Raw genomic sequence first — 144,179 nt, 5'->3', positions numbered from 1 at the left:
CTAATATAACGGCCACCTTATTTACATACAGTACATATAGATGAGCAGAATATGTATGAACAGGAGGAAACTGTGCTTGCTTGAAAGGTTTTAGATATATCAAGGCCCTCATTGGCCCCAGCTTGATCGTGGGGGGATTAGTTTGTGGTAATTCTAAATCAGAATAAATTATTAATATAAATTAAAAAGAAATGATAGCAATTCTTGCATTTGTATCTTCATGCATTGTCTTGCAGATGTTTTAAAATCTAGTTCTAATCTACAGGATATTTTGCATGTTCTCATTGGAAAGGTTTCTTGGCCCCGAGGCTCACAGGTTAATCTGGTCCTGGACTTTTGTATCTGACTGTATGACAATGTGCACAAGTGTATATTTATAGTGATTCAGATTATACAGTTTACTTCTACTACAAAAGTAAAAAACATGCACAAACCTGTAAACAGAAATATATCGAGAAACCGACACATGTGCCTCATAAAATACTGACTTTTTACAGATTTACAGATGGGTGTTGCACTGACACAATAAGGGGAATATTAAGAGGTCTATACTGTATGCAGAATGTTACCTGTTCCATGCTGACGGATGGAGTTGGCATATATAAAGAAATGTCCAACATTTTGACACTGAGCAGAAAGACTCAAGTTGACAACTTGTGAAAAATGTGAGCAAGTATGATTCCAAAAATAAAAGCCATCCGTCCATCCACAGTTTTTTAGTCATAATAACGCTGGCGATTACATTAGTATATAGACAGTGGAAATCTCATTATCTATAAAGGATTTTTTTTTTACTAAACTGCAGGACGTTTTACAGGGACTAGGAAGTAAATCAGAGGTAAAAGCACAAGACAGAAAAATAAAGTCAAAAGGCCAAAACAATAGAAACAACACAGTTCAGATCAATAAAAGTCAAAGCAGTTAGAAGAAGATTGAGAGAAACCAGAGGCAGAGATGAGAGCAATGAAACCCACAACAGAACAAATAGTTTTTCTTATTGAAAGCAGTCTCCCCCACTACGATATCACTATATTACAACCTCTGCTTTTACAATATGAAAAATACTTCTAAGCATTAAGAATAAACAACAAATTCTGTTTTTACCAAATCAAGCTGGGCTTGTAGTCGAGGTGTCCTCTCGTCCCGTGGAGATGTGTTCACCTCCTCCTACTCTCCTCCTACACTGGACAACAGCAGAATTTAGTCAATCAATAGAGAGGCCAAGAATTATAAAAACAAAAATTAGCACTGTTCCACATTTCTATATCATTTTATAACCAGCCACCTTGAAATCATCTGTTTATATCCTTTGTTAACGCTACAGACAATTCTTGAAAGCATGTGGAAAAAGACTATTATTGTAGCTGATATAGTTGCTTATTCAATCCTTTTCCATTGTTTTCTTGTTCTTACTTTTGCTCCACCAATCTCTACATTTGTCCCACATCTTCTACATCCATCCATCTATCTTTTTTATCTCTTCAATCCAACAGAAAAACCACGTGTACAAGAAGACCCTGCAGTCTCTGATCTACCCCATCTCCTGCACCACGCCACACAATTTCGAGGTCTGGACAGCCACCACTCCCACCTACTGCTACGAGTGCGAGGGTCTGCTGTGGGGCATCGCCCGGCAGGGTATGCGCTGTGCGGAGTGCGGGGTCAAAGTGCACGAGAAATGCCAAGAGCTGCTGAACGCCGACTGCCTGCAGAGTAAGTAAAGGAATTTAGCCACCTAAAACCAGGCTGCAACATCCGTTTCTGCCGAGTATCTCCAATGCTAGAGTGTCGTCAACTTGCATTCTCTCTAATGTCCATCAGGGGGCGACTCCTCTGGTTGTATAGAAGTCTATGAGAAAATGACTCTACTTCTCTCTTGATTTATTCCCTCAGTAAACATTGTAAACATGAGTTTATGGTCTCAATCTCTAGTTTCAAGTCTTCTTCAATACAGCATGATGTTCATTTAGTAAATTATGCTCCATTTAGAGTCAAATAGAACATAAAGCTGGTTATGCTTTATGCTCATCATCCACTCTTCTCCTCTGCTTCCTCCCACCTTGTCGCCTTCAGGAGCGGCCGAGAAGAGCTCCAAGACCGGGGCGGAGGACCGGACGCAGCACATCATCATGGCTATGAAGGACAGGATGAAGATCCGCGAGAGGAACAAGCCGGAGATCTTTGAGGAGATCCGGAAAGTGTTCAACATCCAGAAGATGATCCACGTCCAGCACATGAAGAGCATCAAGCAGAGCGTCCTGGACGGCACCTCCAAGTGGTCGGCCAAGATCTCCATCAACAGTACGTCCAGAGAATTCTGACCTTTTGAAATGGAAAAAACATGTGAAGAGTTACCTGAATACTCCAATACATTTTAACTGGATTTATTATGTTTAAGATGGCAGAAAGTTTGCAAAAATGTACTGCATTGGTCTTTACACTCTCCTTTAATCTCTGTTTTTCAACTGTTATTACTTTTGCAATTGCATTCAATTCAGTTTAATTGTATAGCCCAAAATCACAAATTTGCCTCATAGGGCTTTACAATCTGTACAGCATTCGACATCTTTCCTTCTCTACCCCCCAAAAAAAAGCATTTTTTCTCTCTTTACTTTTTTTAAAAGACACAACACAAAACGGCACAAAAGCTAACTTTTCAGAAACCTTCTAAGAAAAGTTTAACCCATTTTATTTTAAATGAATTTAACAGACAAAGGCCATCTTTAATGCAGTAATTCAGATCATCATCCAAGTACAAAAAACACCACATTTATGAACACAGACTTGCAAACACGATGCAGAGTGAGAGACAGGAGAAGCAGCTTTTTTCTTTTACTTCATTCTTTACGTCATTCTCCATTATAACTAGCACACCTGCTCAATCCTAACAGTATCCAGAGGGCTTGTAGCAACAGCACTCCCTGTCTAAGTGTGTCAGCACTTGTACTGACCATATAACACTCATATCTCTGCGTGAACTCGACCTGCAGAGGGAACTAAAGGTTACATGGTCTTTTATTCTCTGCATCATCTGTCCGTCCGTTCATCCAGTCAAATTTTTGTTTTTCAAATTTGGAGCAAACATCAACCTGGACTCAAAGAGGAACGGATAAGAATTTGGTTGTCACAGAGCACTTTGCCAGAATTCAAATTTCACACTAATGTTTGATAAGATAACATGATGAAGTGATGACATTTTGGACAGATATGGATTTATTCTGCAACTTTACTGCTTGGTGGAGGCGTACAACCCTGAGGCGCTCATTCTAGTTTAGTATAAAGTAGTATGTTCAATAAGTAAAACTAAGTTAGTTTTCTCTAAATGCCTAAAATAAAATGATAAATTCTTAGAATAAAGTATTCGGGTAAATACTTTGGAAATGTTTTCTAAAATAAAACTGATATTAAATGAGAAATCAGAAAGTGAGGCATTGAATATGCAGTCATTTTTAAAACTGTATGACATTGGTAAAAAGTCAGAAAAGCAGTTACTGTAATTTATTATAAAGTATTATGTTCAATAAGAAAAAATATTAAGTTATTGCTAAAAAGGCTACATTAAAAAGTGTCTGGTATTGCTTTGGAACTTTTTTCCCAAATAAAACTGGGATTAAATGAGAAATCAGCAGGTGAAACATTGAATAAGCAGACTTAGTACACATTTCAAAACTGTATGACAGTTGTAGAAAGTTAGAAAATAAGTTTTTCGTGCACATTCATGTGGGAAAAACTTGAAGGTAGATCTCATCAAAGGTTTAAGCCTCGGTGTCCCTCAGAAACCTGAAGAAAGCAACACAGTTGATGGCTGTGAAGACCTGCAGCTGTGAGAAGGTGACGTGTTTCTGAACCACAGGGTGTAGAAAAAGAAACAAAAAAAGAAGCTTTTCCACATCCATGAAAGTTTAACATTTTTCTCTGACCCTGTGCTCTGAACTGTGGAGAAAGACTCGGACCTGTTTATCTGCAAGCGTCACTAATTTGAACAGACACCTCGCTTTTTTTGCCAAACATGACTGCCGCTGTTGCCAGAGCAACCAGACACATCACACCACATAGTGGCAGCAGTGTTGCCATGGCAGCCATCACACCTTGTCTCCCCGATCACCGGTGAGGATCTCCATTAAAGAGGAGATGCAGGGACAGGCGTTCAGCTGGCGCTTCGTTTTAAATTCATTCATGGTCATGTGCTTCTCGCCGTTGTTTACCTTTCTGATGATCAATGTCAGAACACCATACAGATTACACAAAGTGGACTTTGATATGCAATTAAAACGATTTTCATGAATGTGTGAGGCTACATTCAGAATGTGAAGTTGTCTCACCTTCAACGTAACTGGTTGTCTGTGGGGTGATTAATGAGATAAAACCCTGTATTATAATTGACATTGTATATATTTGTCATATAGCTTAAGCTCACTTTGTCCCCTAAAATATGGTGGATTTTGGTCTTTTCAAACATTCTTTGACAGGCACCTATAAATCATTTAAGTGAGTTATTTAAAATTCTCACATTTTCTTCTTCGTCACTTGTTTTCCTTATTTTTTCCCATTTTGCATAAATCAATCATGTCCCTCATCTGAAAAACATTCAGACATACTTTCAACTCAAACCCCATTTTGAATTTAAAGCCAAGTTGTGATTGAACTCGATGGCGGACTGACAGGAGACGCTCTGCAGGGAGCTCTTTGAAGAATCCGTTGATTTCATTTGGGAATATCTCAATCCCAATTAACATGCAAAACTCCCTTTAGCACAGAATGAACTGCTATCAGAGACATTACAGGGACGGACGTGGATTAGAGTGATGTTGAGTCTTAAACACACAAGACTTAGCCTGTGAAATAACTCAGAAAGCTGAAACAGTGCCTGTATGAAAATATATAGTGGTTGCGTTTCTAAGACTACGACTTTTACCTGTATGTATGAGCCCAAAAAAGCAAGTTCATACGCATTCATCTGATTTTCTCTTTTAAGAGAGGGTTGTATGGTATCCTAAGAAAAGTTTCTCCTCATTTTTTGTGCTTTAAACTACAAAAGCCAGCAACTTGTGTCAATTTCCACTCATTACATGCATACAGTCTTTTAAAAAAATACTTCCATCTTCACAGGAAACAACCGAGTAAGGTTTAGGCAACCAAACCATTTAGATAATAATATATCTACGTTTTTGTTTAAATAACCTCTGTTTCACATGGAAAACAAACCGTGGTCTCCTGGCTGATAGATCGTGTGGGCTCTAGTGGCCTTTTTACGTCCTCGATCAAGATTATCTGGATAACATACAAAAAAATCTTTGAGAAATTAGTTGTATAATCCTTTGTAGATGTTGCTACGAATGCTGGATGACACCAGCCTGAATCAATCCACATGAAATACGGTCCCTTTGTAAGTGTCATCATTAAATTCTGTGTCTCAGTTTTTCTGGTGTTTTAATGGACTCATGATTCAGAGCAGACTCTGACCTCCCGTCAACTTTTACATAAAAATTATCCCAATTGGTTCCACACAGTGCAGCACTCAGATGCTTTCAGTTTTTGTTTGGATTGAACAAAGAAGATGCAACATGTTAATTAGGGAGTTTTGTTATCGTTGGACAGAGCCATGCTAGCCGTTTCCCCTTGTTTCCAGTCTTTGTGCTAAGCTAACTGGCTGCTGGCTGTAGATTGGTTTCGCACACTCGTCTAACTCTCTACCAGAAGGTAAATAATGTATATCCCCAAAATGTCAAACTATTCCTTTAAGCAATGCAAAGCTGAAAACAACAATATTGGATTTAGGCTTTTATTTTGGCAAACTCCCTGTACTCTTCATGGTTTAAATCAGTAAACTTTATTTTTTTACCTTTAGTACAAACTGCAGCTGCCCTTACAAAGTACACTTGTATATCTCATATATCTGCTGCACAAACTATTTTGCATTATGTTGTTGCAAGCCAGCTTTGGTTGGGATATTTCTGGCATACTAAATACAAAGCTAGAATGGATTTTGGAATGCACAGCCATTATTTTATACGAAAATCCTTCTCTCTCTGTCTTTAAACGACCTCCTTGTTGCCTGTTGACCTTCAGCCTCAAAGAAATGTTTTAGTATTCGGTCTCATAAATCTTAAATCTCCATCGATCGAAAAAGTTTATAACTTGGATGCAATAGAAGCCAGACAGACGGTCTTCAAGGCAAACTAAGTTATTGTGTTGATGCTATTTGAGTGTCATTTTATCTGTTACAGAAACAATACGTTGAATACAAAGTGCAAATATGCATCTTAGCTCATATAATCAACAAATTATCTGTGGTGACCAGATGTCTCTCACCTCTTTTATAACAGACCTCTTTGACTACCTGTTGCACAGAACAGCAGAGCATCAGGTGTCAACGGTTGTTTAAGTGATTTGGTGAAAAACGTTGGCTGTGAGTCACCGGTGATGTGTTACGAGGCTTTGCATAACTGTGTGGGTGAAATCTTGTGTTTTGGTCTGTGTGTGTGTGAATGAGACAGAAAGACGTTGGCAACGAGTAGGTGTTTGTTGTTCTTATGCAATTTTCATAACCATTCTCTGTGTTTGTGTGTGTGTGTTTTTTCAGTCGTCAGTGCTCAGGGTCTCCAGGCCAAGGACAGAACGGGCTCCAGCGACCCGTACGTCACCATCCAAGTTGGGAAAACGAAGAAGAGAACCAAGACCATCTACGGAAACCTGAACCCAGTCTGGGAGGAAAAGTATAGCTTGTGAGTTCAGCTTGTTATTTACTAGCTGTTTGAAAAGAGTCACTGTGTCTCCCTCAATCTCCTTTTAGCTTTGCTGCACCTGATTAGTATAACACATCATATGTATTAGAACATGGAGTCCTATGAGACACCTGTAAAGGAATGCAGGGCCTTCAAACCTCCATTATCAACAAAAGTCATGATTATAGCAAAATCATACTGAAGTAAAAAAGCATTATATAAAACTAGTATCACAATAGTATCAGCTAAATGTTAAGTATCATTAATGCAGAGTGATATACATTACACATGTATGTTGTATATTTGTGTTTCCTTATTGTCAGACCCAACTAGCATGTAGTTTTTCAGTGCATATGTTTAATAATTGAATTATTATGACAAGTAAGCAACATTTTGATGGTTTTGGTCAAGTGGATGTTTTTATAAACTCATTTTTTCACATAAAGTCTTATCGAAAAGCAGTTATAAGATAAGATAAGATAAGATAATCCTTTATTAGTCCCACAGCGGGGAAATTTGCTGGATTACAGCAGCAGAGAAGATACTGCAAACAAGTATTATAAATAAGTAATTACACAGTAAAGAATATTAAATAAGTAAGTAAAAAAAAGTTTTAAAAAATCCACAATAACTAAACTATTATATATACAGACAGAATAATTATTGTATCGCATAGTGTATAGCTGTGAGTAAATGTAGTGGAGTAAAAAAGTACATAAAAAATGTACTCATGTACAGTATTTGATCAAAGTTACTGAGTTACTTTCCACCACTGTCAGCTTGTGATTAAGTTCTGCTTAACAAAAGTATTGGTAGTATAAGGAATAAATACACTGAATTTGTACATGTCAACAAACGTCTTAACCATATTAGTGTTTATTAGAGTAGGGAAATTGAGTGTGTGTTGATTAATATGAAGTTTTTTGCTTCATGTTGTGCTAAAGAGAACCGTGGTATAGACTGCATTAGAGTAAAAAACACAGGGCCACAAGATGAGGAAATATATAAATGAAATGTGATGAATTTCATTATTCATTTGCTTGGTCACTACTTAAATTTGAATACATTTTGATTAGAAGGTCTGTCACAGTTGTGCACATTTAGTCTCCTAAATGATGTTCCCATACAACAAATCCATGTTTACTGGAGCTCACCACACAATGATCATGAGGCGTAAAGTATCTCAGACCGTATGTTAATCTGCTCCAGGCCTGCAGACCTTCCACCTTTAAGCCATCTGCTCCGACACTCACACATTTTTGTTAAAAACACCACGTCTCCACCCACTCGTCCTCTGTCTCCACAGCGAGTGCCACAACTCGTCGGATCGCATCAAGCTGCGTGTTTGGGACGAAGACGACGACATCAAGTCTCGGGTGAAGCAGCGTCTGAAGAGGGAGTCTGACGACTTCCTGGGTCAGAGCATCATCGAGGTCCGAACCCTGAGCGGAGAGATGGACGTCTGGTACAACCTGGGTATGTAGGCACTCAGAACCATGGTGTTTATGCGTGCCTGTGTGTGTGTGTTTATAGGGTAGATGGGAGTGTGTAATTGGTGTGTGTGTGTGTTTTGGTTTCAGAGTGAGGATTTGCTCATTAGCACAGCAGTTGGAGAGCTCGCTGTTTTAGTTGTCGTCTTAGAACCGAAATTCAACTGAAGTTCAACTCTTGAGTTATGTATGACTTCAGAGTAATGTGTGTGTGTGTGTGTGTGTGTGTGTGTGTGTGTGTGTGTGTGTGTGTGTGTGTGTGGGTGTCTCCACTTGCAGAAAAGAGAACAGACAAGTCGGCGGTGTCTGGTGCCATCCGTCTTCAGATCAGCGTGGAGATCGAGGGAGAGGAGAAGGTGGCACCCTACCACGTACAGTACACCTGCCTTCATGAGGTAACACACACACACACACACACACACACACACACACACACACACACACACACACACACATACACACACACATACTTGTTACGTCAGGAATAAACTGATGTAGGAAGTTTAGGGGGAACTTGAGTCTTGCTCGGCTTGTGTCTGTCACTAATACACACACACACATGCACACTGGAGTCCATAGAGTTTATTATTGAGAACAAAAAACAAAAGCAGGGTATCAGAGAGTCACTACGACATTTAAATGAAATATGTTAACAATCATTTTAGTCAATAAAGTGTCAAAACAAAGTGAAAACCATCAACGGTAACTTATTCAAATGAACTTCAAGAGAACTAACAAAGTTGCTGGATGTGGGTCATTTCTCAGTTGGCAAGAAAAGGTTATGTCACCACCCAGCAGTGAAATGTCCCAAATCAGAATTGTATTTTCAACAACCTCTGAATCCAGAACTTCTAAGCTCTCTTTATGTCACCCGGCTCTTATTCTACAACCTTGAACACTGCTGATGTTCTCCTGCTCTCTCTCTGCAGAACATGTTCCACTTCTCCACGGACGTGGAGGGCGGCGGCGTGGTGAAGATCCCGGCGGCTCAGGGTGACGACGCGTGGAAGGTTTACTTTGACGAGGTGCAGCAGGACATCGTGGACGAGTTCGCCATGCGCTACGGCATCGAGTCCATCTACCAGGCCATGACGTAAGCTCGTCATCTCCGTGATGTTGGACGACTGTGTGTGTGTGTGTGTGTGTGTGTGTGTGTGTGTGTGTGTGTGTGTGTGTGTGTGTGTGTGTGCGTGTGGGTGTGTGTTAATCAAATCAGGAAATACTTGAAATTAGTGTGTGTTTGTATTTGTATACAGTGTCTGTAGGCCTGTGTGTGTGTGTGTGTGTGTGTGTGTGTGTGTGTGTGTGTGTGTGTGTGTGTGTGTGAGGAACTATAAAAAGAATTCAAATTAGTTTATCACATCTAATGAGAAAAGATGACCTGCTACCCCAGAGATTGGATCATTGTTGGCAGGTGGAGACACACACACACACACACACACACACACACACACACACACACACACACACACACACACACACACACACACACACACACACACACACACACACACAAACACACGCACACACTCTGGTTTAATTACATTAATAATGTTTTAATTTGACCTTTTATGGGCCAGTGAGGGTCTCTGTGTTGGTGTTGTGAGATACGGGAGCATAAACATGTGACATAATCAGGATTGGAAGCATTGAGTGAGTTGTAGTTGTGAGCATAAATATCTCAGACTCTGTCCCAGAGGAAATGAGGATATGAGGCGTTCAGTAACACAGCCAAATGGAAATGGTGATTGAAATACACAGACGCACTGCAGCCATTATAGTTAAGACTCACATCTCACTGAACGCTACATTTTGGTTCCTTCACTGGAACAAACTGTTCATTTGTGTGTTTGCTTTTATGGATCCCACCAGGTGTAGAATATTTTACACTCTTGATTTAGTAACGTGTGCTGTCAAATGTATTATTTGTTTTCATATTACACAAATATTTACAATTCTGTGCATTAGTTAACAGCAAAACAATGTGTCATAAAATTAATTTAGGGAGTTTTAGAGGTAACATTTGCAAAACCTTCAGGGAATAGATATATAATCATGTCTTCACAACTGTCACAGTGATGGAGAAGAAGTAGAATATAAATATGAATATTTAATTATTACACAAACTGCTACTACTACTACTCAGAGCAGAGTGTTATGAGTCTTAAAACATGTCTGGAGGGGATTTTTACGAGATACATACAAAAACAAACTATTGTCAAAATGATTGCATCAATAAATCCTGACTTTAAACTCAAGATCAAATGAAGAAGGCCTTTTTAACCCTCTAGATCATATCCCCCCGTCCTATTGTGCAGCTATTTAACAATATATGCAAAATAACATCACAAAAAATGTATTTGTTTGTAGTTTTATATCAAAATCCAATAATCTTCAAGTTGCAACTTTTAGCGACCTGAGAGGTGTGTGTGGAGCCACAGTGCTCTGAAGCTCCGTATCGATCCACATATTAAGCCTGCCTACTTTTTTAGTTGTCCAATCAAATGTAAAGCTTTAGATTTAAAGAAGCCAAAGCAACCTCTAACTTCTGTTTCACTTGGACTTTAAGTCATTGATCATTTCTGGATCCTTAACTTCCCATGATGCCTCTTGATAGCGTCTCTCCTGCCCCATAAAGGTCCATATATATATATATCTCCAAATTTGTAATTTTTCCCTCAGACACAGAACAAACACAAACATTATTACTGATCCTCAGTTACCCCTTACATTATATTAATATAAAGGGATAAAGTTAGTATATTTCTACCTAAATACTGACCTCTCACAGCTGCCTGGTTCAGTAGTTTTCTGTCACAGTCTTGACTACATAATTATTCAAAGTAAATGAGCTGTTTCATGTTAAAGATTTGTCCGATGTAGAGCTCAACAATGAGTTGAGAAAATCCTATTTATATTCTGAATTGATTGTGAAAAGATAGTTTATGCTCCATAATGACTGTAATAATGAAGTAGTTAGTTATCTTGGTTCAAATGCTTAAAACACTTAAGATAAGGATTTTCTGAAACGTTGATGTAACGACTGGATGGGAAATCCACTTCCAGAACCAGAGTCATTCAAAAAGTGTGAGCTCTATATTAGTGATATTGACTATTAGTGATATTGACTAAAAATGTCTGCAATTGGTAAACTGCTTTTACTTCATCTCCCACCTGTCTCCATCCTCCCTCTAATCTCTCTCTGTCTTCTCCATGTCTCCCTCTGTCCTCCCCTCTCCACCTGTCTCATCCTCCCACCCTCTCTCCATATCCGTCCTCTTACTACTTATAAACCTTCAATCTCACCCCCCTTTCCAAAAACCTTCTAACCTTCCCCTTCCTCTTTGTCTCTCTCCTCTCCTTTTCCCCCCCCACAGACATTTCTCTTGCCTGTCCTCTAAGTACATGCTGTCGGGGGTGCCGGCGGTGATGAGCACCCTTCTGGCCAACATCAATGCCTTCTACGCCCACCCGACCGCCTCCACCAACGTCTCCGCTCCGGCCAGATTTGCAGCCTCCAACTTCGGGGTGAGTGACGAGCAGACGCAATAAAACAAACGCAGATAAACACGAAATCTTTTAAGCATAATCCGACTGGTCGAGACCATTTTGCATTCTGTTGGTAAAGCGCCACCTGTTGGTACAGAGATTCAGTGCAGTGGAAGACTTTAACATCCACAGGGGCTTGGGTTTTAGAACAAACAACTAAGTTTATGATATGTCAGCGTGGAAAAGTAAGACGTTCTCACAGTGTCAGTTTTCACTTGTTACAAAATAAAGTTCTGTGTTCATAGGAAACAAGTTGATGAGGTTTAGGCAACACAACTAGCTGGTTAAGTTTAGGAAAGGTTGTGGTTTAGGTTGAATTAAGTACGTTTGTTACATAGTTTAGTATTTTATATGCGTTATGCTACGTTTTGATAGATAATGTTGCGTATCTTTACTAACATACATAACTTAATATAAGACATGAACACCCGGCATAACTACGGCCATGTGGAGTTTCATAGTTTGATGCCTATAGGGCCACTGAACAAGCTGTCGTATCTGACAACTAGGAAGAGAGAACAGGCTGGAAATAAATAACTTTTTTTTTGCTTTGGTCTGGAAACAAGTGATTTGATAATCAGCTAGAGTGGGGGTGGGTGCGCAACAAGGCAATCAAATGTAAAATAACGGGGGTGAAAAAATGATTAAATTCATCGAGCTCTTGCTGTTGCTCTGTTGTTAAATGAGGAAGAGGGGGACATTATATAGTGCATCTTCATGAACTATCGCTAATATCAATGTCAGTTACAACCACATTTTCCGTCATAAAAACAGGAAGTCTAGCGGTGTAACTCCATGCCTGGCGCTGAAAGGTTGAGAATTTTTATGGGCACAAGAGAGGAGCGCACGCCAGGCGCAATGTACACGGAAACGTTGGTTTTGCGAGGGACATGGTTTCAACGACTTGTCTCGTTGTGATCGGCCCCTTAGATCGTTGCACATCGTTACACTTGACTTGATCAAACTAGATCTATACATGAACATTTTCATCTCTGACTTAGAACTTCTGCTAAAAAACTATTCTAAAGTTCTAGAAGTTGAATTATTTAAAGTTAAGTAATACATCAACTCTACCCATCTTAAATGACTTAGTCATACACTGCTGGTTTATAGCCGAGGTCTACCACTGCAGCAGTGATCTAACCTTGCAGTTGAGGTGTTTCTCTGCGCTTGCAGCTTATTATTGGATGCATTTTTTATCAATGATATATTTGAATTAAAGATGCAACATTGTGGGCAGCAAACTGGGACTTATTTCAAATCAATACTCTAACATAAACACCTTCAAGTTATCAGCGGCTCATGGTTGCTTGGAAACAAAGAGAAGAATACTCTATTTACATGTGCACTATGAATGAAAGAAGTAAAAGAAGAGGCAAACTATAAAAATACAAGTTGACCAAAAGCTAAAACTTGTTGTTTAGATAAACTGTAGCTGCCATATGGATGATTATTTAAATGTGTCTTGATGCAACTTCAAAGCTTCTGTTTTGGAGCAGCAGCTAGTGATAATTATGTGATTTGTACTGCAGGGAAACAAAAAATGAGAAAATATCAGCTATGGTATTTGCTTAGACTGCACAGAAAACCTCTAAGTCTCACGCATTTCCTCGTATTTCTCTGAGGGATTATGGGCTGTCTGTTTCTTTATTCGCTGCATCCTTCATCAGACACAAATGGTTTCTCAAACACGACTGATTTATATCTAATAAAGCCTGGGAAATGATTAACCTCTCAAAGTTACCCTGACGTGGATATCGGTTTCATCACAGTTTTAGGTCAAAACAGTGACAGTGATGTTTTGAATGCTTCGGGAGAAGCTGCATTTTTTGTCCAGAAGTTCGCTGATGCATAACGACGTTAAAAAACAGAGGGCATGTTGGGATTCAGCTGGCGGTCAAAGCATCTCTTTCTAATGAATTCAACGTTTACTTTCAACCAAAGAAAATGCTTTTTTCTTGATATGATTATGGGGGATTATACAAATAGCTTTTAGTCTGTCACTGATTTAAAAAAAACTGCTATTCTCTGCAAGCCCTAAAGATCCTACAGGGATGAACTAAACTTTATTGGATTTCAGGCTTAAAAAAAAAACAACACCCATGAAAAAGAATAGGAATAGACAGTCAGACACGAAATCAACAAAAGAGCAAACAGAAATTAGCCTTAAATCTACAGTTTGACCTAAAGTATGCCTCACAAATTCGTCCCACAGAAGGTATTATTGATGTCTGTAATTCTTATTGGTATAGTTATGATGTTATGAAGTGGCAAAGCAATGTACTGCTGTAGATGTGTTTTAGACACCTAAAAAAAGAGATCAATATTAGTTTAAGTGTACTCTATATTTAGAATACTTTCATTGCTTTACTTTGCATTAAGACAGCTTTACAGTCTATGTTTCAGACAGGGAACTGAAGCCGTTATCTATGCTCTCTCCAAAGTCACCAGACTCCATTGGAAAAAACAGTCATTTTATCTTGCAGAACTAGAGGAGCTTCTGTTCTACCACTGCCTGTATTGTTTAGTTTGTTAGCGTTATTGTTTGACTTTTGTTATTTTAGCTAGACAAAGCTACAAAGCTACACAATAACACAAACAAACAAAATCAATTGAGTCGGCGGTAGACCAGTAGATCCCCCTGCTGTAAGGCGTAAAATCATAGTTTATTTCAAAAGGTCTGGTTTCTATGGTGATAGCGGATATAGCGGCTTAAGAAAAAGCAACAAAAATATCCATAACATAACAAACTGATATTGATTTTTTTAGATGTCTGAAATACGTCCACAGCAGTAAATTGCTTTCCTCCCGTTCTGGTACTCCTTTGTGTTTCTCCGACTGTAGGTAATACACTGACTATGTAAAAGTACCTCATACAACCCCACTTCAAAAGACCCAAACTGTCCCATTTAAAGCACTGTAAAGGACCTGTCCTCACATAAACATCAATGAGAACGATCCGTGCAGAGCCAGTAACTTATTCGTTTATACTAGTAATAATCTGCCTTATTAAAAAAGGTAATGTCTTATCACTACGGGACCTTTGCAACGGCTCAAAACTTTGCAGTGGCACAAAAATTCGGCCTCAGGAAACATAGACGTTGGGGACAATGACAGTTAGAGGCCGAGCTTAATGACTCCTGGGATCTTTGCCAGTAGAGCCGACTTCAGTTCTCCTAGCGGTTGCACTCAGACTCCGGTGATAAACGAGCGCTCTTCCTTTAATGGGTCAGGAGATGTCAGGCAGATTCGCTCTTAACTACGACTGTGTTGGTCTATTTCTGGGTTGGTAACAAGCCCTGCTATAAAGATTGAAATGTGTATTTGAGTCGTTTTCTATGTTTCTGGGTAATTCATTGCTTTCATTAAGCCGTGTTCTCCTTCAATGTTTGCTCACAGAGAACAGCGGTAACAGTGCAGTGACTTGACAGTAATTAATGCATGACTCAGTTTGAATTGAAATGCATGACACATCATAGACTGTAGCATAGAGGGCCGACACTAATTAATGAGCAAGCGACTTTTAGGTAGTGTTTCGACCCCCTCGTTAAAACTAATTATCCTAAAACTACTGTATTTGAATTAATTAATTAACCTGTGAGCTCTAAAACGTCTATTAAGGTATTACTTGCTAATAGGGAGGGTAAGGCAAATTAATTTTTAGAACCTTTAATTAACTAGGGAATGCAAAGTGCTTTAAATAAATATACATTCAGGCAAAAGACCAAAATATAGAGATAAAAAATAAGTCGTTAAAATGAACTGATATGAATCAGAAAAATGACCATCTGCTACAGTGAAGCAGCCTCTGATGATAAAGTTATAAGAAACACTATAAAATTAGCTACTTCTAATCAAAGGCAAAAACACGTTGAAACTGATTTAGATATTTTTATTGTCAGAGTTACAGTATATATATATATATATATATATATATATATATATATATATATATATATATGCATGTCTTATTCAACACATGAAAGAAATTTGTGGAAATGTTAATATCTTCTTTATTAAGTTATTCAAAACTACAACAATTATCCTAAAAATTTCAATACCATGGCCTTCAATGTTAATATTTTTGGCATCAGAAATCTACCTGCTCCTTTACAAATTGTTGTATTAGTGGAAATCAAATAACAACTAAGACCAAAGATAATTGTTGTGTTTAATCTTTATTTAAGTAAATTATTTCGCCACCCAACTAAACTCCCGTTTATAGGATAACAGAAATGCTCGCTTGCGCTTCAGCTCATAAACTTTGTCTTTACCTGCCGCCATTTTCACGAGGAAGTAAACAAGATGGCTCACTGCTTAGCCTCTTCCATCATCAGCTCCAGTGAATTGAGATGAGATGAGATTAACCGAACTGACGTGGCAAATGGGAAATTCAGATTGTTGAGCCATTTCTATAAAAAGAGAATATGAGATGAGTTGAATCATCATATCATATTTGTAATTTACTGTTGTTTTGAATACACAGAACGTAAGATTTCCTTTCAGACATTAGCATGAATCTGCTATCCTTCCATCTATACGTATTTGCCGTAACCAGTAACTGTTTAAAGGTTTTTTTAAGGGGATAATTAAACTGTTAACATCATTATTATACTTGGTTTGTTATTCATAACTCTAAAAATTATAGTTTTTACACTGAATTTAGTGTTGATTTCTTGATCAAACGGTATTTTGTACAATTTTTTTTCTATTAATTTATATTTTCGTCATTGGTTTCATACTTTTTGGTGTCAGACAGCAACAACTCACAGTCAGCAGTGATGTTATTTGTTTTTTACCATCAGCTCGTCTGCAGTCTGTCTGTCTCTTCATTTGTTTGAGCTTTTTTTAAAGTCTCTTTCTCGTCTCTCTCTGGAGCTGCTTTGCTTCCTCCCAGACAGACCAAGAACACCACAAACTTTCCCCTCCTTCTTTTCTTTTTCTGGTTCTTTGTTGCTTGTTTTGTTTTTTTATAATGAGCCAAGTAAATTTCCGTGTACCCTTTGCCACGGCAACAAGGTGACAATTTATTAGCAAAACTTCACTTCAGCTTCCTCTCACTCTCTGCATCTGTGTGTGAAAGATGGCGTTGTATTGATCTGTTCGTAAATCATCGCTGAGATCATGTCATCAGCTGACAGGTTTAGCACCGCTGTCTGTTATGTTGTTCAGGTGTGTGGCTGTGTTTGTACGCCTGCAGAGAGTTTGTGTGTGTGTGTGTGTTGTGACTACAGAAATACCAGCCGTCACCCAACTTCCCCTCATTCTGTTGAGGGCGAGGAAGCTGATGATGCAACAGTAGATGTTTTGCTGGTGGGAACAAACATTACTCACTGAATTCTTTGTTTATTTGTTTTTGTTTGTTTTTAAAGTGGCCCTATTGTGCTTTTCCACTTTTTCCTTCTTCTTTAGTGTGTTATATACTGTATATTTTTGTATATGTAAAAGGTCCGTATAGTGTAAAACCTGAAGTCCACGCCTAAAAGGAGTTACCCTCCCCTCAGAAGCTCCTGAGCTCCTGAAACGGCTCCATTGGATTCTCTCCTTCACTTCTGTAACTTTATGAGGTCATAATGTAACTTTATGAGGTCACAATGTAACTTTTGAGGTCACAATGTTACAGAAGTGACGTAAAACTCCTTCAGGCTAGTTTGACCCTCAAACAACAAAAGAGAGAGACGGAGCTGAAGCTTCGGAGGAAGAGTTTTTTGAAATGTGAAACGTTGATCAATCACAACAGAGCGGGCTAGCTGACCACCAATCAGAGCAGACTTTGCTTTCTGGAGGGAGGAGCAAGCGCTACAACGGAGCGTTTCAGAGAGAGGGTGAGAAGAGGTGCTGCAGGACAGCCAGGATGAGAAAAACAAGGAGGATTATGAGCATTAACTCATGTAAACATGTTGTAACTGTAACTAGAGATAAAAAATATGCACAAGGAAAATAGCATAATAGGGCCTGTTTGACATTAATTACTTTCCTGGGGAATAATTTCTCTTCATGTACAGTGTGATTCTTTTACAGTGATGCCTCTTAGACGTTATAGACCTTCACACCTGAGAGCTCCCTGGTTGTCGGCTAACGGCAGTACTGGAGTGAAGCTGCTGTGAATGTTTAGTCAAGCTTCAGCAATAATCTTTAAAAAATCTGAGCAGCAACAACAGCTTTCTTACTAATAATTCCTTAAATGCTTTAAATAAGCAATGCTTGCTCACTCAGATTGAACTGAAGGGTGTGCAGCAGATTAACTTGATTTATGTTATTTATGTACATGAAAAATGTTTTATCCATGGATTTGTGTCATAATGCTCTTTTGAACTGACACTTTCATCAATGGCGCCTGTTTTTACATTCTTGTTTATACCCATTTTGTACTTTCGTGACTTGAATATGATTTCACCTCAGAGTAGGGGAAAAGGAACAGAAGCATTCTATGTCAATAGTGACTGCAGCTCGGTGCGACTCTGCTATAAAGAATTTAGGGTTTCAGATTTTTGCTGCCTGCAGTCAAAAGCATGTGGCATCAAATGTAATGATGCTTTGTGCTGATTTGTGCAGGAAATATGCTTCAATACCAAAAATAACTCCCTTTTTGTGGTTTATATGTTGCCCAATATGACCTTTTATTGTATGGGTCCCATAGTGTCATATCTCCGAGAGAGAGGAGATGTGATACAGTATGTAATTGCAATTTTAAAATGATTGTGTGTTTCTATTCATCACAGGGGAATATTGTGACATTTTCAACTGGTCCATTTTAATTACTACAAATAAACTGCTAGAGTATTCTAGAGAGTCCTCTATAGTCAGTGCACAGAAGGTCAGCTGGACATGAAATAATGTCAAAGCTTTTCACAGCCAATACAATACAATGGCAGTAATTGCAATATTACACATTGATGTTTACTTTGGCTAAAATGGATAGCTGCTATTGAGATTTTAGTGGGTCTCTGTTTTCTCCTGAAATCAACAACTAACGTCAAATAGTAGTCTTAGAAGTGTGTCTCTATTTGTACCAAAATGCACAGTTCTTAACAAAACAAACTCAGAGGAGATGACTAAGGATTTACAGGACCTGTCAAATTATCTGTTACATATTTCTTTTGTCAGTGATTTCCATCTTAAATCAGGTCATCAGAATGGACACTGACACGTATAAAAGTGTGCAATCCACTGTGCAATACAATAATTATACAATAATTATTCTGTCCGTATATATAATATTTTAGTTATTGTGTATTTTTAACTTATTTAATATTCTTTACTGTTTTATTACTTATTTACTTATTCATAATACTTGTTGTGATCTTGTTTTTTTATTATGTCTCTTGTTTGTACTATCCTCTCTGCTGCTGTAATCCTGCAAATTTCCCCGCTGCAGGTCTAATAACGGATTATCTTATCTTATCTAAAATCTAGGGTTGGTAAACTTGAGAAATTTGCTAGAGTATGTTAGATTCCAACTCTTATCAAGTTTAAGCAGCTAGCAATAGTAGCTCCAAAAGTTGCTAAATATACGGTGAAGTTATGTCGGCAACACTGAGAGCCCGTCTCTTCAAGCCTCCCTTTCAAAAACACTCCGCCAAAATTATCATATTTAACGTAAACAACAAATCTGGCTATTGTTAGTAATAAATATTCACAGCTAGTAAGACAAGCTAGCAGCTTGAGGAAGACTTTGGGGACACTTAATGAGTGCACGTGAACAAAGACAGCTCTCCTTTAAAGCTAGGGTTTTCACTTTCTTCTATTTGACTCCTGGACTTTTGTCATTCGAGTGTTTGTTCCCGCTGTGAGCAACAGTTCCTCCAGCAGCAGAGCAAAGCCGTTTCCTCCCAAGATAATTAAATGTCGTCAGCCTTCAGCGACGTGTTTGAGCTAGCTTTTATTAGCTGGTGGTGATTCTGCACCTGCTCCACAAGGACGACTGATAAGCTTTGTCACTGAAACCAGCAGAGAGAGGGAAAAGAGGTGATTAGGTCTGATTTACAGCCCGGCCCTATTTACTGTGCTACAAGGTCATAAAGGTCACCAAAGACATGATGTCTGAGCGCCAGTGATTCATTAAGTAATGTCTCAGGATTTGGATGATTGGAGGTAGAGGGGGCTGCCTTTTGGTCTGGAGAAAAAGGACAGAAAGGCCTTAAAAAAACAGGAATAATAGAATACAACAATAAAATAGTACTTTTTTCAAATTGAACTCACCAACAAAAGCTTTTGGTGTATTAAAAACCCCCAAAAAATACCAAAACAAAGTTCCTGAAGGTTCATTTAATGGTGATGAAAAGAGTCTTGGTTTCAGACTTTTATGCAAAAAAGTTCAGCTAAAAATGATTCCTTCTGTTTTTCTCCTTCAGGCCACTTAACTTAATTGTTTCATCACACACCTGATGTACTGAAACAACAGAGGACAGGGATGTTCAGGGGTAACTGTGCTACTCTGTGTGTGTGTGTGTGTGTGTGTGTGTGTGTGTGTGTGTGTGTGTGTGTGTGTGTGTGTGTGTGTGTGTGTGTGTGTGTGTGTGTGTGTGTGTGTTAGAGACAGAGGGTACGTGGAAGGCCTGGTTTTAGGGAAGGACAATTTGACAATCTGTTTTTGTTTTTTTTAAAAGGTCAAAACTGATCTCTAATCCTTGTCTTTGGACTTTTTAGGTTTTTAAACGTGTGTGTGCTGTTGTTTTTGCACAGTAATGGAGCTCTAAAAATATAGCGCTTATATTTTTCAGATGGTTTATTGACAATAAAAAAGAGAATATCACCAGCCTAATCCCCCAACTTTAGAGATGAGCTTTGGCATGAGCTGGGGAACTTAGTGTTCGGGATTTCTCTCTCCCTCTGCTTCCTTTTCTCTCATATAAAACCAAACTCATCTCCTTGTTTTTTTTCATTCTCATGACTCACTGAGCTCTAACACTCTCTGCTTTCTCTGTTTTCCCTTTGCTACTGCCGCCATGGGACACGCTGATAGACAGAAACAAAACTAGAGTTTAAAGAGTTCTTTCAAGAGTTTGGCAATCGTGTTTATTGGTCCTTTATGCCAGGTGATGTTGGCCATTTTTCAGACTTTTGTCCAAAGATTAAAGACAAAGGGAAACCCTCCCAATATACTAATATAATGCACAAACTAATTGCTTTGCATTGCAGCCATGACAGTCTACTTTTACAAAGGAAAGGATTGAGATTTGATAGATTTCCAACAAAACTTTTACCGTTATGTAATCAAATTGCACTGTTGTGGAAATTCTGTCAAAAACACGAGAAGCAAACACAAAATAAAAGCACAGATATCCACTGTTACTACAACTACTATTATAAGTCATATTTCTATTTCTATTACTGCTTTTATTATCATCATTATACTAGTTTATCCATTGCTGCTGTTATTATTAGTAGCCATCATTTTTCTATCATTATTCTCACATTGTTGGTGCTTCTACTGGTATCACTACTCTCATATGTATCATTTATGTCATATGGATTGACTATGTTGTAATTCTATTATGGTCATTCTGTAGGTTTCTTCCTGTTTGGTATCTGTTAAAGTTCTCTTGGGGGAAACTTTCTTTATGATTTGAGGGTCCAGACAGAGAATGTTGCACAGATTGTAAAGCCCTCTGAGGCAAATTTGCTAAAGCTATAGAAAGGAATCTCTGGGATCTGGTAAGAAGTTAACTTGTAAAAATGGTAAATACCAACCAACTCAGATATTTAATTAACTTCACATTCACAGCACCAATGTGGGAATCACCGGTGTTGTTACTGTTAGTGAAAACCTTTTAGGTAAATGTGTTCAAATGCAAAAATTACTTTATTTGCCAGTTTCCTGTGAGGCCGGAAAACCCTGCTTCTCTTTCTTTCTCTTCCTCGTCCTCTCTTTGAGACAAAACTAATTTTATCTCTTCAGTTTGTCGGCCATGTCGTGACTCCCCCCACGCCAGAGAACTCTCTCTCTCTCTCTCTTTCTCTATCTCTAAATTTCTCTTTTTCTTTCTTGGCATGACACAGAAATACCTTTGTGTTGCCAAAACCTGTGAAGGATAGTGGTGGATCAAATGACATAACAAGCAATGGGGATACCGCTACTGGCTGTAGATCAGCTGATGGAGCTGGTTGGCCGTTGATCATAGGGCGGTTCGATGCCCGGCTCTTCCTGTCCATGTGTCTCCATGTTTTTTTATGCAAGTCACTAAACAAAAGCATCTGTTACTTGAATGTGATATAAAGAAGTGTGAAAAGTGTCATGTACATTTCATAAAACATTTGTGAATCAGATGTTTTGTATATTTTTAATGGTGCATCGTTCATGTTTGCTTTGCTAGCGGTCGTCCTCTTCACTGGCTTTGTTTGCGCTTTGTTTCTTGGCGTCGAAGTGGATCAATGTGAAACCAGTGTTGCCAGATTGGGTTCGATTCCACCCTCAGTTGGGTTACTTTTGATTAAGTTCTGCTGAGTAAAATTTCCAAAAGATTTTGCAGAACATTATTACCATACAAGCTGTCATTTTATGGTCAAAAACATACAAAATTAATTTTACTTTGTTGTGTCCTCTCATTTACATTATTGACTCATTTAATTTAAGTAATATTTGATTGACATGAGTTGTATTCAATTCTACTTACTTTGATATCATAATCATTGACATTGAGTGTAGCTTTGCGATGTAAAAAAACCACAGAGAAGCTAAAATTACAACACACACAGAGAGAGAGTGACTTCATTCTCTGCTCTGGTAGACATTATAATCAATTATATCTTTACATAGAAAATATTTGTTTCCTGCTATATTGATGCACTGAATGTCAAAAAACTAAATCGGTATGGGTTAAGAGTGGAGTCGTTTGGATACGGTTACTAGAATCACAAATGCTTCTGATATGTTCTAAAATGCTAGATCAAGTATTGGCAATTTAGTGAGTCCATGCATTGATCATGTATCATATTATCATGTAATTTATCAGCTCATTTACTCTACACAAGAATGACAACATCACATATGAAAACTAATACGACACACCTATGGTTCACCCTATTTTTTACCCGATAATGCTACATTTTGAGCAACAAATCCTTGTTGAAATCAACAGGAGAGACGGTTAACGTTAGCTTTTAGCTGTTAGCATCCTCTGGGCAGCACAGTCTTGCTTGGCTAAATAATGGAGCTAACAGCTAACGTTAACGGAGGTTGCATTGAGTTACATTATATATAGAATATGAAATAGATATTAGATAGGGAATAACATCCTTTTTAACTTTTTGTTTTTTCAAAGCACTGGTTTTGGATTCGGTTTTCATCATCAGCAAGGGTCATAAAGTGCGAAACTGCTTTTTCAAACTTAACTAAACTCATGTAACTCTGATGGTTTATGTGCAGAAGGATTGTGTCTCAGTTATGTTTTATTTCTCAGACAAAACATGTCTTCTCTCTGCAGTATTTCAGTCCCTCTGTTCTTCCTCATGGTGCTAGACGACACACATATTGACACCGAGGCAAACACTCAAACGCACTGAAACAAACACACACACATTGTCTGCAAACTGCTCAAGTCTGCGTCGTCCTCGCTGTGTGAATAAGTTCAAGAATCTCTCTCTGCTCTTCCTTTCCTCTTTCCAACAGAGAGATCGTTTTGTGAAGCTCCTGGATCAGCTGCACAACTCCCTGCGTATCGACCTCTCCATGTACAGAGTGAGTCTCTGCCTTCAGCTGCTTTTGCTCTTTTTCTTCACCACATGCTGATCTATAGCTTCAGTCATTTTGTGTCCAGTGACGTTCATTTAGACTTAATTGACTTGTTGTGTAGGTATAAATCTGAAAGCGACAAGTCAACATAAACTGTTAACTGATCACCGGCCCCAAACTGTCACCAACACTCACGTTACAACCTCCCGCTGTCATCTGGCTTCTTCATTTCCTCAGATATGCTCTTGATGTTAAAAATACTTTTTTTCTCAGCTGATCAGCTGTTTGTTTATTTTTCTGTCTCTTCAGTTACAGCAGGTTTTTCATATAGTTTGTGTCAAGATGATTGCTTCTGGCTTTTTGCATTCATTTAAACAATTGTTTGCTTGTAATCGGCTATGCAGTAAATTAAAAACTGAGCGATGAGATGAACATTTGAAAAAGAAAGCAATGAATATGATTGAATGAGGAAATCAATTATAGAAAAAAAGGCTTTAGTCCAATAAGGAAGATAAACTAAACAAATGCTTAACTGACTTGACTAACAAGTGTGTGCATGTGTGTGTGTGTGTGTGTGTGTGTGTCTACAGAATAACTTCCCGGCCAGCAGCAAGCCCCGCCTCCATGACCTCAAGTCAACGGTGGATCTTCTCACCAGCATCACCTTCTTCAGGATGAAGGTAGAAACTAAATATCAGCTCATAAATCACAAACTCATTAAATCAGAAACACAAAACTCTGCTTGATTGATATTTTAAAACCTGTTTTTTCTAGAACTGTGTGTTGTTATGTTCATTTAGTTTGAAAAACTTTATATAAATTAACTCCGACTTAAAATATATAACTTTGGAAAGTTACTCATCATTGCATCTTGTATGAAAAAGGTTGGGTGGACATCTCTAACAGCAAGACCTGACTGGCATTGCTTTATATTTACTTATTTATATATTTATTTATTATTTAATTAAGCCCTTAATGCCAACTTGCCATCGTACACTTACTTATTAAATTGCTCCTAGTCTTTATATGACTCTTCAAGTGATTGACTAATACTTGAAATTTAGGAAAACTGCCTTTTTCCAACAAAAACAACACAAAGCTCAACGCAATTGTACCTCTTGTTCAATTTAAAACAATGATTACAAACTGTTCCGCTCTTGAACGTAACTGTTTCTCAATGCGTTCTGTTGTTTTCCGGTTCTTTGTTTTCTCGTTAATTTGTGTTTTTGTATTTATTTGTATTTATTCCATTTTAATTGTATTCTCCCCATCATTGAAAATGATTCCTCCAGATTTCAATAATAGTCAAATAAATAAAGGCAGAAATCCAATAGTATGATAATCATAGCACAGATAATAATATCCACACTTACACACTTGTGTTACATAACCTGAAGTATCCACTCATCTGCCACTTCAAAATGCCAAAAATATGCAGTATTTTTGGTCAATTTTGGTCCTTGTGAAGACTTTAATAGGAGTAGAAACACAAGAGGAAACACACACACACACACACACACACACACACACACACACACACACACACACACACACACACACACACACACACACACACACACACACACACACACACACAGATAGTTGAGCTGCAGTGTTGCAGGATTGATTGCTTCTCTGACTAATGTCTCTCAGAGTGAGCTCGTGCTGTCGAGTTCCGGTCTGTTATGGGCAGATCGATTCCTCACTGGAGGACGGAGGAAAGGTCGTGTATCTGTGTGCTTTCACACCTAAAAAATAAGCTGGTGTGAAAGCTGCCAATCAAACTCTGAGAACCAAACCACCAAAACAAAGAAATATATATAAAAAAATTACAATTTATGAAAGAAGATGTGTGATTTTAGCTTTATTTCAAAAGCTAAACTAGGAATAAATCAAAATGTTGATTGTGAAATCTGTTCTGGAAGTGTTCCTATGATTAATCTGTATCCAAGTCCATGTATATAAGTACGTCATGGCGGGTATTTTCCCTGACTAATGGCTCAAACTGCTGTGCTTGTTATCGACTCCATAAACTTTGCCAGTTCATTAAGTCCAGTTAGTCATTATTCATAACATGCGGTCAATTTGCAGTCTAGTAATACTAATGATGCTTATAATACACTTATTAATCAAAGAACATAAATATACACAGAAGCAATGAAGCACCTTGTTGGTCCTGGTGATGTCCAATAAACAAGTTACCTGTCAGTCTATAAATACATTTTTACTCCGTTTGGTTTGTTGGTAAACAAGAAGTCAACGTGAACAGGAACCAGAGAGAACTAAAATGAAACAATATATCATTTATTTCTCTTCATTCAGACCAAATTAACCAAAATACTGGTGTGAAAGCACCCTTAATGTTTTTAAGTATTTATGAGTGAATTTTTATTTCTTTTCCAGTTTGAATTGAAGCAAAAAACAAGCTTTCAGTCTCACTTTGGGCCTCAATTTGTCCAATTATTTTTGTTTATTTCCATTGATGTATTTGCTTACACCTTGCATTTTTTTATATATGGTTGAAATCATATAAAAATCATATCATTGTAGTTATATTATTTATTATATTAAATTATATTATTATTTAATTATATTATTATATCATTTATGTTATATAGTTATTTAAATTTATATTATTATTTAATTATATGTTATATCATTTAGTTATATAATTTAGTTATATAGTTATTTAATTATTTTATTATGTAGTTATATGTTATATAGTTATTTAATTATATTATTATTTAGTTATATGTTATATTTAGTTATATGTTGTATCATTTAGTTATATAGTTATTTAATTATATTATTATTTAGTTATATGTTATATAATTTAGTTATATAGTTATTTAATTATATTATTATTTAGTTATATGTTATATCATTTAGTTATATAGTTATTTAATTATATTATTATTTAGTTATATGTTATATCATTTAGTTATATAGTTATTTAATTATATTATTATTTAGTTATATGAAGTTAGTGGGTTTATTTTCTGAGTTTTGACTTTTTATGGATCTCTGATAGAGAGAAGGATTAAACAAATGTCTTGTGATGACAGCTTCTCGCTTATTGTCCAAAGAGTTTATATTCTAGATCACCTGACCAAGATGATATGATAATATATATATGTATATATATGGCTTACCAATGCATGACCGCTATGTGTGTCTTGTCCGGTTTTGTGCAGGTCTTGGAGCTGCAGAGTCCTCCCAGAGCCGCCAATGTGGTGCGGGACTGCGTCAAGGCCTGCCTGAACTCCACCTACGAGTACATCTTCAACAACTGTCAGGAGCTCTTCAACCGCCAGTTCCAGCCCGCCGTCCCACCGGTGAGTCGCTGAGCGTTCGACGTGTTGCAGGAAAGAAACAATGATGATGATGTTTGATGACACAAAACACTCTTAAGTTCCTAGATTTAATCAATTTAAAAGTATCTAAATCGAATAATAAAAAGTTGTTGTTTTTTTGCATCCCCTCCATTTTTGCTCATAATTATCTCAGCACATGACTCTAATAACTGAGTCTCCATTATCAGAAGAATTATCTCCAGAACACTGAAGATTTTGGGCCGTGCCTGGAGATATTCACGTCCTAAGATGTCTAAACTCATTAAACCAGATTGTGTTTAATATAAATTAGCAATACGTTGCATGCTAATGAGGAAAAGTCTTTCATTTCAGAGTTATGGAGTGTGCAGAAAACTTGGAGAACATGGAGCTGGAATCTTTCATAACAAATCAATATCGCGGAGGAATGATATTGTTGTAAATTATTCAGTGCAGATCATTTATTGAAATTGCAACTCCTGAGCACTAAAACTTTGTTTCTGTTCTGAGCTGCATCTTGTTTCACAACAGCATCTGTTTTTTTCTGCAGCTGATAAACGAACATTCAACTTCTCAAAGGAGTAAAGAACTTAAACATTTAATATTTTGTCCCTTTTTCCCTCTCGCAGCCTGAGCCGGAGAAGAAAAAGAAGAAGAAGGAGAAGAAGGAAAAGGTGGAAGGAGAGGAGGAGGAAGATGATGGAGATGAGGACGAGGAGGAGGAAGAAGAGGAGGAGGAGGAGGAGAAGAAAGAGGAGAACCAGCAGGAGGAGCAGGGCCCGAGCATCCAGAATCTGGACTTTTGGCCGAAACTCATCACGCTCATCGTCTCCATCATCGAGGAGGACAAGAACTCCTACACACCCGTCATTAACCAGTCAGTGCTGAATTTTATTATCCTTAATATTTGGCATTATGTAGATTAAAGTGCATTCATTTCCATTATGTCATATTGGGAAAATTAGGGAAATGATGCAGCCGTTGCATTGTTCTAAAATGATCCTCGTAAGATGTTGAATTTACTGCAACTCATGCAATATAAGGTATATTATTAATGTAGTACCTTAAAAATTATTGGTTGAAAGTAGTCAAAAGTTTCAGTTACATTCATATTTAAAACAATAATTTAGTCTTACAAAATAAAAGTATGCAGAGATTTTTTTTTCTGATTATTTTAGTTGAAAATTGATTCTAAAAGGTCTGGTTTCTTTTTGTGTTTTGTAAACTTTTAAATATGCTATTATTTTCAGATTTTCTATCTAATAAAATAGATTGCTAGCGGCATCTTTTGTAATATTGTTGCTGCAAGTTGTTTCACTTCAGTGACTGTAAACACAAAAAGCTGGTAAAATATTAAAATCAGTTTGTTGTTTCTGTCTGAGAAAACCTCAAGCTACTGTGTGTTTTGTGTATTCTACTGACTGATTGCATGTTTGTTTCTAACTTGCTTCAGGAAGCTTTAACTAGCAGGTGAACTTATAGTTTCTCTGTTTGTCTGAACTTTAGGTTTCCTCAGGAACTCGACGTGGGTAAAGTCAGCACGGAGGTCATGTGGAGGCTGTTCGCTCAGGACATGAAGTACGCTCTGGAGGGTAAGACTGTCTGTCTGTACAAAGTGTGTGTGTGTGTGTGTGTGTGTGTGTACAAAGTGTGTGTGTGTGTGTGTGTGTGTGTGTGTGTGTGTGTGTGTGTGTGTGTGTGTGTGTGTGTGTGTGTGTGTGTGTGTGTGTGTGTAAGAGAAAGAAAAAGGGATCATAATGTGCCGCCATTTCATCCTCTCTACATTCATTCTTCTACTTTCTTCTCTCCATCGACTCTCTTCCTTCTCTTTGTTTCATCTCTTCCAGTTTTATTTAAAGTCGAACACTTCCGCTGGAACAACGGTGAGATTTAAAAAACAACTAACGTAGCTGATGACAAGACACAGTCAGAAGTCTGAAAGCTTGAGTCTAAAATCGTCTGATAATCAACCTGGAAAAAAAGGTGTTAATGGATACAGACTCTCTTGTAGGTCGAAAACTTTAAAATGCTTTAAAGATAACTTGTATATTGTTGGTCGTTCTCAGACTGTTGCTAAACTTGTTGCCTCCGATAAATACAGTTTCTAACTCTGAGAATCAATCTATAACATGATTGATTTCCTCCTGTAGCGCTTCACATTATACTGTCTCATTTGAAACCTGCTAAACTACTCAATGTTCTGACTTTTGACTGTGTCTCATATTAGACTTGTAGAAACTGTAGAAACTAGAGTAACCTGAAACAAGGCCTGTGAAACTGAGTTTTATATCTGAGTCGGCATATTGTATTTTCTGAATCATAGATTTGATCGCTGAAAAGTCCCTCAGGAGACTCATTTCTAGTCCCCCCTAGTATTTTGTTCGAACATTATTTCTTTCCTTTCTCATTTCATCGTTGCTTTTCAAACCTGCCTCTCTCTTCTATCTGCTCTCTCATTGGTTTGTTTTCTCATTCTGTTGCCATCTCAGCTCCCAACACATTTCGCATCCGCAGAGTTGATTTCGACGCCGGTAAGATGAGTGTTTGTGTGAATTTTTTATTAGTCATCCATAGCGGAGATTTCCAACCTTATTTGTAGCGTGAACCATTTTTTATATTGAAAACAGGAAGAGGGGACAGACGATTTTGTTTTTCAGAAGGAGAAAGATAAAGTTACAACACAAGGGCCTCATGCACAAACACTACTTTAAATTTCTCTCATATTTTCTCTTGAGATAAAAAATAAGAGATGAACTCCAGATGCACCAAAACGTTCGAAACAATCCAGAACTTCAGCAGTAGTAAAACTGAAACCACTTAAAGTAATTACGATTTTCAAGAGTGTAAGTGCTGGGGTTACAGGAAAATCAAAAAGCATTAAAGGGCAGAATGTAAGCCATTCAGAATAGTATTTCTTTAATAACCCAATAGTTATTACTCTAAAGCCTATAAAAACCTAATTTCATAATATAATATTAATGCATTCTTTTTTTATGTATCTCAAATTTAAAACGTGTATTTTGCTCCAGACAAAGAATGAATGGACTGTGAATCTTGGTAAGAGTGCTCTAAACCACTCGTAAAATGTTCTCTTACCCAAGAGAAGAGCAACAAAAAGAAAACTGTGATGAAACCCAGAAATCAGTAGGTACTAACTTAATAAGACCAAAACATGGGGGGACATTTGTTCGTACATTGCTTCCTGCATGAGAGAGCCCCTTTTTAAAGCATATATTCCTGTTCACAAATAAGTATTGTTTCAAGTATGATATGTCTCTTAATGTATCCCACCTTTATAGGAGAGACAAGGGCCTGCAAAAATGGGCAATGATGAAAACTAGACAAAAGAAGACTTCTGAGCAGACTGTAATGCTGAAAAGTGATGACTGACTTCATTCAAGTAGTGATGAAATCAAAAAATCGGCTCAAAGTTGTCATTTAAGACACGTCATACACGCTTTACTGGTGGTTCTGTTAGCTGTTGGCCATTAGCTGTTAGCTGAACCCACGCTGACATGAGGTGAACATGAAAACTCCACACAGAAGGGATGTGCAGCCCGGGAATCGATCCCATCAGCGCTAGCCGCCGTGCAGCCCCACAAGAGAGACATCTGGTGTTTATTCTTGTGTGTTTTTGTGTGTGTGTGTGTGTGTGTGTGTGTGTGTGTGTTTGTATTTGCAGAACACGAGAAGCATAGGCTGTGTAAGACTGCCGACTACATGAACCTGCACTTCAAGGTCAAGTGGCTTTACAATGAGTACGTGAAAGACCTGCGCGCCTTCAAAGACACTGTTCCTGAATACCCCGCGTAAGACACACACACACACACACACACACACACACACACACACACACACACACACACACACACACACACACACACACACACACACATAATGGAGCTCATCCTGATTCATCACTTCTGCCTCTGTATTGAGATTTATCCTCTTTTTAAATACACAATAATAGAGACACATACACCAACTCAAAACTCCCCTCACTTGGTTTGGACACTAGAAATATGGACGACAGATTAATGGTAATAACTATAACACATTTTATTGATAAAGCAACGTTTAAGACAAAGTAACAAGGTGCAGTATAATCTGTTAATGAAAAGAAGAAGCGTTTCATAAATTCAATTAGATAAAATAAATCTAGCAAAGAACTAAAACAGATAAGAGACATAAGAACACTGAAAAGGGGATTAAAAGATCTGCAAGCTTTATAATTAAACAACAAAGCATTTGATTTATTCTTTGTCAAAGCCAAAGCCAAAGAGTGACATCCAGTAGTTTATCTCTCGTTTGTGTACCAGCTGTGTGGTTTGTCAGAGAGGAGTTCTGTTGTTGTTCCAGGTGGTTCCTCCAGTTTGTTCTGGCCTGGCTGGCTGAGAACGAGGAGGTGTCGATGGAGTTCATGCACGCAGCGCTGGAGAGAGACAAGAGAGAAGGGGTGAGTCAAAGAAACAAGAATGTGAATGGCGTTGAGGTCGGAGAAACTATTCTGTGAGCAAAAAGTCAGCTCTGCATCCATCTTTTATTATTTAGGGCTCAGAAATGTTTTTTGATTACTTCAAATAATCCAGGATTTCATCTGTTCTTATTTTGACTATTTTCTTAAAAAGGATAACAAAACTACTTTTTTTAAAGAAGCAATTTGCAGACTAGACTGTAGTCTAACAACTTAATTGGTGTCAGTGAGACGAACTTGTTTCCTCTTGCAGCTCTGATTCAGATTAAATCATGCTTTTTTTGTTGATTGCATGCCAGCAATCAACAAAAATCTATCAGATGTTGTTCGGGAATCAAAAAACATCTAAAACAACGAATCTAAAAAGCCAATTTCATCGTGCTCCAAGTTTTGAACCTTCATGTAAAATGTTGCTTTAAAGTATAGATCTTAATAATTGGTAAGAATGAAAATAAAATGTCAAGAATTTTGACTGATACAAAATTCGCAAGATTCTTGCAAGTTGCCGCAAGACTTGCAAGTTGCCGCTAGTCAAAGTATGCCGAATTACATATTGGCAGTCACCATTATCAATGCTCCAAATGATGTAAAGACGACTATCAGTGGATTACTTTGATACTTAAGAAATCCTAAAAATGTGATGAATCTCAGGCAAGTTCTGATGTTACATGGAGCATGTATTATCTATGATTTCGAAGCGGATTAATGGTCATTTATTTGTAATGGATGCATACAAGGAATTTTAGTCCGGTTTTCTTACGTACATACACAGAAATAGACAAATAAACAAAAAACAAGGAGATCAAAGAAGAACAAAGGTAAGGATAAACATTATGAACTCATAAAATATAAAGTGCAAAATTATTTAAATGAACATAAAACACAAAAACAATGACAATGAAATGAAGATAAAAGTGCAATGATGCAGAGTGCAAGGATGCACCGTCTCAATAAGGTGGTTTGAAAGGGCACTTTGAGTGTTGGATGTCAGTAACTGTATGAATCACGCTTTTCTTTACTAATTGGACCAAAGATTTTTTTTTCACTGAAGCATCAACAATTTCCCCGTTGGAATACATTTTTAACTCTCACTCCGAAGTTTCAATTTCCTGTTTCCTGTCGACGGATACATTTCCTCCCCAGACACCAAAATTGAATTAAGGCAATAAAACAAACAATTTGCAGGCTACTCAGTTAGCGGAGATGAGACATTATAGTTGTTGAGAAGCTTTGATGACTGGTGAAGTACCACACAAATCTTACATAAATGTTATAAATTCATATTTTGCTTCATTTCTATTTGCAAACTCTCAAGAACTGCGACTCACAACAAGGTGGAGATTTAACAAATAAGAAGAAAAAAACTTGCTTTTAATTAATGTTAAAATGCTATTCTTACATAAAACCTACATTCTTATACAACAGAGCCATATTTCATATCATACACCAGCTACTTCCTGACTATTTGTTATTGTGAAATTATATTTTTTAGGTTTTTGATTGAAAGGAAGTCCAACAGCAGTAGAAAAAACTACGCAGTGAAAACGAAAGCTTTGTACAACACTGCTCTCGGCTCTGTGACCTTTTATCTTCAAGGGTGCTTCCATATGGCAGCCCTGTTCCAGATGAACAGAATGATGGAGAAGTGTTGTCTCTCGACCTCTTGTTGGTCCCCAAGCAGCACTTTATCTTCAGGGATCTCTGCTGTTGCTCTGGGAGTTTCTTGAGGCTTGTCGTCAACACAAAAGTGTAATTTTGATGCACTCAAAATGTTTTTATAGGCCATCAGAGAAGTCCTACATTTTACCCTAGAGTAACCTTTCAGATTGTATATATATATATATATATATATATATATATGGGAGGAGGGATGCGTGTTTGGTTTATCTTCTTCTTGGCCCGTACAGATGGTTACTCTCCCTTCTGTCTCGCTCTAATGGCTTTGTGAAGGCTTAGCAGACGCCAAATCACTGAACAGCCATTTAGGATATTACTGTGAAGGATTTTACTGCTCAGGAAAGTTGAAATAGCAGCAATCATTCTCGATCTCTAGGCTAAACAGTAGTAACGCAGCAATCCCTTATACAAAGTAATCCACTAGTATCGTGTGCTTGACTGATGACGTTGTTTTGACGGAGCTCTCTGCATCGACCCACATTCAAATGAATGAAGGTACTGCGTTTTTATGCCTCTGCATTGGGCTGTCCGTCCGGAATAGCACGAGGGATTTTTTTTTTTTTAAATTTGGCACAAACGTCCACCTGGACTCGAGAATGAACTGATTAGAATCAAAGTGCACAAAACACGCTGTTGGCCATAACTTAAGTATTAATATGTTAGTTGTGACAATTTCACACAAATGTCTGATGTCTAAAATGATGAAGTGATGTAAACTGTAACTTGAGTAGAAATCGACCTAAGAAGAATGGTTCTCTCTCATTTCAGCCATCAGTTGTTATGTTAAGTGGAATAGAATAATGTGTTAATGTGAATACGTACAACCATGTGGTTTAGTGTCTTTGTTTGGCCTTAACACTTTTGGATGTTTTTGAGGCCAATTGTATTAATAATGGCCCAAAATAAGGTGAAATTTGCATAGTTTGAAGTAAATTTTCTTAGGGGAGGATTCCCAAATCACATATCTCCTAGTATCTTTTATTCACCGTACAGAATGTAGGATAATAAATGCAATAACCAATCACCTGTTGTCACTCTTTTCCCAACTGGCTTCAACAAGAGTCTGATTGAAACTAGGTACTTTTTTGCCCCCTACAAGTTAAATGCATTATTTATTCATTGAAAGAAGAGCAAAGAAAGGCACTTTTTTGTCAAAGTGCCTGCTCTTCCAAACTGTTACCAATGACAACTTCTCAGATGGTTTTGGAGTTACAAAACATCTGGCAGTTCAGGGAATAAAAACGCAGGCAGGACGTTCAGATTATACTCTTAAGCATGTAGTATTTTCCTCAGTACACATATTCTCTACCTCTTTACTCTCTTAAGTAGCCTGACGGCACAACTCTTTTAAAGTATGGGGCACTATGAGGACTCCATTAGATACAGATTTTATTGAGGAGCCGTTAAGTGCTTATCGGCCTCCTTTGGCTCTTAAAGAACCAGTCATGGATCCATGTTCTGTAGGTTTCTAAGAGAGGACGAGAGACTACAGGATACAACGGCATGACTCGGTCATTTGGGAAATATACCGCTCGAACCCTCTGGGCACCGTTTACCTTTTCGTTTTGAGCCTTGAGCTCAGAAGGAAAATGTAAGTTGTGAATTTATCCGAAGGACCACATGATTTGTGCAACACTTCAATAAGCCCTTTATTCCCAGACCAGCAATCATTTCAAATGAATAATAATAATTTGTACTGGTCAAAGTGCCCTGAAATTACTGTAATTACGCCAGAGCACAGCTACGGTAGCAGGGAGAAGAAATAAGAATGGATTTGAGTTATTATTTGATTAAAGGGGAGTAAGGACGGAGAGGACGTACGAGTCGGTAAGGAGGTTGTTGTCAGGAGATTTTTTTTTCCTAAACTTAACAAAGTAGTTTTGTTGCATAAACCTAACTTAAGTTGAAAAACTGAATCCATGTGACAAACGGAAATGTACACGTTTTGCTGGCTTTCGTAGGAAAAAGTACAAAAAATGTATATTTCTGTTAGATATCACACCAACTGTTGTCGTAGGATTCGTTATTGAGGCACAAATAAGTTACATCTAAGACCCTGACTGGTGGCTGGTTTGAATCGAGTCCACTCAAGAGCTTTCACCCACACAACTCTTGAATCTTTTGTGCCTTTGAGATATCGGATGAAGAGATTCAGGTTTGTGTTACAGTGCAGTGTTTTTGTTATTGAACCTTTGATGCCTTATTTCTTTCTTCAGATTTTATTCAAGGCAGTTGCTTTTAGTCATAGCCATTAAATCTAACAAAGCTTTCTCTGCAGAAGAGTTGTGTGCATATACAGTTGTAGTACTAGTAGTACTAGTGGGCTAAAATCTGTCTTCTCCCCGCTTCCACCTGCAGTTCCAGCAGACGTCGGAGCACGCTCTGTTCTCCAGCTCGGTGGTGGACATCTTCACTCAGCTCAACCAGAGCTTCGAGATCATCAAGAAGCTGGACTGCCCGACCCGGCGGTGGTGGCCCAATACAACCGACGCTTCGCCAAGGTGAGATGCAGAACTCAACGACCTCAGTTTTCTGGTTTTACCACATGTCGTCTATCTCTCTGGGATCTCTGTGGTCATGTCACTCGTGTGCATAATGAAAACATAAAAATAGTTCTCTTCTCTTTCTGTTGATAGGTCAGGTAATAAAGTAGTACAAATGTGAAGTCTCTTTGTACACAGAAAACTCGTTACATAAATTCAGTGAACTTCCAGCTTTTCTAAACTTTTTGTTAAGATGGACATTTTTCAAGCAGTTCAGCCATTGTTTGCAAGTTTGAGCTCTTTCTTTCCTAACTTGCTTGTGTGTAGAAAAGTTGCAATGCTTTCACTTCCAGTCCAAACATCCAGCATCGAGTTTACATGCAACAAAAATTCCAAATATTTGCCCATAGTACCGAAAAGGACCATATTCCTGCTAAGCTGTTTACATGGTTGATGAAAATGAATATTTCCACTAATATTCCTGTTAACATGCAGCCGTGCATACTTTCATTAACTAAACCAATGGCAGACTTGTTGGACAGTGCAAACACAGCTTCCCTCTTTCATTTTTTCTAACCGCTCTCCTGAAAAGGTCACTGATGCGATATTTGTGCATATCCAAAAACATGTTGGTATCAAAGTCTTTCATCATTTTTAAAAGTAGTTGTATTTCTCCTTCTGTCCAGAAATGTGAGCTTTTTCTTTTGGGAGTGCATCTCTGCAAACTGTTGGTATTTGGTTTCTCTACAACTACTGTTCAACTCTCAGAGCTGTCAGTAAACAGGCAGGAGGATGCGAAGTTCAAACTGCACTAAAGACTCCCAATTAGACGCATATTTTAATGCCCTCTAAACAAGTCCAAAGTATGCTCCTAAAGTCCTAAATATTATCAGCATATCTTAATCGGAAAGTGCTCCATTCAGAATATGACCTAATTCTAAATATCTAAATGGATTATGGATTATTGATTATTCATTACATGACCCATGTCAAATTTAGAATATTGTCATAAAATCCAAATAATAGTGGAATATAAGTGTGCATGTAAACGTAGTTAACGAGGCCAGGCTGGTCCCATCCAGCATTTTTTTCTATACCTACCAAAAAGAATGCATTGTAATTCGTAGATATCCAACCAAATTATGTTATATGTTATCCACGCAGTCATGTAGTATAAAGATCACAAAAACCCACACAGGATGGGTCCAATGAACAATGATCTTTCACCCAGGAGACCTTTGTTCATGTCATCCTTAAAACAAGAAGACAACGTTGATTTCTTTGTAGTGTAAAATGCGAACTTCAGTAAATTGCACTTCCAGACTTATTCTAACCCAAATAACGATCTTTTCCTAAACCTAACAATGTAATTTTGTTGCCTGAACCTAGCTAAGTTGTTTCATGTGAAAACAGAACTTTATTTTGAAAAGAACGCATGCATGTAACAAGCAGAAATTTACATGTTGCTGGCTTTCGTATTTTCCATAAAACATCGTACCAACGGTTGTATAAGGATACATTGGTAGCTTATTTAAATCGAGTCCTCTCAAGAGCTCTTGAATCTTTTGTGCCTTTCAGATATCGGCTGAAGAGTTTCAGGTTTGGGTTACAGTGCAGTTTTTTTGTTATTGAACCTTGGATGCCATATTTCTTTCTTCAGATTTAATTTAAGGCAGTTGCTTTTAGGCATGGCCATTAAATCTAACAAAGCTTTCTCTGCAGAAGAGTTGTGTGCGCCCAAATTTGTGTGTGTGTGATGGCTGGATCAATATGGGACTCATTAAATAAAGAATAGCTAATGTAAGCCATCACTCTGAGCTGTCCATCTCTCTGTCCCCAACCCTTGACTCTCTTTTCATTTTCTACCACTCCACTCATGTTAATGTTCCTCTCCTCCCTGTCTCTAGCTTTAGTTTGTCTTTCATCTACTCTTCTGACATCTTGCAGCCTCGTCTCTCTATGAACTCTCCATCACGTCTTTGCCTTCAGATATTCTCGATCCATATCCGCCTTTATGTGTCTGTCTTCTTTCCATATCTCTCGTCCACTTTCTCTCTTTGCCTCCCTCCTATTCCTTATTCTTTCTCTCTTGCCCCTCTGCCTCCAGGCCAGCATAGTTATATCTCATTTTAGGAAAACGTATGAGTTGACAGTAAAAGACAGACAGCAGCAGAAAAGGAATAAAGGGCGGGAGACAGAGTCGTAAAACCAGAGGAAACCATTATAAGTAATGCAGGCAGCCATCAGGCCACATGTTTAATGCACGAGTGGAAGAAGGCCGTCTTGCTGACTCTGCGGAAAGTAGGAAAAGCTGTGAGGTCAAAGGCCACACTTTTTGTCATTCCCTGTCCGCAAGCAACCATCACAACCGATAAATGAACTGTCCGATTGATTTAAATGTCCCCCGTGGAGATTGGATTGTAAACAAACACGACATTCACGCCAGCAGGTCCGTGGTTACACTTGTCTTTTCAATGAGACTTGTGTCATCTGTTTATGCCAGGACGCATTTATTATCATGTCCGTCCAGATCGGATCTTGCTCACATTGGTGATCCGATAGGCCAGACCACATGCCGAGGTGGACTGGCTCGCATTGAGTTACAAGTCAGGGAGGTGTGGACAGCAAGCGTCCACAATCCGGACAGTTTATCAAACATGGGTTTCCATAATTTCTCCACCATACGGGAAGTTTCTTCTATGATCGGGAGCAAAAGGAAGAGAGGAGGAAAAAGAGGATGTATAAAAAGAACTGGATACAGCGTTGGAGGTGGTGCCCCGTACATTCCTATAAAAGTTGCTCAGTGATGAACGTGCTACGTAAAATTCACATAAAATGACCCTGATCTTTCGATGATCTTCTGCATAATAATAATAATAATAATAATCACTCCTTTATAAATGGACCCATAGAGCGAGCACACTAGCGTTTCCTTTAACTCCGCCTCCAGCATTCAGCTCGTTCTCATTTACGTGAACAGAGGGAGGAAATAACTCTTGATTGGGCTCTTAGTACTTTTAGGACCTCATGATTTAAATAAGGGCCATTAAAGTGTTCGTACTGGGAAGTTGATTGACCTCAAAAAAGTATCTGCTGCTTTACAGACGTCTCTTTCCCAATGCAAGTCTATGAGAAAAGTTCTTTTTGGGTTCCAATGGCTCCATGTGACGAAACCGGAAGTTGTAATCCCACCGTTAGGTCACTAAATCAAATTTGGGGCTTGGATGAGACCTGCTGTCTGAGTTGCATTGTTACTGCTGATGAAAACCCACCATTTCCTGTTTATGCTGCTTCAAAATTAAAGCTTTTAAATGACAAAATAACTTAACTTTAAATAACTTGCAGGAAAATGTGAGTTAATCACCGTAAAAGCGTTTTGTTTGCAGCTACTAATACTGCTGGGAGGAGGATTAAGCAGCAATTATATGGGGGGGGTTTAATTGTGAAGAATATATATGAAAAAATGATTGTGTCATTTATGTGAATCCGCATAGATAATTACTCAGCAAATATCGCTCTACAGTGCTTTTAAAAATAGAGGAGAAAAACTTTGCATTATAACTTGTTGTGTTTTTTACAGTTTGTCCAAATATTTGCCGACTGAACTGGCAACTCAGTGTCAAATGCTATTCAAAGAATGAACAGTACATTAGTGAATGGTTTTGGAAGTTGCAGTGTGGTGAAAAAAGAAAGTTTTATTCAATTGGCAACAAGAAGCGTGCTTTGTTTAAACAGATATAGATAGAAACAAGAGTGGCTTGTTGCGTATTAGAGCTAATAGCCAACATGACAGAACAAACTAAGAAGACGGTGCCTGGAGAATCGGCTCATCCAGAGAGATCCAAAAGAAATAAAAGATGTCCCTTGAGTGCCGCCTACAGTCTTTGATTGGCAGGAGGGTTGTTGCAATAACAGAAATTGCCCACATAACACCTACGATGCGTTGCCAAATTAACAGACACATAATGCTTGGTGCTTTCATTTATCAGGCAGGATTACAGTGGTACCAACTGGTCAATCTGTCACTCCCAACAAATCCAGTTTCTTTTTTTAACTCTGGCCAAACATACTGGACTAGATTTAGACTTATTTGTTTGATTTGTTCAGCTAGTTTTCCGGCCATGAGCAATTGTCATCAGACATCACCGTCCATCTCTTGTTCTTCGTCCTTCACTCTCGTGGTTGTTAGCATAGATTTGCATCCAGAGACGTAGACATGAGACATGAGACATGAGACATGGACTAAAGTCACAGAAATCCCGTTAGAGACGTGAGTTACACATGACTGGTGTGAGAGTCTACTTACTGGAGACTTGACTCCCCTTGAAATTTTAGTTTAAGGTGAGACACTAAAGGTGAAAAGGGTAAAATTTTAACTAACAAATCTATTCCAGTTGATAACTTGCATTTGGAAATGTTTTAACTTGTTTCAAGTTTTCTGAAAATGTATGATTAAATATGCAAATTTAACAGTGAATTATCAAATATGAGCAAATTTGCATACATTTCCAGAAAATAATTCTGAACATAGTATAAAGCCAGGTTCAAAGTTCTTGTTTCATTTTGTTCACATATTGGAGTCGAAGGTTTTTACAAAGGGAATTTTAAATATATCTTTGTATCGCTCCATAATTCGGAAAATACTGACAACAGCCCAGAAAGAAAATCCATTTCCTCCATGTTTCTAGTAATAAAATGTTGCATAAATCAGGCTATGAATGATTTATGAACAAAAACCTCAGTAAAAACCTTCAGAATATAAATAAGTAGCTTAATCTATAATAATACTAATGAAAATATATAAGGTGATTTATATTTTGTAATTTACTAAATATGCACAGTGACTTGTGACTAGAGCTATCAAAAAAAATTGTAAAATGTAAAATAAATGCCTCCAAAATGTATTTGTGTAGAAGTATAACGTTTATACTGTGTATAAGTAAATACGCAAGGAAAGTACCACAAAACTGGTCAATCACAGTTTGTTTATGAAGACTTGACATCAGACTTGCTCTGAGAGACTAAAGTCTTAACCTGGATCGATTTTAAATTCTCCCTGAAGACACAACAAACCTTTTTGATTTCAGGAAACCTTCACAGCTTACAAACTGCCCGCAGATATTTTTCACAGACTCACATTTTCAGCCGTCACAGTGTGAATAATAACATATTCTCACCTGACCAAACAAACAGAACTAGAGTATTAAATACAGCTGTTCAGATTGACCGCCCCAGAAGTTCCCGGAGTAAATGAATGTATCTTCTTGTGTGTGTGTTGTCTTGTTTCCACAGACGATCACCAAAGTGCTGCTGCAGTACTGTGCCCTGCTGGCCAAGAGCTTCCCCTCCTACTGTGAGAAGGAGAAGATAGTGAGTACTGCTGCTCTGTAGAGTGGATTCATATTTTATCTGCTGCTGCACACTTCTGTTACTCTTTTTTTCTTTTATTAATTTTCTTTTGACTTCCTTTCTTCCACCTTTTTCTTTATAACCCTGACATCCTGTTATCTTCCTCATCCATCTTCCTGCAGCCCTGTGTGCTGATGAACAACATCCAGCAGATGAGAGTCCTGTTGGAGAAGATGTTCGAGTCGATGGGAGCAAAACAGGTGAGCGCTAACAGATGAAGACACACACACACACACACACACACACACACACACACACACACACACACACACACACACACACACACACACACACACACACACACACACACACACACACAAACACAAACTCACACACCAGTGGTTTTTAATCATCTGCCTAAGAGACCTGAGAGTTTCTCATTTCAACCCACAGCCACTGATGAGGTCTTTCTCTCTGGTTCAAGGTCAAAATGTTGAAATTAGTTTTGGGTCGTTAAAGCAGTTTTTACCAAACCTTTTTTTTTCTGGGGATACAGTTTTTAAGAATGGCAAACCATCAAGGCCTAATTCACAAAAGGCCTTTTCTTTAAATCTTGACAGTGTCTTTGTGAGCAAATGCACTTTCCAAATCATTTTTTCAGTCGTTGTTTTGATGCTTTTTTCATGCTGAATTACTTATTTTTAAGAAACTTATGAGCACATCTCTAGTAAACAAACTGGTGTTTTTTGTGTGATTCTTTATAGAGAAACTCAGTTTACAGATTTATCAAATATATCAATTAATCATCGTAGGGCGAGTAGAGGCCTTGCCATTTCTGCATAACCTTTCATTTTCTTGAATAGGTAAACCAGCCGTTTAGATGATATATACGTTTGATGTTTTTGTTTTATGCATGTGTTGTTGAAAATCGAAACACATGAAAAATACCTTACAAACGAGACTAAATGAATGCATTCGTGCAGGGTTAACAGGCTGTTGTTTATTTCCTCTCATCAGTAAAACAAACTGAATTAACGCTAGACTTTCCTATTAGATTCAATGTTATAAGTAGTTACAATTATCTCAGCTCAATAACTCAATAAGTGCACTTCGTATATAAATGTTACATAAAAGACGACGGAATAACTCATACTCATTTATTTAGCGACCCATTCGTCTTTCCGTACCTCACACCAGAAGTGTTTTACCTCAATATGTAATCGTACATCACTACCTCTGACTGTTGGATAGTCATTTGGATGTGTTTGCTTTGTGTATCCTACACGAAAAAGGATCCTCATTGACCTTCCGTTGGTATTATTTTATCATGAGCGACACAAAGAAATGAAAATTTGTGTCCATGTACACAAAACCAATACATTACATTTCACTACCTGCCATTAAACTGGGCTGCTCCAGTACATAGACAGACCTATTAAGGTCAACTCCCCGTCCTCCAGGTGTGACCTAATTACTGTAATGGAAGCATTTAATATGTATTTGGGTTCATCCGTCGCTACCCGGAGAAGCAGCAGAGTTATATGCCTGCAGGAATCTTTATTTCTCTGTTCATGCTAAACCCTGTACCTGTCTCTGAAGAAAAGAGTTTTGTAACGTTGCAGCCTTTTATGTGCGATGTGGCAACCTTGGGAAAATAGTTGAAAACATCATATTTTGTATGGAAACAAATCTGAAGAACTTTTATATATACCTGTTCTCTTGAGACGTTCACTCGACTATCCAGTCTTGCTTGTAACCTTGCTGGTATATTTTTGTGGTAATACTGGATTTATCTTGTTTGAGTCATTGGTGTACAGATGGAGGTGCAAAAGGTGCAGCAGGTGTTCAGAACATGTGCACATGAATGCATATCAAGTTAATTTACGTAAGGTGAGAATGAGTGTGTGTGTGTGTGTGTGTTTCTCTCTACAGTTAACTGCTGAGGAGGAGATGGTATGTCTAGGTTTCTTTTTTTTCGCCCTCGCTCCCCTTTCCCCCGTTGCTCCTGGAACAAAAACATCCGAAATAAACAAGTTCATTAAAGCAGCAAAAAAAACCCGCCCTGTTTTTAGTTTGATCCCAATTTACTTGTCAACTCAAACTCCCCCGTCCTCCTCCTCCTCCTCCTCCTCCTCCTCCTCCTCCTCCTCCTCCTCCTCCTCCTCCTTTCTAGACTCCAAGTTTGTACTCCCAGAAATAGACTTTGGTTTTCCTCTCTACCTGACATGATACAAGAAAAAGAAACTGTTTTTCTTTACGTTGTTGTTTATTTCCCAAAGCTTGAGAACGAGGAGGAACCCGAGGAGATAGATGAGGAGGTGGGTCTCAACCTCAAACCTCATAGTTCAGTTTGGAGACTGTGTAGTGGTTTTAAACTGGTTTGGCTTGTCACAGACACAGCTGTACCTATAATAACATGAATCATAGAAAACGTTTGTTAGTTTAGGTTAAAGTTTTGGAAAAGCTGAATAAATCTTTTCATCTTTATGATCACTAACATTTTCTTTTCAAATAGCAAATACACTGACAAGCCATAAGTATGTGGACACCCAAAACATTAAACCCTAAAGACTTAAACCCTTATTAAATTAACTATGTTCTAGTAAAAATCCAAAATATGAGTATGAACCTCAGAAATGGTCACGATATGTGTGCTTTATTATTTGTTGTACTTTACTATTAAAGAGGGTTGTTCACATACTTTGTCTATATAGTGAGGGTGTACAATACAATGTGGTGTAATGTATGTAATGTAATGGTGAATCACTTTGCCTATTTCTAAGGTATTTGTAGCCAAATCCATCTACAGCGACTATCTCTGAGAGTTAGTTTGATCTTGTGGCTCAAAAAAAGTATTATGATAATCATAAATTTGTCTCTCATTTAGTCTAAGTGGAGCTTGAGCCAGCCGTGTTCTTACAAAACCTCAGCAGAGCAGCAAAACTCTCTCTTTCTTATGCATTTACTCTTTTTTTTTCTTTATATAAATCACATTTTATTTGTCCTACATGTTTTATAATTTACTTGTTTTTATTTCCATACCATCTCCACCAGGCGATCACTGACCATGAAGGGGAGGATGACATGGTGGGTAGGCTGCATCAGCAAAAGCTGCCAGCAAAAAAAAAAAAGAACAAATTCCACTTTGATTTCATTTAATGTCCTTTTATTTGTTTTTTCTAATTATTTGTCTCTCCTCTCACCTTCTTTTCTTATTGTTTTTATCCATTTCAACCTCCAGTCTGGCTGCTCAGACTCAGAGGGATCTGAGGTAAGAGGGAATTAAGGAAGAAAAAACTGAGACATTTCATATCATGTCACTCTTATTATTTATAGTTGTGATAAATGAGTAATATCACTGGACCTCTAAAGTCGGGTCTACGGGTATCTTGGCAGGAAGTTTGTTTGTCGGGTATTTGTAACATGAATGTTGTCATTTGAAATTATAGTTTAGACTCTTTGAAAGCAGAACTTCAAATTAATTTATTGTTTTCATATATTAGTATTTGATTTAGTATGTAACGATTGAGGATTATGTTTAGTGTGGCTGTGTCCTCACTTAACGTCTTCACAACAATAAAGGTAGATTGTTATTATTTTAACCTTTATTTTACCAGGATATTCCCATTGAGATGTAAAATCCATTTTTCGAGGGAGTCCTGGCCAAGACAGCAGCTTTAAAAGTTTCACATAAAAGCGCAAACAAGAGACAAAACAGCAACAAAAAAAAGTCAAAAACAACAAAAGACATTTCACGTAAAAGCAACATATTATTGTCCCTGAAAAAATGTTCTACCTTTAGAAATGTCTTACACAAAGAAGACTTAACAGAATGCAAAACTGAATTAGCAATGTCTGTCATGTGCACACTGTTTGAGTTTTGCACAGGAAATCACACATTTTAAGATTTCTTCTCCAGTTCTCAGTCACTATATTGTTATGATGTGTTTCCTCCATACAGTCGTAGCTTTTACTACAACACTAAACAGTGATATGGAATATAGATATAGCTTTGACCTCGTTTTAAAGCCCCTAAAAACACGATTTTATATCGTAATTATTTCTCAATAATATTAAATATTAACGACTACATAAGAAAAAATGAAAGTTGAAGATAAGAAAAGAAAACTCACAAACTCAACTTCTTTATGACTTTATGCCGTTTGTGACATGATCATTTGATTGATAGCCTGGAAAAAACAGTCATCAAATTTGGATTAAAATGTCAAGCTCTCCAAGTTCACACAAAAACATTATATTAAACACATTCTTTAAATCATTTTTCGCCCATTATCAAGCGACTATTACCCCTTTGAACCCCCCAGCTGTGTCTCCCTGAGCCCCGCTGATAAATCCCTCCACAACCCTGAAACCCTCCATAAAGCCCCACATGCTAGCAAAGCTCTTAACACGTCTACAGCTGGGCGCCAACACAGCCTCCCTCCTCTAGTGAGCGCTTAATAGACTAGACAGTGGGCTCCCAGATAATTGAATTTGATAGCGTATAAAATGTTGTATTTAGCCGCCACTTAATGGCTTCTTGAAATGGCTTAGTTAGACCGTCGGGGGGGGGGGGTATCTTAACAGATGTTAAATGGGATGTTTAGAGTGAAGATGCACGATCTGTTATGTGCCGGCTAAATGTGCTGCTCATCGTTATAGTCGGGGGCTATTGAAGGAATATATGAATATATTGTGTCTGATATGATATGTGTAGAGCTGATTTATGTATTTGGTCAACGTTATCCTTATACAACGGTTTGTAGGATATCTTACGGAAAGTTATTCCTCATTTTTTGTGCGTTTTCTTACAAAAGCCAGCAATTTCCCCTCGTTACCTTCAGACAGTCTTTTCAAAATAAACTTCCTCCTTCACAGGAAACAAGTTAGTTAGGTTTAGGCAACAAATCTACTTGGTTAGGTTTAGAAAAAGATTGTTGTTTGAGTTCAAATAACTACAGAAGTGCCGTTCAGGAAGTATGCAAGTCACGTGACAAATAAATCATCGTTAACAAACAAATGTAAAGAAAGCTTTTTGTCGGCCCCGCCCACCCTGTTTGGTCTTTTACAGACTTTATACTTCCTAGTTAATAATTAAGTGGTTATCTCACAAAATAATGTCATTGGATATCTACAAATTACGGCACATTACTTTTTGTAGGTATAGCAACGAATGCTGGATGAGACCAGCCTGGTTTGGTTGGACATTTTAATTTAAAGCAGAGCTCTTAACAGATATGAAGCTCTGAAAAATGTTGGATTTTAAGACAACATAATCATTTTTTGCAAAAAGGCATGATTGCTAACGCTGTACTGCTTGTCCTGTCCTTCCTATCCGACCCGTCCTCTCCTGTCCTGACTTGTCCTGTCTACATTTAGGTTGACAACAAAGAACAAGAGAACAAGGTTGGTTGGTCGGGCTCAGAGACCAGTAATGTGATGTTAACAAGCTTTAAATTAGGACCTTGTGCAACCTGGACTCTGTGTGTTTTGCTGTATTTGTGAACTAGACTGTGTATGTTTATGTTCCGTTTTTATAATCTTATTAGAATATGAAACTGTAAGCCTCATCTAAACGCTCAGTATTGAGTTGATGAAATTATGCTGTTTGTCATAATTATATTAAAAGCTGCACATTAAGACTGCTTGACGCGACTATAATGGGCGGTTAGAGGAGAGTTACATTCCTGCACCAGCCGATCTCTGGCACCAGAATCATATTTTAATCGTTTTAAACTTTTCAAAGCTTTAATTTGTCTCTTTTTAGGTTGAGAATTTATCCCACAAGTGATCATAATCAACTTATATTCATTTAAATTGGTGTATAAAAAGAAAAGGCGAATCTATGTTTGTGGGGTGATTCATCACTGATAAGACGTATGTTATTCTATTAAAAAGACATTCCCCTGATGCAGCTTAGAATATTGGAAGGATGTTCGGCTGATTTATTACAGCAACATCACATTTCTTATTATCTCTGACTAGAAGACAAGTAGCTCTCTGGGTTCTGTCTCTGCTCCCCGAATCCCTGTTCACGATGCAGAATCTCATCTTACAGTAACATTAAATGCCCGTTTCCCCCCCCAGACGTCTCTTTTTTTCTAGCTAGCGGCGCTAAAAAAGGTGCTTCAGGGGTCGTGCTGGGTGTTACATGATGCCTGCTGTTACTCTGGTTGAAGTGCGGAAGAAAAGCTTGAGATATTTTAGACTTTAGGTACTTTAGGTAATGTCGAACTCCCACAGCAGTTGAGAAAACTCAGCGGTATATCTACTCTGTTTAAAACAAGGAAGCAACAAAGGGAAAGTTATGTAGTGTAATATTAACATACAATTAAGCTTTACTGTGCAGATATTTTCTCCTCTTTAGAAAATTGGAGCTCTGTTGGTTGTATAATCGTTACTTGGTGAATTATTCTGGAAGTCGATGTTTTAGTTTCTGTCCTCAGTAAGTTTGTCTGCCGTCTGTCCTCCTGTAGGACGAGTCCTCAGACTATGATGACAGTGAGGAGGAGCAGGAGAAGGTTTGCTTTCTCTTTTAAAATCCGGTTCCTCCAACATCTCCACAAACTCACCTCTCCTCTCCTGCAGACTGTCATCTCAGGGCTGACTGAAATCCTCAGACATGTTATTCACTAGATCCTCCATTCACCTCGCTGTTCTAAGAGAGTGTGTGTGTGTGTGTGTGTGTGTGTCTGTGTGTGTGTGTGTGTGTGTGTGTGTGTGTGTGTGTGTGTGTGTGTGTGTGTGTGTGTGTGTGTGTGTGTGTGTTCATGTTCCCACACTATTTTTTTCCCGTCATCATACAGCACCGTTAACCTTTTCTCCTCCTCATGCCTTCTGTTTGTTGTTTTTTGTCTTTAATGTCTTTGTTTTTTATTCCTTTCTTTGTCCAAAAGCTTGATAAGGAAAAGGTGAGCCGCCAAACACCCTCATGTACCTTTTTCATGCTCAATAATGAATGTTTATTTTTTAATTTTTATTAACATTTGTGTCATTTTGTTTTGTCTTGTTTTCGCATCTTCCAAGTCTGAGTCCAAGAAGGAAAAGGTGTGTTTGCATCTTAGCTGTGTTTGTGCAAACTAGAAATACTTAGAAACGTGTGTGTGTGTGTGTGTGTGTGTGTGTGTGTGTGTGTGTGTGTGTGTGTGTGTGTGTGTGTGTGTGTGTGTGAGTGTGGTTGTCAAGGCCGATCTTGAGGGCAAATGTGTCATTACATATATAAAAATAACTTAACCTAAATCTAACCTTAAAGCAGCCATAGTTTATATATTTTTAAATACAATGTATTAAATGACAGTGTGAAAACAATGTAGAACAGGGTCTCCAGTAGTGATTAACATGCTGGTAATGATCACCTGAATCTACAGCTCTTAGCTTAATAATGAGTATCAACTTATTGTTTGACATTAGAAAGCAGAAAGACAGAGTTAGAGACTAACTGATGAACAAAGTGGAGCATTTAGCAGCTAAAAAGAGGGTTAGTTTGCTCAGGAGTTGTTGACCAGACAGAACAAAAAGAGATAAAATATCAGAATCATCAGGTGGACTAAAACAGACCTCCAAATGAATGATAATGTTGCTTGTAACTGCTGGGTTCGTAGTATTCAGTTCACCATATCAATTGATGAAATCGCCCCAAAGTGTCCAGAACATCAGGTTTAACCAAAATATTTTACCTTCAATTTCAGACAAGACACCAAAACTATGCTTTGCTTGAGACATGAGCCTTTATTGGATTTGCATTGTGATCCCTCCTAAGGGTGGCAGTCAGAGTCAAAAAGGACCCCTTTGTGAGAGATATTGGCTGTTCAAAAAATGTAGCGTACAAAAGAAGAAGAACATGCAGACATAGTTTAAAAGTGCCCTCAATTGTTTTGGTTTTGTTTGTTGATAAATAATATCACAGTGCAGGAAGAGTAACTGACATCCCACTGGGCTTATTTTAAGCCTTCACCTAAATAATGTTAAAATCTCACAATATTATAGAGAACACAACATGAATAAAAGATAAGATATTGATGACAAAGTACTTGACCAAGATATAACATACTCCTAAACAATAGTAATACTACTTTTCACTATGAGTGAAACAACTCTACATATTATAGAAAAAATGAAACATGGAGCACATGGATACATGGAGAAACAAAACAGAAATGAAAAGGTCTTTTCAGCATCTTTTGAAAAGACAGTCCATAATTTGGTACCCCTAAATTTTACAAATAGTTACCATGCCCCAAAGAATGGACAAATATATATATATAGGGTGCCAATGATATGCCATTTTTTGAACAAGAGTCTGCAGCTTTTCCTTTCAACTACTTTCCCATCACCACACCTCCAAGCAGAGAACGGAGTGAGTCATTAGTGAGATGATTCGGTTATTGGAAGGATAGACTGCAGGAAGGGAGTTAATGTTCCCCGGGGGGGTTCAGCTACCGACCTGATCCCAACGATCTGCGTTCAAAGTGGTCTGATTATGTTGATCCAAAGGTCTAAATCTTGTGTGTGCTTTTTTGCAAAAAAGTCAGAAAACTGCTTTGTATGGAGGTTTGTTTTTAGGAGGTTTTTATCACTCCTCTGAGGGGGTGTGAGCTTCCAAGCCGGATATAAAACCTGAGAATCAGCAAAACTGGATCTATGAGGGTCTCATCTGGAGACAACAATAAGCTTTATTAATATGTGAGTCACCGTCTGGAGAGACTGAAGGCTAAACAGGGAAGGTGAACCTAATAAAAAGAATGTGTCTGCTATGATGGTTGTGTTTAAACTGAAGCGTCTAGCATCGAAGCTCACTCACAGATCTGTGTCCTTGCAGGCTGAAAAGAAAGACAAAGAGAAGCAGGTTGGTTGGTTTCTGGACTTCACCTCCTTCTTTCTAACCCGAGACTTCAGCTTTCATAATATCTATTCATGTATTCAGATCTGCTCTCTTTCTCCTGTGACACCCTCTGAACTTCTGATCCTTTTAGTCATTTTGTTCACTTCCCTGTACACAATATATATTCATTTTTTTTATTGCTAGTTCGGTAGAAAGAGTTTGTTTTGGGGAAAAAGAGATATTAACAGTGTCGACTTTTTTCTTTTTAAACATCTTCTTTTTCTTTCTTTGCCCCAAGGAGGACACAAAGAGCAAACAGGTGGGTGCTCCAAACTCATCCTCACTTTACAGATCTTTTGATCAACCGGTGAAGATGATTACGTCGGGGTTCGTTAATGTTGAAAGCTTCAGTAGCTGCGCTAATTAATGATCCTGCAATAAGGGTTTCAAGTTTGTCCTGTATTCATAATTTGTGTTGATGTTTGATGCGCTGGCCCCTTTGACTCAAGGCCTAATGATCACTTTGTACACACTGACTAATTGATGAAAACAAAAAAAGAAACTTTGTGTGAAGCAGTAAGAAAAGTTTCTCTTATTGTAAGTTAACAAAATGTCCCAAAATTCAACAAATCTTCATACAACAGTTCATATGATATCTTACGAAAACGTTTTTCGTGTGTTTTCCTACGAAAGCTAGCAACACGTGTCAATTTCCGCTTGTTACGTGAATAAGATAAGATAAGATAAGATAATCCTTTATTAGTCCCACAGCGGGTACATGTGCAGGATTACAGCAGCACAGTGAAAAGTGCAAACAAACACATAAGAGACATAAGTAGAAAACAAGATCAAAACAAGTATAATTCATAAGTAATCACACAGTAAAGAATAATAAATTAATAAAAAAATGTTAAAAAACAACAATAACTGAAATATTATATAAACACACAGAAAACATGAATACAGTCTTTCAAAATAAAACAACAAAGAAAACAACTTAAGTTAACTATTTGTTTGTGTTTAGGAAAAAAGATCGGGAAATATTTAGTTAGGCTAAGACAACAAAACTACTTTGTAAAGTTTGGGTTAATATAATATTTTAGTTATTGTGGATTATTTAAGTTTTTACTTATTTATTATTTTTTACTGTGTGATTACTTATTTACTTATTTATAATACTTGTTTTTTACTTATGTCTCTTGTTTGCACTATGCTGCTTTAATCCTGCAAATTTCCCCGCTGTGGGACTAATAAAGGATTATCTTATCTTATCTTATCTTAAAATAACTATGGCGTTCCATCTTTTCTTGAGACTTCATTCTTATAGTTAATGGTGTGCAATTTTTGGCATTTATAAGCAGGATGTATACTTTTAATAAATGTTTTGTAAAACACTAAAGCATAGCTGTAAATAGTAACATGGCATTGACATGTTATCACAACAAACCTCAGCAAACAAGGTGCACATTTAGGATCAGCTTTGAATATTATTCAATGAACCTAAGTGTGTATTTGGGGTTTGTGATGAGATGAGTCTCCGATAAAGCGTCCTGACCGTGTCAATAGTTCCAGTTTGCGTCTGCGGCCCCTGCTGACTCACACATTTCCCAGAATCCAGTTCAAAGAATCATTTCCAAAACACTTGTTTTAGCCGTCGGCAGAGGCAGCACAGCTTGATTCAATTTCTTTTCTTTCTCCAGGATTGAAGCTTTTTTTTTTTTTGAGCCTAATCACTTTGTTTCTGTGTTTCGTTACATATAAATTGTTGGCTCAGCATTACCCGTAGTATTATTTTGAAGTCATGCAGAGATGAAAAAGGTAAAAAACACGACTGTAGAGGACAATTGTCTAATGTTTTTTTTGTTATTGGTTTTTTTCAATAGTTAAAGGAGGAAGTAAACAAGGTTTGTTTGTCACAATCATCTCCCTTTTTCCTCTGTAGAGCTTTTCCCTCTGATCCCCCGCTTAGAGGCAACTCCTGGATTTGTATGCAACAATAGAAACCTCTTACTTATAGTCAAACTTTCTGCACAACATCAATACTGCAGGTAGAACTTTTAAGACAGTAGATTGAAGTTTCCAAAACCGAGAAATATGCAAACTACGCAGCTGTTTAGGCCTCTTTTATTCATCTTTTAACGTCATTTTGTTTGATTACACTCCTGATTAGTAGCAAAAAATGTGAGCCAATCCCATTTTTGAGGGATTCCTTGAGGACATTTTGTGATTTCGAGAAACAATAAAGTCGGGGAGTGTATTTTTTCATATTATAATATCTTATTTATATGCTTTTTTTATATTTTTGCATTGCATTGCAGTTATTCCTCATGATCTGCAGATTATCGATGTGTGAGAAGTTATTAAATTCTGCTGCGAGCGCCGATATACTTGCATTTATCAACATGTTTGCATGTGAATTATGGCAACTGTCTGTATCAAAAAACGACAAGGGATGATTCTGCTGTCATCTGGCTGCACGTCCATAATCTTTTTATTCTTACATGTACACACAAAGTATATTCAAAATGTGTCAGTTACTTGTCTTAAGTGTGTGCAGTGGTGAAAGCTAGTAAAACAGAAGCCTAATAGGGTTATTAATAAGCTTTGGCTAGTCCTATAGTGTGTTACAGGACATAAATAAGATATAATTATCTTATATCTTATATATTAATTCCTGTTCAGGATGAAGTCAGTGCAGCAGCATCTAGCAGACAGCAGAGAGACATAATATATTACAGGTGATGTCAGTTTTCCCCTTTGTCTTAGCACCGCAATAAAGCAGAGGCAATAAACTTTATTAAAATCACCCACTCACCATCACCCAATCCACCGGGCAATTCCACAAAAACCCGCCCAAAATAAACCCCTCAGACTATTTTTAACCTTCTCTCTGTGACGTTAAAGTGTCTGCGTATTGTGTGACTTTCTTTTTTACTTTTCTGTCTTTTTCTTCTCGTTTTTCTTTCCCCCCCTTCTCTATCCCCGTCGAGAAGACTGAAGCCACAGCTGCCACAAAGAAGGTACAGTTGTGAGATAAGAGAGTCGGACAAAAAAACCTATTACCTGTAAAGGACACTTCTAATTTAAGGCTGTGATTCTAGGAGTGTGTGTGTGTGTGTGTGTGTGTGTGTGTGTGTGTGTGTGTGTGTGTGTGTGTGTGTGTGTGTGTGTGTGTGTGTGTGTGTGTGTGTGTGTGTGTGTGTGTGTGTGTGTGTGTGTGTGTCTTCTGGTGTTCTTAAAAGCAGTTTTTCTTCATTCTTCATTAATTTTCTTTCTCCTCCCAAAGTCTTGAATAAGTTAATTAAGAATTTCTTAATTAAGATTTCCCCTGAAGTACATGTTTTAATAATGTAATAATGAATAAAATAATCCTGGTAGTTATATATGTATGTATATTTACATAAAATATGATGTAGAATACATGTACTGTGTTGAACTAGCAAACACTATTATGTTTCCATATGAAGTTAAGCTAAAATTGCATGAATACGTGATGCAGAGTGAATGTAAAAACATTACAAATACTTTCTAGTATTGTTTTTAACTCCTCCCCTATTTATAGAAGACTGAAGATAAAGTTAAATCTGGCCGTTAGTACATTAATACTTTTCACTCTTTGTTTGGACCTTTATTTCACTTACATCTTATTTATTTACCCACAGTTACAGTAATGTTAACTCTCATTCTGCGCCTAAATGAGTGAAATTAACTCACAAATACTTACCTTAATTAAGTATTTTCCTATTTGCTGTTATACTCTTGTTGCAGAAGCCTTTTGCTCATTTTGAAGTTGTTGGAAGGTATATTTCTGTCTCTGTTTACTTCCTGCTGCTTCCAGTATTTCTGCTGAGCGAGGCGAAACTCATTCTGGACCATAACTCTCTGTAGTGAGATTAAATTGATATTGGCTCTCTCATTTAAATCACCTACAAGAGTAAACTGTATAAGTGGCTTATGTGGAGCATGTGATACTAAATTGCAAGCAACAGTTCAAATAATTCTCATCCGTTTGATATCTTGCGTAAAGTTAATCCCTATTTTTATGTGTTTTTCTACGAAAGCCAGCAACACATATCAATTTCCACTCGTTACATGCATACGGTCTTTTCAAAATACGCTTCTGTCTTTACAGGAAACAGCTTAGTTTGGTTTAGGCCACAAAAAATACTTAGTAAGGTTTAGGCAAGAATTGGGAAATACTTAGTTAAGTTAAAGCAACAAAACTACTCAGTTAGCTTAAGGAAAAGATTGTCGTTTGGGTTAAATTAACTACGAAAGTGCAGTTGATTAGGTACGCAAGTCACATGTCAAATACATCTATGGTGTCTTGTAGTTTTAAGCGCAAGTGTAGTTCTCTTTTCTGAAAGATGGCTGTTTGCTGGTTTCTCATTAAATCTACACTCACACTGCTCTTGATTCATCCTCCTGTCAAATATCTGAGAGGATTTTTGCTCAGTATTTACATTAATCTCTCAAGGACACCTCACACACACACCCCACCTCCCAAAAAATCTATAAAGATGTTTGACCATGTCTTTACAGTTCACATAAACACAGCTGCACATCTCGTTTTCTTTTCTGGATTCGGACCAAGAAGGAGTCGGAGCAGTAAAGTCCAAACTTTCACTCCACTCAAGATTTCTCAATTAAATCGCAAGACACTAAAACACTGTCACTTCAAAGTCACGGCCCTCTTTTAGTCCAATTATATGTTCTGGCTCTGTGCCCAGCGTCCTCTATCTAATAACACCGTCGCACAGCTATCGATGGAACACGTTCCACAAAGACACTTTGGGAAGTCTTATCGTAGCGATCGTCTAGCCACTTGGCTTTTTTTTTTTTTTTTTTGACATGTGGTGCATACGTGAGGTCCGGCATACCGATGAGCTCCAGGCTGTTTGTGTTTTACTGGTTTTATTGAAGGCCCCTCAAGGCCAGTTTGTCCTGCAGGCTTCATGGCCACTGAAAGCTGCACTTGAGTAGTAAAATATTGAATGTTTGTGATACAATGGGCTGAAAAGAATGGCTGCAAAAGCACAAAGGGCTGGCACTTAGGTCTAAATGAAATCCAATGTTAACATTAAAAGAATTAGAGGTTTTCTTCTTCTTTCTTCTGCGGTTTTTGCATGAATGCAGCACAATAGTGACTTTGTAGTGACACATTAGTGACACAGATGCTTATTCTGGTTAATTACTCATGAGTTGGGCCATCAAAACTCATTTGGAGGGTCATAACTTCAGCCAATGAGGTCATGTTTTGTGTTTGGTTTTTCAGCAGTATTGCGTAAAAATTACTTTTTTTTCATGTAACAGATCAGAATCACAGGACGGATACACTACTTATTTTTCACTTTTGTTAACATTGCAGGATAGAGTTTTCTAACCATGGCAGAGGTCTGTGCTCTCCGAGTACCTTTCTAGTTTTATGTGTTTTACCTCTTTGGCTGCCCTTTTTAATGCCATGCAATGACAATATGTTATCTTTTTCAGCCATATGTTTCAGGTTGAGCAGCTCTTTGCTTGATAAGCCTCAGTATGTTGCTGTCATCATTTTGATTCCTCTATTAATGCCTGAATGCAAATCATTCAAAAAACCATGAAGACAAGTGGATCACACACTTGAATGACACAATGACTAGAGATTTACAAATCTGCACTCATAAATTTGGATTGTCTTGTCTTAACCACCAAGAAGTTTAACTTCATTTTCAAGCTGAATCATCATTTCGCCCGAATTACCCACAGGGCATTGGGGCAGACCACAGGCCCAAGTTGAAGTTTCCTGGTTTGTGATATTTTTACACCAGAAATCCTTGTTATTTGTCGACGCAAATATCTCACTATAATCTCTACCATTAGGTGCTGAAAAGCAACTTCCTCCTTTTTTCTGCTTTGAACATCAGCTTCAATTTATTTATTTCCCACCAGGTTTATAACATTCACCCATTTCAGCGTTCTACTCTGAAGACGTCTGTTAACAGAGAAGAAGAGTGACAGCCTCCTGCTGTGAAATGAGCTCCACTTAATGTCAAAACAGGTTTCAGCCTCTCGTCGTATACTTTGAGCTTCAGGAAGTGGTGTGCTCTTCAAAGCTTAAAGCATGCTTTTCACACACTGTTGAATGGGTTTGAATAAGCTTCTCATCTTTTTCTACTCAGCTTAAATCTTGTTTTGTCAGGATCTTTAGCAATTTGCATATTCGTCTGCATTTATTTCCCGTTCATACGTCACACACATAAATAAACGCCCGTACAGTAAGTCACTGAATATCGTGTCACAAACTCTCACTCATCTCGTCTGCACACTTGAAGAAAATGCTGTACATGAACTGTACAACGTTTTCCTTTTCCACCACCATTCATATATATTTATTTTGTTGCAAACTGAGTTCAGCTCAAGCATCCAAAATTGAGATGAAAAAAAATATGTTTTGGTTCTTCTACGTGAGTTTGTTGGAAGGTTTTCAGGTCACAGTACAGAAATAGAGCTCACGAACAAGTTATTTATGATTACTGTAAGTACAATTACTCCAAAGTGACTTTTATATATATATATATACTAATGGTAAAGGCTTTAAATAACCTGTTATCCCCTTTCTCCTTGTAGCTGGATTCAGAGGCAGCTGACATCCTCAATGAGCTGCAGGTGAAGCTCAACACCTTCCTGGACAACTTCAGCACCGTGTTTGCCAAAAGGTAGCACACACACACACACACACACACACACACACACACACACACACACACACACACACACACACACACACACACACACACACACACACACACACACAGTACTCCATAGTCAGCCCTGCAGAAGTTTCCTTGTCTAAGTCTGCCTCCGTCTCCGTCTTCCCCTCCAGTTTCCAGACTCGTATTAACTCGTGCATGCGTCAGATGGCTGAGATCCTCTGCCAGATCAAAGGCCCCCCCAACCACAACACCGCCGAGGCCGACGCCGACAACATGCTGAGGCCCCTCATGGAGTTCCTGGATGGGAAGTAAGAGAAAACACGACACACACACACACACACACACACACAGTGACTTCCTGTTGTAAACTGCTGTCTTACAACTAACTTTTATCGTTAATTACTGTTGCTCATGAAACTACTAATTTCATGATTTTCTCCTTCTCTTAGTTATCTAAATACTTAAAATCCCTGGGTGGAAAAATACTAATTTTGTTTAAATAAAGCACCAGTAAAAGGTTAACTTTTAAGGTTAACTCTAGAGTAGAGAACCATCCAAAAAAAGGGGTTGTATTGACCCAGTGTCATTGTATTCTTTACATATATCTTTTTATGTATAATTTATACTACTGTTTGAATATTTACCCAAACTAAAATATGGTATGGTTGCATACAGTGCTGTTTTAAATTAGAACATCCTGTACAGGTTTTCGCATTTTATCCATCCAACTGGTATATCTGCATTTTTTTCAAAGCCAGAATAAAATGATTGGACAGGTTTATTACAGTCCTGCAACATTCAAAGTACAGGACTTGTTTTCATATTTTTGTCAGAGCATTTGATTTATTGATTGTCGTCAAGATGTAATGTGAGTTCCAACAAATATGTAACAAAACAAGATTACCAACCCGACCTTTGAGCTTATTATTAAGCCAGGAATCGCACTTACACCTGTAATGAAATAGAACATTTCACAGCACGTCCATAGTAGTCATTATGTCAACTCTTTAATACAGCCCTCAGGCCACTAATGAAAAACAAAAAGAAAGTGTATTATTAAAGGACTGGTGGACTCTTGATGCTTGCAAACTGACGTCTACAACGATGTTTGTGTTTGATCCAGTCTCAGTATCTTTGCTGACATCTGTGAGAAGACGGTGCTGAAGAGGATCCTGAAGGATCTGTGGAAGATCGTCCTGAGCAGCCTGGAGAAGACCATCGTCCTGCCTCAGAGCAACGACAGCCTGGTAAGAACAACACAAAACTAAACCTAACTTTATCCATAAAAGAGTCATTGATCATATTTTCGGACTCAAAAAAATGATTAAATACGTCAAAGCAGAACCAGAAATATCGTCTTTTTTACTCCATATGTTCTTCTTCCTTGTCAAAACACGTCCTCTACTGCAAAAATGTCAATCATGAACTGAACATAAACTGGTCCTCATAAGGATAGAAGAATAAGAGCATGTACACAAGATAATGAAAAAAGCAGTAGTATGATGAGTAATCCATATTTATTCTCTTCTGTGGATCTGTACACACTGATGAGAGCAATCAGAGGATTGAAAAACACACAATTATTAGAGGACAATATTTGGGCATGTTTTTGCTCATTTGGTACAAATCACACACTCTTTTTTTATATATTGATTTCCTGATTAATGTCTTTTTCAAAGTTGTGTTTTTGTCCTGTGGAAACGGCTCAGCGGGCAGGAAGCGTTTTGAAAACTCTTCTTTTTTTGGGGCATCAATTTCTGAAAATCGACTGCAAAACATCAGCAGTTTATAACGCACGAAGTCACCGACGTCACACACTACCATGTTGTTGTTGTCGTTGTTATTGTGTCTTCCAATAGCTCATGAATGAAGTGACTGCAGTAAACAAGTTTCTCCAAATGCACTAAAGTACCGAGGCTTGTAGCACATTACCAAAATAGTATTTTTTGAGAAAAACATCACAGTGAACACGATGTTTACCGTCATAAATCAAATATCAAAGTCTCTGCAAACTCATTATAATTGGAAGGTATCGTCGTAAATCTGCAGCTAAATCTGTGTATATGTTATATATGCACAAAAATATGTGTAATGTTGGATTAGCTCAGCTCCAGTAAAATCAGCAGCTGTGTTCTGCCTCCACCTAGTGTTGAAATGATCTTTGCATGATTTGGTTTTCTTCTGGAAAAAAAAGTGTCTTTTTTGTGATGCACGATGAAACATGAAAATATCACGTTATAATCTCTCTCTCTCTCTCTCTCTCTCTCTCTCTCTCTCTCTCTCTCTCTCTCTCTCTCTCTCTCTCTCTCTCTCTCTCTCTCTCTGCAGGGTGCCCAGCTCCTCACAGCCGCTAAAGGACTGTCCAGTCTCAAGGTAACACTCAGGCAGGCTGTAGACAAGGGGCGCTTGTTATGTTCATTTTGTTCATATTTAGCAGGGGGGATGGACCTGGTTTGTTTTGTCCACCAGCAACTACCAATCAGCCTCATGAACGACTCTTTGCATTTGGATTTCTTAATAAGCAGAAGTGCAGGACTCTGAGAAAAAGTCTCAGTTATGAATCCGTCTGCTACTTCAGCACCACGGACAGCACCACGCTATCGTAGGGGCCTTATATTCTAACACAAACCTCAATCAGATAAAGGATCAATGATGGACAAACTTTTCTGAAGCTGGACTATATGTTTTGTGTGTATTTGTTTATTTTGCGTGCTGCTCTCATGAGGAAACGTTATATAATGTCTGTGAACTCTGGTTGCTGCAGGGAGGAGGAGGTGGTGAAGCCAAAACCTTGACGCCCAAACATTGTATAATCATCGATGCCGGGCTGGAGTCCATCAAGGTTGGTGGAGACCTGTACATTCACACAACGAGCAGGAAACAACAATGACACTGTAGCTGAATCTACGCTGGTCAATTTTATGACATTAACAGATTATTTGTCATTATTAAACATGAAACACGAAATATTAATGTGTTTCTGGACCGTTTTTAAATGTTGCCACCAGATTTTGAAACACTGCTATAATTAGAATGAAAAAACACATAACAAATTATTCAGCAGAGTCAGAAACTAAAAAATGCAATCGGGATTTACTGGAGGAAGAAAAAGTCTTATATGAATGTTTTTTAATACTTTTTTTAATACATATTCAATGTACAGTATAACATTGCATTCTGTTAGTATATGTATTCCTTTATATTACATTATTCCTCTTGATTACATACTAGAATGTTAACAGGCACCATGTATATATTTCTGTTCATGTTTTTAGTATTAATTCATTTTTCAGCTTAAATTTTGTTTATTATGTTTTTATTACATTTTACTTTTGAAGCAATGCAGTTTCACTTTAGGAATAAAAAAGTACTGTTATCTGTCTTTCTATCTTAAAGGGCCAGTGTGTACGATTTTTGGGGATCTTTTAGCAGAAATGGAATATAATATTCATAACTATGTTTTCATTAGTGTATAACAAGATAAGATAAGATAATCCTTTATTAGTATAATCACCTTAAACTAAGAATTGTTGTGTTTTCGTTAGCTAAGAATGAGCCCATATGTTCACATAGGTAGCAGGTCTTCACATAGTCCGCCATGTTGCACCGCATGTTTCTACGGTAGCCCAGAACGGACAAACAGAAAACTGTCCCATTAAAGTGTTTGCATAATCTGAAGGCCACACTAGTTCCCGTGTACAGTTGCTCCTAAACTACTGTCATTAGTAGGGTGATCTTGGAAAAGGAGGAGTGAGCGGAGGGGTATTCAGTCGGTTTCAATCTGCAATCTCACCACTAGATGCCACCAAATCCCACACACTGTCCCTTTAAAGGATTTGTGTCTCACCTTCACCATGCCCGCTCTCTCTTGTTCTTTCAGCAATACTTCCACGCAGGAGGAAACGGGCTGAAGAAGGCGTTTGTGGAGAAAAGTCCTGAACTGGCCTCACTGCGTTACGCCCTCTCCCTCTACTCACAGAGCACCGACGCTCTCATCAAGACCTTTGTCACCACACAACACTCCCAAGGTGATCATAGACACACACACACACACACACACACACACACTGCACAAACAGTATGAAAAAAAGTGTACTTAACCTTTCCGCTCTTTCCTGTCCTCTCAGTGCATGATGGGATGGGCATGAGAATCACTGGCAATGAGAAGATTCGACCTGATAGAGGTAAGTCTGAAATACGTTTTTTTTGCAGTGTTCCTTTAAGAAAAATAGACCTCAGTGAAATCTGGAGGAACACACAAATATTACAGGTTAATGAAATTAAACTTAAACTTTCTAAATACTTCTTTAGCACACCAAAAAGTTGCTTTAGGCACAGAGTTGCATTATATTTTGCATGTTTCTTTGTTGATGAAAACAGGTGTAAGATTGTAATAAGGTTAAATTGTAAAGCTAGTACTCAACCATTTAAATAAAGGGACAAAACTTATTTATGTATCATGTCTCAAACCACCTGCTTCATTCTGTGTGTTGGAAGGGTTTTTAAATGTAGCTGTAAATTAGAAAACTATCTAACTGACTCTAAAAGTACAAGATATGTGTCTTTAATAAAATAAAAATAAAAATTTCAGTTTGCCCGAAGCGGAGCTGTAAAATAAGAAAGCTGGTTACTGCAGCAGCAGCAATTTTTATTCATGTTGATGTGTGACAAGGTGGTTTGTGTTCTACAGGCTCGGGGATAGAGAAGCCCATCGGAGAGGCCATTCTGCAGATCGACATGATGCTCGGGAAGGAACGCAAAGTCAGCGTCAGAGGTGAAGTTCAAAGCTACAAACTGTCCCAAACCGAACCTCTGTCTTATTCAAATCTTTATCACATGACTAAATCATGAACTAAGATTTTTAAAGGACCATACTGGTGGTTTTGCATGTTTTAACCAGCACTGAACGTGGTAGGATTTCAGACCCCTGCTGCATTAAAATGATTTTCTAAAGGGACTCTGGTCACAAAATTAAAGTTCCTTGTAGTAACTTTAAATCAATTTGTCTTTAGTTGTTCACTTATGAGTGATAGTAGACTTAGAATGTATTTGTTTGTTGGATAGCCCTACACTTAACTGTACATCCAACAGCACCATCATGATCTGACTCTCTTTACCTCTCTTCCCCTTCCGTTTCCCCACATCTCCATCCATCCAGTCATCGCAGTGAACGACATGAAGTGGCAGACATCAGGGATGTTCCGGCCTTTCGTGGACGTCTCCATGGTTGGTCCCTTCCTGGGCGACAAGAAGCGCAAGTTCACCACCAAATCCAAGAACAACAGCTGGTCGGCCAAGTTCAACGAGGCTTTCCAGTTGTGAGTTTGAGATCTGACCTCTGACATCTAAAATGTGTTTTGTGAGACTAGAGTCTGATTTTTGATTTCCTCCACCTCCTTTCTGCTCCGTAGTGTCCTGGGTAAGGAATCCCCAGACTGCTATGAGCTCCAGGTGACAGTGAAGGATTACTGCTTCGGCCGGGCGGACCGCGTGGTCGGCATGGCCGTGGTTCAGCTGCGAGACGTCGCCGACCGCAAGAGCTGCGTGTGCTGGTGTCCGCTCGGGCCGCGCCTTCAGACCGACGAGACGGGCCTGACGGTGATGCGCATCCTGTCCCAGCGGCCGGCCGACGAGGTGGCCAAGGAGTTCGTCAAGCTGAAGTCTGAAACCCGTCCTGTGGAGGAGGGCAGATGAGCAGAGACACTGACTCAAGATCAGAGAGTTGTTGAGAAAAATGTGACACTGACATTGATCACGGTCAGTGTTTAGAGTCAGGGCTTTGTCTGATGTTTATGAGCACTTCATCCTCAGAGAACACAGGCCTCTAAAGCTTCTGATGTGGAGGAGATCCTTCAAAAGAGCAAGTTGACTGTCATAATTATGGTAAGAAAGAAAAGGTATTTAATTCACATTTTGGAAGGTGACTCTTTCTCAAAATGTTGGAAAAGAAGAAACAAACAGGACCAATATCAAGCGACAAAAAGGGTTAAAACCACCGACCAAGTTTCAGTTCATTAGATGAGAAACTCTTGAGATCTTCTTCATCTTCTGATAGTGATGACGGACTATTTTGGTCGTCTGTAGCAAACTAAATCTGCCGTCTGTTGGCCATCAGAGCTGCTGATCCACAGCTTTTTACCAAACGTACAGTCGGAATGAATGGACTGGAATGAAATCCGAATGGACCGGAGCAGTTAATCCTGACTGCTTTATAAATAACTATGACATGAGGTGAGAGTGATTATTGTACTGTTTGAGCCTTTGAGGCCTTCTGACTGCAAACAGACGTCTTTTGACTCTGGTATCAAACACTGTTTCCTCCCCAAAAAATGACATTAAACCAGCTGATTAGTGTCACAAAAACACATAAAAATGAACAAAATGTCATACTCAGCATGAGTTCAAGTGTTTGATAAACAGTTCAGCAGGTAACTAATGGAGACTGCTTAAAAAAAATAGAATTTTTGGAACTTGAGCAAAAGAACAAAAGTAAAACACCTTATGGTTCTTTTTAAAAAGGATGATGTGCTGCTAACTTTTCATTTAACATGATGTGAAGTGTGACACTAATGGGCTGTTTCAGGTGTTACATCCTTTGATTCATGTGTTTTTGACACCCAGAAAGAAGAAGTAGTCAGAATATGTCAGTCCAGAATGAATGAGTGTGTAAAGTTGCAGAGTTTCTGGAGAGTTTGCTCTAGAATAAAATGTAGGACGGGCATATTCTGATTAACTCGCATCAAATAGAAGTGTGTCAAGATGCTTTAAATGTGTGTCGCCTTTTAGTGTCTAACCTACATTTATATTTTTCCCTGACTGAATATAAAAAAACCTTTAAAATGAGTCACATTGAGATATGAATTTCAATTAATCTACAGTCAGTTCTTATGAATTACGTTGCCTTAAAAAAAAGAACCGTCCTCAGTGGGATTCAGAGAGACTGAAGACATGAACGGCTTCTACAACACTGACATGTAAAGTAATACGGCTTTGTTTTGTTTTTTCAGAAGCAAAGAATTATGGGTATAGTAGTTTAAAAGTATCTGACAGACCTCTGCAGCTTCTCTGCCCCGAGAACAAAAGCAGCGTCAGAGGTTTTTTAATTTAGCTCTTCGGTTTTTCACCAAGTGTCAAACTGTGACCGTCCACTCTGTTTACATGTTGACCCGCTCCGAATGGACACAACCAAAACGTTAACAACCTTTATTTTTTAAGGGGTTAAATGGAGGTGACCCCTTAGTGTAGGAACTATGAATTTTATTTTTTAACAGTTTTGAATTGGATCAGAACAAAAAAGTTTTTCAGCCTTGCCGTGCATGCACAGTTACAAACTGAACCAATCATGTGTTTATGAATATCGGATTGGTGTTTTTTGCATTAGGCGCACTACAAACTTGGACCTGGATTCAAAAGAAAAACATGCAGGCAGGTTGTTTAATGACTAACTGGGTGTGATCCACACTTATTGTATGTTTACGTGCCAAGGAACGCAAGTGTTCAGCTAGCCGTTAGCGGACAGGTGTGGCCGTTGTAGATGTCCAAACTCTCACTGCACGTTTGCCAAAACCAGCTGCACTTTGGCTCCAAAACTCAAAAGATGTCTTGGTAGAATATAGATGAAACTAGTTTAGAGTTTTGTCCTCGGTTCTGCTGCATTAAACTGGACAAACATCTGTCTATAAGTTATTTTACAATGGCCACATCTGTAGTGACAACTGAACTCTTGCACTCTGTTCAAAACTAACTGTAAGTTTGTACTTAGCCTACGACCAGAGCATGTATTTATTGTACACAAGAGTACTAGAATTGTGATTTTTTTTTTCTCATGTATGTACTGTGAAATATGAAGATCGATCAAATGTATGTAAAGTAGTTATAATTACTCTAATGTGACATATGTTGAAAATACTTATTTTGTACATAAAAATATTTATGAATCAATGCAGTGGGTCTTGTCTTTTGTCTCTTATGTTCCTCTACAGAACTTTCCCCAAGACTCAGATCTGGGAATATCAGTCTCTAATCAGTGTGTTTTCAATGAACAGAACAGAGTTGGATGGATAAAATGCGAAAACCTGTACAGGATGTTCTAATTTAAAACAGCACTGTATGCAACCATACCATATTTTAGTTTGGGTAAATATTCAAACAGTAGTATAAATTATACATAAAAAGATATACACCTCAGAACAGCCCTGATCTATACACTACACTGCATGAAAAATTGACTCCTAATAGACCCTTTTCACAGCAGACATTTTGACTTGTCCTAGTAGCAAAAGTACAGGTGTTACTAGTTACATTAAAACTCTTTTCTGCTTTAACATGGCAACTTTGCAGGGTGTCCCCTAAAGAAGTTTGCTGGTTCAGGGGATTACATTGAAAACAGCATGTAGACTATCATCGTATTTTGTACCCGACTTGTGCTTCTGCCTTTTGCGAGTATTTTCAAAAATCAGTAATTTTAATTCCACTAAAGTAAGGTTATGTTATGTTTAGGTTAATGTACTTCCCATAGTAACATAATATGTTATATAATAATATAAGTCTACATGGGTAAGAAAGAAAAAAGATTGGATTTACCTGAACTGGACTGGTTATACTGGGACCAGGGAAGCTGAAAGTGGACTGGTCATGTTTTCACCAACTGAAACAGTATAATTTTACTAAAACATAAAGCTACCTACTAGGTCTATTGATTTGTCAGTTTGTCAAACAGTCTCACATTCAAGCTTGTGCAGATCTCACTGTGAAACTCTAGGTTCTCAGGTAACTGCATGCATGCATGTTTTGCAGATTTTTAAGACTTTTCCGGTGCACAAGAATGTCTCACTGTGAAACTCTAGGTTCTCAGCTGCATGCATGCATGTGTGCGTGCATACACAGTCTTCCTTAATAACATAGTATTGTAAATTCATGAAGTATAAAATAAGCAAAATTCTAATGAAAAAGGGTAATTTCCTTAACTACAAAATCAAGCGAAATGCTTAGACAGGTGAGTATAACAACAAACTTACTGATGATTGATTAAATTATTAAAAAAACAAGCAAAGTCCATTATTACAAAATTAAGTAAATTCATGAAGTACAACAATTTTTAATGAAAATTAAGCAAAGGTTTGTGATTTATGCAAAATCCTACATTATAGAATTGTTATGAAATAATCAAAATCCTTAATTATAAAAAACCTTAATTAAACTGGTCTAGACCTAGTGTTATTTTAGTTTATTACCATTGTGACCCATTCTACTAATGTACTTATTAAAACCTCAGTCAATGCACTTTATGTTATCAACAAATATTTTTGTATAGTATTTTTTGTATTATTGATAATATTGCTTATTATTTTAACTAATGTTGACTTCTTTTATTAATTGAATATTAGTCGTCTTTTCAACGGAAAATGCTCACTGGGTAACAGCGGTCACCATGAACGATGCGGATTATCTTCTACAGCTCAGATTTAAAAGTCTGTCTTTAGTGGAAACTCTTTATAACAAACACCTCGGAGACCACCAGCAGCGGGATATTGTTATAAACCAAATTTTGGGTAAAAATAATCAAATTAAAATGGCGCGTTTCTCCAGACTAAAATGGCTAACTGCTATCTTGTCAGAGAAGACGCTATGTTCACTTCTGGTGTGTGTGACGTCAAACACGTGGAGGAGATGGTACCTGGTCAAGAACAGACTTTTAGGATCCTTTATGTCGATTAACAAACATGAAAGCAGCAGGACAACGAGAAAAAACAGCACGTAGAGGAGAACAGATATGTTTGTAGTCGGATTATCACTTATGTGTTAAACTGTGAGAATTGTGAAAAAGCGCATTATGACGAATTGTAAAATTAAGATATTTTCTGGGTTTGCTTTTATCCAAAGTAGTTGTTGCTCCACCCTTTTTGTCACCTTAAAACGCCACTGTTTATGCTCATACTTGGGTTGTGTACAGTCTTCTTAAAGGCCTGAAAGAACAAAGTCAAAAGCACTTTGTTTTATTACTAAAAATAATGTGGTAGCACATTCATATCAGCTTCCAAAGTGAAAAAAAGGTTTTATGAAATGTGTAGGGAGAGTCCCTGATTCAAACTTAGAGTACATGTCTCAGTGATGCAGAACATGTTATTGTAACATGGTTTACCAAATGCAGATTAGACATGTGACGCTCTCTTGTTCCTCTAGAGGGAGACATCCTACTGTTTCTGTCAAAGAAGCTCTTTTCCATTTGAGAACCTGTTGTCCTTTAAACCCTTGAACCTGAAGTAACTGATATCCTCCCCTCATAAAGTCCAACACTCCAGTTTTGCAGGCTTTTCACCTCGTCCCTGGTTAGTTGCATTACAATCACGCCAACCAATCAAGACAGAACAAATGGTAGTGAAAGTTGACATAGAAGCTGCCTTTTACTGTTTCCAAAGGGGGTAAATAAAATACAAAAACATATTCAGCAAATTGTCAACACCTTTTATTCACTTATCTTACAATTATTTTGAGTTTATAGCATCTTTATCATATATGCAAAGATATTTATCGATCATTATTATCATTCCTTAGGATTTACCAGGTTGTTGCAAAAGTCACTTAGTACTTGTACAAATATAAATATGAAAATAATGTGAATAATCCTCCATTCTGACTATCTGACATAATTTACATTCAGTTATCGTCTTGTGAGAGTAAAATATTTTCATTTTCATTCACTGCAAACAAGTCCGCATGGCTTTTATGTAATACTGTATCATGTACATCGCATAAATCAGATATACAGTGTTTTTGACTTTAATATTTATTATTACGAAATAAATATTGTTTCAAACCATTTTCTGGAAATAAATTAGCAATGCAAAAATAAATATTTTATGGAATGTTGTTTGCAAATCTGGAAAGAGAAAATCCGAGGTACATCCAATGAGCAATGAATGTTCATAATAAAAAAAATAATAATTTAGAAACTCATAACAAATTATTAAATAACCCTTCATGTGTAATAATGTTTTTTTTGTATATTCAGTGTGTGACCATTAATTCTAATAAAACACGAAGGCAGAAAGCGGTACAATTTCTAGATTCATTTTTCCTTCAAGTCTCAAAATAGCAACAAAACACAATTGTATGTAAATGAACTGAAATGCTTATACCGTTACTGACTGTCATGGAAAATAAACATCTAGCGAGAATGTTTATCTGTGTTTGAAGAAAAATAATAATAAAATACTACCTTTTCATTTTAATAATAACTTTTATACTATTATACACGTCATACTTTGCTTTGGTAGCAGTGACCTGATTCACTCGGTGGCTAACTGAAGCATAATGTGAAACTAACACTGGTCAACACACAAGTGAGGATTTAAAAAAACTACGCACTGAAATACAATAACATTGACTGATAACGTTTTTTTGGTTCCTTGCAATTTTCTTCCTTGTCAAAACCTGAAGACGACATTACCCACAATGCATCTCGACCACAAACCGTTGTGTAATGCTAGTGGGGGCTAACGTAGCTGCGAGCCTCTTGTTCTTGGAGAGATAACTAACTTCTAATTGTTGCAATGGTACGCTCTTGAGGTAAAAAAAAACGGTTCTCTTGTCTCCTAGCAACAATAACGTGGTCCAACAGAACTGAATACATGAAATGTGAAGCTAGAAGTATGTGGACACCCAACCATTGCACCCATGCGTGATTTGTTGTCCAAAATAACAACACACTTTTGGTCATATTATGTGTGTCCCTTCTTTTCCTTTCAGAAATGGATAGAACGTGAATTAGGTCATCATTAAATATTATTAAAAGGTCAAACAGTCAGATCTTAACATGGGTTGAATACTTTTGTGCGTGTTCGCAGCATGTCGCAGTTCCTGTGTTCAACTCAAGTTTCTCAGGCTGTGCTTAGTGGCGGCTAAACGTTAGTGAAATCCGCCAACACGGACGTGGCACATTTTGTCTCCTTCTTGGTTACGATTGGTCGTTGCCCTCAGCTTGCTCGTGGTTTTTGGACCCGCCGTTGGTCTGTGGGGACTGTAGGCGGTCCGGGAGCAGGACCTCAACGGAAAAGCTGATTCTTTTGGCCTGGAAGATGCTGTAAGTGTTGTCAAATCTCAGGACGTCTGGGGAAGACAAACAGAGCAGAATATATATTTATTTATTTATTTAACTGTACTCTGATCTGATAATTACACATCATAAAGCTCTTTGAGCTCCAGAGCGTTCTGAGCGTCAGGTTACTCACAGACTCCCGGTTGCTCACAGGTCAGTGATCCGTCCTCGGGTACTAAGTGGGCGTTGTAACGCTGGCTGAGCACGACTTCATGCATCTGGGATGCTTTCTTCCACTCGCCCTTTTTAGCCTTCATAAACACCCCGAAACCGATGTCTGCACTCTCAGTTGCAAACTGCCACCTATAGAGATAGGAAAGAGAAAATATTTACCAAATGATTTAGGCTTAACCTTGGATTTCTGAAATTTTCTGTGAACTACATTTTTTACTACAGACAAAACACTGTGTCCATACAGTATTTGGTGTCATGCACAACATTTGAAAGCACTTAAAAAAGCACTAAATTATGTTTAATAATGCATTACCACAACAAATAATGTGATCTAACTCTGCCTTATAACTAAAACAAATGTGTATCTCAGGGTTCATACACATTTAACCAATACTATTCCAAGACTTTTCCATGCTTTTGAGGCACATTTTCCTAACCATACATTCTCTGAATCATCTCTGTGTATGAGGAAATGTGATTAAAATAGCGAATATAGCGAACATCTCATTCACTGCGTTCCATTTGGCCTGTTTGTAGCCTGAAGTTGTAGTCCCAATGTAATGCATGTGGCAAATTATTCCTTTTTTTTTCATGCTTGGCCGAGACAAAACTGGTGGTGGTGGGAACTCGCATAAAAAAACATGTTTTGCCAGTCAAATTTGAACCCACAACGTTTTATGTGCACAGCATACAGACAGGAACAGGCAGTCCCTCACCAAAGCAAAGCTGAAAGCTGCCAAACCACATGAGCAAAGGATGCGAACCAGTGAGGGATAACTACAGGGGCAGGCCTCACCAGTCATATATCAGAACCACTTTAAATATTTATTTCTATTGTCTACAAGATCTGTGAGAAAACGTGTTGCATTCATCTCACCTGAGAACGCAGCCTGGGAACAGGATCTCGTAGTCCAGCTGTTGGGATGAACCCCGGCTGACGGTCATACACTGCTCGTAGTCCACCTTAACGTGGTCCCGCACATAGTAGGACGGGGGAACTGGGCCCACGTGGTTTATCTGCAGCCGAGACCATGCATAAACAGAGTTAGAGATATGGGTGTCAAAAAGTTAGATATATGAAATGTTGAAAGTCTGGGGTAAGGAGAGGGGAGGTAGAAAGAGAAAGCCATCACTTACTGTGATTTTGTCTGAATGCTTGTAATTTCTACAGCTATTGCACAAAAAAAAAATTCTCTCTCTTTTCCAAAGTTTATTCGCATAAACATGAAACCAATCAACTGTGTTCCCAGTTGGAACCAACAGAGGGCTGTGATTCAGTGTGTGTTAATTAAATCCAGCTGGTGATAAACAACATTAAATATTTAACAGTTGTTGTTTCAGACCGGTCTTGAGCGTTATTATAAGGGAAGTTAAACTCATGTGAAACCCACTTCTCTAAAAGTCTTGTAGAAATGTCAAACTTAACAGAACCGTTATTGGGAAACTGTTAACTGACAAAATGAAAAGATGCAGAAAGAAAGGTAATACTAAAAGAAAAAAAAACACACACTGTCATAAAGTCCGTCAGAGAGCAAAACTTCATCAGACATCTTTCAGGCTGAGTTTTTTGTTCCATCACATAAGTTGTGCAGATTTGACTAAAGCTGAAGGAGGAAAGGTAGAAAAACAAACTCACATATAAGACGCACAAGGCTCAACAGTTTTTAAAGCAAGCAAATCACAAAGATTTAATGTCAAAAGTAATCTTTTCCTGCTGTACAGATAACTACAATTTAACATAAACCGGATCCTCTTACGATATTAAAGGGTAACTTTGATATTTTTCAACCTGGACTGTATTTTCCCATACTGCTTCTTTTCCCATACTTATGTGTCTAAGTGACTAATGGGGACAACAATCTTTGCAGACGTCAGTAGCTAAAGTTTCTTATTGTGTCATGTGACTCGTAGCTGGAAGACAGCGGTGGAAACGTGATAGAGAGTTGGAGATAGGAGTGCTGGTGTTTGTTGTGTTTAAGAACAGAAAGAGTGGCTTAGTGTTCTCTAAAATATTTCCAATGTCATAGCTGATTTTTGACAATGTGGATGAGGCCGTTAGATTTCAGAACAAGACTTCTACTTGAGCAAGACACACGGTAGCAGACAGACCGGATGAAGCCAAGCGTAAAGACAAATGTTTTATTTTACTGTAGGGTTCCTTTCACTTATAATACTCATTTCAGTCTGTCAGTAGCAAAAACAAGCACATTAAGTGGTCGTACATTGACGGTAAGGAGTTTCACCCATTCTGCAACGTTCCCTCAATACTAGACCAATTTCAAAAACCATTCCTTCAGACCCATAAATAATGCCCAATTCTTAAAAGGAATAATTCAACATTTTGGGAAATACACAATGCTACATTTAGCTTAGCATTAAGACTGGAAACAGCTAGCCTAGCTCTGTCTAACGGTAACAAAATCCAACAAACCAAAGTGTAGAAATGATACATAGTGGACTACTTCTTGGTCGTGCACAGTGACTACCTGGAGTGACTTCATCGCTAGCTGTTTCCCCCCGCTTCCAGTCTTTATGCTAAGCTAAACTAGCTTGCTGCTGGCATATAAGCTTCATATGTTTTGCACGGACATGAGAGTGGTCTCAATCTTCTCATCTAACTCTCTGCAAGAAAGTGATTAAGCGCATTTCCTAAACTGTCCAACAACTCCTGATGACATCCTCCAGATGACTCTGTTCCTACGACCTAACTGAAATAATACAGTAGAACTTCAAGGACACACAGGTAGCTAAACTAATAAATAAATAAATAAAAAACGTAGCAAAAAAGAAAACACTTTGAGGCAGAGCATCCCAATTCCTTGAATCTTGAATGGAGCCGAAAATGAAATTCTCTCTTCCTGTTCCTCATCTTTCCTGGGACCAATTATTTATCTACAGAAACAAACGCAAGGTCAGTTTTTTTCTCATCTAGATTATTATCTACAAACGCAACTAGTGAAGCTGCTGCTCTCTGCTAGTGTTGCTCTGTACTACACCTTAGAGCTTTTGCCATTTCTACGCAGCGAGGCGGGGATGAAGCCGGGATGAAGTGGGCGTTTTTCTTGAATAGTTTAGTCATTTTTCAACTGCAATTTCCTGTGAATTGTCTGCAAATGTCGTCTGTCATTAACTGTTATAATTCACACAGCAAACCATGTGTTCGTCCCACAAATTGCATCCTTTTTGCATCAGTTTTCTATTTCTATTTCTATTTGTACATGTCTGGTTTGCCAGAGATAAACTGTATCCATCATGTGTGCAGTTATTGATTCATTCTTCCGGCCCAGAATAGCCCTTTGTTGTTGCCCTGCTGTGATCAAACTGGCTCTTTCATCATGTGTAACAGGATCCTTGCCACAGCCAGTGTTGGCAGCATTAACATTTTATAGCGAACATCTCATTCACTGCGTTCCATTTGGCCTGTTTGTAGCCTGAAGTTGTAGTCCCAATGTAATGCATGTGGCAAATTATTCCTTTTTTTTTCATGCTTGGCTGAGACAAAACTGGTGGTGGTGGGAACTCGCATAAAAACCATGTTTTGCCAGTCAAATTTTAACCCACAACGTTTTATGTGCACAGCATACAGACAGGAACAGACAGTCCCTCACCAAAGCAAAGCTGAAAGCTGCCAAACCACATGAGCAAAGGATGCAGATTTTAAACATCTAGGGAATATATCTTCATGAATATGTCTAGAAGCGCATATGCAAAAATTAACAATATCTCAAAATAATGCAGCATCTGCACTAGATACAGGTCTCCTCCAACTCCTCTTTAGTCCACCTTTTAAGTACTTAAACAACCAGCACCCATGGGTGTTCAGTTTGGGTTGGATTGGCTGACTCACCTTGGTCCGACAGCGAGGATCTCCATCAGGATCCGTCAGTTTTCCGCCGTATATCACCGGCAGCTCCTCTGCATCGATGTACTTCAGTAAAACTTCCTGCCAGTTAGCTGTGGCAAAAAACAACGGGTCATTTTGATCAGAAAGGAGGGAGGTCAAAGTGTTTGGATTGGGTGGAAATATTCGGTAAAATAAGACGAAGCATCTCACCCCCGAGGATGTTGATCTTCTGTCTCGTGTTCTCACTCAGAAAGTGCTTGACGAGGTTGAAGGCCACGGGGAAGAGTTTGGGTGCTGCAGGAGAAAAAAGTTAACAAGCGAGATTTGAATCTGGTTCTTCAAAAGTAAGATATGATGATAAAATGACGAATACAGAAACACAGGAAGGACAGATTTACCTTTTATGACAAACAACCTTTTCAAGCCTTCTGGGTAGTTTTCTTCAAACATCTGGAGGATCTGGTGGCACAGAGGAACATGTATGGTATTTGGAACAGTTTGCTTCTCTTATTAATTTTTTCAGAGGTGAATGTCCACACTGGATGTGTATGTATGTGTGTGTGTGTGTGTGTGTGTGTGTGTGTGTGTGTGTGTGTGTGTGTGTGTGTGTGTGTGTGTGTGTGTGTGTGTGTGTGTGTGTCTATATACCTCTCCAAACGTTTCTATAGCAGGCTTCCATATGTGTTTCAGACCCAGACCTTCTACGTCGTAGATCATAGTGATTGACTCCACGTTCTTCTCAAGCTGGTGACAGAAAGACAGGGATATTTAATCTATGAAACTATACAATAATGTATCAAATATAAAATAAATGTGGTCAATTAGTAGAGCAGGCTGGCCATTAAATGTTGGCTGGTTTTAATGAAGCATTAGCATTAACGAGTAATGTTATAAAACGTAGTGATACATCCATATGACATCTGAATGAATGACATAAAAATACATAAAAAATAATTATTAAAATATGCAATTTGAAATCAATCAGGGGAAACTTTTAAGCAGTTAATGGTAAATCATTATTATAAGGATAATACAGACTGAATTAATTATTTTACAGGAAAAATAAACTGATGATGGTGTTGGAATCAAAATTCCAGCAATTTGAAAATGGCGAGTAGCTAATAAACCCAAACTAGAATTTCAGTGGTTTATGCTTCTCCAGACAACAGAAAACATATTCTGACTAAACATATTCCTGGGTTTAATACGTGTTGATATAAAGTTAAATGTTGCGTTTCTTAATCTTAAAATTTGTGTCATGTTTTTAGCAGATTTTGAACGGCGCAAAAAAGAACTTGAGAAGTCACATTTTATTTTATCAGTGGAAAACTAGTACCACTGCTCAGAAAACAAAAAAGCAAAAAGGTCATGTGTTTGATAAAGGAAAATAAACTTTACTGCCATGGTTTCCAACATGTTTGGGCCTGTAACCATTTAATAAGAGCCCATGTGTACTACTGACATGCATGTCTATAATTAGCAAATACTAAATCAAAGTAGTGTTTCCTTCTCATATTGTTCCGTTAGAATCATTTTTAAAAGCATCGAGAGGCAAAATTACACAGTATTTCCCAAGAAAGGTTCAAGAAAAGTCAAAAATCTGCTTTTTAGAGCTTTGGGCTTTTGGGTTTAGTATGAAGCGTGATCAGGAGGACCACTGGGTCTGTGGTCTCTCACCCTCTGCGACTGGAGGCAACATTCCCTCTGCAGGGCCTGACAGTCCCTGATCTTGGACTTGATGAAGTCTTGCTTGGAGGCGGACAGGAAGAGGCCTTTAGGATCCACGGGCCCGATGACATCGTACCAGATGGGACTGCCCTCGCGGTCGTAGCCACACATCCCTCCTGACAGATACTTCTCTATCACCTGCAGACGGCAGTCGTTTTAAATGGTTTCATCAGTCGTTTACTGGAATATTTGACACATTTATTTGAAAAAAACATATTTTTGAGCAAATCTCTGTTGTGCTTTGTGGAGAAATCTGTCAATTAAACCATCTAATTATCTAATTGACAAAATCAAATGAGTGTTAGGAAACTAAAAATATCTTTGGTTGAGGACAGCATTATTGAATAAACTGTTAAATGCACCAAACCTACACTGGGTTGTGGTTTATAATGTTAAATGTTTTTTACCTCTGGTGGATGCCAGTCGGTGAGTATTGTGTCTACTTTCATCTGTTTCCTGAACTCCACATGCTGGAAGAAAAAAATGAGCGCATGTTAAGTTCAGTAAAACCACTTATCACATGATTAATAATATACAGTCAGTACATTAAAACATAGTAATGTTGTTTTTAAACTTCCTGGCTGATAGACTGCGTGTTCAGTGGCACAATGTGGTGATTTAAGTGGCTTAGGAGGTTTCAGACAGTAGGTGATGTAAAACCTGCTCCGTCAGCAGGAAGGGGATCAGTTACTTACCGCTGTGTTAACACTACAGTACACTCATACATGCCAACACACACTTACAACCTCAATCACACCAACAAAGGGGGAAAGGGGATGTTTCAAATAGCCTCACATACAATTTTATTATATACATTCACTGATTTGTTTTCAGCCGGGCCGATAGATTTATGAAAAAGCAGATTATTTGAACTACTTGGGCATGAAGTAATGAAGACAACTGTACAAGGTGGTGTAGGTGTTGGTGTAGTTCGGATTGAGAGTAAGTTTGATAAGGTTTGTTCAAAGAATATAGCTATAGTAGCACAGTTAACACTGGTTTGTTTTATTCAGTAAACTGAACAAAAAGCTGGCTAAAAAGTAGCCTCTGCTTATGTTAGCTTCTACCATGTGGTTTTGCACATTGGTAGGTTGAAGTAGGTGTGGTTGTTTATTGCTGGGATCACTAGGATAATTATGGGGTTTCCCATCAAACACAAGATCGTTGAGATGGTCCTGTTACCTGGGATTAGGTAGTAGCAAATTCTAGGCGTTGGCCTGTGAAAACCATGAATGTATAAAGAGAAACGGATACAGTGTTGGAGGCGGCGCCCTGTTTATTCCCTTGATGGTTGCTCGGTGGCACATGAAGCAAAAAAAGTTTGATTTGGGAGAAACAAACAACTGACCCCATTGAGCAAGCACGCTAGTGTTTCCTTTAAAGGACCAGTGTGTAGGATTTAGGGGGATTTATTGGCAGAAATTGAATATAATATTCATAACTATGTTTTAGTTAATGTATAATGATCTGAAACCAAGAATCCTCCATTAACCCTTTATATTCTACATATAAGCTTTGGACTGAAAAGAATACATTCGGATTTAACCCTATTGTGATCACCAACATTTTTAATTAGTAACTGTAATTTAATAACATATTTTTCTCAGTAACTTATGAATTACATTCATTTAGCAATTACTATGTATAAGTCTGTTATGTGAAACTAGTTACTCAACACTATCAACCAGTCATACTGCAAGAAAACCAGTGTATGTGTTCCAATATCCGTACTAGCATACAATTTAGCATGCCAGAAAAATATTTAGCATGTCCCAATACATAGTATGTCAAATGTTCTTGCTTTTCTGACACACAATCCTTTGCGCAACTGATGTATGAACAAGACGTTCAAAGTTTAAGGTGCCATGTTATGAGGAAGTAGTATATGTCCCAATGTAATGCATACTGCATGCTAATGTACATACTTTGTGAACGAAGCTGCAGAATATACTTGGAGGAAAAAGAAAAAGTATACAATTTGGAGCAAAACTAGTGTTTTTAGACAAGACCCCCATGTACCAGTACAAAGCGATGTACTGATGTTTAGTTTGCTGTCTTCTAACATTATACTCTTTCATCACAGCAACAGACTTCTGTGAAAATCAAAAATGTCCCAACACTTCCGGAATTTTCAGATCTTTTCCGTCTTTTCGGTTTCAGCCATGTTTACCTAATCAACTGGGGTAAATGTTTTCATTGACTAGTTATAAATCAAGTCAAGTGGTTGTTCGTAAATGGTAGTGACCTCTAGTGTTCAAACTAAAATGATTAGAACTTCTGCCACCTAGTGGACACAAACCGCTTAATGCAGCTTTAAGCTAGCTGGCTGTAAAACTTCCTCTGCCATTTTAATTATTCACTTGATCCCTTTTATCTATGTCTTATCTCCTCAGGCCTTGATGACTCAATTTCCCCACAGCCATTACCACACTCCTCTCTAATCTGCAGCCACTCCTGAGCTGATGAGTCTCTGCCGGTACTAAATGCACTTTCACACAGGACACACATTAGTCACTGAAAGAGGAGGCGCTGTGGTTGAACCTCGGCTTTTCAATTCAATTCATGATTTGTATCGAATTACTTCAAGAGTACGACTCAATAGAGAAGCTGAACATGTTACCTTTCGTACCATGGCCTCCGACTTCTGGACGTTGAAGTTTCTGGCTGGAAAAAGAGAGAGGAAAATAAAAAAGAGGATGCAATGATAAATACAGGCATCGGTGTTCCATAAATGTTAAACTGTCTTTTGTAAATGTTAAAGACGTTAAAAATAAAAAAAAGTATCCTTTTTATTTATAGTTTTTTCACATGGAAATGCAAGACAAATGTCTGTCCACTTATTGTGTGCAAAAGGCAAAGTATTTTCTATTGTATTATTAAAAACAATATCTTCAATTGTATAATTGTAACTGGAACCCTCTGGGAATAAACTCGTGAAAAGAGCTCGTCTACTGTAACATATTAAACCCTCTGTGTCAGTATGACTGATCCAGAACTGAGTGGACACACAGCTCGCTGTCTTACTACTCCATCTAAGGTGATTATTCCTGCAGCTGACTGTCTGCTGGAAAAGCACAACAGTGTGACAAGTTACTCCTGCAGTGGATTACACCGTACCTAATGCTTCAGTCTGGCACCTTAACGAGGACACGGTGATTTACAATTATAGAAGCACAGAGCAGATTCTGGCAAGTGTTATGCTCCGATAACCTCAGTGTTTTAACTACTAATAATAAACACAGTACCTCCGTCAGCTTTTTAACATATGAATGCATCCTTTTGTAAAATGAGGTTTTGTGTACATTTTTTAGACGTATAAAAGACCTTCAATTCAATTTATTTTGTATAGCCCAAAATCACAAATTACAAATTTGGCTCAGAGGGTTTTACAATCTGTTCACATGCTACATCCTCTGTCCCAGGCCCCGGGACATATCAGACCCTGTTCCTTCTCAGATAGGTGACGGAGTTCAGATTTGGTTATCTGCATAACGTTATCTTAAGCTGCGATAGAGGTTGATAATGTAGCAGATATACGAGGGCAAACGCAGTCTGCATATTATCTCACAGACGACTGGTCAAGGTCTTATAAAAGGGAAAGTGTACTTTGTGTCTTTTTAAATCAGCCCTCAGTCTCAAACTTTTAGAAAGATTAGGATAGCAAGTAGGCGAGAAGGAGAAGGCGTCATGCTTTGCTAGTCAGTTGTGAACGTAACAAAAAAGGCCGTACAAATAGTATTACAATCCCTACATGTCTATACCTCAGGAGAGAAAAAAAGCTGAAAGTCAAAGGAAGGCAATAGTCACTAAATTTCATGTCATCGCAGCATCAAGACCCCCAGGCGCCAATCTCCGGTAAGGAGAAATGCAGTTCCTTAAATGGCCACTTGAGGCAAAAAACAAGTAAATCCCCAAAGACCCCCATGTTAAAAATGATGAAGTTATTACAGCTCGGAACAAAAAGATTGCTTTGATCTTTATAGCTAACATCCCCATTCATGACATCAGCACGAGAGGGTTCATTTTCATAAACTCATCCGTTTAAAATATATTAAGGTTTAAAGTTAGGCATTATTGAGGGCGTGGCCACTTCGAGTGACAGGTGGTCACCGTCTCAGCTCCACTGATGACCCACCTCTTTGCCCATTTTTAGTATAGCCAGGAGTTTGTCACTGCCAAGGTGCCCACTTTGAGCTTCACAACGTCTCTTTCATAACCTATAGGTGAGGTCACTGAAACCAGTCTATGGTCAAGTCCAAGACAAACTGCACACATGTAAGCATGATTTAAAAAAAAAAAAAATAGTCACAAACTGGACTTTGTGGTTTTGAGCAAAAAAAAGTCTGTCTCACTGAACTCTGGAACAAAAGGTGAACTGCCATCTATAATACCTTATCCTAACGTGCTCAAGTACAGGCTGAATTGCTGTCTCTTTTGGATGAGCTCCTCAGAGATACTGTACACACCCAGTCGGAGTAAAGGTTATGAAGGGGAGGAGGATGACTGGCCTTTAGTACAAGACTCAACTGGATCTATCACACATTGATTTCACTCACAATATCACAAGGAATACGAAACCTTGGCACAGGAGCATAAACAGCTACGCCCCGTTTCCCTCGAAGGCATTTATGTCGTAAACTGCAATAAATTATATACTACACTCCTGATTTCCTTCTCTCTGCTGCCAGACACAAGTTCGCCTATAATCAGTATTTAAAACCTTTTTACTTTCGCTTACAGCTACTATTTCATGGACAAAAAGCAGCTAGTAGACAAGAGGTGTCTAGTTCAGATACAACCAAGTATTTGTGTTTTACCTGGTGGATTCTAACTGTAACAATTGACAAGTCTTTTGGTATAACTCAAGTAAATGTTGATTGCATAATGTTCAGATTGGTTCCCTGTAGAGTGATGCAGGAATGAGTCCTAAAACCCCGAAATTGGTTAATATCTTTGCAACAGTAACATCATCTCGAAGTCAGTTTTTTTTAAACGTGTTTTTGGTTAGATGTCTGAAATAAATGCTGAGGTTAACACAAGCTTAAGAGATTTTAACGTTTTGTTTATGATATGAAATACATCCGTAAATACCCCTGAAGCTTTAACTTGTCGTAAAAAAAGGTGGTTGCTAACAAATGAGACTTCAAAATGACATCACAGCGACTAGTCCGCCTTTACAGTCTCGTTGATTATACATGCAATTGTGGTGTAGTTCTTTTATGGCCTAACGGTAGCTTTTTACTTCTGACGATTGCATCCACGTTTCAAAAATCATTAAAGCGGTGTTTATATGTGAAGATTATCTTGCTGGACAAAATGTGTTAATGAATTTGTGTTTGCCACAGAGATTATTTATCTGCAATATTCCAAAAAGCCAATGGAATAATCCCATTGGCTTTTTGTCAAGGGAACCAGCGCGGTGCTAACTTTCGGGGGATTGGCATAGAAAAATACGCCATCCTCCTCTTTAAGCTACTTTCGCCCTGAAAATGAAGGCTTCATTTACAGCCAAAAGAAAGTGCGTAACCAAAACAAGAAGTGGATAGCGCTTTTATTTCCCCCCAGTAGCTATCAGCAGCTATCCCCAGTTACCAAAGAGTATCAATGTAGGTTTGTCTGTGTTCATGGAGAGCTTTTACCAAACACATCGATTACAAAAGAAGCTATTTGTTTATATAATTACTATTCATATACACAATGCAGTGTTGAACTTGCACAAAACATTTGTTGTGATCTAGATTATTATAAGGTCAATCATTAGTGCTCACTGTGTGCCACCTCGGGCCTTAAATCATTAACGTTTAATCAATTAACTGCACTGAGCTATCCACGCACTATATTCCCACAGTTTGAATGGGATCCATCTTTACATTGATGCTGAAAGGGGAAGATAACATGAATCTCTCAGAGCGTACATTTGCCCCAAACAGACCCCGTCATTGTCCGTGTCTGGAGCTGTGACGCCATGGTCGTTTAGTACGGCTTCATTAAAGAGAACAAAACGCCTTCACTGCCGCTCTGAACTCTGAACTCCTTCTTATGAAAGTTATTTTGGAGGAGACTATTCCTGGAACTTTGCAGCAGACTGTCTCCTGGCAGACGGGCCGTCGGCCATCGTAGTGCGTCCTTTAATGCGATTAGCTCCGGATTAGCGTGAAACACAGAGTGCTAACCCTCTGCTGCAGAGCTAATCAGAGCAAGGCCTCCTTTAATCACTAGCTCCCCATTTCCTCCAGAGTTTGAATGCGTTAATTCAACCAGAGCGTCCGCAGCGTTCTAAGACCTTTTTAACAATACACAGAATGCTAATTAATAACTGTTTAACATTTCATACTTGCTGTAGTATGAAAGTATGATGGAAAAGCAGTAGGGCCAATGTAGCCAAGAATTATTTCCTATAATGTCACATGTTTTTTAGGGCTTCCCAGCTGTTTATAATAATAATTCTTCTTTTTATAATTAATTTAATGGACCAAAATACACATCATAGGATTTATAAATGGATTAACCAATTAAAAAAGATGAATCAACAAGCTTTCGAGCTGCTGTATTCAGCAGTAGGGGCAGTGTTTGATGCAGGTCTGATGGTGCTGACTCAAACTTTGCTAAAAAAAACTATGATTGCACAACATCCTGCAGCAAAATTTTAGTTTTTAGGTGAAAAAACGGCTCACAACAGCTAAAATACAAAACGTTTTATAACTGACTGAAATCATGTGCTTTTTCACATTTGGTTTAAAGTTGCAAAAAAAAACAACTCACGTCTTCCTGATTTGTTTTAACCGCTGCTGATTAATCAGTCTCTTGGTTTTTTTTTTTTATTTGTGGTTTGAGCATCGAGTTTAGGCGTGAAAAACATGTGAGTCTCTTTCTCAACCCCGTGCAAACAAAGTGTTTATGTGCGTTGCATCACGTCCTTCAATGTCATAAACCTCTGCAGCTTCTGCTTTTTGCAACGACACCGACATTCTCCCTGTGAATGCATGCAAATTGACTATAAAGGCAAATTATCAGGCGCTTATAGCATAAATAGAAAAGGATTGTGGAAGAGGGTTTTTTTCCTGTGGTTAGGTAAAAGCACGTTTCTTAACTCACCTCTGAGCCAGCGTAACAGGAAGTGGTCATGCTGTGCAGGAAGTTGAGGAAGAATGTCTTGTATCCTCTCTCGAAACTGTAGCAGAAGGGAGGATAGAAGAAGAAGTGATATGATTGACATGTTCTGCATATGAGGATTCGATATACTAGGAAGAGAAATGTTTACCCTCCTCTTTAAAGTTGGTTTGACCCTAACGGTTAAAAAACAACAACAGTACTTTTCTTTCTTTAAAGCCTCTCACTCATTTCAGATTTGTGGGTTTCTTATTTCCTAAAATTGCCGAAACTTGTGACTTTGTGACTAATTATTTTACACACTTTAAAGGCAACGATCAGCAACAGATGCCTGTAAAATAATTTTTGCATGGGTGGAAAAACAACGCTTTTGTGTCTTTTTTTCAATTACACAACATGGACAAAAGTATGTTGACAAATGAGCATCAGGGCTGCAAAATAATCTGCTGGGTTTGTTTCTTGATTCATCATTTAGCTTGGCCCAAGTTGACATATTTACATTGTTTTGTTGGACTAACAGTCCAGAATTCAAAGATATTCAGTTTATTATAACAGCAGTTGAAGAAAACATATATTACAAACATGAGAAGCTGGAGCCATTGAATAGTCATATTTGCTGAAAATAATGACAATTATTCCACAACCATATGCATGAATGTGTTTCTATATCAGCCTCCAGTTAGACTTTCCACTAGATGTTGGACCTTTCTGCAGGGATTTAAGTGAGTGCATTAGTGAGATGTTTTGCAGCAAAGCGTTCGTCTCAGTCAACTTTTCAGTTTATCCTAAAGATGTTGGACGGGGTTGATATCAGGACTATCTGCAGGCCAGTCATGTGCACGTTGCTTTATCGTGCTGAAACAGGAAGTGGCCAAACTGTTGCCGTAAAGTTGAATGCAAACGGTTGTATCATTGTTGCATTAAGATGTCCCTTCATTTGAACCACAAGGACTACAAAACCAAACTTCCCCTTAAGTTAAACCAAGTTTAGTGTTATAATGAATCACAGCAAACATAACAATTTATAACATATGAATCACATGAAAACAGTGATGTGGATATATTCATATTCTTAAAGGACAGCCTTTATAGCAGGTCTATAAGGTGCAGCTAATAAGTTAACTAATGGCTAATAAATCATTTAAAATGGCCTAAATATAAAGTTGCCTAAATATCTGTATTGTAATGTAGACGAGGCTGTATTTATGTCTCTTTAGACTGTCGGTTTGGAGAGCATGAGAAATATGAAAACATCACTTTGAGTTTGAGAACTTGTTAATTAAAATATGATTGAATTATTGTTTCCTTTAATTCACAGTGGAATTTACACCCTTGCTTTGAGATGGAACCCTTTACAAAGGGTTTTATTATTTTTCTTAATTTATTAGGCCTTCTTTATTTTTTGTATTATTATTATTCTTTATTATTTATTCATAGGCAAACATTTGCTGGTTGCAGCTTCTCAAATGGAACAATTTGATGCTTTCTAATTTTTTCTTGTGTGATAGAAATTAACATTTGTTGGGGGACTAAACAAGCTATCATAATATATTAAATATGGTTGTAAGCAATTTAAATTGACTTGATTTCTCACTATTTTCTTACATTTTCCAGAAAAAAAAATACAAATCGCTTAAACAAAAATAAATGAAGAAAAATCCATATGACAGTTATGGCTTTAAGCTAATTATCTATAAGCCTATTTATTCATTAACCTTAGAGAATGATATTATATACAGCTTATGACCCCTGTCTTAAAAAAGAGCTTACATAACAGTTTTAGGGATACCTGGAAAGAAAAGTATAGTCTACTGCAAGATACTGCAGTATGAAGCACAATTATTATTATTATTATTATCATTATCATTATTATTATCATTATTATTATCATTATTATTATTATTATTATTATTATCATTATCATTATTATTATCATTATTATTATTATTATCATTATTATCATCATCATTATCATCATCATTATTATCATTGTTATCATATACCTGCTGCAGGGCTTCAGCCTGCTTAGGACTGAGGTCTCCGACTCTTCCACTCATGATGAAGAAGACTCAGATCAGCAGACCGACGCACCGACACAGACTCTGCTGCAGCTCTGCTCTGTGTCAGCTGCCTGCAGGTGATTAACTACAGACATGTAAACACCACCCTGACTACAACGATAGGATCACATAACAGGAGCATGACTCGTGTTGAAAAGGAGGAACCAAAAGATAAGATAAGAGGGAAATTCAAGTGTTGCAGCAGCTCAACTACACAGACAATAAATACACATACTATACACAAATAAATACACATACTATACAACTACACAGACAATAAATACACATACTATACAACTACACAGACAATATACAACTAAAGATACACATACTATACAACTACACAGACAATAAATACACATACTATACAACTACACAGACAATAAATACACATACTATACAACTACACAGACAATAAATACACATACTATACAACTACACAGACACAGACAATAAATACACATACTATACAACTACACAGACAATAAATACACATACTATACAACTACACAGACAATAAATACACATACTATACAACTACACAGACAATAAATACACATACTATACAACTACACAGACAATAAATACACATACTATACAACTACACAGACACAGACAATAAATACACATACTATACAACTACACAAATTACAAGTATTATAAATAAGCAATAAAAAAAAACAGTAGAAAAACAACAATAACTGAAATATTATATTTACAGACAGAAAAAAAACTATTTTAACTTTTTTAACTATTATTGCACAGTGTAATGTGTAATGTATTGCACATGTTTTTATTGTCATGTTATTATTGTCGCTGGTTAGGGGGTACTTGGCTGAAAAAATATTTCACAGGGGGTACATCACTGAAAAAAGGTTGAGAACCACTGCACTAGTATATGTAGTTGTACACACAAGGAGTTTAAAGATAAAATAAGATAAGATAAGATAATCCTTTATTAGTCCCGCAGCGGGGAGTATAGTGCAAAACAAGAGACATAGTAAAAGAAAAACAAGATGAAATAAAATGAAATAAAAAGCAAGTATTATAAATAAGCAATAAAAAACTGTAAAAAAAAAATCCACAATAACTGAAATATTATATGTACAGACAGAAAAAATATTACAGCTATAAATTGCACAGTGTATTTTGTATTTTATTGCCTAGGACCTAGACAATATTTCTGAAAATAACAATAGGGTATTGTGTCACTAGTGTACACTACGTTTTGATTTACTACTGTAGTAATTGATAAAATGTCCTAAAATTGTAATTGTAATAATTTTTTTATTGAGTGACTCATAATCCGAGAATTTCGCACATGCGCAAATATAGCAAGAGGTATTCTATTTATTTTTTTATTTTTTTATTCAGCAATTGAGTTGTTCCCATTAGATAAGATAAGATAAAATAAAATAATCCTTTATTAGTCCCGCAGCGGGGACGTTTACAGGATAACAGCAGCAGAGAGGATAATGTAAACAAGAAACATAAGTAAAAAAACAAGATCAGAAATAAGTATTATAAATAAGCAAATGAGCAATAAAAAACAGTAAAGAATCCACAGTAACTGAAATATTATATATACAGACAGAAACTATTATAGGTGTGGTGACATAGTTCTACATATAGGTATCTTAAACAATGTTTCTGAAAATATAAACAACAACTGGGTACTGTGTCACTATTATATAGTTCTATTTTTATTTTATTTTATTTTATTGTATAATATCTTTTATTTATTATCTTAATCTGTTTACCCTGTACTTGAGCTGCTCCCATGGGGATCAATAAAGGAATATCTATCTATATACTATGTGGGGATCTACTACTGTAGTAATTGATAAAATGTACTCAGTTTGTCATTTAAACAGATTTTCTTTATTAATGTTAGCATTAAAAGAGATTGAAGCTTTGACAGTAAAGCCCCACCTGCTGGCATCAGAAAAACAGTGAAGTTTTAGTGGCATCTAATACAATTCTGGGTTAATGCATGCCATAACACATCCTCAAGTGTTGCTGTTATTTATCATTATTCTACAATTTAACTTGCTGAATGGTAGTTGGTATTTATTCAAATAAATATATTTTAAATATATTTATTTTAAAGGAGCACCAAACACACAAAACAACAATCAAAAACATAAAACAGATTTTTATTGTACTTATTTTAAATAAAATAATAACTGCGCTCCCACCAGCTGCTGGATATTGTTATAAATCAAATCACTGGACATATACTGTACATTTTTATTCCTGTTCTATATACTGTACATTTTTATTCCTGTTCTATCTTTATTTTGTTGTATAGTATGTGTATTTATTGTCTGTGTAGTTGTATAGTATGTGTATTTATTGTCTGTGTAGTTGTATAGTATGTGTATTTATTGTCTGTGTAGTTGTATAGTATGTGTATTTATTGTCTGTGTAGTTGTATAGTATGTGTATTTATTGTCTGTGTAGATTTGCATTATTTGTCTTCTATCATTTATGGTCAAATTTGCAAATTTTTTCTTCTATCATTTAAGGTCAAATTTCCCCCATGGGGATCAATAAAGGAATATAATAATAATAAAAAAATAAAAAATAAATCAGATTTAAAGTGGAGTGGAGTGATTCATCACCAATTCAAGACAATAGACAATCTTTGGTTTTAATCCGAGAATGTCGCACATGCGCAAATACAACATATTGTACAACAATTATTTTTAATTTTTTTTTAAATTTTTATTATTCAGCAATTGAGTTGTTTCCATTATCTACTAATACTACTCTTAAATAATAATATATGTATATATTCACAGTTAAGCCAAATTTTCAAAGATACTAGACGACAAGATAGTGTCACAGTGCGCATGTGCAAAACGGAACAGGTAGAACTACAGATAGTTTGATTTCTCGATTTTAAAAGCTCACTGACACAAACTATCAGACTATAACAGTGACATTAAGTAATCCTCGTGTTAATACACATTAAACACCGCTCTCAATGTTTTAAACACCGCTCCAGCTGTATTTATAGCGGGTCTGAATGGCGGCTTTAAGTCGAAGTAGGAAGTGTGGAACGGTACTCTCTCAAATCGATACATTCGTCTTTGGTTGTAGAAACTCAACGGCTCAACGGTGAAAAAAAATAATTTTAAATTGTTATAATTTTTTTTAATGTATTTCAGTGTGAATACAGTAACAATTTCATAAAATGTTATTAATTAATTAAATAATTTGATTTATTTCTGGTAATGCGTCTGTATCTTTGCACAAGATGGTGATCACCCCGCTACTTCCGGTCCGGACCGGAAGTTGCGCGTCGTTGTTTACATTCTCAGAGGCCATGGCTTCACCGCGCTGCTGGTGCAGTTTCTGGGCCACGCTGCCGCTCGTCCTGCTGCGGGGGCCGGGGCTGCAGGTGGCGGCGGAGCAGGTCGCTCTGGTGGAGGTGTTCCTGGAGCAGAGGCCCGCTGTCAGCGCTCTGCTCCAGGGGGAGGTGGTGGAGGCCGGGAGGGGCAGCAGGAGCTCCGAGGGCCGAGAACAGCTGCAGGGAGAGCTGGTGCTGGTGGGTCGGTCAGAGGGGGGTCATGCATCACATTTATTCTCTATCATGCATGGTCACATGTGCATAAAAAATATTCTATCATGCATGGTCACATGTGCATTTATCTTCTATCATGCATGGTCAAATGTGCATTTTTTTTCAATAGAAAGGTCAAATGTGCATTTATTTTTTTCTGTCATGCATGGTCAGATTTGCACATTTATTTTCTTCTATAATGTATGGTCAAATGTGTACATCTTTTCAAATGTGCATTTATTTTCTATCATGTATGGTCAAATGTGCATTTATTTTTCTATCATTTATTTTTCTATCATTTATGGTCAAATTTGCAAAAATAAATTCTATCATGCATGGTCACATGTGCATTTATTCTTCTATCATGCATGGTCACATGTGCATTTATTTTCAATAGAAAGGTCAAATGTGCATTTATTTTCTATCATGCATGGTCAAATGTGCACATTTTTTCTTCTATCATGCATGGTCAAATGTGCATTTTTTTTCAATAGAAAGGTCAAATGTGCATTTATTTTTCTATCATTTATTTTTCTAAAAATTTTCAATTTTTTTCTATCATGCATGGTCAAATGTGCATTTATTTTCTATCATGCATGGTCAATGTGCATTTATTTTCTATAATGCATGGTCAAATGTGCATTTTTCAAATGTGCATTTATTTTCTATCATGCATGGTCAAATGTGCATTTTTTTCTATAATGCATGGTCAAATTTGCAATTTATTTTTCTATCATTTATGGTCAAATGTGCAAATTTTCATTTTTTCATTTATGGTCAAATGTGCATTTCTTTTTCTGTCATGCATGGCCAAATTTGCAAATTCTATCATGCATGGTCAAATGTGCATTTATTTTCTATCATGCATGGTCAAATGTGCATTTATTTTCTATCATGCATGGTCAAATGTGCATTTTTATTTTCTATCATGCATGGTCAAATGTGCATTTTTTCCTTCTATCATGGTCAAATTTTTTTTTCTTCTATTTATGGTCAAATTATCACATTTTTTTTTCTATCATTTATGGTCAAATTTGCAAAAAGAAATTCTATCATGCATGGTCAAATGTGCAAAGTTCTTTTTCTATCATGCATGGTCAAATGTGCATTTATTTTGTCTTCTATCATTTATGGTCAAATTTGCATTTTTTTCTATCATTTATGGTCAAATTTGCATTTTTTTTTCTATCATTTATGGTCAAATTTGCAAAAAAAAATCTTCTATCATGCATGGTCAAATGTGCAAAGTTTTTTTTCTATCATGCATGGTCAAATTTGCACATTCTTTCTTCTGGATGGTTAATAAAATGGCAATTTTTGGGTAAATAACTGCAAGATGTTATAGCACCAGGACTGCAACTATTGATTGCTGTCATTACCCTTTATTCTTTGAATTTTAGATTAATAAGGTAGTCTTAAAATGGCAAAAATGTTGCCAAAAAATTATACAAGAGCCCACATTAATGCCCTCTACTCTTCCTGACAAATAGTCAATTCACCCAAAGTTTTCAACAACGTGATATCAACCCATATGTCATTTAAATATACATATTCATCTAAAACCATTCAGAAAAAAGCGTGTATATACGACAGTCAATTTACAAAAATCATGATTTCCAGTAGGATGTAAACAGGGATGTGGGATATAATAGATTAAAAAAAATGGTGGGCAGCTTGCATACTGTTATTGTAAGGTTTGAATTTAGTTTTTGATATAATGAAGTGAATTAAGTTTTGTTTGAAATGAAGGAATAGTAAACAATTTTCCACTTGTCACTTTTTAGGAAGCCCCTTAGCAAGGCAGCTTTAATTACAAATGTTCACCTTGTTTTCCGTCCTCAGGTTCAAGAGGATGAGGAGACCCAGGTGAGCGGAGTGAAGAGAGAGGACGACACCAATGAGCAGGAGCTGTGGATCGGGGTGGTACCTTTGGAGGTGGACGACAACAAAGCCTCCACAGGAAACCAGGAGTCCTTCACTGATGCTATGGTCAATAAAGTAAGACATTCAACTTACTCTAAACCTGTTGTGAATGTTGTTCACGCTGATATGGATTTATACAACACACTTAACATGCATCCTCTTTGTTAAAGATGAAGCGAGCGTTGGTCCTCGGAGCATCTGCGCTGATCATTCTGGCTCTCAACCAAAAAACTGTCACCGAGGTAAAGCACCCCAAACTCAGTCAGCAGCTCTTTTCCTATTTTTCATTTCATCCTAATGTCTGTCCATTGGTGTGTTATTGATGTACTAATGAATTTAAACATCAGAACAAACAGAATTAAGGGCACTTTATTAAGAAGAGATTAAGGATTATATTGAATTTGGCTCGAAATATCCAGTTTGTCCAAGTCATATTAATAACCTAGTGTCTGTTTCTGTTGTTTCTGTTGCAGATGGATCTGTCTCAGGTGCTGTCCAAGCCCATCATTGTGATCCAGACGTCTGAAAATGTCACCAAGCTGATCGGAGCTCTGCTCAGGTACAGAACACATTATTATTTATTACTGCCAACGTGGAAACAGATTCTTTCACAAACACCTTTCCCTCATATTGCAGATAAAGAGCAACAGATCATTCATGCTAGTAGTCCACACTAGTAATTCAACAATAATCATTTTAAGGCAATAATTCTCCTCTAACTATGCACTGTACCTCACTACTCTTTGATTTTTGTCTGTATTAAGTTAAGTGTTTTTAACTTATTCTTCGATCTGATATTTCCTGCTTGAAATTATATATATTGAACATTGTTAATTTTGTGTGGCTAGCTACTTGTGTTAACACAGCGTCGATCTGTCATGATGAAAAGATTTGGTTAAATAAATTAAACATGTTTTTTGTAGGAAGATATATTTATTAACATATATATAAAACATATATAATGTATATATATATTTATAATATATTATAATATAATATTTATTTGTGGCATAAGAATACATAAATATAATATACATTTATTTTATGTATATATATGTGTGGGTGTATTTTGTAGGAAGATGTATTTACATACATGTAATATTTTCAATATAATATAAACATATTTATATAATATTTATTTATCATATATAGTGTGTATGTTTATATGTGTACATATACATGTGTAAACATAAATATAAATTCACAGAATCTATGTTTTATATATTTATATATATACAGTACCAGTCAAAAGTTTGGACACACCTTCTCATTCATTGTTTTTTCTTTATTTTTTTTATTTTTTTCTACATTGTAGATTAATATTGAAGACATCCAAACTATGAAGGAACACATATGGAATTATGTGGTAAACAAACAAATGCTCAACAAACCAGAATATGTTTTATATTTTAGATTCTTCAAAGTAGTTGAATGAGAAGGTGTGTCCAAACTTTTGACTGGTGCTGTATATATATATAAGAACATTGTTAAACAAAAAGCCAAAATCATGTAATCCATTACACAAGCTTTCATACATGAATAATCATAGATAGAAAACATATAAACTCTTGTCATTAATCTGGTTATTATGTGTAAATGTAGTGATGGAGAATCTCTATTTGCACTAAATGTCGGTTCTCTCTCTACAGGGGTCTTCAAGCGACAGCAAAGATCACATACAAGACGATCCTGCAGGACAACCTGGTGAGCTCCTCAGTGTATCCGCTGACAGTGCGTTTCTCAGTTGTTAGCACCCTCCATAGTGAGTGAACAGATGACAGGCTGAGCTGACAGTGAGCGCATGCTGCTGTGTGTTCGGGCAGGGAGCCACGCTCACGCTGTGGTCCAGCTGCGGGAGGTCGAGAGGAGGCCGCTACGGAGAGTGGCAGGGGGTCATCTGCACGGGAGAGACCAGCTCTCAGGTCCAGGTAGGGGTCTGAGTACTACTCCTGTTCTCTCTAAAGAATCCCTTAAACTGTAATCATATCAAATTGTATCATTATTATAGTTAAACTATGTGTTTATTTTGAATATTATAGAAAAAAATATATGGTTTGATATACAATATTACAACAATCAAGATATAAATCACATTGTAGAAATACTATTTTCAGTCTAAATTTAGTTTAAATGTATAACTAAGTCTGGTGCTTAAGCAGCCGCTCATTTGCATTTTTACTTAATTATTGCTGCCAAAATTAAAAAATATGGTCAAAATAATAAACATGATTATTTTGATCCAAATAAAAAATAACGACAAAGCATTTGTATTATACTTTCACATTTAAATAAACAGAGCATCACTTGCACGTCCATGTTGTTCTACATTCCTGATGATGTACAAACTTCTGCATAAAATGAAGACCGGTCCTTAATCACAGTGCCTCTCCTAAAAGCAACATAAAATGCTACCCATACTTTTTACCCAAAGTTAAATGATCAGAACACTCTATTCACTTTCACTTTTTTATCTTTTAGTTCTGTTAATTGTAATATTTGCATCAAAATAAGACTTAAAACAAGGTTCCTCCTCACCTGAATCAGTGCATTTTCCTATTGCTCGTGTACAACAGAGAGCAGACGAGCGATATACAGTACAATAATCTTCTACTCTGGCTGCTTCTGTAGGGTGCACACACAGCGCACTTGATTTGATACGCAGCTAAGTTTTATTGAGCAGAGTATGCATTTTAAACGCCAATATAGCAGTGGATCATGATATGTTGGATGAACAGTAAAGATAGTAAAATACTGTTGCTCTTACCTGTGAATCTGTAGAAGTACCTGCAGCAGCTGTGGGACACTGTCCTCCTGGTGGCTCTGATCCTCAGCACCGGAGTCATTGTTCAGGCTCGCTGGCAGAACCAGGACCATCAGCGGAACGACGACCTGGAGGTAAACTCTGTCTTTACTGATGTCTCTAATATGTCTCATATATTTAGATTTAATTCCCCCATAAATAGGTTTTCTCACTCAGTCCAGCAACATACACAGTGGTGGAATGTTTTTACTCCACTGAATTTATTACAAACTTTAGTTACTTTGCAAATTCAGTTTATTAATGAAATGGAATCAACAAATATATTATTTTATTTGTTAAGATAGGACTTTATTGATCCTGGGAGAATTCATGTGGACACAATCTTAGGTTGAAAGTAAACAAGATCATCAAGTGTAACAGAAAATAAATATAGTAAATATTGCACTCAGATCGTATATTCTGTACTGTAAAACCTCTCCTGTCCCAATTTTAATAACATGTTATGTGAAGTTCTGCTGTGTTGTGTTCTTCAGCTCTTTCCTAAACAGGACGTCCTGAAGAGAATGTTGTCTCTGAAGACCAAAACGTATCGTCAGCCCAAACCGTGGTGTGACCCGTCCCAGCCGGTGGAGGCGGACAACTGTGCAGTCTGTCTGGAGCCGTTCAACAACAACCAGGTCAGACAACACTCCCACATACATCCGCTCTCTGAGTTACACTTGGCTGTATAGATTCCCTGGTTGAATCCCGTCAGGCAAGTGGAGAAGTGGTAATACCGTTTGAAAATACACATTTAGATCCTGCCAGAAGTTTGGTTTCTCTGGTCCCTTCTTTCGTCATATTTTAAGATTTTGAAACAGTTACTGACGGTCTTTGTGCAGGAGAGTTGATTCTGCAGTGAAATGATATCAGCTGTTGGTGTGTCTGGTGTTGTTGTCTCAGTGTCTACGGGTGCTGCCGTGTCTTCATGAGTATCACAGAGACTGTGTCGACCCCTGGCTGCTGCTGCATCACACCTGTCCTCTGTGCAAACGCAGCATCCTCGGTGAGTTCGGTTTTACTGATGCACACAAACAACGATTTGAATATCGATAGTTGTGACAGCTCTGCCACTCATTAGGCCTGGCAAAGAGAAGAACATCAATGAAGAAGTGTTATTTCATCGACTGTGCCGCATCAGTGAGGTTCTCCAACAGCACCAGAGCAGATGTCATTACACGTGGCTGCTACGCACGGCTGTGGCTATTTAAAGAGTCCACACCCCTAATTCATAGCATGTTATGACTTTTTCTTTACATTTTTATTATTATGATTATTACTTTTTTATTATTTGTTATGACATACTATACAGTGATATTTTTAAGAATGTATTACCACATACTATTGTAAGACTTTCTCGATATTTGTAATGGCACTTTATTTTTTACTTTTTTGTGAAAAACATGACAAAAAAGTCATAATATAGTATGTCGTGAAAAATATGAAAAAAAGTAATAATATAGTTTGTCGTGAAAAAATATCACAAAAAAGTCATAATATAGTTTGTCGTGGAAATTTCATTCAAAAAAGTCATAATATAGTATGTCGTGAAACGTGACAAAAAAGTCATAATATAGTATGTCGTGAAAAATGTGACAAAAAAGTCATAATATAAATTCATAGCATATGTATAGTATAATGTGAAAAATTAAAAAAGTTATAGTAAGACTCACAAGAAAGTATTTTCTAGTATTACATTAGAAAAAGTTATATACATTTTGTTGCTGATTTATAACTCTTTGGATCATCAGGAATTTCATTGTTTCAGCTCTACATTCAAACGTCTTTCTTCTTCAAATCTCTCCAGGAAGCGTCCGCAGAGACAGTTAACGTTCGCCTCCGACTCCTCCAGCTCTGGGATTCAACTCTCGTCCCTCGCTCAGTGACCTATGACCTTTTTATGACCTCGCCGCTTCCTCCTATCAGCAAACGGGACAAGGAAACAAATATAAACTCATCTCAGCAGCCGGTCGGCCATCAGATTCTGACATCTGACTTCTGACCTTCCGGGGTTGGATGCAGCAAATCTCACAGACACACAGTCGTAGCGTGAACACAATACTGTGAAGTACTGGTACTGGTACTGTTGTGTGTAAACAGTACTTCTTCCTGGGATCATGTTACTGTACACTTTTAATTTAAATATTTTCTTTTCATGTGTGATTTACAGCAGTGAGGACGTGACTCATGAGGGTGTTTGTGCTCAATGTGACTTCACACAAACAGCAGAGAAAGTCAATTTTTTACTCCCGAGTCAAATGTTCCTGCATGAACATTCAAAGCTTTATGGTTTAACGAGGGACGTATTGATCTCCTGGTCTGTCTCAATGTCACTTTAGGTACAAATGATGTCAATAACCAACTTAATAACAGAGTTAAAACGTGATTTTATCTCCTGTCCAAACTCATAGTTTGCTATTTAATGCTAGTTGTTGAGGTTCTGTAGTTGTAAATGTGCTACAGCTGGTAGCAGATGTGGAAAAAGTGTTTGCACTTGTCCTTTATATGCCTTATATGACTAAACATTAGAGTGAAAGAAACTACAAACTCATCTTAATTATACTTTTAGCTGTGTATGTTACAGTAGCTTAATTTGTTGCAGTTTTAAACTTTTATTGATAGAGATGTCAAACATTTTCCAGAGATTCTTTTTGATTACATTTATCTGTACTTATCTAGATTTCCTTTTAGAAGGTGTGTGTGGAAAAGTCAGAAACAGTTATGCTCTTATAGTCAAACAGATAAGAATTGTCCCAACAGAAGTTCATCTCATACATCATTTGATAAAACATGTCTTCTTCTGACGTACGGCTAAACAGGTAATCCCCTAATCGATTACATTTTGCACTTGAACACAACATCTTGAATCTGGTGCAGTGACATTTGTGCTTCAAATTAATGTGCAGACATGAGTGATATTAATCTTCTAATTTAACGTTTGGCAAGAAAGCAAATTTGACTTAAAATAGAAAAATCAAACTGTATTTTTACATACAGTTAAACATTTTTTTATTAATGTATTAATTATTATGATTGATGTAAATTGGACATTTTTAACCCCTAACTGTGCAGCCGTACTCTGAAGCATCTCTTAACGTCTCAAACACATCGTACTGTGAAAGGAAACCACTCAAAACTCGAAGGATGTCAAAAACATAGTGTTATTGTATTTATTTTATATATTCTCTTTTATTTTTGCAACGTCAACTCCAAAAAGCAATTACATGTGCTTTTGTTTTTTTTGGGTTTGTTACAAAATGCTCTGATAGATCTGTTCTCTTCATAGAAAATAGTCTGTGCATGGCAACATGTCGGAGGTCGTGAGGCGCCTCCGTTCAGCACGAGCTTCCAAACACAGCAGCGTCGTTGGGAGTTTGATTTGACTGGACGACAGCGGTGGATGACGGCGCATTGCACTTGAACGTTACATGCAGGCGGCGGCTTTCACACGAGCTACTCATTCAGGATGAGTAGAGAGAGAAAAGACTGACGATGTCCAGGCTTGATCACCGGGTCAGATAGTTGTTCTTCCAGCTACAGAAGGAACCAACAGTCTCTGCCAAAAACCCTGCTTCCTTTTTATTCCTATGTTGTCTATTTGATGATGATGTCAATAAACTGATTTGTTACTTGGCAAAAAATAAAATATCTTATTCTTTGTCCTCACTCTCAGGACTTTGTTTTGTTTTTTTAATGAGCTATAAAAAGAAAAATCTTAACGTCCTCTAGGCTCGATCACTAAAAGCAGATGTTTTAGAGTCTCAAAAAATGGCAAGATGCTTTGTTACATCCGATGTCAAAAGCCCGACCTTCAAGTCTGTCAACTAAAGCAAAGTTTCACCAACAACTCAAAACCTTCTGTGCCTTTTCCTTCGAGCAAAGACGGTGACGCGGGGGGACAAATACGGACATCGAATTCAAACCAGAGTCCCAGTTCTGTCCCTTCACTGACTCACTCCTCAGCCGACTTCACGCCATCCGTCTGTTTTTTGTTTTGGAGCAGCGGGCCGTCACGCCGGTCACGAGGGGATCATGCCTTTGTTCCTCTTGCGGTCGGACATGTTGCGGCGGTTGTGGTTCGCCCCGCGGCTCTTGTTGGCCTCCTTCTTGCGTCGGTCCAGGAATGTGTCCAGGTTTTGTCCTTGGCCTTTGGGCTGACCCACCACGTTACTGGGACGCGGCTCCGGGCGGAAGCTGAGAAGAAGAGAGATGAGAGAGGATGAAGGGAAGGAGCCACAAGGTGAACCGACATCCTGTGACACTTCTTCAAGTCATAGAATAGGATGTCAGGAAAAATGTGATTTAAAAAAAGTCATACTACAATATGACTGTTTTGTCACATTTTTCAAGACACTGTAATATGACTTTTTTTTGGACATACTAAACTATGGCTTTTTTGTCACATTTTTCACAACATACTATATATACTATAAGTTTCAAGACATACTGTACTATGACTTTGTCACATTTTTTACGACATACTATACTATGATTGTTTTGTCACTTTTTTTTTTACAAACTTCTATACTATGACTGTTTTGTCACATTTTTCAAGTCATAGCATAGTATGTCATGAAAAATGTGATTAAAAAAGTCATACTACAATATGACGATTTGGTCAAACATACTATACTATGACTGTTTTGAGATACTATGACTTTTCATGACATACTATACAACAATTTTTTACTGACTTTTTTTATATCATACTAAATTACTAAATGTTTTATGAACTGCTATAGTGTAATGAGTTTTTATGATACACAATACATCTATATTTTTCACGAGATATTAGACTCTGACGTACTATGCTTTGTTTCTTATGACATTTATTACATACTAGAAAGTGTCTTTTTTTAATGACATACTACACTATGATTTCATTAGTTTTCATGACATGCCATACTATGGATTTTTTTAATGCATACATGTTTTTTTCATGAAAAACTATTATGACTTTTTGATGACTTTTAATGGCATAGAATGACATGATAAATAGACTATGATATCCGATAATGATGTCAAAGAAACATCTTAATAATAAACTGATCTTTTTAATCGGCTATATAAAGAAATTCATTTGGGCCAAAGAGCTGCATGTTCTCAGGCTCAAACACTGAAAGCACATGTTCAGAGTTTCATACATGTCAAGCTGCTCTGCAACTTATACATTTTTCTCGTGAAGAAACTTGTCGGATGGAAACCCAGCTGGAAAGAATGAGAGTTCAAAAAGTGAGTTTCGACACTTCTTACCCTTTCCTTTGATGCATGGAAGCTCTTCTAGCCTCAGCTCTCTCTCTCAGCAGAGCCGGGTCCTGAACAAACTGGTCCCTGTTCACATTGTTCTGAAACACAATGGATTCACATGTTAACACATGAAAGAGAAACATATGTAGCTTAAACATTTCATTTAAATAGACTACATGAACTTGAAGGATTACAAAGCAGGCTGAAATGTATGTACACCAAATGATTTAGCTTCAACTGGCAAACATGGAGTAAACTGCAGCACTGATTAAAAAAATAAAGTTAACATTTTGCTTTAAGATGTTTTTTTCTGCGTAATGTCGTTCCCTTTATGAAATGCTTTCAGTACCTGTAGCATCTCTTCCTCCTCTTCATCTTCACCCTCCTCCTCCAATTCGGGTTTGTTTCCTTTTCTCAGTATCTGTGGAACCGTGAAAGGCCTGCAGACAAAACAGAAACACAAAGTGAAAATGAAAAGAAGTACTCTGAATAATTTGCATCCACCACAAGAAAAACATATTTCCTTTCGCAATTAAAAATGTGCTTTTCAAATTCTACTTCAGTCTGTCTCGACTTCATAATGAACACAGATACAAGTCTGACCCCCTCTAACCACCTTTTCTGTATATGTGTGTAGACATCCATTAGGAACCCTAGTTTTCTGTATTAATAAAGTAGACCTACTTTATTTGAACTGGAAAATGGGAAGTTACTCTAGTTCATTATAATACAGTAATTATTATCATTAGCAAATTTCCTTTTTGCGAAATAATTAGTGATCCGCTTGGCATAAATTTGTATTATTTGCAAATAAATATATTTAATGAAACAATATCTAAAAGCCTTATTCTTTGTTTTTTCTTTTGATTTACCGAATATGATTTTACAGGGCGAACATTTCCAAAAAGGCTTTTGTAGGTGTTAATAAAAAAATGGTTATAATAATTGTTGTAAAGGGGGTGTCTGTGATTTACCTCCTGCTCAGTAAACTGTCTCCATCCAGGTCGTTGGCTCCCACTTGGCTCATGTCGTACGTGTCGTCGTACTCGTCGTCGTAGTCGTCGTCCAGGCCGAGGCCTTCTGCCCGATCACCGGGTTCAATGACCACCTCGTCCACCACCGTCTCGTAGGCCTGGTATCGAGCTTTCTGCTCCGCTATGTGCTGCTTGTCGTTCAGCATCTCTCGAGCGCCCTCACCTTTCCTGCAAGAGTCAGAAAAACGCGACAAGATTAGACCTGACCTCAGACAATCCCACCTGTGATTCACTGTATTTAAATACAAGACATCTGAACGTTCTTCTTGGCTTCGATTATAAAGTTTGAGCAGGATTTTATAAGCACATGAATCAAGTTTATAAAAGTAGTCCTGTTCTTTGTTTTTTTTTTTAAATCCTCCTTTGTGATCTTACCTCCTGCCCTTCCAGATTCGAGACATGTCCACCTGGTCTCTGCGGAAAACGTCAAACTCGTCGTCGTCAAACACGTTGGATCTGACGTTCAGAACTTCTGGAAGCTCCTCCTTCACCGGCCTGAGGGGACAGAAGAAGAAAAGGGTCAAAGAGGGTTTATTCACCCTTAACTTCAGTGTTATCCACTCCTTTCATACCACAGATGATCTGCACAACACATTTTGATGATTTGCATAGTAGGGCTGTAACGAAAACGTTTTTTTTTGTGCCGTTGGATTTCTGTTGGACAGCCCTGTTTATAGAAATGATATTAGTGTAACCTTATCTTCATTTGCAACTCTGCAGAAATACTGGGTTTAAACAGAATGAATAGATATGCAAAACAAAACAAAAAAGCAGCCCAGCATTCAAATGTTGATTTAGAATTCAAATGTCAACGTCATGCATGAAGCTTCAAACTATTTTGTACAGCCCTATTATTAAGTACAGTCTAAACTATTAACATGTGACTAGAATAACCGCCTGGCAGATGAATCCCTCCTCATATCAGTCAGGTTTCAGTTTACATCCATGTCTGTCCAAACTGTCATCATTTTATAATTTTATCCTATTAGACAATTGTGTAAAATTCTCATAATTAGCATATGAATGTGTTAGTTACAGCCAGAAATGTGTTTTGTGAGGCAACAGTGACCTTTGACATCCAAAATCTAGAGCCAAAATGGACGTTTGTACCAAATTTGAAATTAAAGAAACATAAACGATTGCCGTCTTTTGGAAAACAAGCTGTTCTTTCTTTATGAGAATCTCAACAGCATGATCCACACGGCAGAAAATAAATAGTAACATTATATGTAAAGACCATCGTCCAGTGTGCGTGTGTGTGTGTGTGTGTGTGACCTTGGCATGGCCCGGTCCATTTGGTCCAGGTTGGGGGCCAGCCGGTCCTCCAGGATGTTGTTGATGACCAGCTCAGAGTTGTAGCTGTACTGATGCAGGCATGCCAGCAGGAAGCCTTCTCCCAAATCAGGCAGCAGGTCCTTGATACACGTCAGCAGAGACTCCAGCTCCGCCTCGCTCACCGCACAGCCAGCACCCTGAGGACACACAGACGACACCCACAATAAAGAAATGATAGCTGAAAATTATGGATATTTATTTCTGCAGGAATCTGGACTGTAATGCACTGAATCTCCACTATTACTTTTACTGTTTAAATCCTTAATTTACATATTTAATGCCTTGACAAAATAGCCAGACCAATATACCAATGCTGAAACTGGTCCCATTAGTTTTATTCCTTTAGTCATTATTTCTAAACTTATTATTAAATTCATAACATGCACCTTCTGTCTAAAAGACTCACATATCTAATCTGAGTTTAATAATGTTTAATAGTGTGTTTGGTATTGAATCTTACCTTTAAGGTTTTTAATTTTTTTGTTGTGTTTTAGATTTGTTGTCAGCAAACAGTTTGTTTGATTTAGTTTCGTTTAATGCCATTTATGTAAAGGTTTTTGTTGTTGTTTGGTGCTTCCCTCTTTTTCCATTAGTATTAACATTTTTAAAAACAACAATTACAGCTATTTAAAAAAAAAAAAAAAGGGGGTTTCAGCGTCTCAATTGTGAGGATTTGATGCTTTGTTTTTTCATACAGGATAGTAATTAGTTATAATAAATAAGAGAACTCACATCCAACATGGCCTCTGCTCCCCTCAGACTCTCTCCTCCTTCTGGCTCACGAGCGTCCTGAGGTTTAAAGCCAGATGAGGAGGCGGAGGAGGCAGCAGCAGCACCACCCGCTGCTCCCTGATGCTGAATCTGGCTGTGTGGTCTCCGTCGGCCCACACTGTCCCAGGCGCTCGCCACTCCCTGGAGCAGGTAGGACGTCCTGGTCTCATCACTGAGGGGAGCAGGCGGTTAAGGACATTAAACACCTAATACTACAGACATTATAGTCTGCTACTGACAGTAAAAGTCTTAGATCTTTATCATTTAAACAAGTTAAAGTAATGATTTATTTGTTTAATAAAAAAAGTTTCCTCTCTGGGAAAAAAAACATGGCTCTTTATTCAGTTTAGCTTTCTCTAAAGAAATACTGAAGGCAGAAGAAAAAGGTCGCTGGGTCCTAATTTGCTGCTCCAAAATCCTAAAAAGACCAACTATTGTTGCATGTTCGTCTATTTAGGACAATTGTTTTACTTCAAAATGTGCGTGTCAGACGCTTTCAGTGCGTTTGGGCCATAAAGTGTGTTCACAGAAAGTTACTGCTTTAAGCTGGATAAGGATACATGACAGGTAGAGCCTGCTGCAGGAGGCTGATGTCGTCTGCGATGGGGAACTGCTCATCATAGTCTGACAAGAACCTGAGAGGGAAAAAACACAAACACACAAACCTCTTCATACACTTGCACTTAAAAAGAAAGAAACACTTCTGAGATTTTAAGCCCCGCCCCCCAGAGCCTCAGAGATGACCCCTGATCTCAAGCAGTAACTTTACCTTTTCTCGGGTAAAAAAGCCGTAAAATGTTGTAGGAGCTCCTCTGCAAAAGTATGTATGTTTTCTCCCCTGCAAGGCAACAAAATCAATCAATATTACTTTGCGTGTGTGTAATGACTCTGCTAAAATGCACGTTGAGCGTTTGGACGTCTCACCCCTCCAGGATCGGCTGTAGGCAGGTGTGGTGCAGCAGCAGGTGAGCCATCTCCACGATCTTACGACAGGAGTGGGACAACCTCTTCCACAAGTCCTCCTGAAGACTAGAGGAGGGTTTGGGAGGTTATCATTCAATAAGGTATTCATCAAATGTGTCTCAATCTTTTGTCCTTTTTTAACATATTAAATTAATCAGAAACTCACCCTTTATCGTCAAAGTTTCTCTTCCTCACCGCCTTCTCGAGGTCAGGCACAGCGGTCTCATAAAACGAGGTCAGTCTGCCAGGAGACAAAAAGAAAATCATCACGAGAAGCTTTTGCCAAAGTGTTCCTGCGATACTTTCAGTTTACTTCATCTGTGTACCTGCTGAGGAAACCATGGGAGTGGAAGCTGGAGCAGGCGACAGGGTAGATGTCCAGGAAGGCATGGATGGTGGTGGTGGAGTCGCACAGGTACAGAATAAGATCTACAAGATCCTAGGACGGAAAAGAAGACGCATATATTATTAAGTAAATATATTATGAAGCAGTGGGTCGTATTCCAGATAAAAAGTGGTTAAAACACAGTTAGTAAACCAGATCCAAATATCACAGTCCAGTTTTCCTAAACTTTAACTTAAAACCTTTTTAGCACAAGTTAAAATAAAAAGTTAAATGTCTTTTCTGTCCAAAATACTGAAAATATTCACTTTACTGTGGTGAGAAAAACAAACAAGAAAAGCATCAAATGTTTTGCATTTTTTGCTTAAAATATTAACTGATTATCAAAATAGCTCCTGATTAATTATACAACTTGTCTCTGCAGCGTGACACTCGATCTGTTACCGTCATGATTAGTGTGTGGCAGTGAAATATTTGTATTTTTTCACATGCACAATAAACAATTTCTGATTTGCCGAAATGCCAATGTGTGAATGGACATTTCTGCTCATCTTTTAGTCATTTTTAGCGGCAGATGAAATATAATCTGTCACCAACACAAAACACCCACAAACAACAATATTAATTTCGATTATGAATTGAATATAAGACATTCTGTTTTAGAGACAATATTTCTAAAGAAGAATGGAATAACAATCCTTGAAGTAATGCTCACCTTTTAATTTCTTACATAGCAAAACATATAATCAGCCAACATTATAAAGGAAAGCCTGATTTTTTTGTTTAATGACGCTTAAAGCAGAAAGTCCTCCTCAACATTTTGTAAAAATAAGGTCTAAAGACGTTTCATCAATCAAGTTTAATCTGAGTAATCAGAAGACAGCCTGTTTGGTTAAGCAGAGCATGGTGTTTATGTTTCTAGATGTGTGTGTGTTTGTCTGACCTGCTGGCTCATGGTCATGGCAGTGGGCTGTTTGTGTGCGTTCAGCTTCAGCGGCTCCATGGCGGTGGCTCCCTCACAGTAGAGACCACACTTTTCCAGGATGGTGTCGAACACCTGAAAGAGGACGGAGAAGAATATGAGAGAGAAGGAAGATTAATCTATAATCTCACCAAAAGACATTTACCTTAAACAATATATCATCTTTGTGTCTTTAAATCACTTTTTGGAAAACCTAAATAAACCAAAACATCTTTTTTCAGTCTTACGCTTTTTAAATATGCTCTTACCTGTAACACAGTGGGAACCGTCTCATCCAAGTCGACGTAGTAAGACGGCTGCTGGGTAAAGATGTTCTCTAAAAAAAAAAGGACATTAATATGAAAGTTAACAAAAGGGTGACGACACAGGTTAAAAACAACTTATTTTAGTTTTAAAATATTCCATTTTCGTCATCGAAATACTGTATAAGGATTGAGATCAGCTCACCTATCATCTTGTGCAGCAGCTGGCTGTTGCCCTTTCCAAAGAGCACACAGAGATCCAGGATTTTGGGAATGTCAAACAGGAAGTTCTCATAGATGATTTCTCCAAACACAGCCGGGTTGAGGAAGTTCTCCTGTGGAAGACGAACACAAAGCAACAGGTTCAACAGTATGTCACGGCTGTGTACTTAGGAGTGGCATTGACAAATACTATACCTATTTGACTGTACTGTTCAAACTATAACTGGTATTTCTGGTGATTAGTAGCTCATGATTCCCTCTCTAGAGTTCATTTTTTTGGGTGCTGCTCCTACCTTGGACTCTTTGTGTGTGGCCATCCGGAGGAAGGTCAAGAAGACGGCCCTGTGGACGGAGCGCTGCATGTCGACCACCGCCGGGGAGGAGGGCAGGGTGGCGAGGTCGAGGCCGCGAGGAGCGTGGTGCAGGTACGAGTCTAGGCACTTCTGCAGAGACTCATCAAACACCACCTGGTGGAGGAAACAGACCGAGGCAGAGAAGGAAAGAGAAAAATGAATCTTAATCTACAGTGTGTTTTCATTTATTTACATTTTTCTTGCAGCCATACACCTTGGTGGCTCAGAGAGATGTTTTCAGTCTCTCACCTGACACCAGAACTTGTCGTGGGGCAGTGCAAGCAGCCACTCCAGGTCCTCCGTGATGAATTTGGCATGTTCCAGAAACTCCTCCGCCTCAGCGGGAGAGCCATCTTCTGGTGGGGATTTGTAAGGCACAAAACAACGCTCCTCCTTCCTGTCCGGGTGCTGAGGAGGAACAGAAACGTCAGGGTATGACTCTCATAAAACTGGTCTTTGTGTGAGGCAGTGTCTAGGGATTCCTGGAGAGCCACAGACTGCTGTTTGAGAGCATTTCTGTGTAAAAAGTGAGGTGATATGACTCACCAGAGCAGGCAGTGTTTGCTCTTTGCCCAGCGGGCCCGGCTCCGTCACCTGCTGCTCATCCAGTGGCACTCGGGCACAGGCCATGGCTTCTCCCTCTCTAGTTTCTTCTACCAAATCATACAAATATAAACAAATACATTTTTGCTTTGTATATTTGTCGTTTCAGCGTACTAGTAGGTGTTTAAAGAACCTGGTAAATCTAAGCTTAGTTTTCAAGATTGCTTTATAGCAATATTTAGCATACTTTTTCAATGAAACATGACAATGTTTCCAATATTTTGATTTCATTCCCCCATAACAACAACATACACAGTGGTGGAATGTTGCTTTGTACATTTAATAAAGTACTATACTTAAGTACAAAGATATACTCACATACCCAAACATTTTATACCACTGTGCATATTGTACATACTGACCTATAGAGTATTCATAATAATACCACTGTCTATACTGTATATATCAGATATATTGTATATAAACTGTATTCATATCATCCTCCAGCTGTTAAATCTGAATATAATGTCTACTGTAAGGTTTTTTTTTAAGTACACTCTGCACTACATATGTAATACTTGTACTTATCATGTGTATACATTCCATACTGTAAGTTATACATCTCAGCACCTGCATACACATACTGTATTAAGATAAGATAAGATAAGATAATCCTTTATTAGTCCCGCAGCGGGGAAATTTACAGGATTACAGCAGCATAGAGGATAGTGCAAACAAGAGACATAGTAAAAAAACAAGATCAAAAATAAGTATTATAAATAAGCAAATGAGCAATAAAAAAACCCCAGTAAAAAACAGTAAAGAATCGACAGTAACTTAAATATTACATATACAGACAGAAACTATTATAACTATTGTATTGCACAGTGTATTTGTATTGCAGAGGTTTTTAGTGTCATTGTATTCTGCACTGTTAGTACTCTCTATACTGCACGATTAGTGTATTTATACCCCTTATTGTTACACATACTGTATATTTATAGTGTATTTATACCCCTTATTGTTACACATACTGTATATTTATAGTGTATTTATACCTCTTACTGTTACACATACTGTATATTTCTAGTGTATTTATACCCCTTATTGTTACACATACTGTATATTTCTAGTGTATATTTTAATGTTACACATATTGTATATTTCTAGTGTATTTATACCTCTTAATGTTACACATATTGTATATTTATAGTGTATTTATACCCTTAATGTTACACATACTGTATATTTATAGTGTATTTATACCTCTTATTGTTACACATACTGTATATTTATAGTGTATTTATACTCTTATTGTTACACATACTGTATATTTATACCCTTAATGTTACACATACTGTATATTTATAGTGTATTTATACTCTTATTGTTACATACTGTATATTTATAGTGTATTTATACCTCTTATTGTTACACATACTGTATATTTATAGTGTATTTATACTCTTAATGTTACACATACTGTATATTTATAGTGTATTTATACTCTTAATGTTACACATACTTATATATTTATAGTGTATTTATACTGTATTTATACCTCTTAATGTTACACATACTGTATATTTATAGTGTATTTATACCCTTAATGTTACACATACTGTATATTTATAGTGTATTTATACCCTTAATGTTACACATACTGTATATTTATAGTGTATTTATACCTCTTAATGTTACACATACTGTATATTTATAGTGTATTTATACCTCTTAATGTTACACATACTGTATATTTATAGTGTATTTCTCTGTAAAGACAACACATTGAATACAAACAGCCTCTCTTCATGAGTTAGCATAGTTAGCTTAGCCAGCTAGCCACAGCACGCAAAATGAATGGAGGAGAAGCTAATGCTAATGCTAACGTTAACGCTAACGTGGCTAACCGGCCGGCGACTCGTGTAATAATCGTGACGTCACATTATATTATTATTATTATTATTATTATTATTTAGATGTAGATGGAGCTGTTCACCTGTTGATGAGGCTCTCGTAGGACTCCTTCAGGCCATCCCGTCTCAGTTCTGGTCGCCGCCGTCAACAGTTTCGGTTCCGTATGTTTTTATAATCACCTGTGTTGGACCCCGGAAGTGACGTAGATGATTTATTTCTTCTTCGACGTTTTTTTGTGGGGGGTTTACGTTCGAGTGGCTTTACTGCCCCCTGGTGGGCACCAGACTGAAGCGCATATGCGTGGTTCAGGTCTCTTGAATAATGACAGACATGAACTGTAAAAAAAAAAAAAAATATATATATATAAAAAAAAAATATGTATATATATATTATATTTTTTTTATATATTTTTTTATATATATATATATTTTTATATTATATATATATTTTTATATATATATATATATATAAAAGAAATATATATATATTTATTGTTTTATATATATATTTTATTTTTTTTATATATATTTTTTTAAATTATATATATATTTATTTTTTATATATATATAACAAAATTTTTACATATATATATATATATATATATATAAAAATATATATATATATAATAAAAGAAATATATAAAAATATATATAAAAAAAAAATATATATATATATAAAAAAACCGTTGAAAAAAAAACTATATATATATATATTATATCCATATATTCTTTTATATAGATTTTTTTTGTATTTTTATATATATATATATATATATACACCCAGGAATGAAATGAATGAAATATATATATATATATATATATATATAAAAAATATGTTGCCATGTTTGGGTTTGTCTGTCATGAAATGTATTTTATTTTATTGCATTTATCCATTCCCTGAAACATAAGCAATCCAACATGTAAATATCTCATACTTCAAAATGTACCTAAATACAGCAAATGTACTAAACTTTGTATATGTGTATTGTATTTTTCCACTCCTGAATACTGAGTATTCCTTATTCTACTACTTGGTACCTCTACTCTGCTACATTTCAGAGGTAAATGTTGTACTTTCGTTTATTTGATCACTTACCCAGGAATGAAATGTTATCTTTGAACCCTCAAATATTAAGTATATCCTTTCCTGTGTTTAAAAGTTTGTAACTTTCAATTATTTAAAGGCAACATACAATAAATTCTACAGTTGTCCATTCATTTCCACTAAAGCAAAAAAGATGGGCTGATAAAAAAATACAATCCCAGGAACGTTTGAGGAGCCGATCCATGGAAACTGGTTATAAACAAGTCAACAAGGAGAAAATCCTTCATGTTTTTGATTGTTTTGTTTTTGTGTTGTACGACCCGGCCCCGGATAAGTGGACAAAAATGGATGGATGGATGTTTTTGAATTGTTTTATTCCTGTTTAACTCTAAGCAAAAAGCACACTCATATCTTTTTAAGGAATGAAATGCTTGCTGATGGAACGCAGTACATTTGCTATACATCTATAGAATATTACACCATTGTTGAGGCAGGGAGAAATGTTCATCTAATTAACATAAATTGGTCGAATAAACAGTTAAACAAGACAATAATGACGCTTGACACCCAGTTTTCTTGGAAAAGAATGTTTATAAAAAAAAGATTTCCATGACACACAGAGAAGGCTGATGAGGATTCCCATAGATAACATTAGGTACAATATTCTTTTAAAAAATTTAAAGTCTGTAAGCACATTAATAAATTATCCAAATCTCCAGAAGAGTCAAACACTGGTTGGTTATTTTACGCTGAAAAAAAAGGGACACTTCTGTTGAGAGGTTTGTGTTTTTCCACCAATAATCTCTTATTGTCCGTGTGCTCCTGATTTATTTTCTGATTTACTGGTTTGTGTCTAACCCTTAAAATATTATCATAAGTTACCATAAATTCAGTTATCTGTGTGTATATATGCTCCGACTTCAGTTTTTCACATACAGTTAAAATGTGCAATGCAATAAGATAAAATACTGAAACAAAGATAAAGAACAAACAAAAAAGACTGAATTTTTTCGTCTGCTTTCATGGCTTGTGATGTAAACCGCAACTGAATATTTCATCTTGGATGTAAAGCATAAAATAAATATTCTATGGCTCTAACAACAATGCATAAACTCTCATACATCTTAAATATCAAGCAGCAGTAATACTGTACCTCATGGTACCCGTTGTAGTAGCTTGCCTTCTCCATCCAGGAATAACAAGAACATTTAGGTCTTTACAATGTGACAGCCAATCATGGCTCCCAGTTTCTATATCTAATAAATAATAACCTACAGCATTTATTGTATTTTAATATTAAATCTTCAGAAAAGTATATTTTGGTAAAGCATCACTTATTCTGTGTTGAGAAAAATCGTTGCACTCCTGAACTCCTGATTACAGCAGTATGATATCAGTAAATATAAATCAACAAAAGTGATTTGTATCGTCAACAGCAGCAGAAAAGGATGACGTTGCTATGGTGAGAATGTCTGTTTCAACCTTAACAGTAGTCACAGTTGTTGTAGTTTACAATATGACAAACAGCAACAACGGTTCCCCCGAAACGCTCCGATAAACAATCACCATTACAGATCATGTACCGTTTTTTTTACTGGCCAAAAGTATGCAGACGCTTCGCAGCAGATTTTGGAATCTCGTTCTGTGAGGATCATCAGGAAACGGAAAAATGTTTATACAAAGTTGGAAGCCTTTTGTCTAACGTATTATTTTACGTTGCAGCATACGAACTAAATTTCTAGGAATGCAGAAAGCTTACTACTATTATTGTTATTGATTAAAGTGTCAATAAACAGTTTTGTTGCTTTAACTTGTCAGTATGAAGTAAGTATTGATTGCAGACTGTAACGGCTATAGAAAATAGTAAAAAAGTTGTCTGTTTCCACTTTAACTTCTCGATTATTGCCTGATCCATAACATATCGGAAGTCTTTTTGTTGTTGTTTTGTTTGACCAACATGCCAAAAAATAACAGCAAACAATCACATTTAAGTAATTGTAACGTGTATTTTTGCATTTTTTTGCTTCATTTTTTTACAAAAATGTTTAATAGATTACCAAAATAGCAGCCGTTTAATTTTTACGTGATCGACGAATCGATTAAACCACTAATGGTTGCAGATTTCTCTTCACTGGAACTAAAGAGTCTAAGCCATACTTAGCAGTAGCTTGTGCTGCAACCTGGGAAACGGGATAAAAAAAATGCAGACAAAATATTTCTGCATCCAGATGGTTAGACGAGTCCTAAGGATTCAGTAAGCGCCTTCAGAACAAGGATAACGATATCTTTCATTAAAACAGATGCTTACAGAAGCTCTGTGACGTATTTGAGAGGAACGAACCATGAAACACCAAAACAAACGAGCATACAAGCTTGTCCACATACTTTTGGCCGTATAGAGCTACTCTGAGAGACTTTAGAGAACTAGATACAGTATATAACTTCATTTTTCTATCATTATTATGTGTGATTAATATGGATCAGGTCACATAAAAGTAGGAGAAGTGTGCCTGTATATATGATTCATCTTAGTTAAACTTTTACTGAACTGTAAAAGAATAGATCATTCTGGGAAAAATAGCCTGTGGGATGTGCTGAGACCAAGGATTTGTATTTTGAGCTCAAGAATACGAGGAATAAAAAACTATTCAATGATATATCAATGAAGGGCACAGATGGTAAACTACGTGGAGAAACGTCGACGTGTTGCTACGTCTGATGTAAAATATCAAACTCTGGACTTTTGACGCTTTACATAACTGATCCAGGCTTCTTCAGGGGATTTATATCTGCAGGACGAAGATGCCTTTCTGAGGAGAAACAAAGTTTATCCTTCCAAACGTCGCTGTGTAGCCCTTCCCCATTCTCAATGGTCTGCCCATATTTGGTCTTCAAAAAGTCCGGTTTCATGTTTATCACACATAAAAAAATATAACATCAACACACAAACAATTAAGTCCAGCTGGAAGTCAGTTTGAAGTCAATTGAAATTCCAGTTTAGGTTCAGAAACGATTTGTTTTTGGTATGTAATGAAAAAGAAAAAAAAGGGAAGAGGGCAGTAGGTTAAAGTCTGGATGAGAAGGATGTCAATGACACAGCTGCTGTAACCTGATTGTGCTTTTCTCACAAGGATTAGTGATATAAATACTCCTTATCTTGTGATTCTCAACACTTTAGGCTCAATGACATCCACCGAGGGGAACGAAAAAAATACAAGATCCGGAGCCAAAATGGCTGATCAGTAGTCTGGAGAATAGAGGAAAAAGTTTTGAGTGACTGGGCAAGTATTGCACGTCAGTTTTTGGAAAAAGTCTTTAAGTCGTCTCTGCAGGCTGAGCCATAACTTCAGGTGACATTTCTGGACCGTTAGAGGGAGCAGCTGTAAGGGAGAAGGTCGATAAAACATGAAAAAGAAGGCTGCTTCCCGCTCTGCCCGGGATCTACTGCATGAGAGAACTCGGAATGATCCGCTACTCAAACATTTTTTTGATAGAGGACGTGTGCGTACCTGCCGCACAGCAGCCAAACTGTCCTGGACACCGAGGACGGGAGGAAGATAAAGAGGAGAAGAAAAAAGTTCCCTCCACAAAAAAAACATCTCAGTTTTGAATTTCACGCCGGTCAGAGCTGGTGTGTCCGGCGCTAACCCAGCTGTATCTGTCCAGAGTACATGGTGAGGAGCAGCATGATGGCGAAGCCCGTCAGCAGGCCGGCGTTCTGGATGGCGAAGACGAGGAGGAAGCTGCGGCCGCCGGCGTCCTCTTCCTCCCGACTCACCTCATTCATCTCTGGAAACTGAGAGACAAAAAAAAAGAAGAGAGATAAGGAACTTTTTTAACTTAAATGTCCATAAATTGAATAGATGTAGTATTTCACAGCCTGTAATATCAGCTGTATGTCTTCTGAATGGGGAGGAGCTTGTGAAGTCTGAGAAAATGACTCAAATGACATCATCTGAGTATTCCAGCTACAATCATCTTCAACAGAAAGCCTGTATTAAAAGTTTAAAAGACTTAGGCCTTTATCAGCTTTATTGTAGCGTATGATCCAGTTTATTTGTAGCTTGACACAAACTATAGACTGAAAGTCTTGAAGTTACTACTTTAGTGAGGTGCGATTAAAACAATAGCTGATTCCTTAAGTTAGTAGTCAGTTTAGTTCCACACATTCAATTTAACTGCAGCAGCATAATGTCAGATGAAGGAACTATCCTAAAAACTGCATAAACTACTGGCAATCAGTGTAAATATCAGTACAGATAATGACATTTATTTTTTGGGGTGAAGGCATGGGGATGATATGAACATTTTATCTCACCATTATCCTGGCCAAAATAATTGCGATTCATTACATTATCCCCCAAAATCATCAAAATATGCTAGAAAATTCTTAAAATGACAATAGACCATACTGAAGTCACTTAACCTTCAATTTTCTTATGATACTAATATCATTATTGAATCACATAATAAAAGGCCAGGTATCTTTTATATTGAAAATCAGGTCCCCCTGCATAAATAAAGGATAAATAAATGATAATTTCATTATGTGAGTCTGTTTCTTTTTCCATGACAATACCTGTAATTTAATACAGGCAGTGGTTTAACGACTTGTGTTTCCTTTATTAAATATATGTAACAAAATCTTTTAGAAGTCCTGATTTCCAGCACAACTTTATCTCCTTCCAAGGTGTAAGAGGTAGAACTCCAGCAGCACTATTAGTATAAAGAACTTCATTTGTTAGACCAATGCGTGTGACCTTTATTAAGTGCTTCTGGAGATTTACCTCTTAAATAGATCTTCTTTTTATGTGTGTGAAGACATAAATATGGATTTACTGTACTAAACCTGACAGTGACAGATTTTTACTTCCTGACATTATCAAACCAAATGTACTGAATGTGACATACTTTCTCTTAAAAGGAGTCTACTTATGTTTAAATGAGAACCCATCCTCCCTTACAACACATTCATCTGTGGTGATCTCATCCCCCCCCAAAAAAAAAACACTGACCATGTCTGCCAGAGCGATGTAGAGGAACATCCCTCCTGCCAGGGCGAAGATCCAGTTTGGGGAGAAGCTGTTGCCGGCCAGGATGCCAAAGCCCATGCCGAGGTAACAGCAACACGCCGACAGGAAGTTAAAGAACAGAGCCTGCTGTATGCTCATGCCAGCGTTCAGCAGGATCACAAAGTCTCCTGGAAACAGAAAGAGAAGATTAGGAAGAGACAATGAAGTTAGAATTCAAGGCCGCAGTGTTTTGGAGAAATCATCTCCCGACTCACCGAGCTCGTGGGGGAACTCCTCGCACAGGATGGCCACGGAGGTGCTGATGCCCTGGAAGACGGAGGAGGTGAAGGAGGCGCCGATGGCCAGGCCGTCGATGAAGTTGTGCAGGCCATCGCTCAACGTGATCATCCAGGCCAGCGTGCCGATGTCGGAGTAGGACGTCCCCTTCAGCCAATAGCAGCCGCCCCTGCCGGGCCGCCCCCCGCTGTCCGGGCTCTGGGAGTCCTATGGTGATGAACAGAGCGAAGGAGACCCGTTAGAGGTTAGTATGTGTGGGCAGAACAGCAATATGCAAATTGAACATCATGAAAAAGTATGTGCTTCTTTATTATTCTTTATTATGAGACGTTCTGGTAAATTAATAAGTAGCATCCTGTGCCGATGGCGTCTCGGCGCCTAATCCAGCTTGTATTGCATTAATAATGTAATATATATTACAATATAATATTGAGATTAACATAATATTTTATACTAGATAAAATATAATAGATTGTGCTCAATTTACTGCCAAGCCGAGCTCGGCAACATGAAGGCGGTCAATTTTCAGTAGAGGTGGGATGAGGAGCATTTTGTGTTTATTTTCTATGTACATGTGATTTTTGGGGTGAAAACTAAAACTCTGCCAATATGGCGAAAAGACGAAAAGAGGTGAGCCGAAAAACATTGACGAGGCATCATGAAATACTGCAGGAAAAATAATCATCCCAAAAGCTGGTTATATATCCCATCATGGGCTCTCTTAGTCTCATAAGGTTTCACTCGGAAGCGGCTGCTGAGTCATGTATTTAATATAAAATACAATTTAAATATAGCAGCATTTGGCTTGATATCAAACTGGTTTGAAATATCATTTATAATTTATTTATATGATTTTTGCATCTTAAATCAGTGGTCCCCAACATTTGGGAAGTCTATTTTCTCTACTTAAAGTCTCAGTTTGTTTCACCTGAATAAGTGTTAGAGGCCAGAGGAGGTAAAATTATGAAGTTTTTGAGAAAATAATATTAGAACTTTAAACTTATTCTTAACATTTTCAATTTTTTAAAAATAAATAATACATTTTCAAACCCTTTGAAGGGCTCCACCGTCTTAAATTACCATTGAATATGTTGATCTATTTTTTAACATCATGCATTAACATTTGCATTTAAACCTTAAGTTCTGTGGATGAACCACTTTTTAACGCACATTATTACAGTGAAAGAGTTCAGACATTCAAAAAAAGGATCTGTCAAAATAATAATACCAATAATAGTAACAATATTAGTAGTAGTAAAAATAATAATAAAACAATAACTATAATAACTATAATAACAATGACGATATTAATAATCATATTAACAATGTCGCCTCTTGTGTCCCTTTATGATACTGGTTTTATGAACTAATATTCCTAGATGAAACTTCAACTACTACATTTAGAAATCTCCCTCCACCTTTACCTGTGGTGTCTGAGCAGGACTGAGCATGAGCTCGCCCTCCCCTGCGTCCACCTTCCCCAGAGCCAGACTGCTGGCTTCTCCGTTCTGCTGCAGCTTCTCCTTCTCGCCCTCCTCCACATCGCCGTCGGGCGTCGAGTACCGATCCGTGTCGGGGATGTGACTGTGACCGTGGCTCTGAGCGGGAAAAACAGACATCACGATCAGTACAGAATATATTATTCATAAATATTAGACATGAACGATTGCTAGATATTTCCTTATAACCTTGACTTTTTGAAAATCAATGAGAGAAGAACAGAGAGGCAGTTTAACTTTCACTTTGTTGTTGATTGTTTGTTGTGGCTTAAAGTTTATTAATGAGTTTTAAATGTATTTGACCTTTAACATGTGTGACAAAATAAAACATTTGTAAAAATTAATAAATACAGAGCGCTGCGTTTCTTTATTCCCAGTAGTGTAATTAAAACAACACGTAATTATCATGATTTTGTTTTTAACTTTTACTTGATGTCCTTCTTCTGAATCTTCTGAAGTTAATTCATTATATGTGTTTATTATTTTTCTGTTGATTGTTCGATGTAGCCTCCAGTTTTTAATGATTATAACCTTTTTGATCTGTATTGAATTAAGCAATTGCAAAATAAACAAAATAAAACAACATGTCAGAAATTTGATTTTAACTTAATGTCCTTATTCTACATTAAGTAAATTATTAAAATGTGTTTGTTTTGTTGAAGTCTACAGTTTATTCATAGATTTTAAAAATGTATTTTGCCTTTTCAATGTGTATTAATTTAGCCTAAAGCAATATAAAACAGGATTAAACCCCATAAACTAAAGTTTAAATAGATAGTAGGTCAAAACTCCCCCAAAAAAGATGTTAAATAGATGAAAATGAACAACTGGTAGCTGTAGTGTTAACACTCACAGTACTCCAATGATTCGTCTGGGATTCTGTGTGACTTTTTATTAAAATTTGCATTAAGGACATTGATCATAAACCTACAACGTCGTCACAGGTAAAGGGTGAGTTTGGGAAAAACTCTCATGGAAACAGAACAAATGCAGCGTTGCCCAAGAGAGCTTCAACAGAGCTTTTCCCCCTGACATTACAGTGAGCAGATTCTCCTCTCAATACTTCACACACCAATTACACAAACACATTTTCAAGACGACACCGACAGATTTGGAGCTGTTAATTGGCTTTTTTTGTCTATTTCTTGGCGGCAGCATTGTAGGTGCAAATATGGGTCAACGAGCGTTAATTATGTGGGCTGGACCACATGACCCAAAGCACAGTAACCACAAGGTGGAGCAACTGTCCCACAATCAAACCCTTAACTGTACATTCACTGCTGCTCTTTTGTGAATGAAATCAGCCTCACTGGAAATCTCTATAAACGTCTGCAGCTTATAATTTTACAAAAGCTGGTTTAAATTTATAATTAAGAGGAAAATCTGCAAGTTATAACGCTGCTGTACGTTTACCAAAGTGATTTGTATATCTGTATTTCCAGAACAACTGACACGTACACTACTGCTGCTCTTAAGCAAATAGGCAGAGAAGGCAACGTCGCCAAGTGGCCATGAGCCAAAAAAATAAAGCCACCCCGAAACCGTTAATGGTCCATTTTCCATGGCCAAATAATCAGATAACATCACAGCTATTAATAAAATACTCCACCACATGAAGGGGGGAAAGGAAATAAAGCAGTGAAAGAAAGCCATGAACTAAAACTTAACGTTTGTTCAGCATGGATTCAATACTAGACATTCAAAATCAAAAAGAAAACAAACACACAAAGAAACAAAACATGATGCAGCCAGAGAACCTTCTAATGTTATTTGATCAGAAAACAGTTGCATGTTATGATTATTTCCAATATTCTTAAATATATATAGTTTTTTGATTAATCTGTCCCTCTTTTCTGTTGTTTAAATAGCAAATAAAAAAGGAGCATTTAACAAAACAATATATATGGCCTCCCTTGATAGATATAGATATATATATATATACATACATACATACAGGGAGGCCAAAAGGCTTATCACAGGTCTCCCCCAGTCTTGATTTAAACATTAGAATAACTTAACTGAATAATATTTGATTTTTTTTTTTAATCGTTATTTAGTTTCATTGTATTATAAAAAACAAAAACAAGTCAGAAACTAATAACAAAATAATATGTAAATATGTAGAAGTAAATGTAAAATAAATAATCATAAATGAAAATTAAAAAATCCAGGGGCATTCTGGAAGATCCTCAAACTTACGAATGTCTGTCAAGTCACCGTCCATCACTCATAGAGGCAACAAAACTAGCCCATAACCCATTGATGAAAGCACCGAATATTTAATACGCTATTATATGCTTGTCTATGACAACAAATAATTAAGTAATAGTGTACTTAAATATAAACAGTCAAAGGTCAAAAATAGGATTATCCTCGACTGGTGTCTTTAAACTTTGTGACGTTAAACAGCTGAACAAACGTCAGTCTACTAGTGCATGTACAGTACAGTACAGATGAGGAAACTATGTTACATAAAGTTAAGATTCACATCAAGATAAGTAAAACCCCTGTGAACTTGAACCACCACCGCCTCTGGCCCCAATGGCCAGTCCAACTGGTTAAACCTGCCACAGATCATACTAACAGGAACAATATAAATTATGTGTCATGATGGTGCTCGGAAGAAATGATCTGAGAAATCGTTTAAATGTACAATGTGACAAACTGGCTTGGTATGTTAAAGGGATAGTTCGGAAGTTTTGAAGTAGGGTTGTATGCTGCTGTGGAAGTATTTTAGACACCTAGAAAATATATAAATATTGTGATGACAATTTTTTTATTGAAAAAACTTTATTTTACGTTAAAGAGTTTGGTCTGAAAAAAGAGTGGAAATCTATAAAGCTGTCTGAATAATCTGTACTTCTTCTCTTTTGTTTAAAAGCACATAAAAAGTAGCATCTAACAAAACAATATAACATATTAATAGAGTATTTAGAGAGGCCAAAAGCCTAAAAGGCTTATCACAGTTTTTCAAAGTTTTTCCATGTTTCCAAGCAAATTGTAGCTAAAACCCTTCAAAATAAAATATTGAAGACTTTTTTTTGCTTTAGAGAGTTTTGTCTGAAAGTTCTTTCGCAATACACACTAATTTGTTTATCTAACGAGCAATATTTGTGTACATTTGCCATACTCATGACATATACTGGTATCGGCAAAAGGTTCCTCTTCAACCGAGTTGCATAGAGAAAGTCTGGTATTGCTTGACTGTTCCATTATCTGTTTAACTTGTGGGTTGAAAGTCAACTCTTCTTGATTAAAGGAAACAAATGACAAAAAAGTCAAGAGACAACATAAGTTTCTCATTTGTTTTGGAGATCTGGTTTCATGCTCGTCGTACCGTATCTTTGAGGGTTGACCTTGGATACAAACTGTTTAAACCTGCCATAAATACCAGCTCATCTCACTGTCCTCGCTGTTAAACTTCAACCACTGTTTATAGCATATTAAATAACGGCATTTTTTGTGAGTCTTACAACTCACCCAGGTTCAATTGTAAAGTAGCAAATCTTTTTGATTGAAAGAAGAATACCGAAGAAATTCTAATTAAACCAAATCTATCTCGATGCTTTAATGCATCTTCCAAAAAATGCTTTGAAGAGTAGACGAAAAGATTGTTTAAAAAAAAAAAAAGACTAAACTAGTGGACTATCAACTCAATATAGATTTGAAGACATTCTTTGTTTTAAGTAGGAAATGTTTATATACACAACAAGATGCCATAAAACATATTGCTGATTAAAACACAAATTGATAAAATACCTAATTTGCATAATAGCTGATTTTAAGGATACATGAAGGTGTCTGTTGCACATTCTGTTTGGTTTTGAGCACCAACTTGTTGGCTTCTTTGTTTTTCAGCTGCTTCCTGCTTTGACAGCTTTTATATTACAATAACAAACAATATTTATCCCCGTCAGTCTCGCTGCGTATGTACTCACCCCGTTTTTCTGTTTGAGAAGCACTCTGAGGACCTTTTCGGTAAAGAAGAAGAGGTAAAAGCCGGCGAACACCACCGCAGATTTGGACACGTACATATCCTCCATGGGGTTAAAACCAAAGGCCTACCATTGCAGAAAAGGGAAGATGGTGTTAAGTTGAGTTGAGTATTTATTAGTAGCTGTTATCACATAATTTCTGCCTGACATCACTTGATTTGGGTATTTTTTAAATGAGGTTTTATTTTAAACATCTGACAAAATGTAATTAAGCCTTTGTCTTTTAGCGGTTTGTGAATTGCTTGTTTTGAACTCCAAGTGGGTCTAAAGACAAAGAGTGAAGTTTCATTTTTGGCAAAGATTAAACAAAATACATTTCCCACTTTTATATTCACTGTCGGGGTCGTCTGATGAACAAAGTGAACGAGAACATCAACTAGAGCCGACGTCCTTTTAAAGATATTGCAGAGATATTTCACAGCAGCCTCTAATCGGAGACAGGTTGAATTATGTATGTAATCGTCTCCCCTTCAGTAGACACAAACCTCCCATAAATCAAACCACTTCAGCTCGGAGGTATACAAATGCTTTTTTTTTACTATTCATTCCAGGTGAACTGATGCAATGAATTACACAACAGCAATTAATCTGGCCATGATGTGTGCAGCGTCTAGACAGTGTTTAAAACCATGGCAAACAATTTCTCATATTTGTGGATTATATCAGTCTTAAAGTAGGCCCCGACTTTGAACTTCAGTCAGTGTGTGGAAATGCAATTTGTGTTTTGTTCACACTATGAGCAACTCAGCAGCATTCCAAAAGTCATTTTCAATGGAAGCCGGGTACATGAAGCTACAAACTGATTGCTGACACGATGCTATGAATCAAAGAAGGAATGGCGCTGTAAAAAAATAATTTTCACCCGGTTTCATTTCATCAAACAAAAATGCCATTAGCCAGTTCCCAGTGCTATTTAACAACAGAACTACGTCAGGAAGCGCTTGAGCAACACTTCAACCGCGACTCGCCAGACAATGTAGCCGTTTTGTTGCTTTAGTCGCTCGTAGTGTGAACCTCCTACAGTGACCCCACTTACTAAACTTAATCTAAACAAGAAACCTGGGGTAACTATGACACAAGTACATCTAAAAGGTCAATGTATTCTAAAGACATTGGACTAACAATAACCCTACTTTGCAGTGACAAGGATTACTATGCATTTTCCATTTCAAAACTTAAACTTTGTTATATTTTACTCATAGTGGAGAATTTGCTTGTTGCTTAATTCAGTTAATGCTGATTGTAACTAGTGGTCAGATGGCTGCAAATTAGAGGATATCACTTTATAGTTTAAAGAGTAACTAAACCCCGCAAACCACTTTGTTCAGCTGAAAACCAATGTGTATATGTATTTATTGGTGTTGCTGATGGATGACTCTTGACATTTCAGTGCAAAGCATCTGAATTCTACATATTGTGTTATAAATATGCATAGCAACTGCTGTCTACTGGTTAAAACCCGGCTATTGCAATTACATTTTTCTAATGGTCTGATCTTGAAGCAGGTGACGCATATGTAGGCAGCTTTTGTAACTTACAACCCCCCCCAAAGTCCAGCAGTTCATGTGGCACTCTTTAATGGTCTGTAACTGTAGCATGAAAGCACGGTGGAATTAGCAAGTTAGCTTGCTAACTAGCCAGGAGCTAAATTTGTAAAAATGTAACAATTTGCCAGTGTCGAACGCACATTGTTATCACCAGATGTCATTTAATGTGCTAATGTCTTAATTTTAAGTTAACAGAAAAGTGAAAAGGATTGAGCTGTCATTTTAACGCTACACTGGTTATGAAAAATGAGCCGACGATCGACACATCTTGGCGTGTCTTAGCCCTCCTTATCCAGCCCTGCCAAAATGTATACTTTTTTTCCTGTTCTAGAGGCATTTTTTGAATTTCCATGGTAGTCATCCAAAGCTCTGGGGTTTAGTCACTCTTCAATATTATAACAAGAAGTTATCCTTCTCTTCCTCAACCTTGAAACTGCGTAGCAACCTTGCACTGCAACTAAGAGAGTCACGGCAGCATCGACACTACCTCTGGGATGAGCTGAAACAGGGCGTTGGAGTACAGCGTGCCAATGGCCAGGGCTATGAAGTAGAGCAGTAACCGCTTGTAAAAGGTTTTCTTCATGAAGGGCACCACGCTGGCCCCGACCAGCGAGCACAGAGAGATCAGTGTCACACATAGGATCCCATAACCCCACACTGATCAACGGAGAGGAGGCAGAGGAAAAGACAGAGAGGTAGTTAGTTGAGAACTGATTTCATCACATTAATCATAAAAGGTAAGGGATAAAAAAAATTAGAACACCAACCAGTTATCACCCTGAAAATAAAGGTAAGAATTTAATAAAATCAACCTGAGAAAGAAATAAGTGATTTTAAAAGACACCAGAAACAACAAGATCATTTCTCCATTGATTCAGAACAGGTCAATAGAAGTGACACCACCTTTCATTTGCATTTGAAGATAAGATGTGTGTTGTCCTGTGAAGCAATCCTCGAACCCCATGCATTTTGATGGAGAGCGGAAGCAATTAGGGTAAAAGTACAGTTTTCTTTTACACACACACACACACACACACACACACACACACACACACACACACACACACACACACACACACACACACACACACACACACACACACACACACACACACACACACACACACACACACACACACACACACACACACACACACACACACACACACACACTCTTGTCCTAGTCCACTCAGGTGCATCTGTGCCACAGTCCTAGCCCCAAGGTACACTCTAGCTATCACTGCAGACACAAAAGGGGGCAAATGAACTTCAAATAGCCCAACAGTAGCACTGCCAACAAGGTTGTCACATTTCAATTTGAAGGACGATCCAGGATTGGAGGGGGTGCACAAACTAAAATAAAAATCGTATGAATAACAAAGTCAATAAGACAGAGTGAGTGAAACTTTTATAAAGTCTGTTTAGCTTTTTTTTTTTACATGCTGCAGTGGTAGAAGAGAGAGCTGAACTATGTCTCCAAGAGAAACCTCATAGCTGAACTAGATCTTATTGCCAGGAAAGCTGCAGACACAGATGCAAACATACATTGCACGCAAACATAAAAGCACTGCCAGATGATCAGTCATGCAGTGAGGGTAGAGCGAAACCAAAAGGTCTTCCAGAAGCGTGCTTATTAAGGCCAGAGAAAACCACAGAGAAAACCACAAAGGCAGGAAGGGGAGGAAACGGATATGACCCCAGGACAGACAAAGGAGCCCTTAGCTAAAGGTGCACTAGTTTTATAAACCGCCATGTGGTACTACAGTGAACTAAAGAGGCTTTCAACTTTGGTGTTTGTGTGTTTTTAAAAGCAGAAGGGGTGGAAAAATAGAAGCTGTAGATAGAAATATGGATGGTTGGATGGCTGGATGGATGGATGGATGGATGGATGGATGGATGGCAAACCTCTGGCAGGAGCTGCAGGATGGCAGTAGAGTACAGCGTGCCGATGGCAAGAGCGATGAAAAAGGTGAGCGCGTATTTCATATAGCGCGTCTTCAACAGGGGAACGATGAAGACTCCGGTGAGGGAGAAGGCATTGATCACTGTCACGCTCAGGAAAGAAAAGCCCCACACTGGAGGTTTGAGTGACGGCAAGGTTGGATGGAAGAGGAAGGTGGAACGTTAAAACAAAACTACCAGGCATAACTTGTGGTAATTCAGCTGTATCATCAATAAAACATTTGTTCTTTCAACACAGTCATGTTGTGAGCAAATAAATGCAATACTAAATTATGTAATCTAAAAGCAAGTTAAAAATCAAATACTGATCTCACAGCATTATCTGTACTAAAATGCAAGCAAATGTATTGTTGCATTTTCTTGCATTTCATTGAAACAAATCTATGTGTGATTTGGGATGTTAATTTAACTAACTCAGCTCTGTTGGTTTTTTGTATGTTGAGCTGGTGAAATGATGTTTAACTAGATAGAAAAATATAATTTGTTTATGTAGCATAATCTGACTTTTCTTTCATTTTCAATTTTGTTGTGAAATACTGTATAGTTTTACCTATTCTGTCTCTAAATTAAAGCACGGTCACAAGTAGATTTTGTCTTTGCTTTTAAGGGTCCCCAGACAAACAAGGTTGGGAACAACTGCTTTAACGGCACCTGTAGAAAAAAAAGAGCCTGCAGCACCTGTGAAGTTTAGGGGAAAGAAAGGTTGAATAAAGAGAGATTTATGATCCATCCAATGCTGTGAGATAACTTCTCCATGCTGTAAAAATGAAACAAAAAAAGGGTTGGTGGTGAAAGAAGAGGAAGACTTCTTCATAAGTCTCTCGTAAAACAGGTTTTGAATACAGTAAATAAGGCAGAAATCAAAACGTAAATTTAAGATCTATCTATTATTTGTGTTATAAATGAAATAACGTTAAATTAAAGACAAATTCACAATTTCAAAAATTGTCCAAGATTATTTTGTAGATTCCCTAATTTTGCCTGTGTGTAGATAACCCAAATTCCTGATTAATGACCGAATTCAATTGAGGAATTTGTTCAATCACTAAAATCTGAAATGCAATTTAGCTGTGTGTCATCTGCATAGCAGTGAAAACAGATCCCAATTTTACGTATGAAGAAATTTCTCGAAGCATGTAAAGACAGAATAGAACGGGGCCCAGGACTGAACCTTGAGGCACACCACGTGAAATATCTAAACTTTCTGAATGGAACGCCTCAAAGGGAAGCAAAGCAATCTCAACGTTGGAAATTGGCCCACAGTTATTATTGCTATGTGAAGTGCCAACAATAGCAATTGTGAAGGCCAGTCTGTAGAGAAAGGTTGATACTAGTTCTGTCGACAAGCAGTCTAAGACCATCTTAAGACAGCTGCTAGGCATGGTGTCAAGGGCATAAGTAGTAGTAGTAGTAGTATAACCCAAAACACATAGTTCGAGCAGAAACCAAGCTTTCGAGTGCGCGCAGGTACGCAGGCAGGTAGGTAGAAAGACGGGTAATCTTATTTGAGTCCTGCCACAGCCACAGATACCGGATCTTTTTTTTCCTTTTTAGTCGGAGCATTTGATTTAATGATTTGACCGCCCCTTTAAGAGAAGATATTACTAAATGAGCATCTGTGTCTTTAAAACAGGTTTTAAAAAAATAAAAGGTGCTGATTATTTGAGGTCTGACTTCCACTTGAACAGTGATATCTTTCTAATGAGAAAAGATCAGGATGTATACGAGTCAGTGTGATTTGCAGCAGAGGTGAATTTCCATGACATCCGACTCCCTGCTGCTTGCAAATCTTCACAGCCCCTGGAAAGAAAAACAGCTCTCAAGCCAAAATAAGCTATGTACAAGGGCAAGTGTGAGGCGAGCTGAGGGCTCATGAGTGGATGATAAGAGAAAACAAATTTGCCAGTGGAAAAAAGGAGAGATAGAGCCAGAGCTTTAGGCCCCTTTAAGCCATTTCTCCTCCACCTGCCAAAGGTTGAGATAAACTGGGCTAAACGTATGAACTGATATGTGTGTGGCTGCAGCACAAGGAGATAAGAAAAGAACAAGACGCCACTAATGTACGCAGTCGTCACATTCATTACGAAAGCTGTTATTTTTCATTTGGTGGAGACTTAATGAAGTACTAAGAACATTCCAGGAGCGTCGCTGCTTTCGGACACGAGTTCTGCTGCAGCCTTGAGGGCAAAACATCACACGACATTTTGACCAAGTCTGTCTCCAAGTCTGTCATTAGCCAGCTTTTTATACCAGCCACAAATTTAGCTTCCAATCAACAAGAACTTGAAAGCTTGTTAAAGCTTTCGAGTGGATGCCAAAATGGCTTCCAGGGCTCTCAAGGACAATCAGCAGTCTGTATGGAGTTACACTGAGTCAGCAGCCAAGGAAAGAAGAGCAGTCTGTTGCTGGGACGCTTTCCTGCCCGACTGTCTTTACCTTGACGAGATATCTGCAACATACCGGATATGCTGACTGAGGCTGGATTGTGGTTTGTGTCGGTTTTTTTTGAGTCAAACTGAGAAACGCAATCTGGGCCTCGGCTTATTGAGCGTGCTTATTTTGGCTTTCATCTCCTTCGGGGACATCACGATATCACTGTCTCTAGGCAACAAAACACACATTTTGAGCTCCGATCTGAGGAAGAAATGTTTTTTCAAGGTCTTCTATCATAAGGCTGAAAAATAAGAAAGAGTGGGATAAACTTGTAATGGAGTTACAGAAATGATGATGTACTCAGACTAGAACAGTTTAAATATACATTAGACAGACAAAGAAGGTGCAAAAAGAAAAACAGCCATCAGCAAAGTTTAACCAACAGACAACACAAACGCCATCAATAAACCAAAAAGTACACAACACTCAATATTCCTCTGACAAATAATATATGTACAGTTGAAGAATAAAAGTGCTCAAACTTCATTTTTGTTATCGTCAACAAATCCCATGAAAAGACTAAAACTAATACAATGTCCATCGCTCAAACTTCCAATCTACTTGCACAAAGTACATTTTTTCTTTCCCCTATGCAAATTGTTTGTTCATTATTTAAAAAAGGCCATAAAAAGAAGTAGATCCCACATTTGTTAGGGACGATTTTTAGCTCAAGATTTTTAGCACTAATGAGTATTTACGGCAAAAAGAAATAAGTTTAACGGTGTGGCTCATTGATGTGTTTTTAATAATTTAATAATGGACACTTTTGGAATAAGCTACATCAAGCTTTGGCTGCACAAACAATACTTGTTCGTAGGATCATCTCATGGTTGGCTTTGGTCTTTTCATTGGATTTATTGATGTTGATGAATTTTTTTTGAATATCACCAGATTTATCCTTTAAACCTCATTACAGGAAAGTAAAAAAATACATTCAGTGTTCTCCAGATAGACGAATAGCATCCAATACTAATGATCAGCAACAATTTTGTGCTCACCTTCGCCGTCTGTGGGCCTGGGGGAGGGGTCAACGCTTGACTCTTCCTCTTTTTGCGCCCTGCAGGTGCCAGCATCCAACTGCTGCAGCATGGTGGGGCAGAGCTCCCGTAAGCCCTGCTCGTCCACCCGGGACTGCTCGCCGATGCTGTAAATGGCCAGCGTGTCTGCAGGCAAGCACTGGAAATGAAAAAATACACTCCAGTCAGTCAGTTGGCAAAAAAGTGTGACCATTTTACTTTAATCAATCAAATGAGACAGTTATGTATTCAGGGGGCTTTGTGGGCAGGCTCCAGTTTGAGGGAAATTAGCTTTCATTCATTTTAATTAGATTTCACTTCACAAAAGTAGATTGGAGTTGGTAGATCAAATCTGAAAATATTTAGAGAAGTGATTGGTTCCAGTTTCTCAAATGTGAGAATTTGCAGTTTGTATTTTATATGTTGGAAGCTGATTTTTTGGGGGTTTTGGACTGTTGGTTGGACAAAACAAGAAGTGTGAATACGTCACCTTTGGCTTTAGAAAATTTAGATTTTTTTTTTTACTATTTCTGACATTGAATAATTTCATGTCGTCTGCTTTAGGTGTCTAAACACAGTGATTAAGATCGAGGCCATTTCCATCAATTCTATATAATTTTTGATTAAATAAGAAATTAACAAAGATTCCTCATTTTACTTAAATCAACTCCTTTCATATTGTTAAGATTGCTTGAGATTCAAACAGAAAGCTCATTAAAACGTTTACTAACAATGTAGAACCGGACACGATGCCGAACAGACATTAAAAGGCCGATAGGACACAAAGAAATCCATCTATCTGAGATTACAAAGCTGAAAAGGTCAAGAGAAACTGTATCCATTATATTCATTTCATTCCTATATTGGGACAAAGGAGAAATGTATTAAATATTCATGGAAATTATCATATGAACTGTTCTCAGCACAACGAAACAAATCATTGATTTTGTGAGGCGAGATTATTGGAATGCAACGTGTTCACAGACGAGTAGCCGCCTGTGGAAGGTGTGCGACGACATGCAGGCGACACGTGAATGAACACATTACTGAAAAGCTTCACTGAATGTTTAGAGCAGTGACAGTTCTTGTTCTCACACCTTTACAAAAACAGACACTGCCTGTTTATATTTTCATATTTATACAGTAAAGACAGCAACACACAATGGTGCGTGTACATTCCAGCATCTGAGCTACATGTGACCTTTACCTCTTTGTTCTATCTCGTTTTTTCTCAGAAGAGTTTATTACTTTGCCATCATTACTCAGGCTAAATCTATTCAAAAGCAGATCAGCAAGTGAGTCAATCATCCACGACACTAAGCATGGGAAATATGTTAAATATTTCAGCTATCTGGCACCGGTGGCTCCTGCTTCTTCCAGGCAGGACTAAAGCTGGATTTACCCCTTTCAGCTGGAGGGTGTTGATGGGGGGCTCTGGGGTATTGACGAGGCTGAGGTGGTATTCCACAGTATTTAGAGTTCCCAGACGCAAGATTTTCAATACTATCAACAAAATACAAACTCTATTCCTTCTACGGTGTGATATATTGAAGTGCAGAGGATGCCTCATCAGAGGTTAGTCTACCTTCTCTTCTGGTGGAGCAAAGGCAGCTGAGATCACAAAGATGGGATAAAAGTGGTAGGCATACTGTCCACAGGTCTACAGGACTAGCGAAATTAAATTAAAAATGTGCCGCTTTTTTAAAGGTTTAGTCCGGATGATAAAAGATGAGCCAGCCAATATGACGGCCCTACATCAACCAAACACAGCAGCTGCTTCTGCTAACTCAGCAAAGTACAAAAAGCATCGCTAAAAAACATATATACACCAATATTCAGCACAGAAGGGAAGACTGTCCACCCCACAGCGCTCCCAACTGTAGAAAGACAAAGTAATAATACCTGAGTTTTTGGTTAAAAAAAGTCCTAGATGATAGAAGAATGGGCCAAACCAAATTATGTTTTACTAATTCATTTATTCAGACATTTTATTTGTATAGGCAGAGGGCTAGTGTTTTGTTTTTTTACTTTTATGTTCATCCAAAATAGTCTAAGCCTAAATTATCTTAATTCCATTTGCTTTTTGTACTTTTTTCCCATATTAATAGCCAAACATGTAGCTATATGTATTTTGTTTAAGAACACCTTTAATTTAAAAAAATATTGCCACATTTAACTTTACCTTGAAGATAACTTCTTCCTACCACAAAATCAGTTCCTTAGCCAGAAGGTTAGACAATGTCATACATGCAGCTTTTATTTATATATGAAAGAACTGATACCGCCCAAGCCAAGTATTGACACAGCCAACGTGCACCTCATCAGAAACAATGTGAATTCACAGTAAGGCTAAGAAGATTCTGGAAGAAATGTTTGATTGTGAAGACAACATGTTTGCTTCATGTAGGACTTTAAAGCTAGTAACAGTATTATTTAAAATGTGATTTAAAAAAAACTAAACTTAGAGATATACTGATGTAGCAAAAGTGCCTCAGTGTTTTTTCCTCTCCCTCTGCTTTAGCCGTCAGGTGCCGACTATTGTTTTTCCACACCTTCCTGCCCTTAACTGCTGGGGAGCAGGACGGCGCCACAAGCTTTTTTTCTTTGGTTTGTTTATCCATTGTTAATGCCTCATGCACACAGTTTTCATAGATCAAACACTCAACAGCTCACTGACAACGAGTATTATTTCATTTATGTATTTATGTTTGTTCTTATTGTATCAAATGGTTTTATTGTTTCATCTATTGCATTGTTAATACCAGTTTTTAAATTAGTTTAGTTTTAGTTTTAGTTTAGTTTGTCTTGTTTTGCTTTGTCTGTCAAGGCAATTTGGAAACTCTGTTTTTTAAGGTGTTTTATAAATAAAGTTATTATCAGAGCTTACAAGCCAATTAGCTTCAATAATTTAACGGTTTCAAACAGCTGCTGTGCATCAATAACATTGCCAACCCTGTGTGAGTTCTACAGTAAGTTATTGTATTTTTAAATAATGTTTCCTAATTAAAACATTACATTACAAAAAAGGTAGTACCAAAAGGTGGTTGCTCCATGTGCATAGAACTCAAAGTGCTAACACGAGATGAGAGAATGCTATTGTTCTCACCTTGGAGCTGTTGGATTTGGGCGGTGTGTTTATCGTAGGTGTCTCAGCCACGTTGCTGCTCTCGCTGTCCCCTTCACCCTGACCCTGGCTGATGCGGGCCAGCATTGAGCGCAGTTGGGGCACCGAGATGGTGCTGTTTTCTCCGTAGAGGGACAGCAGGTCTTGGAGCACCTGGGTGGGGGACTGCGTCCGACCTTCCCCCTGACATGTCACTCGGCCCCATGGGCAGAGAAGCACAGCCAGGGCTAAGACAAACATCAGCTGGGTCCGGAGGAGGGTGATGGTCGTAGTGGCCCGGCCATGATGGGACCAGATAAGCATGGCTTCTTTACTGGCTGGCAGACGTTGATCTGCTGGGGGAGAGGGCGGGACAAGAATAAGATAAATACTTACTTAAACTTACCACTACTTACTATAAAACTATGATAAAAAAAAAACCACAACTTCTATATGTACACATTACTTTTTAATTTTTACAAAGAAACACAAATACCTCCAACAAAAAAAGCCTATTTCAAAATTGTGTTTGAACCCATCTCAACATATAAAGTTGTATAATAACATTGCATGAATACAACACAAAAATCATGACTTAAATGAAGCAATATCTGATCAAATAATAAGTAACAAAACTGAATTTGAAGAAGCTTTTGGTGCCAATTTTTGTGACGCAACAGTTTCGAATACTGGACAAAATAACTGTAGGACAGTAAACAAAAAAAGCTCTAGTGTGGGAATGAATTTATTTTGCACGATGCAGCTTTAAGCATGTGTATGTTAAATTGTTAAGTAGGTGAGGGGGCAAGCCTAACTACAAATGAAAGACCCAAAGTCCACTCAGAGGTCCGCTGTTAGACCTATAGCACAAAGCACAGAGAGGGAGGAGGAGACCACACGGGAAAAACACAGCCGCCAATTACACACAATTATAGCACACATTCACCAGACAACACACACTACCAGTGTGTAACACTCTCTAAAACACGAACCAGACATCCACCGATTAATCATTCTATCTGTGTGGATACGGATGGTTTTTCTTCATCACTTTAAACTCTAGTTTTACACACACACACACACACACACCCACACAAGAATTACAAAAATGTATATTTCAAATAAGCCAATGTGGTTGGGAAAATACGACGTAAGCATTCTGACTGCACAGTGCTTCAAACTCTTTCCATCCCTGACTCAAACTTTCATGTGCACACACCACACACAGGGCAAACTGTAATGTTTCCGTCCTGTGTGCTCCCGCCCACACACACTGGGTACTACTGTGTCACACACACACACACACACACACACACACACACACACACACACACACACACACACACACACGCTCACACTCACACTCACACACACACACACACACACATTGATTCATTGCGGTGCACCCTGCAGGTCCTCATGCAAAAGGTGGGGCTGAATAAACAGACCCCATTCATTTCTGTGTGAAGAAACGCTCACCTTTTCCTACGGAGCCACTAATGATAGCTGGTGCGTTAAGCGCTTGATTCGGTCGGTCTGCCCTGAGGGCTCCGAGGGTGCTGAGTAATGCCCACGGGTTACCTGGGAGCAGTGATGCAGGTGGAGGGGCGGGGAAGCAGGCGGAGAAGGAAGAAACGCCTGAAGAGAGCAGGGAGCTCCTCAGGAGAGTAGTGGACTGTGGAGGAGAGAGAGGGAGGGAGAGATAACACGAAGGTTACGACTCACCGGTGGGGAAGAAAGAAATAGGAAAGGAGGGAGAGAAAAATAAATAAAAGAAGCAGTGGAGAAGAAAATAAACCAGAAATGGCAGCTGCCAGCTTAAATTTTCTGTGTTCGCTCTTCCCGTCGACTTGCCTTCTTCAAATTCCAATCTTACACTCAGGCCACAGCGTCCAGCACAGAGCCAAACCCACATTATTCCTTCTCTGAAACTGCAATAAGCATTCCTTGTTGATTATTATATGTGGCAACATGAAAGCCGGCAGTGGAATCTGACAGGGAAATAGTGCAGCTGCAAAAACATCCAATTCAGCTTCTGTAGAGGAACTCATCATGCTGCCAGACAATGCGATCGGCTTTCTGTCGCTGAAGGGGTTAGAAACTCTGGATAACTTGCTTATCAAGTCAGGAGAGTCTGAATAAATGACACACTGACAGCCTCGTCTTTGGTTATATACAGTAGGCTGCTGAGATGCCTTTGGGCAAGGCGCTCCATCTAAACTGCTCAGTGGCAGAGTGAGTGGCATGTTTTTGTGCAGTGTGGAAATGTGGCACAATATAAATGTAAAGCAGATCATTTATGAGAAAGTCGACTTTCCCCTGATAAAATACTTTTTTTTTTTTTTAAAAAAAGACCATCCGTCTGCGTTTTCCCACTTTGGATCCGCGTTCAACCCCCAACTGTTTCCCACTCGGAGCTGTAAAGGCAAAGAGAAGACTCTCCACTATTTTGAGCTAACTTTAATGCCATTAACTCGGCCAAAACTCTTCATAATCGCTGGGACTTAGCTAGTTAAATATAAGTTAAACAAAAAGTGAACATAAATCTGTATTATCTAGATGTGGGATCATATCAGCAAACATTACTTGAAGCTTTCTCTAGCAGTGTCGCTGCTATAACCTACCCTGGTCCAGAGTTTCATAAGGGGATAAACGATAAGCCCTGTGAGTCTCCCTCCAAAACGCCTCCGGCTGCAGGAATGTGGGCAGCTCTCCTCTACCACGTGTATTTTTCATTAAGAGAAGAGAGGCGATGCAACATGTGTGAAGAAATGTTTCGGAGTGTCTAAAGGCAGCAACACTGTGGTGAAACACAAAGACGGGCAACACTTGCCTTCTTAAGTTGTTTACATTTGGGTACTACTGTGTCGCAAGCTACCACGTGTCCACACGCCGACAGGTTTCAGGCAGAGAACAGGATGCATTCAAGTCAACGGATAGGAACTACATTATTTACGTGACATTTAAATACTGGCTGTTCACAACCAAGGCAAAGGTTAAGCAAGGAGTGGAATCAATGTTGCATGGGGACAGGGTTTACGGGACATGTTGTCTTTAGTTTGGGAAACAAAAGCACGAACGATACAAGTGGAAACACCCAAGGTCCGTCATTACAGCAACATACCACAAAAAATGTTACGCTTTGTAAAACAAATACTGAGTAAATGGATCAATTTAAAAGGTTTTACTCCATTAAGTTAACTTTGTAGCAGCTAGTTAGATTACATCAGCCAGGAGATGGTGATCATGGTAGTAATGACAGTTATCGCTACTGTTGGTGCTTCTTTATTGTCTATGTCGTTATCATTATTTAGTTGCAACAATTGCTGTTTATGCCGATATTTGTTTCAATTTGATCAAATTGTACTATTTAGAAAGTTACTTTTTGACAAGTTTTCATTTGTCTTTTTTAAAAAAAGGACAAAAAGAGTAGAGGAACTCATCAAAAGTTTTTTTTTTTCTTAGCTAATGTGTTTGCTAAAAAAAAAAAAGACATTTGAAACGCTCATACATCTCTGTTCTCTATTCAGCGTACAGCAAGATAACCAGTGAGGAAAAAGGAGGTGTTAAATCACCGCTGCCCACCACCTCGCTTCCTGGGCAGTGATGATAACCCGGCAGCATTGACACGAAATATATACACATGCACGTTGTCCTCACTTTTTCTCCGGAGAGCATTAAGGTCCAATTGGCTGTGGTCCAATTCAAACAATGCAGAATCTGCTATTTAAATGTCAGCCTGTACTGGTCAGACCGATGTCACGACACACACACAGACACACACACATGCATTGGGAGTCCAAGGCCTATTTGTGGCTGTGGAGATAAAGGGTGGTGTGAAGGGACAGGCTGTCTCTGATGTTAAATACGAGTTTTGCAAAAGAGAGCCAGCGGAAAAGAGGGAAAAGCAGGATGGGGAAATGTTAAGTCACAGTCTGTTGGACTTCAATCCCAAAAGGCATGCACTTGATTATAGTATGCTCAGCATTTCAAATATTTTTTCTGTTCTTAGAAAGTCGCCTGTTTGCCATGCTTCGAATTTCACACTTCCCTCTCATGACAACAAACAGGTCAAGCCACGAGGAAACCGGGAAGAAATAAAAAAAAAACATAGAAAGTCTGGGAGTGAGTTAATGGGCACTTGTGGTGATAAGCTTTATCAGTGTTATCAGAAACAATATCACATCTCACACACACACACAGGGTTCTCTTAAGCCTCGTACACACAGCTCAGCGAGAAATTTCCCTTGTCATCTTCGACTTTACCACCTGACTAAGCAGAAGTGAAATCTCCGATCGCTCTCAAGTGTAACAGTAGGTCAAAGAGGAGACGCTGCCAGTTCAAACACTTATCAACCTAGCAGCCTGCGAAACAACACAAAGGAAAGAGCAATATCTCAAACCCCAATCCATCGTACACGAGGGACCAGTTTTGCAAGAATTTATGTAACCATGATGAAACGTCACCAATCGAAACCAACACACCTTGCTTTTAAATGAATTGGTGAAGAATTCAGTCGCTGCATAAAAAGGTGAGATAAAGTTAACAACACTTTCAAAGTGTTGTTTTTAATTGAGCTGCTTGGTTGTGCACAAGGAACGCCATACCACATCATGAAAAAACACTATCAAAACACACCACTGAAAATCAAAGCAATATGGAACCGGGCTTGTGTATCATAAGACTGAAACTCACAATTAATTTTCATTATCCATTAATCCACCAGTTGTTTTCTTGATTTATGGATTGATTTAATTGTCTTCAAAATATCAGAAAACAGTGAAAGATGCATTTCACAATCTCCCAGATGTCATGGTGACAGATCAGTTTGCCATAAAGACAAAAAACAAGAGCAGCAGCAAATCATTTTAACTCTATTTTATGATAATTATGGATCTGGTGAGGTCTGGTGATCCCACCCTGAAACTCAACAGAAGGCTAAAGCACTGCAGCACTGTCATCAACACACACCATCAACAAATAGGCCTGTGATTAAACATGTGTCTGCTGATTCAGACTCAAACTATTCTCCTTACTGCTCCTCCTCTCAGCTGTTCTGGGGTCAGTTTTAATTCAAAAGCATAAAGCATACCGTACCTTTTCCTGAATGGAGACACAAAAACAGCAGATGCCCCTCGCTAGTTCCTTTCTTGATTCAAAGCAGCCAGATCCTCAAAGCAGACTCTGGTGTGTCCTCACACGTCTACGGGCCACTTTATATACCACCGGAGCGAAGGGCAGGTTAAGCGGTGCATCGACTCGTCACTCTTTACCTCCAAGGCCCGTAATTATTGTTTCTCCGGCCTCGGGGCTGATATCATCAACCAGGACCGTCATTAGAGGAGAGAGAGAGATGGCTCTATGGTCACCATGTTGGTTCACTGAGCGCATTGTAAATGTTCTCCACTCATCCTGAGTGTGCAACAAAGCCACATTCACCGCGAAATGAAAGGGTTTGGACATGATTTAGACGGGTTCAGCCCCTCACTTGTACCCAGAGGCCAGCTTAGAGGTCAGAGATCGGGAAGCAGAAAGCCACAGAGCGCATTAAGACCTGTGACCGGAGCGCTATTTTAAAGTGCTGGTTGTTGTTTTATTTACACGGTTTCTACATTTTAAGAAGAAATATTGTACATTTTTACTTATCTAGCAACATTTATCCAACAGTTGAAGTTCTTGTTACTTAGCAGAATATTATCTTACCTAAAAACATTATTATACACTATTAAAGTGCCAACAGTTTCTGAATTTAACCTCCTCATGAAAAATGCATAACTGATTTAACACCATAAAGCTCAGAAAAGATGTTTACTTTTAGCAGCATGAGCAATATCTCGAATGCCAATCATCCACCTTTGATTGTGTTTTCTTCTTCATCACAATACTGCTCAGATTTCACACACATAAAAAAAAAAAAAAAAAAAAGTAAGGCATTTCACCCGTTTTAAACCAATCTTGTGCAATAAATCTCTATGAATTCTGAATATAAATGAAAAATAAAAGTATTATGCGATGTCTAAATCAACCAGGATGATTCCAAAGCATAAAGTATTCCTGGCCTTGCACAAGTTAAAGAGAGGAAAGTTTGATGGCTGTTATGTCTGCCCTCTGCATGATTATAATATAAATATATAAATGCCATTTTCGATGTCTTTCCAAAAAACTTTGACGTACTTGTACTTAACTTGAGTATTTCGATTTTATGCAATTTTATCGTTCTACTCAACTACATCAAGAGGCAGAGATTGTACTTTTTACTCTACTACATTTGCCAGAATGTAATTATTAGCAGTCCCCCTCCTTTCCTGTGAAAACCAGGTATCTCCAGATTTGATGATTTTGAATGTTTGTCATAAACTGAAGGATGAAGCCTCTTTGATCAGCTGGAAAACGCATCGTCACAAAGCTGAAAACAGGGCTGTTTTTTTTAACTCAGATTTGCAGTTTTCACAGGACAGCGACGCTACAAAAGTATGACGATCTTATAGAATATGATGGATTGGTGTAGATTAAACTACCAAACAGCAGCAGTAATATCAAACCCACAAACATCATATATAAGAGTTAAACACAGACGGGGAACATTTGACTTCACAATGATTTTTACTAGTGTATTTTCATAGTGTGGTATTAGTACTTATACATAAGCATAATATCTGAATTCTTCTTCCACCACTGAACCAAAGCTTATCACCTTTATTACTGTATATTTATCCCCTATAGATTTTTGTATAATCTGATAATAATAACTACATTTACTGTCAGAATTAGCTTGAAAACCAACTATGTGTCAGAAGGTCCAGTGGCAAATAAGAAAAAATCAATAAAATGTGTGGCCACAAACATCATATATAAGAGTTAAACACAGACGGGGAACATTTGACTTCACAATGACTTTTGGTACATTTTGCTTATACATACTTTTACCTAAGTAAGATTTTGGATGCACGACTTTTATTTTTAGTGGAGTATTTTCATAGTGTGGTAATAGTACTTATATATAAGTAAAATATCTGAATTCTTCTTCCACCACTGAACCAAAGCTTATCACCATTCTTACTGTTTATTATCACCTATAGATTATTGTATAATCTGATAACAACTACATTTACTGTCAGAATTGGCTTGAAAACCAACTATGTGTCAGACAGAAAAGGTCCAGTGGCAAATAAGAAAAATGTAATAAAATGTGTGGCCCCTTTTCAGCTCAAATAATGAGTGAAATTACATTAATTTAACATTTTAGAAACCTCTTGGAGTCATGCATCATATAAAGAGATAAGAGAGATAAGATAATCCTTTATTAGTCCCGCAGCGGGGAAATTTGCAAGGGTTATCATATAGTAAAACACTGACTGCAAATTCAGGTGCATTTACTTTTGAAAGTGCATTTGGTTAATACATACTGAACTTTTAGATGAGGACTATTATTTTAGTGGAGTATTTCATAGTGTGGTAATAGTACCTATACATAAGTAAAATATCTGAATTCAGTATTACTGTATATTTATCCCCTATAGATTTTTGTATAATCTGATAATAACAACTACATTTACTGTCAGAATTAGCTTGAAAACCAACTATGTGTCAGACAGAGAAGGTCCAGTGGCAAATAAAATGTGTAGCCATTAGTGAAATTACATTAATTTAACAACACTGACTGCAAATTCAGGTGCATTTACTTTTGAAAGTGCATTTGGTTAATACATACTTTGACTTCAGTAAGGTTTTGGATGCAGGACTTGCATTGGATTATTCCCACAGTAAAGGATCTGCAAACAGAGTCATTTCAGAGGGAGAAACATGAGCACCCACCTATCAATGCAATGCAATCACTGGAGGATCATATCCCCCCCTCATATCTAGCCAGGAAACCCACATGTAAACACACATTTAGCATATTTAGCGAGTTTTGACCCAACCGGGCTTCCGTATTGGAAGGAGAACCGGGCTTAGGGCGCTTCTGCTGTGTTGGCAGCCGCCTCAGAGGGCTCAATGAGCGGCCGTTCTCTGTTAGCTTCAGCTAGCCGTTAGCTTACCTGGTGGTGCTTTTTCCAAGGTGTGCAGAAAAATGAGCCCTTGACGTCAAATCCTCTCTGACAGCAGCGTCCCTCTTGACGTCACGCACAGACGGACTGGAGAGCGTGCATGTGCGTGTGCATGTGCGTCGTCTTCCTCATTCAAATAGCATCACTGGGAGGCAGCGCCGGGTCAATCTCAGCGGTGACGTAGACGGCGCGTCCATCTTTTCCAAGATGGCGGTGTCTCCCCCATGCGGCCGACGGTGGTACTGCAGGGTTATAAGATTGTATAACAGTGGATGTTTAATTGCATGTAAGTGTAATACAATTATGACAATAATTATGACTTAGTTTCTAATAATTATAATTATAAAATATATAATAAAATAATATAATAAAAATAAAATATATATATATAATATAAAAAAATATATAATAAAATAATATAATAAAAAATAAAAAAGATATATATATATAATATAAAAAAATATATGATAAAAAATATATAATAAAAAATATAATAAAAAAAAGATATATGATATAAATAAAATATGTAATAAAAATATTAAAAATATATATATACAGTATGGATAAAATATATAATAAAATTATATAATAAAAAAATATATTATTATTATTAGCATCCTATAATTATGACTTATGATCTCATAATTAAGACTTTCTATCCCATAATTATGACTTACCATTTCATGAGTATGACTAAGTCATTATTATAACTTAGCATCCTATAATTATGACTTTCTATTTCATAATTATGACTCAGTTTCTAATAATTATGACTTTCTATATCATTATTATAACTTAGCATCCTATAATTATGACTTGTGATCTCATAATTAAGTCTTTCTATCCCATAATTAAGACTTTCTATCCCATAATTAAGACTTTCTATCCCATAATTATGATTTACCATTTCATGAGTAACTAAGTCATTATTTTGAGAGAGTTTCTATTTTAGAGAGTTTCTATTAATTATAACTTAGCGTCCTTTCTATAATTATGACTTTCTATTTCTTTCTATATCATTATAATTATGACTTAGTTTCTAATAATTATGACTTTCTATATCATTATTATAACTCATAATTAATAACTTAGTCCTATCCCATAATTATGACTTACCATTTCATGATTAAGTCATTATTATAACTTAGCATCCTATAATTATGACTTTCTCATAATTATTTCTATCCCATAATTATGATTTACCATTTCATGAGTAACTAAGTCATTATTTTGAGAGAGTTTCTCATTATTATGACTTAGTTTCTAATAATTATGACTTAGTTTCTAATAATTATGACTTTCTATATCATTATTATAACTTAGCATCCTATAATTATGACTTATGATCTCATAATTAAGACTTTCTATCCCATAATTTATTTACCATTTCATGAGTAACTAAGTCATTATTTTGAGAGAGTTTCTAATAATTATGACTTAGCGTCCTATAATTATGACTTACAATCTCATTATTATAACTTAGCATCCTATAATTATGACTTATGATCTCATAATTAAGACTTTCTATCCCATAATTATGATTTACCATTTCATGAGATACTAAGTCATTATTTTGAGAGTTTCTCATTATTATGACTTAGTTTCTAATAATTATAACTTAGCGTCCTATAATTATGACTTTCTATTTCATAATTATGACTTAGTTTCTAATAATTATGACTTTCTATATCATTATTATAACTTAGCATCCTATAATTATGACTTTATAATTAATAATTAATTAATAATTATCTTATCTTATCTTATTAAGTTTAAGAATACTTACTACTTCTGATCAGATTTATTGAAGCCCATTTCCGCCTTGTGATGACAGAAAAATAAAGATCCTGTAAGTTATTATTAAGAAAAATATTCTCAAAATAATGACTTAGTATCTCATGAAATGGTAAGTCATAATTATTTGTAGAAAGTCTTAATCATGAGATCATAAGTCCTATAATAGGATGCAGTTATAATAATGATATAGATCTCATAATTATGTCATAATAGAAACTAAGTCATAATAATTAAGTGATAATTATGAAATAAAAGTCAGAATTATAATTTATAATGAAACTAAGTCATATAATAAACTCTCTCAAAATAATGACTTAGTATCTCATGAAATGGTAAGTCATAATTATGGGATAGAAAGTTAATTTAGAATCTAAATTATGATTAAGTCATAATTATGGGATGCTAAGTTTAATGATAGAAAGTTAATTATTAGAAACTGATGCATTTGATGTTTAAAACAAATCATTGTGTTGTTCTGATACCATATTGATTGTAGCAAGTGAACATATTAAACCCCCTCCTATATTAGATATATGAATTATTTAAAATAATTTTCCTCATCACTTTTAAGTATGTACCCTTATTATTTTGATTAATGTCCCTTATTTTTGAATTCCTTGTTCCTATTTAATATTTTTTTAATTCTTATCTTTGTCCAGTAATTGAGAAATGATGTTTTAGTTATATATGTATGTATTATATTCAATGCATATTCCTATTATTCTATCTATTTATAGAATAAATACATTACCAGTCAAAAGTTTGGACACACCTTCTCATTCAACTACTTTGAAGAATCTAAAATATAAAACATATTCTGGTTTGTTGAGCATTTGTTTGTTTACCACACAATTCCATATGTGTTCCTTCATAGTTTGGATGTCTTCAATATTAATCTACGTACAATGTAGAAAAAAATAAAAATAAAAATAAAGAAAAACCATTGAATGAGAAGGTGTGTCCAAACTTTTGACTGGTACTGTATATTACCATTTATTCTGTATACTTCTCTGCCCTTTACGGCTTTTGCACTTCTGACAGGATGTCACATTGCATTGTGTTGTCTGAGTACCAACTTGGACAATAAAGTTGAATCTTATCTAATTGATCTCAACCCTTTCAAGCTGAAACAGGTCCTTATAATCCTGCAGGAACACGCTGATGGAGGCAGCAGCTCAAATAAGGAGCGGAACAACAGATTCCTCTCGTCTCACTGCCTTTCTTTCTTTTTTTAATTCCATGCTTTCTACTAAAAAGATAATTAAAATGAATACATTTATCATTTTCCTATCACATTTCTTAAAAAGCTAAACTCAAACACATGTTCAGCCCTTCTCTAATTAATGTTCTTTTGAAAGTTTTCCTTAAACTGAAAGCCTCAGATTCATGTTTCCCCTCCAGCAAAATCCCAAAACTTTATTACTGCCTCCCATAAACTCCACCTGCCCAGGATCCTTCACTCTTACCATCTCTATAGCTTCTTATCTTTGTCCAGTGATTGCGAAATTATGTTTTAATTATATATTTATGTATTATATTCAATGCATATTCCTATTATTCTATCTATTTATAGAATAAATACATTACCAGTCAAAAGTTTGGACACACCTTCTCATTCAACTACTTTGAAGAATCTAAAATATAAAACATATTCTGGTTTGTTGAGCATTTGTTTGTTTACCACATAATTCCATATGTGTTCCTTCATAGTTTGGATGTCTTCAATATTAATCTACAATGTAGAAAAAAATAAAAATAAAAATAAAGAAAAAACATTGAATGAGAAGGTGTGTCCAAACTTTTGACTGGTACTGTATAAATAGATAACGTCTATATTGTATTATATTTCATGTTTAATAATCTCTGTAAAAACCCATTGTTCTTGATGTTATTTAATGTGTGTTCACAAAATAAAAATAAAGAAATAAAAATATATTTTTTTTAAAAAAATAAAAAAAAAAATAAATAATAAAATAAAATAAAAATTTGATAAATTTAATTTAATTTAATTTAATTTAATTTAATTTAATTTAATTTAATTTAATTTAATTTAATTTAATTTAAATAAAATAAATAAAGTAAAAAAACATCTAAAAACACATCTATTAGTCAACGTCAAACAATAACATTGGATTGTTTTCGAAACAAAAAAACGCCCCCGATGACGCGACGATGACGTAGGCGGAAGTGGTTCTGATTGCGGAAGTGGAGCTACAGATGCTGGAGGCGCTGCCCACTGAAGCTCTCTGCTCTGGGACCTCTTCATTTTGATTTCTTCGTACTTTTGCTTCAGTTATATGTACGTCTGTTTACAGCTCTATCAGGTAAGCATGAGGACGAAGTTGTTCGGTGTCCGTTAGCCACTCAACCGTCTTAAACTCGGGACGTTTCTGTGCTTTGCTAAGTTAGCTATGCTAAGCTAACGCGGCTAACGCGACAGGTGGAGGTAGATATCAGGACCAGAGGAGGAAACATGTTGTGTGTGACACTCAGAGCATGTCGGGGGTCCAGGTGGGTTCTAAAGGATGTAAAGGTTATGTTTAGTCACTCATTACTTTTGTATAAAGTGTCACTTAGTTAGCTTGAAAGCTAACTAAGTGACAGTCAAAACCAGCGAAATGTGGTTGTAATTGTCATATTTAAAAAATAATAAAATTAAATATATATAATATAAATAAAATATAATAATATAATAAAAAAATTAAAAAATATATATTTAATATAAATAAAATATATAATAAAATAATATAATATAATAAAAAAATATATATATATATATATATATAAAAAAATATATAATAAAAATATATATAATAAAATAATATAATAAAAAAATATATGATATATGTAATAAAAATATTAAAATATATATATACAGTATGGATAAAATATATGATAAAATTATATAATAAAAAAATATATATAATATAAATAAAATATATAATAAAATACATAATGAAATAACATAAAAATGATTAAAAAAAAATATATATAATATAAATAAAATATCTAATAAAATATATAAAAAATATATACAATATAAATAAAATATATATACAATATAAGAAAAATATATATTATAAAAATATATATAATATAAATAAAATATATAATAATAAAAATATAATATTTTTTTTATTTTTTATTTATATATAATATAAATAAGATAATATTTTATCTAAACTGTGAAAATACTCCACTGCAAGTGAAAGACCTGCATTCAAAATCTTACTTAACCAAAAGTATGTACCAACAAAGTGTGGCCTACTGATATAATCAAAAGTAAAAAGCAGTCATTGTGTTATAACATGTTCCCTTTCAGTGTTTTACTATTACATTTAATGTTTCTTACTGCTGCATAAATGTGTATATTGTATTTTAAAGCTGTAGATGTTTAAGGTTGTGCTGATTTCAACGTCACTGTCCTCAAATCTCTTAAAAAGTCTTCTTTCTTTTTTTTATGAGGTCAGAAAAACTCCCTGTTTTCAGCTTTGTGATGATGCATTTTCCAGCTGATGCAAGATACTTTTTCAATGGTTCATTCAGCTTAAGAAGAAGAGTCATTTTTCTAAATTCATAAAGGAACATTTTTTCCTTCAGTTTATGACAAACATTAAAACTCAACAAATATCTTTACTGGACAGGAAGAGCATGAAAAATGACAATCTGAAAAGTAACTAAAGCTAAAAGAGTAAAAAGTACAATATTTGCCTCTGAGATGTGGTGTACTAGAAAGATAAAGTTTCTTAAAATGGAAAAGTAAGTAAAGTAGGAGTACATTTATACTTCAGTACAGTACTTGAGTAAATTAACTTAGTTACATCCCACCACTAACAGTAAGATGTGTTACACTGTTTCTGATAATTTTATCTGCTAAAGTTTTTGTACAACGGTTTAGACTAAAAACACTGGAAAAAAAGTGAGACAAGGTTCTTTTAAAAATACAAAGAAAGTATAAAACACTACGCAGCTCGACCTTTCTCCTTTTGTCAGAGCCACACCTCTAGAGCTCAACAACTAGTCTTTCTTGACACACTTTGTTTTCCGTGAGCCAAGAAGGCCATCACGGCAGAATCAATACAAGCCATCTCACTATTAGTCAGCGTGCTGATGAAGCTTTTCTCACATTTGTCTACATTTGGTCGATAAAGAGTCGAAAACCTCAAGTCATACAGAGTGGAGCCTCCCAGCAGAGTCAAAGTTTTTGCCAGTAATTTTCAGACCGAGTTGCAGTCTGAATACCGGCTGTGAAGAGCTCATACAGGATATTGTGTGGTCTTTCACACTTACTGAGTTTATTTACTAAAAACAATCATGCATAATGAAGCTCAAGTCTTCAGATCATCACATTCAATTTGAAATATTTTTGAACGGTTGTCAGATATCCAGAAATAAAATAGCAAATTCATAGTAAATATATTTTGGGGGTTATAGAAAATAATTGAAATCCCACTGTTACCATCTTTTAGATGTTGTTTTGCTTTTAATATGTAATGTAATTTGGCTTCTTCAGCAGATATCCTGACCAGACTGTATCACTCCCAAATCGAATTTCTCAATGAAAACCAGGATATTATTCCTGGAAAGAATTAGAGATTTTGAATTGTCATATTTTTAGTGCTTTAAACAACTCATTTTAAATGAATTTCACCCTTGTTGTTTTGAGTTGCTAGCAGAATTGCGGAGATAAATACCTAAAAAAAACATAATTTTTTTTGCGATTTGGATGAACAGACACTTAAATTATGAAATAATCAAATTCTACTTTCAAGCATTTTTTACAGAAAAGTATTCTAAGTAAGGATTGAACCAAAAATAATAATAACATAATGTTGGAAAAGCTTTCTCACTGGAAGTTTACATGGTTTTTCTTCAGGTTTATCACCACATTGTTACTCTACAAACTCCACTGACTACAGTATTTAACCTTCAGTTTGTCTCCTCAGTGTTCCTGGCTGAGCTGTCGTGATGGCGGACCACAATGACACCAGTCTGCAGCCGGAGGAGCGAGTCCGCGCTCTGACCAAGAAGGGGAGCTCGGTGGAAGTCAACGAAGATGTGCCGCCGCGCCGCTACTTCCGCTCCGGCATGGAGATGATCCGCATGGCTCACATCTATGCAGAGGAGGGCAACATCGAGCACGCCTTCGTCCTCTACAATAAATACATCACGTAAGGGTTCAGCTGTTGATCAGATTTAAGTGGTTTACATTACATTACAGTCATTTAGCAGACGCTTTTATCCAAAGCGACTTACAATAAGTAATGATTGTATTTGGTACATTTATTTAAAGTACTTAGTTTTTTGTCCTTCAGGGTAATTAGTTCGGTTAGTTTGAGGTTTTTCACATAAAGATGTGTTGTTGGTTGAAATATGGATACATTTAAAACAAAGATCTTTCTCAGAAATTGAATTTAACAGTAAATAGTTCAATAACAAAGTGACTTTGACATGTTCTACTCTACATTTTGTGATTCCTCTTTTGAACACTGTCATTGTTTTGAACAAGCATTCAGCAAACACAAAGATTTATCAATTGTAATATATTTTTATCTCTTTTCATAAAGTCTCTTTATAGAAAAACTTCCCAAACATCGGGACTACAAGACCGCTAACATCCCTGAGAAGAAGGACACACTAAAGGTACGCATACAGCGTTCATACACTCCTGTATAAAATGTTTTTATTGTTTTAATTTGAAAGGAAATGTTCACATTTTGTTTTTTTCTTCTCCAGAAACTGAAGGATATTGCGTTCCCTCAAGCAGAGATTCTGAAAAAAGCCCTTTTGCGGAAATTTGAACAAGACTATGCACAGCATCTTGTCAAAAAGGTAAATGTGTTAACACTCCCTTATCACATAAAGAAACTTATTGAGGTTGAGACATTAAGATTAATTACTATTGCCAACATAACGTAAAAAAGATCTAATACACATTTACAATACACAACCATTGTACGCTGATTTTACAGTGTGTGGAACAAATGGGGTGAAACATTAATCAGAAACTGCCTACCAGGGTTGTAATAAAGGGAGGCATTAATTCATTAACAGAAGGAGGTAAAACCAAAACACATTGACCTTGAATAGTCCCAGTTTGTGTAACATTCATATTAAATCAAAATCAGCCAACACCTCATGTGAATTACTGCATGTTGTTGAAGAGCAATAGGCAATTAAAGAGACCTCCATCTGAAACTCAAACTCTCATGCATTCGATGTGTTTCCTGCTCAGAAAGCGGAGCAGGAGGCCCTGGTGCAGGAGCAGTCCAAGCAGCGGGCGCTGGACGCGGAGCGGGAGCGCGTGGTGGAGATGCAGCGTCGGCAGCGGGAGCAGGAGCAGTTCAGTGCCTTCGAGGAGATGATCCGCCGCCAGGAGCTGGAGAAGGAACGCCAGCGTGTTCTCCTGGAGTTCGCCACGCCCTCCGCGCCTGCCACCGACACGCCCCTCCTTCCGGGCATCCAGGGTCCCCCCCCGCAGGTGTCCCCAACGGCCCCGCAGAGCAAAGGGGACCCGTCTGACGGCAACAACCACCAATACGATCGCCCTCCGGCAACCGTCGGCACGCCAACCGCCAACATGCCCACCTTCGACCGGTCGCTCAAGCCCGGGTCTCTGGTCAGCCCGGGGAACAACAGTGAGTTAATCTTTTATTCTGAAACAAGGGGCTGGACTTCACAGGATTTAAATACTACTTTAAAGTATTTATACTTCTGAGCTGATTTATTCCCCCCCCCCTGACCTACTTCATTTCCTGTTCACGCCATGCCTCGTTTCAGAACACCTCTAGAATCTAACTTTTCTTTATCATCTGCATGTTTTCTTGCAGATACAATGGTGGACGCCGTCCGGCAGCTGGCTGTTCCGGCTGAGCTGTGCCGGAGCTTTCTGAGGCTGGCCGA

At 37.3% G+C, this 144,179-nt stretch overlaps 5 protein-coding genes across 8 annotated transcripts in view; 2 read left to right on the top strand and 3 right to left on the bottom strand.

Moving 5' to 3' along the window:
• Positions 1 to 67,290: 67,290 nt before the first annotated feature.
• Positions 67,291 to 83,311, bottom strand: LOC129100948 (SEC14-like protein 2). 2 transcript variants are annotated; one of them, XM_054610510.1, is made up of 12 exons: positions 83,223 to 83,311; positions 81,205 to 81,280; positions 76,730 to 76,773; positions 74,517 to 74,579; positions 74,059 to 74,247; positions 73,030 to 73,125; positions 72,780 to 72,840; positions 72,592 to 72,675; positions 72,385 to 72,491; positions 69,415 to 69,554; positions 68,497 to 68,666; positions 67,291 to 68,374 (listed from the first exon to the last, which is right to left on the bottom strand). In XM_054610510.1, exons 1-12 carry the CDS (start codon positions 83,274 to 83,276, stop codon positions 68,223 to 68,225), a joined length of 1,236 nt encoding a protein of 411 aa, XP_054466485.1. In that variant the 5' UTR covers positions 83,277 to 83,311; the 3' UTR covers positions 67,291 to 68,222. The 2 variants fall into 2 exon arrangements, with proteins under 2 accessions (XP_054466485.1, XP_054466486.1); XM_054610511.1 differs by having other exon boundaries at positions 76,739 to 76,773.
• A 3,299-nt stretch (positions 83,312 to 86,610) lies between these two features.
• rnf215 (ring finger protein 215) lies at positions 86,611 to 94,706 on the top strand. The gene is made up of 10 exons (XM_054611103.1): positions 86,611 to 86,832; positions 88,690 to 88,845; positions 88,941 to 89,012; positions 89,244 to 89,329; positions 90,420 to 90,474; positions 90,594 to 90,698; positions 91,549 to 91,665; positions 92,065 to 92,208; positions 92,474 to 92,576; positions 93,378 to 94,706. Exons 1-10 carry the CDS (start codon positions 86,611 to 86,613, stop codon positions 93,398 to 93,400), a joined length of 1,083 nt encoding a protein of 360 aa, XP_054467078.1. The 3' UTR covers positions 93,401 to 94,706.
• A 94-nt stretch (positions 94,707 to 94,800) lies between these two features.
• ascc2 (activating signal cointegrator 1 complex subunit 2) lies at positions 94,801 to 105,692 on the bottom strand. 2 transcript variants are annotated; one of them, XM_054611101.1, is made up of 19 exons: positions 105,605 to 105,692; positions 103,609 to 103,715; positions 103,312 to 103,470; positions 103,003 to 103,176; positions 102,693 to 102,822; positions 102,494 to 102,561; positions 102,207 to 102,320; positions 101,247 to 101,359; positions 101,087 to 101,161; positions 100,882 to 100,986; positions 100,727 to 100,795; positions 100,518 to 100,592; positions 99,919 to 100,129; positions 99,127 to 99,323; positions 98,227 to 98,346; positions 97,792 to 98,019; positions 97,167 to 97,257; positions 96,824 to 96,915; positions 94,801 to 95,764 (listed from the first exon to the last, which is right to left on the bottom strand). In XM_054611101.1, the coding sequence occupies exons 2-19, from the start codon at positions 103,690 to 103,692 to the stop codon at positions 95,590 to 95,592; spliced, it is 2,280 nt and encodes a 759-aa protein (XP_054467076.1). In that variant the 5' UTR covers positions 103,693 to 103,715; positions 105,605 to 105,692; the 3' UTR covers positions 94,801 to 95,589. The 2 variants fall into 2 exon arrangements, with proteins under 2 accessions (XP_054467076.1, XP_054467077.1); XM_054611102.1 differs by lacking the exon at positions 103,609 to 103,715 and having other exon boundaries at positions 105,605 to 105,688.
• A 1,439-nt stretch (positions 105,693 to 107,131) lies between these two features.
• slc39a14 (solute carrier family 39 member 14) lies at positions 107,132 to 127,754 on the bottom strand. The gene is made up of 8 exons (XM_054610618.1): positions 127,434 to 127,754; positions 124,310 to 124,487; positions 119,404 to 119,573; positions 117,313 to 117,435; positions 113,300 to 113,473; positions 111,854 to 112,082; positions 111,582 to 111,766; positions 107,132 to 110,362 (listed from the first exon to the last, which is right to left on the bottom strand). The coding sequence occupies exons 1-8, from the start codon at positions 127,752 to 127,754 to the stop codon at positions 110,210 to 110,212; spliced, it is 1,533 nt and encodes a 510-aa protein (XP_054466593.1). The 3' UTR covers positions 107,132 to 110,209.
• An 11,694-nt stretch (positions 127,755 to 139,448) lies between these two features.
• The window catches only part of LOC129101287 (STAM-binding protein-like A), a 7,420-nt gene continuing 2,689 nt past the window's right edge, over positions 139,449 to 144,179 (top strand). The window contains exons 1-6 of one of the 2 annotated variants that reach the window (XM_054611034.1): positions 139,449 to 139,600; positions 142,223 to 142,447; positions 142,844 to 142,919; positions 143,013 to 143,108; positions 143,512 to 143,914; positions 144,107 to 144,179. The exon at positions 144,107 to 144,179 is cut by the window's right edge and continues 52 nt beyond it. In XM_054611034.1, the coding sequence (XP_054467009.1) occupies positions 142,245 to 142,447; positions 142,844 to 142,919; positions 143,013 to 143,108; positions 143,512 to 143,914; positions 144,107 to 144,179 (851 nt within the window). In that variant the 5' untranslated portion in view covers positions 139,449 to 139,600; positions 142,223 to 142,244. Of the gene's footprint in view, positions 139,601 to 142,209; positions 142,448 to 142,843; positions 142,920 to 143,012; positions 143,109 to 143,511; positions 143,915 to 144,106 lie in introns of both variants that reach the window. The other variant, XM_054611035.1, reaches the window with a different exon arrangement.

Source organism: Anoplopoma fimbria, chromosome 13 (genome assembly GCF_027596085.1).
Source record: "Anoplopoma fimbria isolate UVic2021 breed Golden Eagle Sablefish chromosome 13, Afim_UVic_2022, whole genome shotgun sequence".
Classification (NCBI taxonomy): Eukaryota; Metazoa; Chordata; class Actinopteri; order Perciformes; family Anoplopomatidae; genus Anoplopoma; species Anoplopoma fimbria.
Note: the sequence above shows the minus strand (reverse complement) of the source record. Positions and strands in the feature narration are given on the sequence as shown.

What these genes read in the sequence shown, in the direction of transcription:
- slc39a14 (XM_054610618.1), bottom strand. Translation starts at nt 127,754, where the DNA reads ATGCTTATCTGGTCCCATCATGGCCGGGCCACTACGACCATCACCCTC. An exon ending in CAGGCCCACAGACGGCGAAG is followed by an intron (nt 119,574 to 124,309) that starts GTGAGCACAAAA and finishes TCCGTTGATCAG; the next exon opens with TGTGGGGTTATGGGATCCTA. An exon ending in ACATCGCTCTGGCAGACATG is followed by an intron (nt 110,363 to 111,581) that starts GTCAGTGTTTTT and finishes TTTGTCTCTCAG; the next exon opens with TTTCCAGAGATGAATGAGGT.
- ascc2 (XM_054611101.1), bottom strand. Translation starts at nt 103,692, where the DNA reads ATGGCCTGTGCCCGAGTGCCACTGGATGAGCAGCAGGTGACGGAGCCG. An exon ending in ACGACAAGTTCTGGTGTCAG is followed by an intron (nt 103,177 to 103,311) that starts GTGAGAGACTGA and finishes TTCCTCCACCAG; the next exon opens with GTGGTGTTTGATGAGTCTCT. An exon ending in GCTGCTGCACAAGATGATAG is followed by an intron (nt 102,562 to 102,692) that starts GTGAGCTGATCT and finishes TTTTTTTTTTAG; the next exon opens with AGAACATCTTTACCCAGCAG.
- rnf215 (XM_054611103.1), top strand. Translation starts at nt 86,611, where the DNA reads ATGGCTTCACCGCGCTGCTGGTGCAGTTTCTGGGCCACGCTGCCGCTC. An exon ending in ACCAAAAAACTGTCACCGAG is followed by an intron (nt 89,013 to 89,243) that starts GTAAAGCACCCC and finishes TTTCTGTTGCAG; the next exon opens with ATGGATCTGTCTCAGGTGCT. An exon ending in CTGATCGGAGCTCTGCTCAG is followed by an intron (nt 89,330 to 90,419) that starts GTACAGAACACA and finishes CTCTCTCTACAG; the next exon opens with GGGTCTTCAAGCGACAGCAA.
- LOC129100948 (XM_054610510.1), bottom strand. Translation starts at nt 83,276, where the DNA reads ATGAGTGGAAGAGTCGGAGACCTCAGTCCTAAGCAGGCTGAAGCCCTG. An exon ending in CCGACTGGCATCCACCAGAG is followed by an intron (nt 74,248 to 74,516) that starts GTAAAAAACATT and finishes TGCCGTCTGCAG; the next exon opens with GTGATAGAGAAGTATCTGTC. An exon ending in GAAGATCAACATCCTCGGGG is followed by an intron (nt 72,492 to 72,591) that starts GTGAGATGCTTC and finishes TTTTTGCCACAG; the next exon opens with CTAACTGGCAGGAAGTTTTA.